This window comes from Budorcas taxicolor, chromosome 5 (assembly GCF_023091745.1).
Source record: "Budorcas taxicolor isolate Tak-1 chromosome 5, Takin1.1, whole genome shotgun sequence".
Taxonomy (NCBI): Eukaryota; Metazoa; Chordata; class Mammalia; order Artiodactyla; family Bovidae; genus Budorcas; species Budorcas taxicolor.
The window spans coordinates 114130936-114275114 of NC_068914.1; the positions used below are offsets into that span (position 1 = coordinate 114130936).

At 39.2% G+C, this 144179-nt stretch overlaps 1 protein-coding gene across 2 annotated transcripts; it reads right to left on the minus strand.

Annotated features, from left to right (window-relative positions):
- Nucleotides 1-11430: 11430 nt before the first annotated feature.
- CRY1 (cryptochrome circadian regulator 1) lies at nt 11431-95196 on the minus strand. Of its 2 annotated transcripts, none has more exons than XM_052639727.1 (13): nt 94257-95196; nt 37185-37293; nt 23844-23986; nt 21355-21539; nt 20951-21039; nt 20280-20420; nt 19880-20191; nt 18568-18719; nt 18130-18332; nt 17930-18025; nt 13359-13430; nt 13177-13280; nt 11431-11523 (listed from the first exon to the last, which is right to left on the minus strand). In XM_052639727.1, exons 1-12 carry the CDS (start codon nt 94412-94414, stop codon nt 13177-13179), a joined length of 1764 nt encoding a protein of 587 aa, XP_052495687.1. In that variant the 5' UTR covers nt 94415-95196; the 3' UTR covers nt 11431-11523. The 2 variants fall into 2 exon arrangements, with proteins under 2 accessions (XP_052495687.1, XP_052495686.1); XM_052639726.1 differs by lacking the exon at nt 11431-11523 and adding an exon at nt 12107-12226.
- Nucleotides 95197-144179: the final 48983 nt, after the last annotated feature.

The window sequence follows — 144179 nt, forward strand, 5'->3', positions numbered from 1 at the left end:
CTTTATCGAGCCCATCTTTGCATGAAATGTTCCTTGGTATCTCTAATTTTCTTCAAGAGATTTCCAGTCTTTCCCATTCTATTGTTTTCCTCTATTTCTTTGCATTGATTGCTGAAGAAGGCTTTCTTATCTCTTCTTGCTATTCTTTGGAACTCTGCATTCAGATGCTTGTATCTTTCCTTTTCTCCTTTGTTTTTCATCTCTCTTCTTTTCACAGCTATTTGTAAGGCCTCCCCAGATAGCCATTTTGCTTTTTTGCATTTCTTTTCCATGGGGATGGTCTTGATCCCTGTCTCCTGTACAATGTCATGAACCTCATTCCATAATCAGGCATTCCATTCATCAGGCACTCTATCTATCAGATCTAGGCCCTTAAATCTATTTCTCACTTCCACTGTATAGTCATAAGGGATTTGATTTAGGTCATACCTGAATGGTCTAGCGGTTTTCCCTACTTTCTTCAATTTCAGTCTGAATTTGGCAATAAGGAGTTCATGATCTGAGCCACAGTCAGTTCCTGGTCTTGTTTTTGTTGACTATATAGAGCTTCTCCATCTTTGGCTGCAAAGAATATAATCAATCTGATTTCGGTTTGACCATCTGGTGATGTCCATGTATAGAGTCTTCTCTTGTGTTGTTGGAAGAGGGTGTTTGCTATGACCAGTGCATTTTCTTGGCAAAACTCTTATTAGTCTTTGCCCTGCTTCATTCCACATTCCAAGGCCAAATTTGCCTGTTACTCCAGTTGTTTCTTGACTTCCTACTTTTTCTTTCCAGTCCCCTATAATGAAAAGGACATCTTTCTGGGGTATTAGTTCTAAAAGGTCTTGTAGGTCTTCATAGAACCGTTCAACTTCAGCTTCTTCAGCATTACTGGTTGGGGCATAGACTTGGATTACTGTGATACTGAATGGTTTGCCTTGGAGACGAACAGAGATCATTCTGTCATTTTTGAGATTGCATCCAAGTACTGCATTTTGGACTCCTTTGTTGACCATGATGGCTACTCCATTTCTTCAGAGGGATTCCTGCCTGCAGCAGTAGATATAACGGTCATCTGAGTTAAATTCACCCATTCCAGTCCATTTTAGTGCGCTGATTCCTAGAATGTCGACGTTCACTCTTGCCATCTCATTTGACCACTTCCAATTTGCCTTGATTCATGGACCTGACATTCCAGGTTCCTATGCAATATTCTCTTTACAGCATTGGACCTTGCTTCTACCACCAGTCACATCCACATCTGGGTATTGTTTTTGCTTTGGCGCCATCCCTTCACTCTTTCTGGAGTTATTTCTCCACTGATATCCAGTACCGTGTTGAGCACCTACTGACCTGGGGAGTTCCTCTTTTGGTATCCTATCATTTTTCCCTTTTCATACTGTTCATGGGGTTCTCAAAGCAAGAATACTGAAGTGGTTTGCCATTCCCCTCTCCAGTGGACCACATCTGTCAGACCTCTCCACCATGACCCGCTTGTCTTGGGTTGCCCCACAGGCCTGGCTTAGTTTCGTTGAGTTAGACAAGGTTGTGGTCCTAGTGTGATTAGATTGACTAGTTTTCTGTGAGTATGGTTTCAGTGTGTCTGCACTCTGATGCCCTCTTGCAACACCTACCATCTTACTTGGGTTTCTCTTACCTTAAGTGTGGGCGGCTGCGACCGGTGCACTAAGTGCGGCCGAGAGGAGCTACTGCATGTCTGAGGTCAGGGGCAGAGGCCGGGAGGACCCCATGTCCGAAGGGCAGTGGCCAAGAGGAGTTACCCCAAGTCCGAGGTCAGGGGCAGCGGCCGAGAGTGCCAGGCTGCGATGGCACACGAACAGCTGAGAGGAGCTACCCAACGTCCGAGGCCAGGGGCGGCTGTGCATACTTCTAAAAACATCCTTGACACAAAGGACTGTAATTCTTCTAGACTTCCCTGTCTCCTTGTGGAGTGTACTCATTGTGGGTACTGATAATTATTCCTATGAACTACTGTGAAGGAGCTGGGAGGCTTTAAGCAAATACTGAGAATGTATTTGCTCCACTCGTGACGAAGGTTGGAAGCTGGGGACGAGCATAACAAAGGGTTATGAGCATTCACCAAGTGCCCAAGGCTGGGAACGGATGACGAAGGGTCATACGCCTGGCCTTGAAGCGTTCGGAGGCTTCCTTCTGATCACCTGTTTCTGGGAGCAAGGACTGTTGTTTCATGATAGGACTCCCTTTAGAGTTTCGCCAAAGCTATGTTACGACTTGGGTGGTGGGGACTGTATTTTATGCTTGAATGCTTTGATGTTTTATTGAGAAAGGTTACATGCAAGTCTGCTTTATGCTCTGCTCCCTGAGACCATATATCTGCGAAAGCTGGATAATAAAATTTGTCAGTCCACTAGAGGCTGTCCCTGAGTGTTCCTTTCAGAGTGTGGTTCTCCGAGCCTTACAACTGGTGCCCAATGTGGGGCTCAAGCAGCAGACTTATTTTAAACAAGGACTGCATTCCTGCAGAAGCAAGGTAAGCAGGATGGGACATCAGACAAGTAAAATTCCTTTTGTTCATCTCATGCATCATTTCTTGAAACAATACGGGGTTAATCTGCTTGAAGAGCAGTTACTAGCTGTTACCAGACAGTGGTTGAATATAATCCATGGTTTCCGGAGGAAGGAACCTTGGATTTACAAACTTGGACCAGAGTAAAAAATAATGTTCTAAAAGCTTATACACAGGGGGTAAAAATTCCCCCACAATCGTGGGTAACTTGGTCTCTTTTACAGGCCATTATGGAACAATTAGATGGTTCAGGAGGAGATTTAGAGGTTGAAACTGTTTGATCCCTGCATGAATGTGAATTAGAAGAGAAAGATCTATCAGAGGTTTTAAATCAGAAAAATGTCATGCTAGGGCAGATTACGGACAAACAAGAGTCACAGGTGCTGAAAGCTGTTAAACAATCAACTTTGCCAGAGGTCCCTGATCCGCTGCGAGCTCACATTAACAAGCCTCTAACACCGGCCTTTCCGCCCACTGCAATGCTGTCTGCTGCTGCTTCTGCTCCCCTATTTCCTAGCATTCCTCCTCCGGACATGCCTCTTTGGGCATGGGCTTTTCCAGTCCAATTTAATAATCCTCAACCTGGACATAATCAGTGGCAATCACCTGATTTCGGTTTGCTCACACAATTCAAAAAGGCATGTACGCTATATGGTCCTACCTCACCCTACTGTATGGAATTTCTTAGGGGCTAAGCAGATCAATGGCTTCATGCAGATTTTTTTACAGTTGCTAAAATGGTTATGACTCCACAACAGCTACTACAATGGCAAATGTGAGTCATGGATGAAGCCAAATTAATCTTGCAAGAACAGCAAAGCAGGGGAAACCCTACTGGACTAAATTTTGAAATTCTCACCGGCACCAAAGCTATGGCTAAAACTGCTGCGCAATTACAATTTGTGCAGCTGCCCATGTTATACTGGATTAAGGAAGTAGCTATCAGAGCATGGGCTAAAATTGACAGTTCCACCTCTGATGGATCTTTTGTAAAAATACTGCAGGGACCAACTGAAGAAGATGCTCAATTTATTGGTAAATTGAAGGAGGCCATTGATCACAGTCTTAAGGATGCATCTTTGTGAGAAATCATTTTGAAACAACTGGCTTTTGACAGTGCTAATGAAGATTGTCAGGCTATTATCAGACCTATTAGGGATCAAGGAGGAATTGTGGAATACTTGAAAGCCTGCAGGAATGTGGGGACGATTCAACATAAAGCTAAAATAGCCGCTTTAGAAATCTTAAATGTTTCCCAAAAGTCTAAAGTTATATGTTTTAGCTGTGGCAAGCCGGGACACATGTGGAAGCAGTGTCGCTTGCCTTGGCAAACAGGTCTTTCTCCTGACAAAGGAGGGGCTATTAAGACTAAGCCCCCCGGGCTCTACCCAAGATGTAAACAGGGGAATCATTGGCTGAGTGAATGCCGCTCTAGATTTGATAAACAAGGTAATGCTTTACGCATTCAGACACCTCCTTCGGGAAACTAGAACAAGGGCTCTCCGCTAGCCCCGTTAAACAAGGAGGACAATCAAATATTACTGAATTAACAGCGGCTACCAGACATAGCACATGCGTAGACATTCCTGCTCCCCAAGATATGGAATTATTAATGGTAAATAATCCTATGAAAATCTTAACTGGATATTTTGGCCCTATACCAAAAAATACTGTAGGCCTCCTGTTGGGACGAAGCAGCAACACCATGCGCAGGATAATTGTACATACTGGGATCATTGATGAAGATTACACGGGTGAAACTGCAGTAATATTACATGTGACTTGCAACTTGTATTTACAAAAGGGTGACAGATTTGCTCAGCTATTGCTATTACCTTATGTCCCCCCACTTAATAGAAAAGCAGACACCAAAACAGGTGGCTTTGGGAGTACCAACATTACTGCAGCCCTTTCTACTGTTATAAAAAAAAATCAATAGGCCCATGTTAAAATTAAAAATCAGAGGAAGAACTTTGGAAGGAATGTTAGACACTGGGGCAGATGTTTCCATCATAAGAACAGAGGAATGGCCTTCAGATTGGCCTGCAGTTTTAGCCTCACACCAGTTGGTGGGAATAAGAACTGCAGATGCAGCTCAAACTTATGTTAGTTCATCTTATTTACAAGCCCTGGGCCCTGTCAATTAGTCGCTTACATTAAATCGTATATTGCCCCATTACCATTAAATCTGTGGGGAAGAGACTATCTACAACAAACTCAGGCGACTATACAATTGAATAAGAACCTTTTTCTTAGGGGTCACTAAGATAAAGCCACTGAAGTTAGAATGGAAGTCTGATAAACCTATCTGGACAGCTCAATGGCCCCTATCAGAAAAGAAACTGTCTGCTTTGGATACTTTGGTGGCTGAACTACTACAACAAAATAGAATAGAAACTACTCAATCACCATGGAACTCACCAGTTTTTGTCATTAAAAAGAAATCAGGTAAATGGAAAATGCTAACAGATTTAAGGAATATTAATGCTATAATGATTCCTATGGGAGCATTACAACCAGGACTCCCAAGCCCTGCTATGGTCCCTAAGGACTGGGCTATTATGATTATTGATTTAAAAGATTGATTTTTCACTATACCTTTATATCCCGATGACAGGCAACGCTTTGCCTTCTCAATACCTTCCATTAATAATCAATCTCCTGTTCAACAGTATCAATGGAAGGTCCTGCCTCAAGGTATGATGAACTCCCCTACGGTCTGTCAATTCGTTGTTGACAAAATTTTGCAGCCCATCAGACAGCAATTCCCTGAGGCATATCTCATTCATTACATGGATGACATTTTATTGGCTTCTCCCTCAGAATCTCAATTAAGTTTATTAGGTAACGAAGTCATAACTAATTTAACTAATCATGGGCTGCTAATAGCAGAAGATAAATTGCAACACCATTCCCCTTTTAAATATCCTGGATATCTTATGGACTGCTGCACTGTAAAGCCACAGAAACTTTCTATCAGAAGGGATAATTTACAAACACTTAATGACTTCCAGGAACTTCTTGGGGATATTAATTGGCTACAACCTACCTTGGGAATTCCCACATATGCTTTACAAAACTTATTCAAATATTAGAAGGTTCCTCTGATTTGAAGAGTCCCCGACAACTTATCCCTGAGGCTGAGAAAGAATTACAATTGGTAAAACAGAGAATTCAACAAGCATTTGTTTACCGTATTAATTACAATTCCCCTTTTCAGATATATGTCTTTGGTACTAAGATATCTCCTACTGCCATTATAGTGCAGGATAATCACCCTATTGAATGGGTATATCTCCATTCCAAACAGACTAAACACACTGTTTCCTATATAGACTTAACAGGGAAAATCATTTTTCTTGCACGCTCTCGCTTATGCACTGTAGCTGGATATAACCCTACTAAGATTTACCTACCTTTAGCAAAAACAGAAATTGATAATGCTCTTCAGGTGTATACTACCATTCAGATAGCCCTTGCTGATTATTCAGGGGAATTATTGGCCAACCCACCTAAAAGAAAATTATGGAATTTCTTACAAAACACTTCTTTTATCATCAACAATATTGTTTCTGAACACTCTCTCATGAATGCACCTAACTATTTCATAGATGGAAATAAGGCAGGATAGACAGCCATAATAGGTCCCAACCTGCAAGAGAAAAGTAAAAGTCCTTATCAATCCGTTCAAAACACAGAATTATTCACATTATATTGTTTACTTACTCTAATAAAAACCCCATTGAATGTTTTAACTGATTCTCGCTATGTGGCACATCTTTTTCCATCCTTTGTAATGGCTCATTTTATATCCAATGAAAGTGATCTTATACATTTGTTCTTATTGATTCAGCAAGAAATAAGAGCTAGACTCCATCCCTTCTTCATTACTCACATTCGTGCTCATTCCCATTTACCAGGACCCCTCAGTTTAGGCAATGATTTGGCTGATCGCCTCATCGCCTCTATATTTTCTTCCCCTGAACAGGAACATCAGCTCTTCATACTAACGCAATAGACTACACGTTCAATATAAAATACCATTACAAACGGCTAGAAAAATTGTTCGGGACTATGCCACATGTGCCCCCTTTCATTTGACTACTAGTCCCCAAGGGACTAATCCTAGAGGCTTACAAGCAAATGAATTATGGCAAGCTGATTTTACACATTACAAACTGCCCCCTTTTAAATTGTTATTTGTAGTCACAGATACCTTTTCCAGCTTCATTTGGGCAGTTCCTTCCACCGCCGAGACTACTAAAGCTGCCGTCACAGCTCTTCTGCAATGTTTTTCAATGATGGGGATCCCTGTCTCCATCAAAACGGACAATGGTCCTGCTTTTACAGCCAATGCTTCTCGTGATTTCATGCATCAATGGGGTATTTGCCATCTTACTGGTATCCCGTACAACCCTCAAGGCCAAGCCATCATTGAACAGGCCCACTGTACACTCAAGCTCGTTCTTAATAAACAAAACGGGGGGAATAAGCTAAGGGACCCCTATGGACCTAAAGCCATCTTGCCTATAGCCCTTTTAACAATCATTTATTTTAATTGGCCTCTACACAGTCAGGAAACACGAGCAGAGCGACATTTTTCTGATTCACCCTCACGTATGCCTGAACAAACTGTTGTTTGTTCTTGATCAATGGAGGCCAGGAACACTTAAGCTCCTAGGCAAGGGATGTTGTCTTGTCATTTTAGATGATGGAACCGAACAGTGGGTCCCAATCAGAAGAGTCAGAAGACGGACAGACCTTGCTCCACACCCCTCGACCGGTAACAGCACTAAAACGGAAATTGCAACAGATGACATTGAAAGACAGCAAGAAAATGAAACGTCCCCAATGCAATGCGCCTTTTCCGACCTGGGCTCAAATGAAAAATCTGTCAAGATGAGCTGAGGATACTCTGTTGATGACCAACAGTGAGGTAACACCGGAAAAACTGTTGCTGGCCATGATGGCCGTTTTAACCTGTGCTTCTGGGGTAAGTGGTAATTACACCGATTGGGCTTATATCCCCGACCCACCTCTTTTACAAGTGGTGGATTGGACAGAATCATCTCCTGTGGTTTTCACAAGTGATAGCTTATATTTTCCTGCCCCCGGTCGGATCTAGGACCACGAATAAAAGAAGAAGGAAAGACAGTTAACACTTACGTATCCAGTGCTCCCCATCTGTTTCGGTGCCCTCCCTTTGTGTCTCCACCCATATCCACAATGGTGGGCTTACTCTTTCTCAAATGGCTCTTTCCATCTTGGAATGTTCGCTACCATGACCTTTATTCTTAACTGGACACACTACCTACCATGGACAAATAGCCAACTTCACCCACTATCTATTTAGGCCTGCTGAGCCTCCTTGCAACAATGTATCTTGGAAGAAAAAATTGTCTGTGCTGGGAATGGACTGGTCCACCTGTAGAGAGTTTGGAAAAGTCTCTGTTCATGCCATCATGACTTTTGTTGATTGGGGGCATCATGGACTCTTTGTGAATTGCTCAGAATCACAAGAAAATAACACCTGCCCATGGTGTAATGTTTCAGCACCACATTTTAACAGAACACAAACAGGGCTCTGGCATCAACGCGATGAACTTTTGAACTGGTACAACGGAGGTCTTTCACCTCCCAGACCCCGGATAATCAGTCCAGTCCCGGGGCCTGAACACTGGCATCTTTGGAAAATTCCTGCTTGCTTGTCCCGGTTTAGCGTCTCATATGCTTATGCACATGTTTCCATCCCACAAAATTATACTACTGAGTATAATTATACCAGTTACGTTCGTGCTTGTGTAAATGCGCCCTATCTTTTTGCTATTGGACAGTTTAGGAGTAATGGCTCAATTCTGTCCTGTACTGAGTGTTGTTTACTTGTTTAAATCATAGTGTGCCAATTAATGTTAGTAAAGACAGTGGTTTTTTAGTCCGGCAAAAGACTGATTTGCGGGTTCCAGTTAAGATTTCTGAACCTTGGTCAGATTCCATGTTGTTGTCTTCTGTTCTGAGAGAATCCCTAAAAAGAAGCGAACGCTTTATTGGCTGGATTATAGGTGCCATAGCGGGTATTATTTCAGTTGTAACTGTTGGTACAGTTCCTGGAATGGCATTGTGTAATTCTACTCAAAATCATGATTTCATTACTGCTTGGGAAAAGGATTCTCATGATCTCTGGGCCTGGCAAGCTCAGATAGATCAACAAATACAAACACGCTTAGATGACCTACAAGCCGCCCTTATGTATGTGGGGGATGATCTGCATACTTTACAGGGACAATTGAAGTTGCGGTGTCACTGGAATTTCACTACTTTCTGTTTGACCAATATGCCATACAATGCCACTGAATGTCCTTGGGAACAAATAAAGTTACATCTTTTAGGTTCGAAATCAAACACTAGTCTAGATATAGAGAAACTGAAGCAACAAATCACGTCAACTACCTTCAGCAGCATGCCCCCTGTTATATAACACTGACTTCTATAATACACTATCCGCTAGTACTTCCTTTCTAAATCCAAAAAATTGGGTACCCCATACGATGGCTTCTTATGCGCTGATCTGTTTATTGTTTGTTACTGTTCTTATAGGATTCCGAACGTTATGTGCTCAAGCCACCGCTGTCCAAAAAGCAGGAGTAACCATAGCTGCAGCAGTCCTTGCTCTTGAGGAAAAAGGGAGGAAATATGGAGGAGCTGGAAGGCTTTAAGCAAATACTGAGAATGTATTTGCTCCACTCGTGACGAAGGTTGGAAGCTGGGACGAGCATAACAAAGGGTTATGAGCGTTCACCAAGTGCCCAAGGCTGGGAACGGATGACGAAGGGTCATACGCCCGGCCTTGAAGCGTTCGGAGGCTTCCTTCTGATCACCTGTTTCTGGGAGCAAGGACTGTTGTTTCATGATAAGACTCCCTTTAGAGTTTCGCCAAAGCCATGTTACAGCTTGGGTGGTGGGAACTGTATTTTATGCTCGAATGCTTTGATGTTTTATCGAGAAAGGTTACATGCAAGTCTGCTTTATGCTCTGCTCCCTGAGACCATATATCTGCGAAAGCTGGATAATAAAATTTGTCAGTCCACTAGAGGCTGTCCCTGAGTGTTCCTTTCAGAGTGTGGTTCTCCGAGTCTTACAAACAATGCTTGGCACATGACAGGGACTTGGGAAATGCTAACCAAATCTTTGAGTCTAGCCTTATTACCCAGTTTGTGCTCTACAGCCTTTGTTGAGAGGGTGACAAGTTGTACTTTAATTCCAGAGTAGCAGCAAAAATACTGACTCGTCTCTAGATCAACTTTGACCTCCAGGATATTCTAGAATTAACTGAATGGCTAACCATATATGAGGTAGGGGAGTGTTTGTCCAGTAACTCTTCTCCCTCTGAGTTACCCCCACGCAAAACCCCCATTATTTGTGGCTTTATTGCACTCTATTTCCTGAAATACTAGGATTTCGGGTCCAGACTAACCAAACTGTGTCACCTGCATCTGGGTCTGATACCTAGGTCAGGAAGATGCCCTGGAGAAGGAAATGGCAACCCACTCCAGCATTCTTGCCTGGGAAATCCCATGGACAAAGGAGCCTGGCAGGTTACAGTCCATGGGGTTGCAAGAGTCAGACACAACTTACCAACTAAACTACCACCACAGAAAAGAGAAGGAAGTTACAGAATGTAAAGTTGGGCCTTAGAACTGCATGCCAGAGTCACTGGTCAGGAGGGAGGGGGCAGGGATGTGCATTAAGGAGCTGGCAGCTAGTACCAGGGCTCCACAAAATTGTATGAGGAATGACAACACAACCCTGTACATTGTAATCAACACTTGAAACTGACCAACTGAGCTATGCCAGTTGTCTTAAATAAATGCCACCCAAAGTTTCTTCCATCCTAAATATTTAAAGAATTCACTTCTAGGACCATACAATCAGACAAACACTGGATAGCAAAATGGAATTACCAGATTAATAATAGTTATGATAACAATAATTGGCAGCTAACCAGAGCTGCAGCATACAGTTATGCAGACTATGTGCTGCGCAATTCAGGGGGCTACACAGCACGACCACCCTATAGCTAACATTTATTGACCATCTTACCACATGCCAGGCACTAGAGTTGGTAACAGACAGGGAAGCCTGGCATGCTGCAGTCCGTGGGGTCACAAAGAGATGGACACAACTGAGTGACTGAGCACCAAAGAATTGATGCTTTTGAACAGTGGTGTTGGAGAAGACTCTTGAGAGTCCCTTGGACTGCAAGGAGATCCAACCAGTCCATTCTGAAGGAGATCAGCCCTGAGATTTCTTTGGAAGGAATGATGCTAAAGCTGAAACTCCAGTACTTTGGCCACCTCATGTGAAGAGTTGACTCATTGGAAAAGACTCTGATGCTGGCAGGAGGAGAAGGGGACGACAGAGGATGAGATGGCTGGATGGCATCACTGACTCAATGGACGTGAGTGTGAGTGAACTCCGGGAGTTGGTGAGGGACAGGGAGGCCTGGTGTACTGCGATTCATGGGGTCGCAAAGAGTTGAACACAACTGAGCGACTGAACTGAACTGAACTGAACTGAGTGACTGAATTCAATGAACTGATGAAGCAGATACTACTCTCATCCTTATTTTATAGATGAGAAAAAAGAAGGCACAAAAGGTTAATAACTGCCCAACATCTCACAGCCGATGAATGGCAGAACCAGGCATTTGATTCCAGAGCCCACACTCTTAATTATTACCGCATACTGACTAATTCAGAGTTGTAAGCCCAATTACTTGAAAAAAAAATCTCTTTGGTTTTAAATCTTTCTTATAGATACGTTTATTTTTAAAAGTACTAAGTATTTAGAAGATAGTACTCTTACTTAGAATAATTTTGTAAAGTATTTTACTAAATTATAGTAGCTGTTTCTTCTTTCAGAATGGTGACATGTAGTTTACAGACTCTGTTTTTAGTCTGTGATCACATCTCACATACCAAAGCTCTCCTCCTTACCTAAAACAAGCAAAAAAATTTTTTAAAGAAAAAAAATCAAGTACACAAGATTCCATATATGCATATACTTTAATAACATAGTCACTTTAGCTGTAATCGAACAAAGAAAGGGAGAACAAAAAGAACTTAACATATGACACTTCTACAACTTTGGGTCAAACAGGCATACATGAAGCTTTAAAACATATACTGTCTATGTTAACAGAGGCTATAACCCCTAATTTTGATTATGCACATTTTTTAAAACATTATTATCAAAGAGTGTAAAGTTAGACCAAACAATGATGTCAAGAAAAATTCTGTCTTAAAATTTTAACAAAGTCTTTTAAGAAAGTCTAAAAACCTATTTTCCCACACTGACTCTCAAAACTTTGATTTTTTTGTATTAGAATATCAGTTAGCCATTTTAATTTTTACCATACATGAAAAATTATCAAAAATATATTGATGGGTCTATACTAATTGTGACTATTTATATTTACATTAAGCAAATTCTTTTACCAAGTTCTTTATATACAAATTACCATTTGTCCTATGTCAAATATATTTAAAAAGTTAAAAACCACAGAAATGTTATTAGAAATAATGCATTTCAATATGTAACTGCTTTCCATCAATGAGGAATATTTTAAAATAATTTAACTGAAAAAGTATTGAACTCCCCACCAATTTCAGCTGCAACAGTATTCCTTCTGAATGTTTTCTGTGATGTAAGGAAAAAAAAAAACTGCGTAAAGCTTGATTGCAAGGAATGATAAAAATCTGATGAGTGTTTACTAATCGTCAAGAAATTTACAGACTAATTAGGTTCACATTAAAAAAAACAGCAATGATTTAAAAAATGTGAACAGTTCAAGATAACTGAAGAAACAAAAGTCTTAACTGGCAAATTCACTGTATGAAATCTTTTCATATAAATTTAAATCATAAAACAGTATTCCAAAACCAATTGAACTGAATACAGGCATGGGTTTTTGACATTTTCAAAAAGGACCAACATTTAAAAAAACTTAAGCTACCTATCAAACTGGAAATAATTTAGATTTCAGATCTATCACAACAGATAAATTTCTAAACACTTAAGATACAAGGAAAAGTTCACAAAGGGATATTATTAATATCACTAGAAGTTAAAAGTCACTTTAATTGTTTTAGACTCATGATCACATAGGAAGGAAATGAAAAGGATGGCTTTTTCTGAGGAGAAATCTGAGCAGAACACCATAAGCTTTTCAGATTTGAAGATCATCAGTTCAGAGGACGTAAAACTGAGTATAGCACTGTGCCCAGTACAGGTGCATTTCTCTTGTCCCAGAGTTGATTTTGTAACAATCACTGAAAAATTTATGCCTGGGACTTCCCTTGTGGTCCAGCGGTTAAGACTCCGTGCTCCCAATGCAGGAAGCCCAGGTTTGATCCTTGGCCAGGGATCTAAAGCCCACAGCCACAGCTAAGAGTTAGCATGCCACAACTCAAGATCCTGCATGCTGCAACTAAGACCCAGAGCAGTCAAATAAATAAATATTTTTAAAAAATTTATGCCCCAGATTCTCTGGTTTGAAAATAGAGATAAGCTCCATTTCAGAAATTATCTTAATTTATGTTAATTACATACTCTGGCTTAAGCAAGAAATAAAACTCTAAAATATTTACCTAATTAGTACTTTGTCGCTGGACTTTAGGACCAACACTCTGCGTGTCCTCTTCCTGACTAGGACGTTTCCCACTGCCAAGACCAGAGGCTGTGGAGCTTCTTCCTACACGTTAGAAAAAAAAAAGTACGTTTAAGATAGGAAAGGTGAAAAGAACAATATGCTTGAATGCTTCATTCTTACCTTGCTTTAATAGATGAGTTTGCTGACTGTCTCCATGAGCATAATGTAAAATACCACTCCCTTGAGTACAACCTGTTAGTATTTAAAAGACAGTTTTAAAAGACAGTAAAATCACTTAAGTAAATTCCAAGTTGTATGTATTAAGATTACAAATTTAATTTTTAGTATTTGAATTATGTTTTTTAGAACTAATCCACAATGCTTCATAAGAACCAAAAATCATATGCCCAAATCAGGAAAACAACTTGTCCTTAAATTTAGGGACACAGAAATGTTGCCTATTCAATGGAAAAATCACTGATAATCATTTTGTAAAAAACATTTCTTTACTGGATGACAATGATTAGACACTTGATCATGAAGGCAAAACATAGGGCATCAGTAAGATATACATGCTTTCTTCACCTCCTCCTTTCTCAGCACATATCTAAAACATACATTCTTGGAGATGAGAGAATTAAGCGTCTGTCAGATGACAGCTAGACAGTTCACACAAGGAGGAGACACAGACGAAGGTGCTACCCACCCACCATCTTCCAAGTAAAGTTTCCTAGTTTCTTTAGCTCTCAGTGTTCTTCTCCTTTTTTTCCTATTGCATGGGGAGGCAAGATCTTAACAATTTATCACTTACTTCATTTATTTTTTTCTCTTTCCACACCTCCATTTAGACTCCAAGCTCAATGTGGCTTTTCTGTCTTCTGTTTTTTTAAAGCCTCACAGTATCTAGCTACAAAGTGTGTTATAGGCAAATATTTACATAATTAGACTACTTTCAGATTTATTAATCCTACCATAAAACATCATGTGTATAAATTTGTGAAGCTAAATCATTCCAATTTAACTTGCTAACATGATTAGCTTTGCAGATAACTTCATATAATGAATACAGATTTGAACTAAGAAAGAGTATGTACCATCATCCCTCATTAGCTAGGTAACTGGAGTGTGTTGCTTTCTACCCCTCTGCTGCCTCCCTGTTATCTCAGTGTTTCACAGAACTTCTGTTCCTAAAACTCAAGTGTAGAGAAAAAAGGCAGTCTGTGAACTGTGTAAGAAATGTGACAGAACTTTTGAAATGATTCCTTGTTAAAGTTTATTTTAAATTGTAGGAGACTTTGAGAAAGAACATTTCTGAAGTACACTACCATCAACAGCAATAATTTGAATGTAGGCCAAACACATAATAAAATCTTCTGTTTTATAAACACTACACATGGCCTTACATTTACAGGGGAGGCCCAGTGATACAGGAAAGAGTATGAACTATAGGACAAGTTAGACTTGGATCTGAGTCTTAGCTCAGTTACTTACTAACTGTGGGATCTCAGTTAAGTTGTCTAACTCTTCGAGGCTTATTTCTCAAATCACAGAATGAGAATCCTACCACCACTGCTCCAGGATATTGTGAGTATGTGGCAAAAATGTCCTCATACACAAAAGTAGGCAAGTAAGATATGAGTGCTTTCATTCCTTTTACCCTAAGCTAACTGTTGATGCTCTCAAAAGTATGCAAAATATTTCTGAATTCAGAAGAGGGTTCAATTTGTTAAAAGATTTTATTCTTAATATCAAATTTTGAGTATCTGACATTAAAAAAAAAAGACCGGGAGCTGACTGTGACTCAGATCATCAACTCCTATTGCTAAATTCAGACTGAAATTGAAGAAAGTAGGTAAAACCACTAGACCATTCAGGTATGACCTAAATCAAATCCCTTATGGTTAAACAGTGGAAGTGACAAAGAGATTCAAGGGATTAGATCAGATAGAGTGCCTGAAGAACTGTGGACGGAGGTTCATGACATTGTACAGGAGGCAGGGATCGAAACCATCCCCAAGAAAAAGATACAAAAAAGGCAAAATGGTTGTCTGAGGAGGCCTTACAAATAGCTGGGGAAAGAAGAGAAGCAAAAGGCAAAGGAGAAAAGGAAAGATATATTCATCTGACTGCAGAGTTCCAAAGAACAGCAAGGAGAGATAAGAAAGCCTTCCTCAGCGATCAATGCAAAGAAATACAAGAAAAAAAATAGACTGGGAAAGACTAGAGATCTTTTCAAGAAAATTAGAGATACCAAGGGAATATTTCATGCAAAGATGGACACAATAAAGGACAGAAATGGTATGGACCTAACAGAAGCAGAAGATAATAGGAAGAGGTGGCAAGAATACACAGAAGAATTATACAAAAAAGATCTTCATGACCCAGATAACGACAATGATGTGCTCACTCACTTAGAGTCAGACATCCTGGAATGTGAAGTCAAGTGGGCCTTAGCAAGCAATACTACGAACAAAGCTGGTGGAGGTGATGGAATTCCAGTTAAGCTATTTCAAATCCTAAAAGATGAGGCTGTTAAAATGTGCTGCACTCAATATGCCAGCAAATTTGGAAAACTCAGCAGTGGCCACAGGACTGGAAAAGGTCAGTTTTCATTCCAATCCCAAAGAAAGGCAATGCCAAAGAATGCTCAAACTACCACACAATTGTACTCATCTCCCATACTAGCAAAGTAATGCTCAAAATTCTCCAAGCCAGGCTTGAACAGTATGTGAACCATGAACTTCCAGATGTTTAAGCTGGTTTTAGAAAAGGCAGAGGAACCAGAGATCAAATTGCCAACATCCGTTGGATCACAGAAAAAGCAAGAGAATTCCAGACAAACATCTACTTCTGCTTTACTGACTATGCCAAAGCCTTTGACTGTGTGGATCACAATCAACTGTGGAAAATTCTGAAAGAGATGGGAATACCAGATCTGACCTGCCTCCTGAGAAATCTGTATGCAGGTTAAAACTGGACATGGAACATCAGACTGGTTCCAAATCAGGGAAGGAGTATGTCAAGGCTGTATATTGTCACCTGCTTATTTAACTTATGTACTCTGCATATCATGAGAAATGCTAGACTGAATGAAGCACAAGCTAGTATCAAGTTGCTGGGAGAAATATCAATAACCTCAGATATGCAGTGATACCACCCTTTATGGCAGAAAGAGAAGAAAAAATAAAGAGCCTCTTGATTAAAGTGAAAGGGGAGAGTGAAAAAGCTGGCTTAAAACTCAACATTCAGAAAACTAAGATCATGGCATCTGGTCCTATCACTTCATGGCAAATAGATGGGGAAACAATGGAAACAGTGGGAGACTTTGTTTTGGGGGGGCTCCAAAATCACTGCAGATGGTGACTGCAGCCATGAAATTAAAAGACGCTTGCTCCTTGGAAGAAAAGCTATGATGAACCTAGATAGCATATTAAAAAGCAGAGACATTACTTGCAACAAAGATCCATCTGGTCAAAGCTACGGTTTTTCCAGTAGTCATGGATGGATGTGAGAGCTGGACTATAAAGAAAGCTGAGTGCTGAAGAATTGATGCTTTCAAACTGTGATGTTGTAGAAGATTCTTTAGGGTCCCTTGGACTGCAAGGAGACCAACCAGTCCATCTTACAGGAAATCAGTCCTGAATATTCACTGGAAGGACTGATGCTAAAGCTGAAACTCCAATGCTTTGGCCATCTGATGCAAAGAATGGACTCATTTGAAGAGACCCTGATGCTGGGAATGATTGAAGGCAGGAGGAGAAGGGGACAACAAAGGATGAGATGGTTGGATGGCATCACTGACTCAATGGACATGAGTTTGAGTAAGCTCCGGGAGTTGGTGATAGACAGGGAAGCCTGGTGGAGAAGGAAATGGCAACCCACTCCAGTGTTCTTGCCTGGAGGATCCCAGGGACGAGGGAGCCTGATGGGCTGCCGTCTATGGGGTCGCACGGAGTCAGACACGACTGAAGCGACTTAGCAGCAGCAGCAGGGAAGCCTGGCATGCTGCAGTCCATGGGGTTGCAAAGAGTCGGACATGACTGAGCGACTGAACTGATTTTTGGTTAGAACATTTGAAAATTGAGATGATTCAAATGTCCAATACATTCTGACTTCTTCACATGTACTAAGAATATATGTGTGGCAAATAACTATATATATCACAAGAACACCATTACAGACCAGGCTTTGTAAAGAAAAACTTATGTGCAAAAAGACTAGCATCGCTATGCATGTTTATGATAAATCTTTGGCCACATTCACAGGGCCTCTGACCCTCTTAATTATCTTATAGTTAATATACACTTAAAGAGAATAAAAAATAATGGGCATTCTGAAAATACAACATCTGAGTTTCATTTTCCTTGATATTGCTATCCTCATTCAGTTTGCAAGATCTTTGACCCAAATTCCACTGTATGTAACGATATTTTCCATCTCCATTGTTGTTTTTCAGTCACTAAGTCATGTCTGACCCTTTTGCAACCCCATGGACTGTAGACCCCTAGGCTCCTCTGTCCATGCGATCTCAAGGCAAGAACACTGGAGTGAGTTGCCATTTCCAGCTCTAAAATGTCACTAATGGAATAAGGGGGTGTGTACATATGTACATGTATGCATATATACAAGGAACCTATTACACAAATTTTAGATAGAATTTTAAAAACATATTATAGTGAGGTACAAGAAACAATATATTTTGTTATTCATCTCTTTATGTTACTAAGTACAGAAATTTTCTTTTTACTTACTTGCACTGCTGCTACAACCTGGGATATTTTCTCCTGGAGAATACCCCATGAGGCCTCCATTCCCATTAGGATTAGATGGCACTGAAGCAAGAAGACCTAAAGGGAAAAAATTTCCTATTAAATTATGATCAAGATGAAATTCAAGGATGGGGACATAAACAGCTGCCAAAGAAACAAATCAAAGGCATTTACTGACATACCGAGTCCTCTGTATCGTGAAAGCTGCTGATAGATCTGTTTCATCCTCTCAATATTCAAACGGCTTGCCTCAGCATGGTTCACCATTGGTTTAGGATAATTAACTCCTATCAAACATTTGGCTACCTTTTGAATACCTTCTGGTGCATTCCAGGGATCATAGATATATTTTGCAGGGAAGCCTCTTAGGACAGGCAAATAGCGCCTTTTAAGAAAAGGAAGAAAAATTATTAGAAAAATGAACTGTAAGCAAATTATAACATACTATTTATTAGCTATAAATGACCCAAATCAAATAAATATCATTTAAATGACTTATTACCCTTTTCCTCATCTCTGCTGCCCATCAGGAGTGGGGAATACCTTAAGCGTTGTTTAAGCATGACAAGCTCTCCCTGGATTAACTATTCCAAACTGAATAATAATCATCCTTGATTTACCTGATATAGTCTCCATTCGGATCTGTTCTCCTACCAAAACCAACAGGGCAATAGCAGTGAAAAAACTGTTGGAAAAAGGAACTACAAGACAGCCACATCCAACTTCCAGCATTTATGCTCCAATCTGCATCAAGCAGTAATTCTTCAAATACCTTCAGAAGTAACGGTAATCAATTAGTTTGCACACAGATATTTCTCAAAGCAAGCATTTTCCAGGTCTCTGTAGATCAAAAGTCAAGGTAAAGAAAATCTAGCACTGAACTATAAAATTAAACATTCCAAAGTTAGTTTCCTTATCTATGTTCTATCCTATAATGAGTTATTCCAGGGAAAAAAACATATTAGTACTATACAGATTTCTGAATAGAATTTACCATTGTAAGCTTGGCAGTGTTATTGGAAAGGGGAGGGTAAAAGTTATTCAACTCATTGATTTAAAAGGATAAGTTAGGATATGGGAAGATTTTTTTTTTAACAGGAAAAAAAAGTAGTAAACACTTTCAAGAAAGCAAAAATACTACCAAAAAAACCACCAAAAAAAAACTTGGAAGTTTGGTACATTGGTCTACATAATGGGAACAATCAAATACAAATGACCTTCAAAATTTAATTAGAATTATGGAATTTAAATTTGGGATTCCTTGATCCAAAAGGGAAACAGAATTAAATTATTTTAATAAATTCATTAAGTGTGTGCTATGTATCTACCTCATGTATGACTTGGTGCTAGGAAATAGAGATGTAAAAAAACATAGGATCAGAAATGGTCTTTGGAAAGGGGAAATTTATGATATAGATAGGAAGGTAAAACATATTTAAGTCCTCTTATATATACCCATAAGACGATGTCACAAAATGTAGTATGCATCACATTACATAAAAAGCTAAGGTGTTGAAGTGAGGCAAAATGATTTATATTTTATAATTTATAATATAAAGATGGCTATTTCTAAGACTCTTTGATGAATCCTTTATGTGGCAGAAATGATCACCTATAAATATACATCAATCTGCTAAGTCCAGAGTATTAAATTTTAGAGTTCCCTTGATGGGTAAGCTGATTTAGCCACTGAAATGACTTCAGGTTAACTGACTTCAGGTTAATGCACTCTGATTATGCCCAAAAGTTGCCTCTATAGTTAAGAAATAAATGCTTTTCTATTGAAAAAAAGAAACAAGACTATAAACGAATCTATATAATAGACAACTTTTAGGAACTGTTTTATATATATACGTGTGTGTGTGTATATATATAAAAGGTATAGAGTTCTTCAAAATAAAGCCATACTACATTAGTTGGAAGAACATTTACCTTCATTCCTTCTTCCCAACTAATCCACAGGTCACCTCGTGTCAGGAAACAAGCAACTGCATGTCTGGCTAAATGATGAATCCAACCCTCCTGACGAAGCTGTGTCATGATGGCATCAATCCATGGAAAGCCTGTGCGTCCTTCTGCCCATTTTGCTAAAGCCTCAGGATTCTTATCCCATGGAATCTGAACACAAATGGGGTTTCCTTCCATTTTGTCAAAGCGTGGATTATTTGTTGCTGCTGTATAGAAAAATTCACGCCATAATAGTTGCCCATAAAGGGAAAGGGGAGGGGAACTGTTCTTCTTCACCTAAGATTAAAAAGCAAAGAAGTATAATCAGTGATTTTTTTTTGATAAAAAGTATTTTTTAAAAATAAGCTCCAGTTCTAGATAATACCTTTTTGTAGAGATCTGTCAGTTTGAAATAAAAGAGTCGACATGACAAACAACCAAATCGGAGATAAGGACTGAGTCCAGTAGGGCTAGCGAGCAGGGAATTTGCATTCATTCGAGGTCTTTCAAAGTTTGCCACCCAAGCCTGAACAGAACACAAAGAAAATTATGCTAACTGCCTTTCCAATTTTAAAAGACTGTTTGAAATTGAGCTTTTCAAGAACGTTACATAGTCCTTGGGGAATAAAATCTCATTTTTTCAGCCACAAATGACAGATTTTAATAAAAAACAAGATAAAAGTGAGCATTCTTTTGTTTTAGTCATCCTCATGCGGCAAATTCCTAACACAAGGTTGAGAGCACCTTCAACCTGTCTTTCTGACACTGAGATAATGTGAAACAGAAGAACTCTATCCTAGCTTTAAAGTCATCAGATACCAGCTTACACAGAAACCATAGAGGGGTGGTACTGATAGTAGCTAAAGAGGAAATAATCAGAGAGGAGGAAGATGGGTATTTAAATGAAAACAGTTGTTAATCTTCAATTACATTTGTGCTATTTTAATTATTTCTCTTAATCCTCCTTTTTCAACAGCCTATTTTTTGTTTTTAAAAAAGAGTGAATATTTTTAAAATGACGATTTGACAATATAAACATCATCTGTATTATCATACTTTTCTTTCCAAATGCCTTTCCAAACGTGTAAGTGCTTCAGTTTCTCCACCTGGCCACACTGCAGAGGGTAAGCCATCTGTATCAAAACCTAAAAAAAAAAAAGGAAATGGAAAAAAAATCTGACAGCATAAAAATGAAATGACTCCCTGGATAGGTCCTCACAGATAGATGATAAATAACATGGTCTCTGTCCTTTGAGACATTTATCTTAAGGTGATAACAGATAGACCATGAATTAATAGCATATGTAAATAATACACAGATTAATCACTTCTTAGTTTAAGACTTTCTTTTCTCTCCTTTCTTTTCCTTTTAGTGCAAAATACATGTCAAATTAGAAGTGGAATTTTTCTGAATGGTTTATTAACTCTTAAGCTCCACATGCATTATTGCTTATACCTACCTAGTTCTTCCAGTGATGGGACTCCATATTTCTCATCATGGTCATCAGATAGAGGAGTTGTGCACTTTTCTATCACTTCTGAAGTAATTGTCTCTACTGGTATTTCTAGTGGTTCCATTTTACTGATGAGAGTCTGGAATCTTTTATAGGTAAGAGGTGGCTGACCACCGTTCAGTTCTATGATCCTATTACAAAAATTAGTAAAATGCTATTAGTATTTTTAAAAGGACAATATAATTTGATAAACATTTAAAAGTCTAAAATAAGAAAATTAAATGAAGATAGTAAAAATGAAAATAAAAATGAAAAATCACTATTTTCTATTGTACGTTTTTGTTAAATGTCAATATATGTATCTTACGTATATCTTTTATATTTAATTCTGATCACTAATTTCTCAATTAAGTAATACTATAAGGAAAGAGCCTTGTCAATGGTAATCTGAATTAGATACAATTTTGGAATAACCCATTATTCTTTTTCACCATAGCCATTTGCACTTAAGACTTCAAGAATATTAGCTTCTTATAGGACCAAGAAACTTGTTAAAACAACAAATCTAAAAATCAGTTTACAAACATCTGCTAGATATCAAAAATATACAGCCTGCAAATATCAAAACTTTTATGACAAAGAAAATTAAGCATCTATAAGTGGAAAAAACAAGCGGCTAATAAGCCTAAAGGCAAAAATAAAAAATAATACATATGGAAATGTAAAACTATTTTGCAGCATAGCTCAGAGAACCTTCTAATCATCAATAAAAGCTAAACCAGGCCAATATTGTATCAAGGAGTAATTAGCAAGTTTTATTAATTAGGATTCTATGTTACTATGGTGATAATTACTTGGTATTTTCTATTGTGCATGTTTTTGTTAAATGTTAACATATGTATCTTACGTATATATTTTATATTTAATTCTGATCACTAATTTCTCAAGTAATACTAAAAACAAAGAGCTTGCCAATGGTATTTATAACCAAATTAAATACAATTTGGGAATAACCAATTATTCTTTTTCACTATAGCCATTTGCATACTAGCATTTAGGCTTCATAAAAAATTATTGGTAAAATTATACTCTATCACTTTATGGATCGGAAACTGAAGCCTCAAGAGAATTTAATAAACTAGTCAAGGTCACATAACTAATAAATAGCAAATCGAGATTTTCTTAATCCAAATAGAATAAAGTTTTCTCTATACCACATATAATGGTGAATCAATTATATGTATGGAAAGTAACCACCATAAAAACTATGCTTTGCTTTTAGAAATATTGCTTTGATGTAATTCTTTGAGTTTATACCTAGGATCATAATGAAATCTGTCCACTATAATGATCTACAATGATACTACTGAGGACACTGCTAATTATATAACAGAAGCAAAATAAAAATCTTAGAAAAGATATTTTCTATATGCTACATTTTTATATGATGGATTTATATAGTAAATATTCACATTCAGTCTAACAAACAATCTACTTTTATACATAACATAATTATATACTGAGCTTCCCACTTTAAGCAACTGCCCTTATCTTGTTTTGCCTCCTTCCTATCAGCTCTCTAAGGTTAAGAAATATGGTAAATGAGCAGGTAAGGTTTTTATCAAAGGATATATGACTTCTGGCTTAATAGGAAGTTAAGACTGTTGCCTGAATCAAACCACAATTTTCTGTACAACTGGAAAAGTGGAATAAAATAGTTGGTCATGTTACAGAATCAGCTTCATTATTTTGATAAAATGTGAACACAACTAAAAAAAGTAAAATAAAAGGTACATAAATTATGAGATTTCAGCACTTGTAAGGATGACAGTATGCCAAAGGTTAATGTTAAAAAATCTTATGAATCCTCAAATCTTACAGCACATATTAATAAAACTCCCGAAATTTAACCTTGACCACAGAATCCCTGTTGGACAAAGCATGACAAAAGACTGATATTTCATGAAATATACTTTGAGAAATAAGATATCATACCATTGTTCAGAGGACTACATAATATTAATACAATTTGCATATGAACTAAAAATTCAGACAGACTATAGACACATAAAATAATTTATGACAAACATGTAAAATATACCAAGGCACTTGATGGCTATGTATCATATAAACTATAAAATTAATGTTGCTGAGAGCCCAGAATGGCAAGTTACTAGGCTGAGCTAGAATAGTCAAAGATAATTTTGTGATTCTTTTAATAGTTTTGGAACTGAAATTCTGAGTATTTTTATCTTATGCACTTAGGTCTGTAATTTTGGCGTCTGTCTTTGGGTAAACAAAAATTACAGAAGTTAAATAAAATGCTACAAGTTTGAGTTAATTTAATTCTCCACAATTCTATTATGCGTGTCTTTATTTTCACTTTTGAACTTAAGTCCCACAGTACATTGTCTTTCTACTTAATACCACTTAAATGTATACTTCAAAATGGTTAAAATGACAAATTTAATGTTATATGTATTAAAAAATCTTACTTGTCTAGATCATATAATGTGTGTGAAATTCGTACAATTACTTCTACTCCAGCTTCAGTTGCCAGTTTCTTAATAGCTGCATCTCGTTCCTTTCCAAAGGGCTCAGAATCATATTCAATTGAAAGTTTAGTAATGTTCCATTCCTAAAGAGAAAGGAGCAAAAACATACATAAAATTTAATGATTATTTTTTCTACCGTAACAACACAGGCTGGAAAAACATGAAAAGCTCCAACTCTACATATCAAATGATTATACTACTTTGAATATACAGAAAGAAAATGCACAATTTATAAATTCAAAATTATGTAAATCAGAAATGTGTACTCACTAGATTTATGCTAGGCATTATACAATCTAGCAATATGCTTAACCTAAGCTTCCTACATTAAATGTGTTTGTATAGCACTTTACTTGTTCAAATAATTTACACTTACATTATCTCATTTGTTACTCAAAATAATCCTCAGAGTTTGGCATTTTGGTTGTTAACTCCATTTTGCAGATAAGATTATTTTGAAAATTCAAGAATTTGTCCAAGTTCAGAGAGAGCCATAATACCTGATTTTATGTCTGTTGATTCTAAGACTAGGTTCTTTTTTTTAAAAATTGGAGTATAATTGCTTTACAGTGTTGTGTTATTTTCTGTGGAACAACCACATGAATCAGCTATACTCCCTCCTTCTTATATCTCCGTTCTACCCACTCCCTTATCCTACCAGTCTAGGTCATCACAGAGTACTGAGCTGAGCTCCCTGTATACAGCAGCTTCCCATTAGCTACTTGTTTTACACATGGTAGTGTATACATGTCAATGCTACTCTCTCAATTCATTCCACTCCCTCCTTCCCACCTTGTGTCCATAAGTCCATTCTCCATGTCTGTGTCTCTATTCCTGCCCTGCAAAAAGGTTTATCAGTAACATTTTTCTAGATTAATGCATATATGCATTAATATACGATATTTGGTTTACCCTTTCTGACTTAACTTCACTCCATGACATTCTAGGTTCATCCCCATCACCACATATGACCCAATTTTGTTCCTTTTTATGGCTGAGCAATATTCCATTGTATATATGTTCCACATTTTCTTTATTCATTTATCTGTTGATGGACATTTAGGTTGCTTCCATGTCCTAACTACTATTAATATAAACCTTTGACAGTTAATGTGGTACAAGCTGCTCTGGTGAGGTATTGTTTTACAATGTTTTACTCTTGATTATCAAAAAATATTAACTGTGGAAAATATAAACACACTTATAATAAGAGCAGATATTGAGTGCCAGGTGCTGTATTAATAAGTCCTGTAAACCTTCTTATAATCACTTTCAGTGAAGAGACTGTGACTTAGGGGAATTAAGTGATTTCCCAGGGTGGGGTAGTAAAGTTTCATTGTTTTTTTAATTCTAAAACCTATTCCGATATACCTTACAAATAAAAAAAAATTCACCTGTCACTCTACCATTATTTAACTGATTATAAATTACAAGTTGTACTTCTCCAAACCTGTATAGATTCAGTTCAGTTCAGTTCAGTTGCTCAGTGGTGTCCGACTCTTTGCGACCCCATGAATCGCACGCAGCACACCAGGCCTCCCTGTCTGTCCATCACCATCTCCCGGAGTTTACCCAAACTCATGCCCATCGAGTCGGTGATGCCATCCAGCCATCTCATACTCTGTCGTCCCCTTCTCCTCCTGCCTCCAATCCTTCCCAGCATCAGGGTCTTTTCCAATGAGTCAACTCTTTGCATGAGGTGGCCAAAGTACTGGAGTTTCAGCTTTAGCCTCAGTCCTTCCAATCAACACCCAGGACTGATCGCCTTTAGGATGGACTGGTTGGATCTCCTTGCAGTCCAAGGGACTCTCAAGAGTCTTCTCCAACACCACAGCTCTAAAGCATCAATTCTTCGGTGCTCAGCTTTCTTCACAGTCCAACTCTCACGTCCATACATGACCACTGGAAAAACCATAGCCTTGACTAGACAGACCTTTGTTGGCCAAGTAATATCTCTGCTTTTGAATATACTATCTAGGTTGCTCATAACTTTTCTTCCAACGAGTAAGTGTCTTTTAATTTCATGGCTGCAATCACCATTTACAGTGATTTTGGAGCCCCCCAAAATAAAGTCTGACACTGTTTCCACTGTTTCCCCATCTATTTGCCATGAAGTGATGGGACCAGATGCCATGATCTTTGTTTTCTGAATGTTGAGCTTTAAGCCAACTTTTTCACTCTCCTCTTTCACTTTCATGAAGAGGCTCTTTAGTTCTTTTGTTTATATTGATGTTATGTTCTCTAGTTTATATTGACATTATGCCATTTATAATATCTTTTATGTTTTCAAAGTTTAGAGACAATTTAGTGATGTCCCCTTTTTTATTCTTGATAAAGGTAATTTGTGTTTTCTCTCTTTTGGGCCCTGATCAGTACTGATAAGAGTTTATCAGTTTTATTAATCTTTTCAAAAGAAAACTGAACTCTGACTCAGAGTTTAATCAGGTGACAGAAACCACATTAGTAATTTGAACAGGGAAAATTTAATCTGAACAACTGTCAGCAAGTAAAAGGTGGTCAACAATGGTAAGAAGCAGAAGAAGAGTTAAGGCTATACTGTCCAATACAGTAGATAACCACTAGCCACAGAAGCAGCTTCTGAGCACTTGAAATGTGGCTAGTTGGAATAGAGACATCCTATAAGCATAAAATATACTCTGGATTTAAAAGACTTCATATTAATATAAAAAAGGTTAAAATAGTATAGTGGTTTTATAATGATTTTATATTGAAAAGATAGTATTTTAGCTATACTATGTTAAAATATATCTTAAAAATTAACTTCACATTTTTCTTACTTTTTAAAATATACATGTTAGAAATTTTAAATTACACATGTCTGTTGGATAGCACTGTTCTAAGCAGCTACCACATCTAAATGAAGGGAAAATAATTAAGCAATGAATTAAGAAAGTTTTCCTTCTTCCCCTGCAGATCTTCACACCTCATTGTGAATGAGGTGTGCTGCCTCAGGAATAACCATCCCTATAGGGAAGAAGCCTGCCAAGGGGCTAAGACCACCAGGAAAGTCTCTGATTAACTGTCTTTAAATGAAGAGTTTAATATAGACTATTTACATTTAATACAATTATTGATATAGCTGTGCTTAATTTTACCATGTTGGTAAGCTTTCCTTTTATCCATGTTTTCATTTACTCCTCTGTGCTCCCTTGTGCTCAGTTGCCCAGTCATGTCAGATTCTGTAGCCCCATGGATTGTAGTCCTCCAGGTTCCTCGGTCCATGGGGTTTTCCAGCAAGAATACTGGATTGGGGTACCATTTCCTACTCACACCGATTTTCCAAACCCAGGGACTGAACCCATGTCTCCTGAGTCTCCTGCATTGGCAGGTGGATTCTTTACCACTAGCACTACCTGGAAAGCCCTCTGTGCCCCCATCTGCCTTTATTTGAATGAGAGATATTTTTAGAATTCCATTTAAAATTCCTCTATTAACTTTTTAGAAATAGCTTTTTGTGCTACTTAGATCACAGTATACTGTTATTATAGTCTACCTTCAAATAATATATTACAATTGAATGCTGTTAAAAATTTACATATACTTTCATTTACCTTTTTCCTGCCTTATGTGATCCTGCAATAGATTTTATTTCACATATGTGTCAAGTCCCAAGATACTGGTATTATTCCCTACAATTTATCAATATTAGTTGGTTTTAATCTGTCAATGGTCTTCCAAAAATAGGACATATGAATGTACATAACTAAAAATAATGAAAAAAGAGGTCTTTTATATTTACCCATGTATTTAGTGCTCTTTTTCTTTCCTGAAGATCCTGTCTTTAGCCTATTTTCTTTCACCTAGCAGAATTTCCTTTAATATTAGTATTTTTTATAGTATAGATATGATGGAAAAATTATTTCTGCTTTTTTGTGCCTAAAAATGCCTCCATTGTGCCTTTTCTTTTTTAAAAAAATGAATGTTTTTGCTAAGTAAACAGGGCTATTTCTAGTTTTTAAAGCTGCCATTCCATTCTGTAAGAAAATATTGAATGCTATTATCATGGTTCCCTGAATATATCTTTTATCCTCTGGCGGCTTATAAAATTTTCCATCTTTGGTTTTCAGTTAATCGAGTATATGACATGACAAGATGTGATTTCCTTTATATTTATGTTGTTTGGGGTCTGTTGAGCTTCTTGGCACTGCAGATTGATACCTTCCATCAATTTTGGAAATTCAATTATCTCTTCAAATTTTTTTCCTGTCCCAATCTCTCTTTCCCTCTTTTCTCTAGGTCTGTAAGTACAGATATGTTAGGCCATTTACTACTGTTCCAGAGATCTCAAACATCCTATTCCCCTTTTAAAAAAACCTTCCTTCTCTTTATGCTTCAGTTGGGATACTGACTGTCTTCAACTTTACTGATCTTTTTGTCTGCTCTGTTCAATCCAGATATCCAATTAATCAATCCAATTAATGAATTCTTCATTTTGATAGTATGTTTCAGTTCTAAGATTTTATTTGGTCCTTTTTAATATTTTCCATTTCTGTATTAAATTACCACCTCGTCACATCATTTTTCACCTCTTGACTAGATTCTCTACTACTATCCTTGCTGTTGTTTAGTAGTTCAGACATGTCTAATTCTTTGCGACCCATGAACTGCAACACACCACTTCTCCATCCTTCACCATGTCTCAGAGTTTGCTCAAACTCATGTCCATTGAGTCAGTGATGCCATCCACGCAGCTCATCCTCTATCATCCCCTTCTCCTCCTGCCTTCAATCTTTTCTAGCACTAGTGTCTTTTCTAATGAGTCAGTTCTTCATATCAGGTGGCCAAAGTATTGGAACTTCAGCATCAGTCCTTCTAATGAATATTTAGAGTTGATTTTCTTTAGGATTGACTGGTTTGATCTCCTTGCAGTCCAAGGAATTCTCAAAAATCTCCTCCAACACCACAGTTCAATAGCATCAATTCTTCAGCGCTCAGCCTTCTTTATGGTTCAACTCTCACACCTGTACATGACTACTGGAAAACCCATGGTGACTGCAGCCATGAAATTTAAAGACACTTACTCCTTGGAAGAAAAGTTATGACCAACCTAGATAGTATATTCAAAAGCAGAGACATTACTTTGCTGACTAAGGTCCGTCTAGTCAAGGCTATGGTTTTTCCTGCGGTCATGTATGGATGTGAGAGTTGGACTGTGAAGAAGGCTGAGTGCCGAAGAATTGATGCTTTTGAACTGTGGTGTTAGAGAAGACTCTTGAGAGTCCCTTGGACTGCAAGGAGATCAACCCTGGGATTTCTTTGGAAGGAATGATGCTGAAGCTGAAGCTCTAGTACTCTGGACACCTCACGCGAAGAGTTGACTCATTGGAAAAGACTCTGATGCTGGGAGGGATTGGGGGCAGGAGGAGAAGGGGACAACCAAGGATGAGATGGCTGGATGGCATCACTGACTTGATGGACGTGAGTCTGAGTGAACTCTGGGAGATGGTGATGGACAGGGAGGCCTGGCGTGCTGCGATTCATGGGGTTGCAAAGAGTTGGACACGACTGAGTGACTGAACTTAGCTATATAGACCTTTGTCAGATCTCCATTATCTACAGAATAACAATTGTAAAGTCCTTTTTTATCCTAATCCCAAGATCCTCATCAACTGTGGGGCTGTTTCTGTTTCTCTTTACTTGATTGCAAGTTACATATAATTGCTTCTTCATGCGTCTCATAATTTGTGATCATATAATGGGCAATAGTATAAAGATTAGAGACAGAATAAACAGTATTTATCTCTAGAAAAGTACATAGTCTTTGCTCTGACTGATAGAAGTCGAATTGATGGAGTCTGTAATTGAGCTGGGTCTGGGCTTTGTTGCTGCTTTCCTTAAATTTCATTCACCACTGGCTTCAAATATTTTGAAGGCAGGATTCAGATTTTTCTTCAACAGGGCTTAAGTTCTGAGTAGTAACAAGACTCCAGCTGTCTCTCTCTGCTTTATAGCTTGGGCACTAGCTTTACAAATTATATGACATTTCTCTTTGCTTTGCTGTCTACCCAGCAGCTTTGCTTTCTGAGGACTTCTCTTTGTTTTCCAACCCTGTCCCCTAATATTCTGCACCTTTGGAGGCACCTTTCTACACTGATGTCCTGTTGCCAGCTTCAGGGAACAGCTCCTTTGCACTAAGTGAATTCCTACAGCACTTAAGAGGGATCCCTCTCAACCCTTCTGCTTCACCCCAGCCTTTGGCATGCTGCCACTGGAGCTCCATGAATACACTGAAGAAAAGTACTGGACAGTGGGTACAAACTTGCTATGTGACTAGGGCTTCTTGGAATTCTAATCTGCCATGTCAGCACACATATTACCACAAAGACTTCGGTAAAATTTCAACAAGTTTCTCTTTACTCTTAACTATGGTAAATTCCCTTCTCTTCCTGCTGTGATTCCAGGGGTGTAGCCTTGGGTATCTTCTTTCCCATGAAAGGCTCATCCCCTAATGGAACTTAATTTATTAGGTTTATTTGTGTCATTAACTCTCTAATAGATTAAAAACAAACAAACAAAAAAATCTATGATACTATGGCATATTCACTTTCTTCACATTATTAAGACAGGAGTGAATGGTCTACTGCAACTCTGCACATCTTAACCAGAAGTGGAAGTCTCTATCTACTCTTCAGCACAGGGTTTATTATTCATTTTTTAATATTTATTTATTTATTTGTCTGCACTGTGTCTTAGTTGCAGCAACCAGGATCTTTGGATGCAGCATGTGGGATCTAGTTCCCTTACCAGGTATTGAACCCGGGCCCCCTGCATTGTGAGTGTGGAGTCTTGGCCACTGGACCACCAGGGAAGTCCCAGCATAGTTTTTCTTTCAAGCAACATATGGTTAACCTTTGCATTTCAACAGTAAATATAACAATAAGATTGTTGTAGTATTAACATATTTTCATGTGAAATAAGTAAGTATTCACTTCACAATTTTAAGCACTAAGATTCCTATCTGTTTTTATGTATCACAATTATTTGTTTAACCATTCAGAAGGCATAATATGAACCATTAAATGATGTAAAGTTCTTAAACAGTAACATTGTAAAATATTATTTCACAAGTAATATTGTGAAAATAAGAAACATAAAATTTTATAGCAAAACAAAGTTATAAATCACCAACTTCCTTGGAGAAAGCATTTAAAGTAGTATAATTACATTAAAAAATGTTAACTCACAAAATAACCAAAATATAATGAAGGTAAAGGTCCAAAAATTTCTGCCCATCCATCCATTACCCCTTCTTTTATTAAATAAATCTAGTCTCAGAGTTTTAAACAGAATTTATATTTAAGGTTCCTAAATTTACTGCAGACTTCTCCCCAGAGCTCTGGAGTTGAATGATACTCAACAAACACATTCATATGTCTAAAAGGCATCTCAAACTTAAAATGTTAAAAACAATGAACTCCTCATTTGTTCCCCAAGTTGTTCCTCCTAGAGTCTTCCTCATCTTGCTGAATGACAAACCACTGGTCACTTGCCCAGGCTAAAAACCTAGAAGCTATCCTTGACTCCCTAATACCACATATAAACAAACTCTGTAGCTTCTATTTTAAAAATATATTTAAAATCCTACCATTTCTCAACACTCCTACTGCTATTCTAGTCCTAGTCACCATCATCGTGTTTCTATATAATTGCCTTGGCCTCCTAATTGACCCTTCTGCTTAAGTCTTTACAGCATTTTCATTCAACTTCTATTCTCTACAGCCAGAGTGATTCTTTAAAAATGTAAGTGAAATCATGTCACTCCTCTACTCAGTGATCTCCTGTGGCATTCCATTTCACTGAGTAAAAGCCATAAAACATGGTAAAATCCTATGATCTGGCTCCTGCAATCTCTCTGGCCCTATCTCTTATTTTTGCTCACTGTGCTCTGGCTAGAGCACACTGGCCTCCTTGCTGTTCTAAACGAGTCATGGCCCACATCTACATCAGAGCCTCTGTAACTGCGGCTCCCTCTGTCTGCGACACTCTTTCCCCATGTTGCAGTTACTCAGCAGCTTAAAACAACTGATTAATTCTCCAGGCCCCTCAGTTAACTAGATGGTTCTTCTGTTGGTCTCACCTGGGCTCACTCATGTGCCTGCAACCAGTGGGCAGCTTGGCTGGTACCAGATGATCTAAATGACCTCTCTCATACACTTCAGGCCTCGGTGCTGGCTGCTGGTTGGCCCGTTCTCTTCATATGTGTGCACATGCTCAGTTGCTCAGTCGTGCCTGACTCTTTGCAACCCCATGAACTGTAGCCCATTAGGTTCCTCTCTCCATGGGACTTCCAAGGCAAGAATACTGGAGGAGGTTGTAATTTCCAACTCTAGGATATCTTCCTGACCCACGGACTGAACCTGCATCTCTTGCACCTCCTGCATTGGCAGGCAGATTCTTTACCACTGAGTCACCTGGGAAGCCCCTCTCTACAGGCGGTCTCCCACAATTTGACATTCTAGCCTAGTCCTTACCCAGTACAAGGAGCATTCCAGTGGGGAAAGGTAGAAGCTGCAAGGTCGCTTGAGGCCTAGGATTTGGAACTTGCCATCTCCTTTGGCACTTAGTCAAAACAACATATAAGGCCAACCCAGATTTAAGGGAGTAGGGAAAAAAAAATCTACCCTTTGATGAACAAGTTGCAAAATTTTGTGGATTCAATATATCACACCCCAGATATCTGCATGGCTCAGTCTCTTCATACATTTGCTCACATGTCACCACATCAGTGAGGCCTTCTATGACTCCATATAAATTAACTATCCTTCCCTCACCTTGGGACTTTCTTTCCCACATTTTATTTTAGCATCTACATCACCTGCCATTGCATATTTATTTTATTACTGATCTCTTTCCCAAAAGAGTGTAAGATCTGTGAAGGTAGGAATTTTCTCTTTGGTTCACCATTATGTCCCCAGCACCTTGCACACTGCCGTGTATACACAGCAGGCACTCAAGCAATATCTGACAAATGAATATTCTTATTCAAATGAGCATGTACCATGAAATAACAAAGAATCCAAAGAATCCAAAATGACTCAAAAAGCAAAATATAAATTTAGGCATGTGAAATGTTAGTGGCAGAAGATGAGATGGTTAGATAGCATCACTGACTCAACGGACATGAATCTGAGCAAACTCCAGGAGACAGTGAAGGACAGGAAAGCCTGGTGTGCTACCCTAACCCTAACCCAGTCCACAGGGTTGCAAACAGTCGGACATGACTTAGTGACTGAACAACAACATTAGTGGCTTTATATGTTCTTCTTTTATTTATTCTGTGATTTTGAACAAAATATTTTATTATGCCTCACTGTGTCCATCTATAAAGACTTATAGACACATGTCTCTTGTTTCTTGGATATAATGAGAATTTTTTATAACAATACTTTAAACTGTTCATAAAAAGCTTCTACAGGCCCTCGAATATGCACTGTCTTAACAGCTTATCAGTCTGGAACCAAATGTAGACAATACAAGATTTAGCTGCATAGTAATAATAATTTATGTAAGACACCTATGATTAATAGTGTCATTCAAGTTTTGCCTAGGCTAGTGTCTGCTAAGTTTATCATTTCCTAAGTAGAACATGAAAAAAATACAAGTTTTTAAAAAAGCCATCTTGTCAGCTTACATTAAGTAGAACTTAAGAGAAAAATTCTAAGTAGAAAACACAGAAGAAAAAACAAGTTTATCAGATACAGGTGTGTGTAAATATATGTTTTAAAAATGCTCTGGCCCCATTCCTAAATCTATTCAGTATAAACAGAATAAAACGAATGAATGCTGTAAAGAGGGTGTACACTAGAGGAGACATCAGTACTAAAATCACTGTCACCATCCCAATAAATTAAAGGCACTGTTATCAGGTCTAAATCAGTTTTCTCTCCAATGTAGGAAGAAGCTGAATTACTTACCCATTAAAAGTTCTCACTATTTGCTGTATTAGAATAATAAAACCAGAGACAATAATGTAAATGAGTCAGCTAGTTGGCATAAGTCACCCTTATGGCAGAAGTGAAGAGCAACTAAAGAGCCTCTTGAGAAAGAGAAGAGTGAAAAAGTTGGCTTTAAGCTCAACATTCAGAAAACGAAGATCATGGCATCTGGTCCCATCACTTCATGGGAAATAGATGGGGAAACAGTGGAGACAGTGGCTGACTTTATTTTGGGCGGCTCCAAAATCAACTGCAGATGGTGACTGCAGCCATGAAATTAAAAGACACTTACTCCTTGGAAGGAAACTTATGACCAACCTAGATAGCATATTTAAAAGCAGAGGTATTACTTTGCCAACAAAGGTCCATCTAGTCAAGGCTATGGTTTTTCCAGTGGTCACGTATGATGTGAGAGTTGGACTGTGAAGAAAGCTGAGTGCTGAAGAATTGATGCTTTTGAACTGTGGTGTTGGAGAAGACTCTTGAGGGTCCCTTGGACTGCAAGGAGATCCAAGCAGTCCATCCTAAAGGCGATCAGTCCTGGGTGTTGACTGGAAGGACTGATGCTAAAGCTGAAACTCCAATACTTTGGCCACTTCATGTGAAGAGTTGACTCACTGGAAAAGACTCTGATGCTGGGAGGGATTGGGGGCAGGAGGAGAAGGGGACAACAGAGGATGAGATGGCTGGATGGCATCACCGACTCGATTGCACATGAGTATGGGTGAACTCCAGGAGTTGGTGATGGACAGGGAGGCCTGTAGTGCTTCAATTCATGGGGTCGCAAAGAGTAGGATACGACTGAGCGACTGAACTGAACTGATTTGCTGCACTAGAATAATAAAACCAGAGACAATAATGTAAATGAGTCAGCTAGTTACTGACAAAAGAATCTTCCTCCTCAGAAAAACTGGGGGTGTAAGGGTCAGAGATGAGGAGACCCCTTTTTATTGTACACACTCTTGGGCTCATTTCTGAAATACATGCATACAGTACCTCTAAACAAAAACAGTAAAAATAAAAACAATACAATAAAAAGAAGAATTAACTCCCTCTATGGTTCTGACATATTAAATAAATCTGAAAGTTTTCATAAAATATATTTTATATGGACTATATCAGAATCAAATAATAAGCACTCTAGGCACAGTAATATATATTCATGTATCTATATTTTATGGCTTTTGTAGAAACCACTGTCTCTCTGTCAAAGTGACAAGACAAGAAGCATAGCATCTAAATTCAGAAGATAGTCTGATCCAATAATATGCTATTTCAGGCAGAAGAAAGCTCAAAATAAAGAACACAAAAGACTTGCTTCAGTTCAGTTCAGTCACTCAGTCGTGTCCGACTCTGCGACCCCATGAATCGCAGCACGCCAGGCCTCCCTGTCCATCACCATCTCCCGGAGTTCACTCAGACTCACATCCATCGAGTCCGTGATGCCATCCAGCCATCTCATCCTTGGTCGTCCCCTTCTCCTCCTGCCCCCAATCCCTCCCAGCATCAGAGTCTTGCTTACTTAAACCATTTTTGTCAAAGGAGGTAAATAAACGTTTTGTTATTTTAAAGGTACTTAAAAATCCTCAAGATTCAATTTACTTATAATACATGGATTTATATAAAGTTGAAGCAGATATTCACATATCCTTTTACATATGAGTTGCTGATCAACTATTACCATTGTTCCTGATATACTTTCTGCTCAGAGCTCTTGCATGTAACTAGGTTAAATTCTGACCCTAAGAAGCTATAGTAGTAAGAAAACTTCAGTAAAATAAATTTTGACTAGCCACAACTGTTGCATTAGTCATATCCTAAACGTTAAAAATTTCTTTCATGCTGATGAAAAAAGGCAAGGTAGTGTTAATTGAATTCCCAGAATTGGGGATATTTTCACTCAGGAAAAGGAACTGTTCTCTTCTGCATTAGAAATAGAAACAATGCTATTATAAAAATCTGATGAATCAAACTGTTGTAAGAAAAAAACAGATATACATTAGGAATTCTAACTGCAGTAAATAGGAAGGGATGAACTAAGCCAAGAAACTCAGCCTGAGCACTTCCACGAGCTACTTTATGACCTTGGTCAGCTCATTTAATCTCTTTAGGACTAAATTTTTCATGTAGACAACAGAGGGGAAAATAAGATTAGGAGATCTTTAAGATTCTACCAAGTTTAAAAAAATTACAGTTTTGTAGCATGTCAATTGATATAGTCCTTTGACTCAGAAAGTCTTACAAGAGTTATCCCACAAATGTACTAGCAAATGTGAGTAAAGACAGGTATATTTGAACAAGGACATTCACTGACAGCATAACTTGAACTAGCAAAAGGCCTGTGGAAAAACAACTAAGTGTTCACTAGAAAGCTAGTGAAAGAAATGATACCCTCAAAAAATAAAAAATAGAACACAGATCATATGGTAATATGATCCAGCAACTCTACTCCCATTATTTATCTGAAGAAAACAAAAACACTAATTTAAAAAGATGTATGTACCTCAATGTTCACGTCAGCATTATTTACAATAGCCAATATATGGAAGCAACCTAAGTGCCTGCCAACAGATGAATAACGATTTACATATACACACACAGAAATATTACTCAGCCATAAAAAGAAAGAATGAAATCTTGTCATTAGCAACAGCATCGCAAATGTAAGACCTTGAGGACATTATGCTAAGTAGTAATAACTTTGCATGGTATGTAATCAATAAAATATTGAACCACTACACTGTATACCTGAAATATAAATTATAAGTCAATAATAATTTTTTAAAAAGGAAACTATAGCATATCTACACAATGGAATACTATGAAGCCATTTAAAAGACTGAGAAAGTAACATGGAACAATATCCAAAATACATGATTATGCAAATAAAGCACAGCATAGAATGGTATAACATGGCATGTTCTTATCTTGGTTTTAAAAACAAGAGGTTTTTAAAAGGTTTTCACAGAGGTTTTAAATACACATAAACCACACAAATATATGTATATAAATACACATACACATATGCATTCTTATTTATGCAAGGACTATTTCTAACGCATATATAAGAAAGCGGTAGTAGCTGTTGCTTCTGAGAGGGGAACTAGCAGTTTAAAATAGAAGAAAGATTTAACTTCAATGTAAATCATTTTTTTCACAGTTTGATTTCACACTGTCTGTGTAACATTTTCATTAACAAAAAAATCCACATATATTTTATTTAAAAATTTTACATTTCCCATACTAAAATTTAAATTATCCCCCCCACAAATGTGTCTTCTCTGACAAGAGATTTTTCTTTTATGCAAAGATTTTTTTCAATTACCTTGAAAAGCCGGGGAAACACATCTGCTGGTTGTCCACGAATCACAAACAGACGAGAGTTTAATTTTCGCAGATTGGCATCAAGGTCTTCAAGACATTGAAGCAAAAATCTAGAGAGAGGAAAATATTATTTAAATTCTTCAAAATATATAAGATTTAAAGTAATAAAAAGCAATAAAAAGTCATGCTATTCTAAAATTTGAAATCTCATCTTTTTTACCTCTTTAAAATCTTCTAATTGCTAGATCATGTATAAATTACTGCTTCCAGAAACCATTCTTATAAGTTTTTAAAAATTATGGCACAAGTTTCTCAGTATTTTTAAATGAACTTCCTAAATTAAATGAATAACTGTCATTAAATAATGGTGACTGTTAGTAAAAATCATATAAAGAAATAAATGAACTGATCTCATTGTTTAAACTTGGTGAAATAAATCCAAGTTAATATAGAAAAGCCACCTTGAAAAACCTAGGACACTAGGTTTTCTTTGGGAAAAAAAGAACACTTTTAACATCCTATTTAATCACTCTGAACAAGTGAATAAGAATTTGAGCCCTTTATTAGGGGATGTTGTAATCATCTAAGAGAGAGAAGGAGTAAAGTCCATTTTCAAGTTTCTAATATAAAGAGTCTGATAATAAATAGATGTTAAATTATGTGCGTTAACTCTGAGTATAGAGAATACCAAATTAATTTTTTCATAAAAGGTTTCTGAGGAAGGTGGGGCTGTATATTTTTTTCAATGAAGTTAGCGTCAATAAGTCCTATGCATAATAGATATCCGGGGAAATTCTGGGGTGGAGGCAGAAGACTGCTTATTTTGCATCTTCCATTGTAAAGAAATGGGGCAGTCCACAAGAGCAAATCCAAAATAGATGTCACCCCTGGAAGGTTCAACCTCACTGTTTGCCTCATGTTAATTTTCTCTAAGGTTTCATGTAGATTCTGTTCCTCTCTCTGTTCTGTTCCTCACTCGACTCTGCTTCTTTTATGTTTTTCATTTTTAATATCTATCCATCTTTTCCACAGGGCTTATGATCTTCCAGAATAATGACTGTGCCTTATGTATGAGGAGGAGTGGTTAAAATGAATACAAAGGCATATTTCAGAACCGCATTGTTCAACATGGTAGCCACTAGGCATGTGTAACCATTTAAATTAGTTAAAATTAAAATTTCAGTTCCTCAGTCACACTTGCCATATAGCAAGGCCTCTCAATAGCCACACGTGTGGCTAGCAGTGACCATATTGGACAGCACAAGCAAAGAATGCTTCCATCATTGCAGAAATTTCTATTTGACAGCACTGTTCTAGAAGATCATTCAGAATAGATCATTTTGTTCTCTTTGCCCATTCCAATCCCCATTCCTCATTGCCCATTCCAATTTCATTTCACCAAGAAAGTCTTGTTAATTTTCTATAGATGTAGTTACTAAGTGACATCAGTCAGTTCAGTCACTCAGTTGTGTCCAACTCTTTGCAACCCCATGAGTCGCAGCACGCCAGGCCTCCCTGTCCATCACCAACTCCTGGAGTTCACTCAAACTCATGTCCATCGAGTTGGTGATGCCATCCAGCCGTCTCATCCTCTGTTGTCCCCTTCTCCTCTTGCCCCCAATCCCTCCCAGCATCAGAATCTTTTCTAATGAGTCAACTCTTCGCATGAGATGGCCAAAGTACTAGAGTTTCAGCTTTAGCATCATTCCTTCCAAAGAACACCCAGGACTGACCTCCTTTGGAATGGACTGGTTGGATCTCCTTGCAGTCCAAGGGACTCTCAAGTGACATCAGTATAACTAGTCAAATCTGATATTCTTTCCCCTTAGGAGTCATTATCTCTATGGGCTTAGGGAGTCAGAGTGCTATATTCACAAGGCTGTTAAAGACATCCCACCATTTCACCTTAGGAAGTCTAACAGTTGTCCTTCAAGAAATAGGAAATAAACCTTTATATACTCACATTTATGTTACACCAAATCTTTTTGTCTTGGTTTACAGTCACCTCCCTAACACACCATCCTTAATGCTCAAACTACTGCACAACTGCTCTCATCTCACATGCTAGCCAAGTAACGCTCAAAATTCTCCAAGACAGGCTTCAACAGAATGTGAACCATGAACTTCCAGATGTTCAAGGTGGATTTAGAAAAGGTAGAGGAACCACAGATCAAATTGCCAACATCTACTGGATCTTCGAAAAAGTGAGACAGTTTGAGACAAACATCTACTTCTGCTTTATTGACTACACCAAAGCCTTTGTGTGGATCACAATCAACTGTGGAAAATTCTGAAAGAGATGGGAATATCAGACCATCCGACCTGCCTCTTGAGAAATCTGTATGCAGGTCAAGAAGCAACAGTTAGAACTGGACATGGAACAAGAGACTGGTTCCAAATCGGGAAAGGAGTACGTCAAGCTGTATATTGTCACCCTGCTTACTTAACTTATATGCAGAGTACATCATGAGAAACACTGGGCTGGATGAAGCACAGGCTGGAATCAAGATTGCCGGGAGAAATATCAATAGCCTCAGATATGCAGATGACACCACCCTTATGGCAGAAAGCGAAGAGAAATAAAGAGCCTCTTGATGAAAGTGAAAGAGGAGAGTGAAAAAGTTGGCTTAAAGCTCAACAGTCAGATAACTAAGATCATGGCATCCAGTCCCATCACTTAGTGGCAAATAGATGGGGAAACAATGGAAACAGTGAGAGACTTTATTCTGGGGGGCTCCAAAATCACCGCAGATGGTGATTGCAGTCATGAAATTAAAAGACACTTACTTCTTGGAAGGAAAGTTATGACCAACCTAGACAGCATATTAAAAAGCAGAGACATTACTTTGCCAACAAAGGTCTGTCTAGTTGAAGCTATGGTTTTTCTAATAGTCATGGATAGATGTGAGAGTTGGACTATAGAGAAAGCTGAGTGCCAAAGAATTGATGCTTTCGAACTGTGGTATTGGAGAAGACTCTTGAGAGTCCCTTGGACAGCAAGGAGATCCAACCAGTCCATCCTGAAGGAAATCAGTCCTGAATATTCACTGGAAGGACTGATGCTGAAACTCCAATACTCTGGCCACCTGATGTGAAGAGCTAACTCACTGGAAAAGACCCTGATACTGGGAAAGATTGAAGGCGGGAGGAGAAGGGGATCAGAGAGGATGAGATGGTTGGATGGCATCACCGACTCAATGAACATGAGTTTTCTAAGCTCCCGGAGTTGGTGATGGACAGGGAGGCCTGGCATACTGCAGTTCATGGGGTCGCAAACAGTCAGACACGACTGAGCAACTGAACTGAACTGAACTGATCCCAACCCACCAGTACCAATGTGTAAATCCTTTGGGGAGAATATTGTTGCTGACTATTGTTGTTAAAGCAATATAAAAGCATCTAAGTTTTATAAAATTATCCATAACTATGAATAACATCATGTTTAGTGATAAATGTTTACTGGGAAGCAGATAGTTTTCTGTATTTGCTTGGCAAAATAATTTTTAGACTCTGAGGTACTCAGATCAAAAATTAACAAGTTGAACTAGCAATTTTAAAGTTTTTTAAATTCAAACAGTACAAAACTAAAATGTCCTGGAAAGATAATCCATGGAAGAAATAATACTCAAATCTCTTTTGTAGTGTGAGTTTCAGTATCTTCTCTACCAGACCACACAGTAAGTAGCAGAGCTCTCCACATTCTACATTTTGGGTAGAAAAGTTTTCATGTAGTACAAGTAGGTCAGTGACAGATAACAAGATGGGAAAAGGAAAAAAAAGGACCTGATTAATTTATAAAATGAAGTAGTAAGCCTCAACTAGTTAATAATTAGCCCCTTATTTTTCCCTTTCTTGTTCACAGTTGAATAAGCATTCTTAATGCTTTTCAATAAACACTCTATGAACCAAACAAACATTGTACATGATGATGTGGACTAAAGCAATGGAAAAAGTTTTGCAACCAAAATTAACTTTGTTTTGGCATTCCATAAAACAAAGGAATAGAAACTGTATTCCAGTATAGTGTTTTCCTCCAACAGATGTTATTGATGACTTTTTTCTTCCATAGTATGTTTTCCTTCCATGGCTATTATTGTTTATATCACTGTAACTTAACATAAAAATGGCAGAGATACAGTAGATTCAAATATGTATTTCAGAAAATAATTGTGAAGGAAAGAAAAAGAGCAGCATGGAGAACGCATGGTGTTGCTTTTCTCTGTTATAAGCCTTTCTATGCTATGACTTTTAAAATGACTGCATATATTATTTTGATAAAATAAAATTTACTTTGCATATATCTACTTGTTACATGTGTATATGAAAATAACTGTAAGCATACTCATCAACCTGTTAATAATAGCTACCCTGAGCACCAAAGAATTCATGTTTTCAAACTGTGGTGTTAAAGAAGACTCTTGAGAGTCCCTTGGACTGCAGGAGATCAAACCAGTCAATCCTAAAGGAAATCAACCCTGAATACTCATTGGAAGGACTTATGCTGAAGCTGAAGCTCCAATATTTTGGCCACCTGATGCCAAGAGCCTACTCATTAGAAAAGACCCTGATGCTAGGAAAGAGTGAAGGCAGGAGAAGGGTATGACAGATGATGAGATGGTTGGATGCATCACTGACTCAATGGACGTGAGTTTGAGCAACCTCTGGGAGATAGTGAAGGACAGGGAAGCCTCAAATGTTGCATCCATGGGGTTGCAAAGAGTCAGACACAACTGAGCAACTGAACAACAACTATTGGGGAGAGGAAGTTTGGGGTGGGGGTAAAGAAGAGAGAAACATACTTTTTTAAACTTCATAAAAGGTATAAAATTGATAATTAGCATAGATTCCTTCCAAGTAGAACAAAATTGAAAAATATTATATCTGATGGAAACCTGGGTTAACACATAATGAACATCTTTCAAAGCAACTGGCATACTTCTATGGCATCAGTTTTCACAGTTTATGGTATCTCATTGCATAGATGTTCCATAATTTAATAATTAATAGCAACAAATTACTATCCTTCAACCAATCCTGGAAAGTTCTAATTTCCTCATGTGTTAAACTGGGATAGTAATAGGGCCCATATCATAGTATTGTTGTGAAAATTAAATAAGTTAATGTATGTGAAGCTCTTAAAACAGTGCCTGACCCACAGTAAGCATGATTATGTGTCTCATCATTCCTACAATAATTTTAGTCCCCTCTTTCCTACAATAATTCTACTTCTTGTTATCTCATGTTAGTATTATTTGCTCAATGCCTTAAAATAGTCCTGCCTACCAATACCAAATTTTCCTGAGGCACACTTTCCTGTAAAAAGGTCTTCAAAGGTTCACTCACCTATAGAATGAAGAACAAATTATTTTGTTTGACTAACTTAGGGTTTCAGGTTCATTTTTCTGCCATTCCTCTTTCCCTTCTGCCAAATCAAACTACTTTCCCCCACACACATTTAATCTCCTGGAATTTGCTCCATGCTCTTCCCTTGGCCTGGAGCACCTTCCTAATTCCCATCTCTATTTTCTGCTAATTTTCAGTCTTCCATATGAAAGTAATTTCTCCATCCCATATACTCTCAAGGGACATAATGTATCTCATCATAGAGAAACTTTCAGATTGTATGTTACATGATAGTTATCATATAAATCACCTTCTCCTCCTGAAGGATTTCAAATTAAGTATCTGTGTCTCATGCCTAACTACACAGTTAACTTTATCTGTGTTTTGGTTTCTGTATTTGGCAAACAAATTTCAATATGTGCCTTACACCGTTTGCTGAAAAGATCAGAAATAGGAGAAAATGACCTATAGAAATGTCTGTAACATCTATTGAAAGGATTTGTTGTTCAGTTGCTAAGTCACATCCAACTCTGTGACCCCATGGACAGTAGCATGCAAGGCTCTTCTGTCCACTATATCCTGGAGTTTGATCAAATTCCAAGGATTAAAAAAAGTATAAAATCACTAGTACTTGGTAGATATTCATTAAACAGAAGTTGCAATTATTCTCCCTTGGGAAAAATTTATAGTTTTGAAAAAATAACATGTATTTTTATATATAAATAACTGGGCATGACAACAGATGACAATGAATTAGTTGGATGCCCACAAGTATCTACACAATTGTCTCGACTCTTAACCTTCCCTGAATGTGAATTTGAACAAAGGTTTGATGAAAATCTTTTCCACAAGCAAAGAAAATGTGAATATGAATATATATACATACAGATACAGTGCAATTAAGACCATGAATCAACTAATCTCTAAGCATATAATTCTTCCTTGGTAACACCGTAAAATCTCCAATACTCTAAGTTCAAAGTATCAACTCATTGACAGGTAAGATTTCTTTTTAGTACTAAAGGAATAATGTTACTTCAAAGAATACTATATAAAGTCTAATCTTTCATTCTTGACCCTCATCAGGGAAGAGAGTGGGTTCTGCCAGAGTTCAGATTCAATGTATTCCAGATCATATCAATTTCAACCTTTATATATTACAAATGCATGTACCTAAGTACAGGAATCCAATGCTGAATGGACTGATTTAATACACTGAAATTATACACAGCTTGTAGGATCTCAGATCCTGGATCCTGGATTAAACTTGGGCCATGACAGTGAAAGCCTGGACTCCTAACCACCAGGCCAACAGGGAACTCCTTATAAGGTACAGTTTAAATAGGAACATAGTTTCAGACCTTATTCAGTTTTGTGTGTTTACTGTTTTCTTGAAACCATATCCATTTGAAGGCTCAGTTAATAATGCTATTAACTACTGATACATGCACTGGGTTGATTTTTAAACAGGACAAATGTTAGTAAAACTCACTACAGCCTTTTGCATAATCATACTGCCTAAACAGAAGAATAGTTCTGTTGATATTTAATTACTGAATACAATATGAATTGTAGCACTTCACAATAAACTGAAGAGATGTTAGGTTAATAAAATATATTTCTTCACTTTAAATATTTTAAGGATTTTTTTAAAACCTCCAGTGATCACTACCTTATTGCTATTAGAAAAAATTACATGTTGGTGAGTTTCCTTATACCAGTTCCAAAAGATGATTTCAACATGAATCAACAGAAATAGTTTCTTAAAGTAGGTCATTGCTATAGCAACCAGTGGGCAGTTTGGTATACTCCCCATAACAATGACCTACTTTCCAGCCTGTGCTAGAACAGCTTTATATAACTTGAATTTCTTGTTCTGTCTAGAATATAGTCTAAAAAAGGCAATAGTAAGATACAACATAATCCCATTCCTGCTAAAAACAAGGCATTATGAATTAACATGTATCATACCAAAATAAAGCCATCTGGTTCTGCACTTTAGTTTATAAAATATATCTTATCACATGCTCAACAATGAAAACTACACTTCGAATATCTCAACCAAAACAATTCACTGCTGACCCTAGAGAACTGATTTACAGAATATAAATTAAGATCATTAAAACCACATGCAAAATATCTTCTCTTTCTACTCTTTCTCCTCATGAAACAACAGTTAGATTTTTAAAAATAAAAGGCCTGGATATATTAACTATAATAAAAGAAAAAATGGAGAGTCTCAGTCATTAAGAGTCTATGGTGTTTCATTAGAAACTTAAAAGTTATCAATATAAATAGTAATTTGTCTCTCCATAAATTGACTTAAGCTTACATATGCTTTTTTTCTGGTTTGTGACAAAATTTTAGTGTTCTTATCTAACTTTACTCAGATTATCAGAGTATTTGTGATGTATACTTTCCCTGAAGAAAGTAGTTTAATATTGAAAGAGGATTAAACATACACTTTAAAAGCAAATTTCCTATTTTGCCAGGCTCTAATGGTTCATAAATCCGTGTCTGATACCATGACACAATGTCATTTTTTATAACAAATATTTTTCACTGCCTCTTTTAAATTCTGAAATTCATAGATAATATAACATCCTTATATACAATTTAAAAGCATTAATATAATGCTCCAATGTAACATATGAAGGAAGTTTAAGGAAAGTCATTTATATTTGAAACAGAAGTAACATTTACTTCCCGTAAGTAAATATCTGAGGATGAAACAAACAGACAGTGAATTAACTGGATGCCTACACCTACATACAGAATCATTTAAAATTCAACAGCTACAAAAACAGAATGACACAGCTGTATTATCGGTGACTAAAATACCATGAACAGTACTGCCTTTGGTAACATGCTTTTCTGTAATGTTAAGCAAGACTTAGTAAAGTTCTTGACAAAGTTCAGTCTTCCCTGATTTACATGGGTGATAAATATATTTTAGGAGCACTCGATGCATATTAAAATTGTCTAAAAAATAACTAATGTTTACATGTAAAAATGAATTTAGGCTCTAGATTCTGAAGATTATGAATAAGTTTTTCACTCATATGAAACATCTAGTAGACTATTTGAAAGTTATGTGGGACTCAGGACAACTATGTATTTTGAGAAATTGTCCTGAGCATTGCAAGAAGTTTTCCATTCTTGACCTCTCCTCACTAATTCTACTAGGACCTTTCAAACACTGTCACCCCCCAAAATGCCCCAATAAAATCCTAAAATATCTTCTAATTAGTGACATTATTAATTATTCACATAATTTTATTGATCTGAGGAACACATGATAAATGATAGGAAATGCCAACACTTACGAAGCTTAAAATCTAGAAAACAAACCTGAAAATGTACACGATACATATGAATGTAACAGAACCTGTTATGGTAGAATGCAATATATAAGAGACATGTATAAATATCATTAATTTGCTTTGAAAAATCAGGAGGGAGAAATCACTTCTGGATTTTTTTTTTGAGATGGGGAGAAATTGAGGCAAAAAAATTCCAAGGTGATGGTAGAAAGAAGCCTTGAAGCATTAATTTGATTGTAATAGATGAAGACAGGAAGGAAGAATATTGGCTACAGAATTGTAACCTTCTTAAAGACCAAGTCTAGGCCTTTCTCACCAGTTTTAATTGGTCAGGGAAGGTCCCAAGGCCAAACCAAACTTCAAGAAGGTAGAAGCATAAATTTTCTGTAAGTGAACAATAATATCTACCACAATATTCAAACCAACACTGATATATATGTATTCATACTTTTTAATGAAGGGTATATTGTAGCAGCACAGAAGAAATCAAACTGTGTATGGGGGCAGAGGAAAGGAGATAGGAGGCATGAGCAAGAAAACATCTGAGCAGAGTTTGGAATCAACAGGTGTTGATCATGAGGATCAGGTAGCAAAGAGCATTCAAAGCAGGGAAAACAGTATCCTTAAGTCAACAAATTCAAAAGGGGACTACCACCTGGTAGTCCAGTGGCTAAGACTCTGCGTTCCCAATGCAAGGAAGCTGGGTTCCATCTCCGGTTGGGGAACTATATCCCACACGCAGCAACTAAGACCCAGCACAACCAAATAAATAAATAAATATTTAAAAAAGAAATTCAAAAGAACTGTGTGTGTTTGGGTGAGGGATGGATGGGTAGTGAGCAACTGGGAGAACGTATCATACTTTCTAACACTAAACTACTTCCCCCCAACACAAGTGTTAACATTTCAAAAAATATTCAAAAACAATGTCAAAAGAAACCTACAAACTTCTGTCACTGACAGGACATTGGACCAAGATACTCTAACGGAAATAACTAACAAGTTAACAAAAATAAATAAATAAAACTTTTAAACATAATTCACTGGACTGCCCCAAAAGTAAGGAGTCATAAACAGGTTAAGCAGAGCGCTAAGGACAGCTTTAGCCTTGAGGATTTCTACAGATTCCTGGAAACCTTGAACATAACCCAGGCTGAGGAGGACAGGAGATAAAGACCAGCCCCATTCAACTGAAAAAACTAATAAAAGACCCTCAATATTATGCCTGAGCTTTAAAGAGCTCCATGCACAGCTCAACTGTACAGTAGACATAAACCTTAATAGGGCAGACGAGGACAGGAAGGAAACTTGCCTGTCTCTACTTGGTTAGAGTAGAAAGAAAATAAAATCTCCCATTCCTGAATGGAAAGGTTAAACACAGTGATTTTACAGTGGAGAAAACTGGCAAACACTACCTTAACCACATGATCAGAACAAACATCACCAGTGATAAGTCAGTAGGGTATCAGGTACATCTTGATACAATACGATGAGATTTTTTTTATGGTATTTTCCACAATGCAGTAATCCCACTCTAAAGATGAGAAAAACATTAGACGAAACTAAACTGAGGCTGGCTATTCTATAAGACAGATGACTAAATCAAAAAGGTCATAAAAAACAAGGGATGCCTGAGGAACTGGCACAGAACAGAGGAGCCTAAGTGCAAGGTGGTATTTTGGATGGAATCCTGGAACAGAAAAAGAACATTTTAGGAAATCTGAATATAGTCCAGAATTTAGCTAGTGCTATGATTTCTTAGTTTTGACAAAAATATGGTATTAATGTTAAGATGTTAATATCAGGGAAAACTGGGTACAGAGTAATCAGGAACTCTTTGTATTATATTTCCACATTTTCTACAAACCTAAAATTATTTATTTTATTTAAAAATTCTAGTGCATCCCCCCAAAGCATAACCTCACTGCAAATTCATGGGATTTAAATGGTACCAATCACCTCAAGCATATCACTGCATTGAATGCGGTCCCAGGTTGGTTATGATCTGAGATAATTGCTAAAAGAAAGTATAAATACTCTCTGGATTCTCAACTTCAACCAACACTTCATTTTCTACAGAAAAAGTTCTACCAAAATCAATCAACCAACCAACAAATCAATCATAAAATACATAAGGAAACAAGAATTTATTCCACAAGTTGCAGAATGAGAGGCCCAAATTTTACTGAGAATTTTCCAGAACCATTGAAAGATAGCAATTCAAGAAGTTCATGAATCTCATGCCTCTCTCTTCTCATGTAAGAAGAGAGGGACGTGGAGTTGGAGATGGGAGGTGACATGGAGAGAAGGGAAAATAAAAATAGAAAAAAGAACAAGTAAAAATGAGCAGAGATACACAGATGGGGAGATGAGACAGTCAGAGAAAGATCCACATCTAGATATATCATATTGAAACCATGCAAAACAAAAGAAAAAGACATAAGACATAAGGCAGTCAGAGAACACTATACCCCATAAACAGAGAATATTTATTCAAGTATAAATGGAATACTCATGAAAATTGACCTGTACTAGGTCATAACACTATTAGCAAATTTAAAGGAACTGGTATCTAGCATACATTCTGAAATTAAAAAACACTTCCTCAAACAATTCATAGGACAAAGAGCATCGCAATGGATTTCAGGAAATACCTAGAACAGACTGATAATGAGGAAAATATATCTAAAATGTACAGAATACAAAACAACAAAAAAATGGTATATAAAGGCTTAAATGCTTATGTTAGAAAAAAAGGACTTGAAATTGAGTTAGGAAAACAGCAGAATAAATAAGTCCTAAAAAGAATTAACACAAAGAAGGAAATGATCTCTTTCCAGCCAGCACTGAGCAACAGGCATTTTTCTGGACAACTGACACAAGCGCCACAAGACCAGAAGCAAGAAAGCCCTACGACAGGAAGCAGAAGTATGAGCTGAGAATCCCTGCTGCCAACACTAAGATTGATGCTGGCCTCATACACACAGTCCATGTGCAGGGAGGCAACAAGAAATACCATATCTTGAGGCTAGACATAGCGAAATTTTACTGAGGCTTGGAGTGTTGTATGTGCAAAGCAAGGATTAAAGATGTTGTTCACAGTGCATCCAACGATGAACTGGTCAGTACCAAGACCCTAGTGAAGAACTGCATCTTGCTCACTGACAGCACACTATTCTGAGAGAAGTAGGGATCCCACTATGCATTGCCTCTGGGCTGCAAGAATGGAGCCAAGCGGACTCTCAAGGAAGAAGGGATTTTAAACAACAACAACAAAAAATGATCTAAGAAAATTCAAAAAAACTATGATGAAAACGAGAATGCCCAAATCACCAGTCTTCTGGCCAAGCAGATGACTATGTGCTAGACAGCAAGGAGCTGAACTTCCATCTGAAGAAAATCAAGGCCTGGAAAGGCAAACAAATCTTCCTCCATCATACCTTAGCTCAAGTAATAAAGGTGTTTATTGTTCTAAAAAAGAAGAAATGGGAAAGACGGAAATGATCAAAGAAAAATGAAATTTATCAATTAGTGAAAAGAGAACACATATATAATAGAAACAAGCCAAAATTTATTGCTTGAAGAAACAATATTATAAATATCTGACAAGGTAAATGAAGGTAAAAAATGAGAGAAGGTGAAATAAACAATATTAAGAATAAAAAAGAAGAGGGACTTACCTGGTAACCCAGTGGTTAAGACTCTGCATTCCCAATCCAGGGAGCACAGGTTAAAAAAAAAATTAAAATGAAGATATAATCTCAGATACTGTAGGGATTAAGTGGAAAATAAGACAGTATGAACAATTTTAAGGAAATAAATCTGAAAACTTTGATAAGGTGGATGAATTCCTTATTAAAAGTTACTCAGCAAGAAATTTAAAACTCACCAGAACTGACTCAAGAGCAAAAAAAGAACATGAAATGGATCTCACAGCTATTAAAGAGATTGAATTCGTGGTTAAAAATCTTACATGAAAATCATAAGAGTGAGTCAGTTATACAGATGAATTGTACCAAACATTCATAAAATAGACAGTTTTAATTTTATAGAAGATTGTAACCTCATACTGAGTACAGAAAAAAAGGAACACTCCTCAACTGACTTTATGAGATGAGATTTACTTGGATGCCAAAATCAGAACAGATGCAGAAGGAGAAACTATTAAAATTCAATTTCCATTTTGCCTCAACAAACCAGGACTAGAAGATAACCTCCTTAATGGTGAAAAGGGCATTTACAAAAAGTATAGAAAACATTCTATTTAATGGCAAAATGTTTTAAGTATTTCTTTCAGGACTAGGAAGAAGACAAGGATGCCTGCCACTGTTTCTATTCAACTTGGTACTAGCAGGACTAACAAATATAGTAAAAAGATCAAGAGATAAAAGGAAATGAAGAAACGAAAGCACAGTTATTTACAGATGGCATGAGAGTTGACACTATCAAATACAGAAAAAAAAATACACAGAAAATTATTAAAATTAGTAATTAGAGTTTAAAAGGGTCAAGATCACTCAATCTCTGGAATCAGTTTATACTAATACAACCTATGTAACTTAAGCCTCCTTGATCTCAAAAATCACACAAAGCTATTTATAATCTAGAACTCGTACTCCTTGTCTATTTTTAGAAATCACAGCATTATGACTCTACAAGGTTAGGCCAAAATCAAGTATAAGATGTACTTCTAGGCTTTAAAGGATTTACATACAAATAAATAAAATCTAACGTGTTCAAAAGCATGCTTTTCCAGATCTATGTGTAATGCATCTCAGTAGTCTGTCTTATTTGAAATTTCTCTCTCAGAAAAAGACTAGTTACATGTAAATTATATCTCAATAAAGCTGGGGAAAAAAGATTTAATATTTTTATTTTCAGCTGTGGAAAATAAGGTTCGTGGTTATCAGAGAGGATAGAAGCACAATAAAGGCAAAGGGGCTCAACTGTATGGTGACTGTTTTCATGATGAGCAGGCTACAGTATACACATATACTGAATCATAACATACAAATGAAACTTCTGTGTTATAAACCAATTTACCTCAATAATAATTTTAAAAGATAGGAATCCTTTAAAAGGTTTTGTGCAAACACTGGGACACAATATGATAACTTTTAGAATAATTTATTGGACTGATGGGTGGAAAATGAGTATCAGCAAAGGGCAGAAATAGGATGACTACTGAGGAGACTACTATACTACTCTAGAGAAGAGATGATGGTGCCATGAATAGGAGTGGTAACAGTAAAAATGATAAGAGCAGTTGGTATCTGGGTAGATATTCAAGAAGTACTACAGCAAAGGAAGTGGATTGTTAAATCTGGAGTCTAAGACAGAAGTGAGATTGCAAGATATAAAACTGGAATTCATCAGCACATATATGGCAGCCATAAGGAGAAAGGAAAAGACCTGATAGAAGAAAAGGACCTTCACTTTGAATGGACAGAAGGACTGACAGGACAGAAAGAAGGTTGGAGAGACAGAAGAAAAAGAAGAGAAAGGACGGAATGAGGTCTGGATATACAGAAAGTGAAAGTGAAGTTGCTCAGTCGTGTCCGACTCTTTGCGACCCCATGGACTGTAGCCTATCAGGCTCCTCCGTCCATGGGATTTTCCAGGCAAGAGTGCTGGAGTGGACTGCCATTTCCTTCTCCGAAGCAGAGGATAAATATGTGAATCCCTAGAAGGAAATATGGGAAGAATGACTGATGGAAGAAAGGGAGGGAGAGAGGACAGATATATGGGATAAAGATGTAATAACACATGAGAGAAGTAAGGATACATGACAGAAAGAAGCAAGAGTATATGGGACAGAGAAGTAAAGACTGATGTGATAAAGAAGAAAGAATGAACATAGGATAGAGAAGAGGAAGAGATGGTAAAAGGGTCAAAAAAAAAGGGGAGAAAAGATAACATGGAAATCAAACTGAAATTTGAGAATCCTAAGTCTGATGCAATTATCATGAACAAAAGGGGTTAATTTTATATAATTACTAATAAGTGAGTTATGAACCAGTCATAGACCTCAAACGCATCCCATTAATTTCATGGTTGAAAATAAGAAACGTCTCATCTTTATAGATACTATATAACTACCTACAGAAGTTGTTCTATGCTTAGAGAGAGAACTATAAGTGAAACTAAATGAACCCAAAGTATTATCCTGTCATTTACTTGATAAACAGACTCATTTGGATTCATGTTAACTTTTATTCTCTTTAGAGATATTTGAGAGTTAATTACTATTAGTAATGAATGTGAAGTTGTATTCTGAGGTACATTCTTTCATTCATACAACCAACATCTGGGTATCTACACAGAACACAATAAATCCAGGATTCCAGTTCTTGGAGTCTCCAAGTTCAATGAGGGAATAAGATATGCACATTTATTATTCTATTAATACATCATATTATTAAAGTCCCTAACATTAAAGGACATATAAAAGGAAAGCAATTATGCTGAAGATCTCTACAACTTTACAAAGACATAACTGATCTGGATCTACAGTATCTATCACAGCACTCTGTGACAGAAGTTTTACTCAGTCTTTCTCAAAATATATTTTAACTTCTGAGGTTAATTTAAACTAGTATGGTTATGTAATATGTCTCCCTAATCCCCAAATCACAAAGGTACTTGAAATCTAAGACTTTTACTATTCCATGTGTATTTTTAGAAACCAGAACATTCTAACCCTATGACGGTAGGCCAAAAATCATATTGAAAATCTACTTCTAGGCTTTAGAGGATTAAAATGGAACTAAATAAAATTTGTGTAACACATGTACAAAAGCAAATGACAGCATTACATGTATTGGTTTTCTGGTATTCCTACCAGAAAATTCTCTCCTAATAATGCTAGTTTCCTCTAGACATTAAGTCAAGATTTTTAGAGGTTTTCATGCTGGTAGTACTATGAAAAGGAAGAGGGAAAAAAGTGCCAGAGAAGGAAAAAATGCTATAAAAGATGAAAAAAGTACTCAAATGTTGCTTTCCAAATATCCTTCTCCAATAAGAAGAACCAGGATTCCACAGAGTGGTGGCTGATTTCAGAACAGAGCAAAAAAATATAAAAGATGAGAGGAGCATCTCATGGTGCCAGAAAGTAAGAAAGTACTAAAGGAAAATAAGATGAGTGCATGTCTAAAAATAAGATGGATATCAAAGGTGGACCAATTTAAAAAAAACAAACAGCAATGGTAATAGATTATAACCCAAAGAACAAAACAAACATAAATCTACAAATTTATAAATCTACAAATTTCATTATTGAATAATGAAATATGTGGAGGGAGAAGGAACACGTCTTCAATCACAGAAGAAATCCAACTAATAAATATGGAAGGGATGAAAAAAATCACGATTGGAATAGCACTTAATAACTGCTTCAATCAAGCAAGAGCCACCGATGAATATAAAAATTAGTATCTGAAATAATAATAAGAAAAAGAATATTAATATAACCTCTGGTGGCTCAGATGATAAAGAAATCTGCCTGCAGCGTAGGAGATCTGGGTTTGATCCCTGGGTTAGAAGATCTTCTGGAGAGGGAATAGTACCCACTCTAGTATTCTTGCCTGGAGAATTTCATGGACAGAGGAGCCTGGCAGGCTACACTCCATGGGGTCACAAAGAGTTGGACACAACTGAGCAACTAACACTTTCACTTTTCATATAACCTCAAAATATCTCTCCCAAAGTATTTATTAATTACAAAGGAAAAAAACAGTAATCTTACAATGGAGAAACCCAGCAGACACTCTCTTAGCCAATGGTCAATGGTAATATCACCAATAATAATACACATTGATACCATGTCTCCCGTCATATGAGAAAGCCACATCACTTGTGGTATTTTTCAAAAATGCAAAGCCTCAAGCACGAGAAAACATAAGTCCAAATTGAGGGACATCCTACAAAATGCCTAACTAGTACTTTTAAAACTCTTAAGGTCTTGAAAGACAAGGAAAGACCAAGATATTGTTACCAGCCAGAAGAAAATAAGGAGACATGCAATGGAGAATTCTAGACTGGACATTGAAACAGAAAAAGATGTCAGTGGAAAAATTGTGAAATTCATATAAAGTCTGTAGTTTCATTAACAGCACCGTACAAATGCTAATTTCCTACTTCTGATTAACTATGCTGGTGCTGCTAAGTCGCTTCAGTCGTGTCCAACTCTGTGCGACCCCAGAGACCGCAGCCCACCAGGCTCCCCCGTCCCTGGAATTCTCCAGGCAAGAACACTGGAGTGGGTTGCCATTTCCTTCTCCAATGCATGAAAGTGAAAAGTCAAAGTGAAGTCGTTCAGTCGTGTCTGACTCTTAGCAACCCCATGGACTGCAGCCTACCAGGCTCCTCTGTCCATGGGATTTTCCAGGCAAGGGTACTGGAGTAGGTAGCTGTTCCCTTCTCCAGGGTATCTATCTTCCCAACCCAGGGATCGAACCCAGGTCTCCTGCATTGCAGGCGGATTCTTTACCAGCTGAGCCACCAGGGAAGCCCAAGAATACTGGAGTGGGCAGCCTATCCCTTCTCCAGTGGGTCTACCTGACCCAGGAATCGAACCAGGGTCTCCTGCATTGTAGGTGGATTCTTGACCAGCTAAGATACCAGGGAAGCCATTTACATAAGCATTATGTAACTATACTATTAGTTACTGATTAACTTAGTTACTGATACTGATTAACTATACTATGACTATGTAAGATATTAACATTAAGAGATGCTGGGTGAAGGGTACACAATAACTATTATTTTTGCAATTCTTAAATAAGCCTAAAATTATTTCAAAATAAAACAAAAAAAACAGATCACTGAGAGCACTGCATTCTGAAATAAACAGGTTTGGAAAGTTCCTTCCTACATGAATATTACTTTCACATCTCTACCAGTGGTGGTTGGATGGCATCACCAACTGAATGGGCTTAAGTTGAGTAAACTCCAGGAGACAGTGAAGTTTAGGGAAGCCTGGTCTGCTGCAGTCCATGGGATTGCAAAGAGTTGGACATGAGCGAACAACAACAGCAAAGCCAGGAGGGTACTGGGGAAGAACAACAGCCTAGAGATTTAATAGCATGTTTGAGGCATACCAAGATGGTCAGTATGGTTGCCACTCAGGGAGGAATAGGAAGAAGACAAAGAATAGATAAGGTGATAAGGCCTCGTTGATGCTTTTGAACTGTGTTGTTGGAGAAGATTCTCGAGAGTCCCTTGGACTGCAAGGAGATCCAACCAGTCCATCCTAAAGGTGATCAGTCCTGGGTGTTGATTGGAAGGACTGATGTTGAAGCTGAAACTCCAATACTTTGGCCACCTGATGCAAAGAGATGACTCATTTGAAAAGACCCTGATGCTGGGAAAGATTGAGAGCAGGAGGAGAAGGGGACGACAGAGGATGAGATGGTTGGATGGCATCACCGACTCAATGGACATGGGTTTGGGTGGACTCTGGGAGTTGGTGATGGACAGGGAGGCCTGGCGTGCTGCGGTTCATGGGGTCACAAAGAGTCGGACATGACTGAGCGACTGAAATGAACTGTACACTGTAAGAGTTTTCTTTGCCTTTTGCACCAAGATAAATGGAAAGGGACTGGAAAGTTAAGAGAACAATAGCAACACGAAGGTTTTACAGGGTAATTCTGACAATCAGATGAAGAACTGGGCTAAGAGATCAATTAAGAAATTAAAGCAGTTATCCAGGTAAGAGATAATGATGGCTTAGGTTAAGCTGTAATAATGACGGGAATGAGAAATGACTAGATTCTGGATATATTTTTAAGGTATAACCTATAGAATCACATGAAAAATGTGAGATATGAGATAGAGAGCAAAGCTGATTTCAAATTAAGAGCACATGACAGGATAAAATTTCTATTTATTAAGATGGGAGAATACAGGACAAGGTGCTTTAGGGATTTTGTTTTATTCTGTTTGTTTTAAAAGTTGGGAACAAACTTTCCAGTTTTAATTTGTATTCATATTCATTATTTTCTTCCTTTCACCTTCTTGTAGTTTATTTTTTCTAATTTTTTTCAACTTCTTGGAAAGGAACACTTCTGTCTCAGATTTTTGTCTTTCTTCTTTTCAACCTTATGCTTTTGGGGCCATAAATGTCTTTAGCTGTATTTCACAAATTTTGATATGTCATTGTCATTTAGTCCTAAATATTTTAAAATTTCCACTGTAATTTCTATTTTATTATTTGTAAGAATACTGCTTAACTATTGGTATTTGGGGATTTTTTGTTAGTAATTCTGAACTTATCTCATTGTGATTAAAGAACATACCCTCTGTTATTTCAATGTTGTGAAATATTAGACTTGCTTTATGACCCAGGATACAATTAATTTTGTTAATCTTTCAATGTACTCTTGAAAAGAATATGTATACTGTAGGTGTTGGATAAAATGCTCTACTTATGTGAATTCAAAGTTGTTAATCATATTGTTCCAATCCTTTAAACTACTGATTTCTGGTCTGCCTATTCCACTAGTTATTTAAAGAAGTATATATTTTTCTCTGTGACTCTAAATTTTTCTATTTCTCCTTTTAGTTCTATCAATATTGGCTTTCTGTATTTTGAAACTATATTTTACACATACAAATTTAGAACTGCTATGTCTTTCTGAAGAACTATCCATTTTAAAGACTTGGATATTTCCTTCATCTTTAATAAAGCTTCTTGCTTTAAACTCTATCTGATATTACTAAAGTGATACTAGCTTTCTATTAGCATTTGCATGGTATATGTTTTCCCATGGTTTTACTTCAGCTCATCTTTCAGTTCCATTCAGTCACTCAGTTGTGCCCGACTTTTTGTAATAGCATGGACTGCAGCACGCCAGGCCTCCCTATCCATCACCAGCTGTCAGAGTTTACTCAAACTCAAGTCCATTGAGTTGGTGATGTCATCCAGCCATCTCATCCTCTGTTGTCCCATTCTCCTCCTGCCCTCAATCTTTCCCAGCATCAGGGTCTTTTCAAATAAGTCAGCTCTTCATATTAGGTGGCCAAAGTATTGGAGTTTCAGCTTCAACATCAGTCCTTCCAATGAATAGCCAGGACTGATCACCTTTAGGATGGACTGGTTGGATCTCCTTGCAGTCCAAGGAACTCTCAAGAGTCTTCTCCAATACCACAGTTCGAAAGCATCAATTCTTCAGCACTCAGCTTTCTCTATAGTCCAACTCTCACATCCATACATGACTACTGGAAAACCACAGCCTTGACTAGACAGACCTTTGTAGGCAAAGTAATGTCTCTGCTTTATAATATGCTGTCTAGATTGGTCATAACTTTTCTTCCAATGAGTAAGTGTCTTTTTATTTCATGGCTGTAATCACCATCTGCAGTGACTTTGGAACCAAGAAAAATAAAGTCTGACACTGTATCCACTGTTTCTCCATCTATTTGCCGATAAGTGATGGACCAGATCCCATGAACTTTGTTTTTTGAATGTTGAGCTTTAAGCCAACTTTTCACTCTCTTCTTTCACTTTCATCAAGAGGCTCTTTAGTTCCTCTTCACTTTCTGCCATAAGGGTGGTGTCATCTGCATATCTGAGGTTATTGATATTTCTCCCGGCAATCTTGATTCCAGCTTGTTCTTCCTCCAGCCCAGCGTTTCTCATGATGTACTCTGCATATAAGTTAAATAAGCAGGGTGACAGTATACAGCCTTGACGTACTCCTTTTCCTATTTGGAACCAGTCTTTTTTTCCATGTCCAGTTCTAACTGTTGCTCCCTGACCTGCATATAGGTTTCTCAAGAGGCAGGTCAGGTGGTCTGGTATTCCCATCTCTTTCAGAATTTTCCACAGTTGATTGTGATCCACACAGTCAAAGGCTTTGGGATAGTCAATAAAGCAGAAATAGATGTTTTCCTGGAACTCTCCTGCTTTTTCGATGATCCAGTGGATACTGGCAATTTGATCTCTAGTTCCTCTGCCTTTTTTAAAACCAGCTTGAACATCTGGAAGTTCATGGTTCACGTATTGTTGAAGCCTGGCTTGGAGAATTTTGAGCATTACTTTGCTAGCGTGTGAGATGAGTGTAATTGTGCAGTAGTTTGAGCATTCTTTGGCATTGCCTTTCTTAGGGATTGGAATGAAAATGGACCTTTTCCAGTCCTGTGGCCACTGCTGAGTTTTCCAAATTTTCTGGTATACTGAGTACAGCACTTCCACAGCCTCATCTTTTAGGATTTGAAATAGCTCCACTGGAAGCTATTTCTTAATCTTAATGAGCTCATCAGCTCATCTTAATCACATTTTAAATTTTTATTTTATGAAATTTATAGATTTTTAATATCTTATTTATATTTTGTTTAAATAAATATATAAAATAAATATAATTTTATTTTTATGTATTATATATATAACATATACTATTATATATTATATTAATCACAGTTAGAATTGGACGTGAAACAAGAGACTGGTTTAAAATAGGAAAAGGAGTATATCAAGGCTGTATATTGTCACCCTGCTTATTTAACTTCTATGCAGAGTACATCATGAGAAACGCTGGACTGGAAGAAACACAAGCTGGAATCAAGATTGCTGGGAGAAATATCAATAATCTCAGATATGCAGGTGACACCACCCTTATGGCAGAAAGTGGAGAGGAACTAAAAAGCCTCCTGATGAAAGTGAAAGTAGAGAGTGAAAGACTTGGCTTAAAGCTCAACATTCAGAAAACGAAGATCATGGCATCTGGTCCCATCACTTCATGGCAAATAGATGGGGAAACAGTGGAAACAGTGTCAGACTTTATTTCTTTGGGCTCCAAAATCACTGCAGATGGTGACTGCAGCCATGAAATAAAAAGACGCTTACTCATCGGAAGAAAAGTTATGACCAACCTAGATAGCATATTAAAAAGCAGAGATATTACTTTGCCAACTAAGGTCCGTCTAGTCAAGGCTATGGTTTTTCCTGTGGTCATGTATGGATGTGAGAGTTGGACTGTGAAGAAGGCTGAATGCCGAAGAACTGATGCTTTTGAACTGTGGTGCTGGAGAAGATGCTTGAGAGTCCCTTGGACTGCAAGGAGATCCAACCACTACATTCTGAAGGAGATCAGCCCTGGGATTTCTTTGGAAGGAATGATGCTAACGCTGAAATTCCAGTACTTTGGCCACCTCATGCAAAGAGTTGACTCACTGGAAAAGACCCTGATGCTGGGAGGGACTGGGGCCAGGAGGAGAAGGGGATGACAGAGGATGAGATGGTTGGATGGCATCACCGACTCGATGGACGTGAGTCTGAGTGAACTCTGGGAGTTGGTGATGGGCAGGGAGGCTTGGCGTGCTGCGATTCATGGGGTCGCAAAGAGTCCGACACCACTGAGTGACTGAACTGAACTGATTATGTGTTAATTACAGATTAACACAATGGAAAAATGGACAAGAGACCTGAACAAGCACTTTCTGAAAGACAGTATCCAATGACTACTAACAACATGAAAAAAACACTCAACTTCTTTGGTAATCACAAAGTGAAAATTAAAGCTATAATGAAATAACACTTCACATCCATCAGAATGATTGAAAAGAAAAAGACTAACAATAACAAGTGTTGATAAGAGTATAGGTTATCTCAAGACTCCCATGAACTGCTGGCAGGAATGTGAATGACATAACCAATTTGGAAAATTCGCACTAACAGTGAAGAAATGCCTACCCTATGACTCAGCAGTGCCACTCCTATGCATATATCCTCCCAGAATGTGTAGACATATTTACTGGGAGGTGTACAAAAATGTTCTCTGTAGCTTTGTTCATAATGGTTCATCTGGAGAAAAATGGATGAGTTATGATGTTCATAAAAGGAACTTGATGGAATTCAATGACTAATCTATGGAAAATAAACAGTGATTAAAAGAAACAGTTGGATCCTTCATACTTACTTTCCATTATCATATTTTTTAATGGATAGGAAGCTCTTACTGATAGTTTAGGGTAGTGGTAGGAAATGACACTACAAGACAGGTAACAATTAAGTTGAATATAGTAAGTCCCCTACATACCAAACAACTTCCATTCTGAGAACATGTTCATAAGTACAGGTTGTTCATCCAATCTGTTCATAAGTTCCACAAAATTAGCCTAGGTACCCAACTAATGGGGCTTCCCAGGTGGCACTAGCGGTAAAGAACCTGCCTGCCTTTGCAGGAGATCCAAGAGATGCAGGTTTGACCCCTGGGTCGGGGAAAATCCACTGGAGGAGGACATGACGACCCACTCCAGTATTCTTTACTGGAGAATCCCATGGACAGAAGAACCTGGCAGGCTACAGTCACTAGGGATGCAAAGAGATGGACATGCCTGAAGCAACTAAGCACGCATGCACCCAACTAATACAATCAGCTATCTAGTATTGTAATACTTATAATACTTTTTACATTAATAATGAACTAAAACAAACATATAAAAAATAAAATGTTTTTAATCTTACAATACAGTATCTTGAAAAGTACAATAGAACCAGCTACATTACTGCTGCTTTTATGCTTGCTTCCAGACATCCTGGGCTTGAAATAATGATACTGCACTACTGCACTCTATACAGTAGTATAAAGTACACAAAAGCACAACCACTTGTAGAGGATGCATGCACATGATAATGGGCATCAGACACGTGAACCAACTTACATAACTGGACACACAAACACACATTCACATCTGTGAAAGTTTACAGCTTGAAGGTTTGTATACAGGGGACTTACTATATTAGACAACTTTACCCTGTATGTCTTCTTTGAAAAAATTTCTATTCAGGTTTTTTACCCACTTTTTGACTGTATTGGTAACTTCTCCAATATTGAGTTGTACAATGTGTTTTTATATTTTAGATGTTAATGACTCATTAGTCACATCATTTGACATATTTTCTCCATCTATAATCTGCCTTCTCATTTTGTCAATGGTTTCCTTTGTTGTGCAAAAGCTTTTAAGTTTGATTAAGCCTCATTTGTTTATTTTTGCTTGATTTCTTTTACCTTGGGAGACTGATTTTTAAAAATATTTTTATGATTTATGTCAGAGAATGTTTCCCCTATATTCTCTTTTAGGAGTTTCATGGTTGTCATATCTTATATTTAGGTCTTTAAACCATTTTGACTTTATTTTTGTATATGGTACTAGGGAATGTTCTAATTTCATTGATTTACATGCAGTTATCTAGCATTCCCAACACCATTTACTGAAGAGATTGTCTTTTCTCCATTGACTATCTTGCCTCCTTTGTCATAGATTAATTGACTGTAGGTGTGTGGGTTTATTTCTGAGCTCTCTATTCTAGCCTGTTGAACCATATGTCTGTTTTTGTACCAATACCATATTGTTTTGATTGCTGCTGTTTTGTAGTATAGTCAGAACTCTGGGAGGGTTATGTCTCCAACTTTGTTCTTTTTCCTCAGGACTGCTTTGACAATTTTAGGTCATTTAGGTTCCATTTAGGTCATATAAATTTTAGGATCATTTGTTCTAGTTGTGAAAAATGTCATGGGTATTTTGATACAGCTTGCATTAACTCTGTAGATTGCTTTGGGTAGTATGACCATTTTAACAATATTAATTCTTTCCAACCAGTCCATTCTAAAGGAGATCAGCCCTGGGATTTCTTCGGAAGGAATGACGCTAAAGCTGAAACTCCAGTACTTTGGCCACCTCATGCGAAGAGTTGACTCATTGGAAAACACCCTGATGCTGGGAGGGACTGGGGGCAGGAGGAGAAGGGGACGACAGAGGATTAGATGGCTGGATGGCATTACCGACTCCATGGACATGAGTTTGAGTGAACTCTGGGAGTTGGTGATGGACAGGGAGGCCTGGTGTGCTGTGATTCATGGGGTCGCAAAGAGTCGGACACGACTGAGCAAACTGAACTGAACTGAATTATTTCAAGAGGATGGGATATCTTTCCATTTCTTTGAATCATCTTCAATTTCCTTTATCAATGTTTTACAGTTTTCAGTGTATAGATCTTTTACCTCCTTGGTTACATTTATTCCTAGGTATTTTAAATTTTTGATGTGATTTTAAATCTTTTACACTCTTTTTTTGATATTTCATTGCCAGTGTAAAAAGAAATAAAATGGATTTCTGTATATTAATATTATATATTGCTATCTTGGTGAATTCATTTATTAGTTCTAATAGATTTTGTTTGGAGACTTTATGGCTTTCCATATTATGTACCACGTCATCCACAAATGCTGACAGTTTTACCTCTTCCCTTCCAATTTTGAGTATCTTTTATATCTTTTTCTTGTTTAATTGTGGCTAGGATTTCCAATATTATGTGGAATAAAAGTGGTGAGGGTGACCATCCTCATCTTATTCCTAAAGTTAGTGGGAAGTCTTTCAGTTTTTCACCATTGAGAATTATGTTCAGTTCAGTCACTCAGTCATGGCTGACTCTGCGACCCCATGGACTGCAGCATGCCAGGCTTCCCTGTCCATCACCAGCTCCCAGAGCTTACTCAAACTCATGTCCATCGAATCAGTGATGCCATCCAACCATCTCAACCTTTGCCGTCCCCTTCTCCTCCCACCTTCAATCTTTCCAGCATCAGGGTCTTTTCCAATGAGTCGGTCCTTTGCATCAGATGGCCAAAGTATTGGAATTTCAGTTTTAGCATCAGTCCTTCCAGCAAATATTCAGGACTGATTTCCTTTACAATTGACTGGTTGGATCTCCTTGCAGTCCAAGAGACTCTCAAGAGTCTTTTCCAACACCACAGTTCAAAAGCATGAATTCTTCGGCACTCAGCTTTCTTTATAGTCCAACTCTTACATCCATACATGACTAATGGAATTATGAGTTGAGAATTATGTTAACTATGGATTTGTCATGAATTGCTTTTATTATGTTGAGTTAAGTTCTCTCTATAACCACCCTGATGACAATGTTTATAAGTGGACGCTGAACTTGGTCAAATGCTTTCTCTACACCTATTAAGATGATCATGTGGTTTTTTATCTTTCCTTTTGTTAATGTGGTATATCACATTGATTGATTTGGATATACAGAACTATTCTTGTGCAAATGGAATAAATCCAACTTGATCATGTATTTATTGTTGGACTCAATTTGCAAATATTTTGTTAAGAGTTTTCTCATCTATATTTATCAAAGAAATTGATCTGTAATTTTCTGTTTTTAAAATAATCTTATTTATTTATTTTTGAGTGTGCTGTGTCTTCGTTGCTGCATGGGATTTACCTAGTTGCAGTGGCTCAGACGTAAAGCCTCTGTCTACAATGCAGGAGACCCAGGTTCGAGCCCTGGGTTGGGAAGATCCCCTGGAGAAGGAAATGGCAATCCACTCCAGTACTATTGCCTAGAAAATCCCATGGACAGAGGAGCCTGGCAGGCTGCAGTCTATGGGGTCACAAAGAGTCGGACATGACTGAGTGACTTCACTTCACTTCAGTGAGTGGAGGCTACCCTCTAGTTACAATGGGTGGGCTTCTCATTGCAGTGGCTTTTCTTATTGCAGAGCACAGGCTCTAGGGCCATTGGCTTCAGTAGTTGTGGCACATGAGGTCAACAGTTGTGGCTCCCAAGCTCTAGGGCACAGGCTCACTAGTTGTGGCTCACAGGTGTAGCTGCTCCGTGGCATGTGGAATCATCTTGGAACAGGGATCGAACCAGTGTCTCCTGCATTGGTAGGAGGATTCTTTACCACTGAGCCACCAAGGAAGCCCCTGTAATTTTCTCTCTTTTTTTGTAGTACTTTGTCTTGTTTTGGTATCAGGCTCCTGGTGGCTTCATAGGATGAATTTGGGAGTGTTTCCTCCTCCTCAATTTTCTGTAATAATTTGAGCAGGATAGGTGTAAGTTCCTCTTTGTCTGATCAGAGTTCTCCAATGAAGCTGTCTGGACTTGGACTTTTATTTGGAAGGACTTTTAAAAATCATAGCTTCTATTTCACTTCTAATGATTGTCTGTTCAACTCATCTATCTCTTGTTGAATCAATTTTGGCAGACTATATGTTTCTAGAAACTTCTCCATTTCATCTCGGTTGTCCAATTTGTTTGCATGGATCTTTTCATAGTACTTTCCTATGACTTTTTTTTCTATTTCTGTGGTATCTGTTGTTTCTTTCTTTCATTTCTTATTTTATCTGGGTCTCTCTTCTTCTTGGTGCACATACCTAAAGGTTTGACAATTTTGTTATCTTTCCAAAAAGAGCACTCTCGATTTTACTGCTATTTTCTACTTTTTAGGTCTATTTTATTTGTTTCTTCTCTGATTCTTCTCTGATCTTTATTATTTCTTTCCTTCTGCTGACTTTGGGTTTTGTCTGTTCATTTACTTTAGGTGGTAGGTTAGGTTGTTTATTTGAGAATTTCTTGATTCCTGAAGGCCTGTACTGCTATTAACTTCCCTCTTAAAACAGCTTTTGCTGTATCCCATAGATTTTTTTAATATTGTATTTTCATTTTCACTTGTCTTAATGTATTTTCTGATTTCTTCTTTGATGATGTCATTGACCCACTGGTTTTTTTAGTAGCATGTTGTTTAGTCTCCATGTATTCATTCTTTTCCTGTTTTTCTTTCTGTAGTTGCTTTCAAGTTTCATAAAACTGTAGTCAGAAAAGATTCTTAAAATAATATCTATCCTCTTAAATTTACTGAGGCTTGTTTTTATTAGAGAACATTCCATGAGTGCTTGAAAAGAATGTTTATTCTGGGTATTTTTTTGGATGAAGTGTCCTGTAGATATCAGTTAAGTCCAACTGATCTATTTTCTCATGCAGTTTCCAAAAACAGTGGAAGACAGAAACATTTCTTAAATTCCCTTGCACATGTGAAAAAAGAATGTTCCCTGATTGTCAGATGTTACATAATTATATGACAAAACATAATCTAATTAGAGAAAAAAGCAACAATAGAAGTGTACTTAATGAACTAACTGTGTGAACCACATTATTTTACTTAGGTTAAAAAGTCATATTTAGGCCTGTATTAACTTTTACTATCTTTAGGGTCCACTGTGGAATGGTCCACACCATTTATATATATATTTTTTAATATTAAGAACCAATGACACAATGTAGAAAAATATATCTGAAGTATTTTCATTCATTCATTCTTTAAATAAACATTTTGGCATTTTCCTGAGATACAAAAACAAATATAGAACTCCCATCTGTCAGGCCTCCCTAGTTTAATGAACATAAGCTATAAAAAACTATTACATTTCTTAGTAAATGGTATTATTAAAGTTTATGGTACTAAGTAAATGCAGAGGAATTAACTCTGTCAAGGGAGGATCATAAAGTTTCACAAAGATGATGTTTGATATGAGTCTTTAACTATCACAGCACTTCAATTTTATGACAGTAGTGGAAAATGATCTTTAATACAAGTATTATATATCTTTTGGAACTGAATTACACTAGTACAACTATATGTAACTTATGCTGTCCTCATTTCAAAAATCACTTTGAAATACTTGTAATCTAGGCCTCCTACTAATCTTTGTCTATTTTTAGAGAGCACTGCACTGTAACATCTGAAGGATAGGCAAAATCAGGTAGGAGGTCTATTTTGGGGCTCTAGAGGACTTACATGGAATTAAATAAAATCTGTTAAACATTTGTAAAAAGCAAACTGTCTTAGAGAACTATAAATAATGGGTTTTGTTGTCAAATAGCCTAAAAGAAATTTCTTTTCTGAAAATTTTATTCAAAAAGGCTGAAAGTTATACTGATTTTGCTTATCCATGACCTAAATTAAACATAAGCAATTCAAGTTTTCCAGAAGATTTCTCCAGTAGTAACTAAATAAGTACACCAAAAGTAACAATAATAAAAGAAGAAATCTAGGTCACAGAAGGCAAACCACAGTATTCTAATGTAATATGATTTGTGACTTTCCCAAAATGTCAGTACCTACTCACCGTATTGGCAATGCCTTGAACAATCCTATGTAACCATTTATTTATTCAATAAGTATTTATTGAGAACCTATTAGGAACTGGGGACTATACTAGATATTAGAGATACAACTGTGACATTATTTTAAAAAGATATTCTTACTATTGTATTGCTATAGCTTACCTTCTAGTAGGGGATGGACGGTGACAGAATAATAAAAAAGAAATCAGTCAAATGGTAATAAGTGAAGAATAAAAGGTTAAAGGGGGAATAAAAGAATGGAGATTGCTATTTTATATAAGAATGTCAGGTAAATCCTCAGTGATAATGGAATATTCATGCAGAGATCTGAAGGGAACTGAGAGAACAAGTCACAATGATAGAAAAACATTCTCCACAAAGGGAACAGCAAATGTACAGTCCAGATTGGGAATATGTATAACACTGTAAACACAACACTCAAAAGGCCACGATGGCTGTAGCACAGAGACTGAAAGACAGAGTGGTAAGAAACCAAGTTAGAAAGCTATCAGATTCCCATTCACACAGTATCTTACAAACTATTTTAAGGGTTATGCCTTTTACTCGAGACATAAGTCATTAGAAGATTGATCTCATGGCTACAAAGAATCATTAATAGGTTGAATTGGAGGAAAGGCAGAGCCAGGGAATTTTAAACGGGAACTAATACAATATTCTATGTAGTGGCTTGGGCCAAGGTAGTTAATATGGGGGTATGAGACATGGTCTGAGTTTGGATACTTCTTGAAAGCAGATCCAATACAATTTAATGTTTAAGTAAAAAGGTATAAATAAAAGCAGGCAAACAAGCAAAAAACAAAAACAAAAAGTTTAAGAAGAAATGGCACATTTGAAAAGGGACCAAAGAAAACTTCTACTTAAAAATAATTGAAATGAAACTTAATGATGAAGCTTAAAAGAGAACTCATGAAATGGAAAGCTGACATCAAGAAATTTTACAAAACAAAATAATGAGAGACAAAGAGATGGAAAATAAGGAGAAGACCTTAAGAACGCAGTGAAAACATCTAACATGTACAAATAGAGTTCCGAAAGGAGGATGAGGTGAGGGCAATATCTGAACAGGAAATAGCTGAAAAGTTTTCAGAGCTCATGAAAGATACCAACTTTCAGATCCAAGGAACCTTACAAATCTAAGAGGAATAAATGTAAAGAAACTTATACAACACTCATCACTGCAAAGCTGAAGAATATATAAGCGAAAGAGAAGATATAAAATTAGACAAAAAGAAACAACATATTACCCTCAAAAAAGTAACTGGGAATGGCAGCTGACTATAACTATTATCTCCAGAATGCTGGGAGAAATACTGTCAAGCTAGAATTCTGTACCCAGTGTAAGGACAGAAACACAATATTCAGACAAACAAAACTTGAGAGTCTCCCACTAGCACTATACACAATGTGATTCCAAGTGGAATATTTGAGATTTTAGGAAGAAAAAAGAATACAGAAGTTAATATATATGTATATAAACACTGGCTTTATAAAACAATAAAATAATGCATTTTGGCTTTTTAAAAAGCAAATAAACACACAAAAACCAGACAGAATTAGAATATACAAGTCAGGAGGAGACTAACTGGAGTTTAAAAGTTTAAGTGTTTTTTTTTCTCCACACCCTCTCCAGCAAAAAGAATACGTTTGAATCAGTTCTAATGAGGTGGATGAAACTGGAGCCGATTATACAGAGTGAAGTAAGTCAGAAAGAAAAACACCAATACAGTATACTAACACATATATATGGAATTTAGAAAGATGGTAACGATAACCCTGTATGCGAGACAGCAAAAGAGACACAGATGTATAGAACAGTCTTTTGGACTCTGTGAGAGGGAGAGGGTGGGATGATTTGGGAGAATGGCATTGAAACATGTATAATATCATATAAGAAATGAATCGCCAGTCTAGGTTCGATGCAGGATACAGAATGCTTGGGGCTGGTGCACTGGGATGACCCAGAGAGATGGTATGGGGGGGGAGGTGAGAGGGGGGTTCAGGATTGGGAACATGTGTACACCCGTGGCAGATTCATGTTGATGTATGGCAAAACCAATAGAGTATTGTAAAGTAAAATAAAGTAAAACACACACACACACACACACACACACACACACACACACACACACACAAAAGTTTAAGTGTTTTAAAGTATGATCCAATATACGAAGTCATTGATTAACTGATCAGTATGGCTGCAGTAATTTCTAGGGTAAACACTAGAACAATAGCTAAAATAATGTATAATTACCAAGCTTGTACAAAGAAATGAACAAAATGTAAAATAATTAAGTTTAGAAGAGGACGATAAAGAAATAAGACAAGCAGAAAAAAAAGTAAACACAAAATAAGATAGCAGACATAAATCCAACACAAAGGCAATTATAACAAATGTAAATAGGCTTCAATTAAAAACTACAAACCATCAGGCCAATTAATCAAAATGTCAAAGATACACTACTTATAAGAGATATCTAAAAAAAGGTTTCCAGAAAGAGTGAAACAGAAGGATACCAAAAGTTCACCATAAAAATATCAAAGAAAGCTGCTGCAGCCATATCAGTTACAAACTAATTAACTAAGAAAAAATACTTAGCAAAATTCATGACAAACACTTCAATTCACCAGAAAAATAAATAAATTTAAATATAACACAGCCATCACACTTCATAATGATATAAAACCTAGAATAATCCATTAATCAGGAGGACATACATTACAATACTCTTACAATGTATAAAGTAAAAAGTGACAGAACTTCAAAGAGAAACTCATGACTAAATTGGGGGAGATTTTAACACTCTTCTGATAATAACTGAGATATACAAGCAGACCAAAACTAATCATAGAAGATTTGGAGAACACATTAACAACTTTGACCTGATGAGGAAAAAAAAAAATACTCCACACAATCACAGTAGTAGACTACTGCTGGAAGAATAGTATTAACATGGAACTTAGGAAAAAAAAAAGAAAATTGACTAGGACATTAAAAACGTCTAAACAAATTTCATAGAATTAAATACTGCAGAGCATATTCTTTGGCCTTTATGTATTTAAGCTAAAAATTAATACTAAAAAGATAATTAGAAAAACTTTATGTTTGAAATATAATAAATATTATAAATAAATACTATAGTAATACTAAAGTATATTTAACATCTAAATGCCTACTGCTAAGTTGCTTCAGTCGCGTCCGACTTTGTGTGACCCCACAGACGGCCTCCCACCAGGCTCCCCAATCCCTGGGATTCTCCAAGCAAGAACACTGGAGGGTTGCCATTTCCTTCTCCAATGCATGAAAGTGAAAGTGAAGTCGCTCAGTCGTGTCCGACTCTTAGCGACCTCATGGACTGCAGCCTACCAGGCTCCTCTGTCCATGGGATTCTCCAGGCAAGAACACTGGAGTGGGGTGCCATTGCCTTCTCCATTAAGGAAAAAAAGGCTAAATATTATCAGCCTAAACATGCATCTCAAGAAGTTAGAGTAGCAAAAAGATATCAGAAGGAAGAAATAAAAGTAACAGGAGCTATTAATGAAATTGAAAACAAATCTATAATAGAGAAAGATGATCAGTAAGGACAACAGTTGGTTCTCTGAAGATAATTAATCAACATTTGACAAATTCATCACAACAAAAAGAGAGGACAGAAATAAGCAATATCTAAGACTGAAAGGGAAAATAATAACACTACTTACATTTGGACCATACACAAAAATAAGTCGGTTTCAATTTCAAGTAATGGCCTAATTATTTAGATCAATATTCCCACTAAAAACAAATAAAAAATATTTGTTTTTAACATATAAAAATACATCTTATTAAAGTAGCTAAGATCTGACAAGACAATAAGGAATTAATAAACTAAAAGCTAAGTAGAACACATAATCAGCTTTTGCCCTAAGAGCATTTGCTATCCCTAAAGCATCTGAAGAGTGGTTTTAATCATCTCATGATACAAGGGAAATAGACGACAAAGCCTAGGATCTGTCCAAGATAGAAGGGTTAAAATAAGATACCCCAAACAGTGGCCAGGATGCCAAAACACCACACAAACCCTCAGGAAATGAGTAAACATATAAAGTCCTCCTTCACACCACACAGTGGTGAGGTTGCCCGGGGCATTCAACAGAAAAAAGGGAAGAAAATCAACAAAAAGAAATGAAGCTTCTTAAGCACTGACCAGCCCTGGGGCAGAGATGCAGCCCAAATTCAAATCATCAGGATAGTACAAGAAACTTCAAACCAAAACATTGAACTGTCCCTCAAGTTGCAGCGACGGATGACTCTGAGAAGTAAGTTCAAATTCTCTCCGAAGAAAGGAACCGTCAGGAATTCCCCACCAATAACTTTCAAAGGCAATGAGAAAAGTCCTCAAAGCAGCTACAGCATAGGGATAGATGACAGATTACCTTTAAGGGATCAACAGTTCTCAATAGCAACAGTGGAAACCATAAAGCAGGAGTATATTTTCAATACGCTGGAAAAACGAAAACAACCCAAAACACAGCAGTCTAAAATTCTATATGCATGAAAATATTTTTAAAGAATTGAGATGAACATATAGGCATACTATAATAAAAGATGAAAAGATATGTCTTTAAAAGATCTCACTAAAGGAAACTATAAATATGTTTCAGACAGAAGTAGTTTCAGATGACTGCCTAGTATGTAAGAAAAATAAAAAAGAAAGTAGTAAATATATGCATAAATCAAAATGAACTCTGACTTTACAAAATAACTATCTAATAATACCTAACAGAATTTTTAAAAAAAGGACAGAATTAAAACACAGAGCAAATGCTAACATATGGGTCGGGGTAAATGAGATTTCAGACTCCCTGTCTCGTGTCCGACTCTTTGCGACCCTGTGGACTGTAGCTCACCAGGCTCCTCCGTCCATGAGATTCTCCAGGCAAGAATACTGGAGTGGGTTGCCATTTCCTTCTCCAGGGGATCTTCCCAACCCGTGGATCAAACCCAGGTCTCCCGCATTGCAGGCAGACGCTTTAACCTCTGAGCCACCGGGGAAGCCCCATACTATGCAGAAGGAGGTCAAAAGTTCTACGTTCAGTTCAGTTCACTCGTTCAGTCGTGTTCAACTCTTTGCAACACCATAAACCACAGCACACCAGGCCTCCCTGTCCATCACCAACTGCCAGAGTCTACCCAAACCCATGTCCATCGAGTCGGTGATGCCATCCAACCATCTCATCCTCTGTGGTCCCCTTCTCTTCCTGGCCTCAGTCTTTCCAACATTAAGGTCTTTCAAATGAGTCAGCTCTTCGCATCAGAAGGCCAAAGTATTGGAGTTTCAGCTTCAACATCAATCCTTCCAATGAACACCCAGGACTGATCTCTTTTCAGGATGGACTGGTTGGATCTCCTTGCAGTCCAAGGGACTCTCAAGAGTCTTCTCCAACACCACAACCCAAAAGCATCAATTCTTCGGTATTCAGCCTTCTTTATAGTCCAACTCTCACAACCATACATAACTACTGGAAAAACCATAGCCTTGACTACACAGACCTTTGGTGGCAAAGTAATGTCTCTGCTTTTTAATATGCTGTCTAGGTTGGTCGTTACTTTTCTTTCAAGGAGTAAGTGTCTTTTAATTTCTTGGCTGCAATCACCATCTGCAGTGGTTTTGGAGCCCAGAAAAATAAAGTCTGCCACTTTTCCCACTGTTTCTCCATCTATTTGCCATAGTGATAGGCCCGGATGCCATGAATGAACTTTGTTTTTTGAATGTTGAGCTTTAAGCCAGCTTTTTCACTCTCCTCTTTTACTTTCATCAAGAGGCTCTTTAGTTCCTCTTCACTTTCTGCCATAAAGGTGCTGTCATCTGCATATCTGAGGTTATTGGTATTTCCTGGCAATCTTGATTCCAGCTTGTGCTTCTTCCAGCCCAGCGTTTCTCATAATGTACTCTGCATATAAGTTAAATAAGCAGGGTGACAATATACAGCCTTGATGTACTCTGCATATAAGTTAAATAAGCAGGATGACAATATACAGCCTTGACGTACTCCTTTTCCTATTTGGAACCAGTCTGTTGTTCCATGTCCAGTTCTAACTGGTGCTTCCTGACCTGCATACAGATTTCTCAAGAGGCAGGTCAGGTGGTCTGGCATTCCCATCTCTTTCAGAATTTTCCACAGTTGATTGTGATCCACACAGTCAAAGGCTTTGGCATAGTCAATAAAGCAGAAGTAGATGTTTTTCTGGAACTCTCTTGCTTTTTCCATGATCCAGCGGATGCTGGCAATTTGATCTCTGGTTCCTCTGCCTTTTCTAAATCCAGCTTGAACGTCTGGAAGTTCTCAGTTCATGTATTATTGAAGCCTGGCTTAGAGAATTTTGAGCATTACTTTGCTAGTGTGTAAGCTGAGTGCAACTGTGGTAGTTTGAGCATTGTTTGGCATTGCCTTTCTTTGGCATTGGAATGAAAACGGACCTTTTCCAGTCCTGTGGCCACTGCTGAGTTTTCCAAATTTGCTGGCATATTGAGTGCAGCACTTTCACAGCATCATCTCTCAGGATTTGAAATAGCTCAACTGGAATTCCATCACCTCCACTAGCTTTGTTCACAGTGTTGCTTTCTAAGGCCCACTTGACTTCACATTCCAGGATGTCTGGCTCTAGGTGAGTGTGAGTGATCACACCATTATGATTATCTGGGTCGTGAAGATCTTTTTTGTACAGTTCTTCTGTGTACTCTGCCACCTCTTCTTAATATCTTCTGCTTCTGTTAGGTCCATACTATTTCTGTCCTTGATTGAGCCCATCTTTGCATGAAATGTTACCTCGGTATCTCTAATTTTCTTGAAGAGATGTCTAGCCTTTCCCAGTTTATTGTTTTCCTCTATTTCTTTGCACTGACCACTGAGGAAGGCTTTCTTATCTCTCCTTGCTATTCTTTGGAACTTGGCATTCAAATGTGTGTATCTTTCCTCTTCCCCTTTGCTTTTTGCTTCTCTTCTTCTCACAGCTATTTGTAAGGCCTCCTCAGACAGTCATTTTGCTTTTTTGCATTTCTTTTTCTTGGGGATGGTCTTGATCCCTGTCTCCTGTACAATGTCATGAACCTCTGTCCATAGTTCATCAGGCACTCTGTCTATCAGATCTAGTCCCTTCAATCTATTTCTCAGTTCCACTGTATAGTCATAAGGGATTTGATTTAGGTGCTACCTGAATGGTCTAGTGGTTTTCCCCACTTTCTTCAATTTAAGTCTGAATTTGGCAATAAGGAGTTCATGATCTGAGCCACAGTCAGCTCCTGGTCTTGTTTTTGCTGACTATATAGAGCTTCTCCATCTTTGGCTGCAAAGAATATAATCAATCTGATGTCGGTGTTGACCATCTGGTGATGTCCATGTGTAGAATCTTCTCTTGTGTTGTTCAAAAAGGGTGTTTGCTATGACCAGTGCATTCTCTTGGCAGAACTCTATTAGCCTTTGCCCTGCTTCATTCTGTACTCCAAGGCCAAATTTGCCTGTTACTCCAGGTGTTTCTTGACTTCCTACTTTTTCATTCCAGTCCCCTATAATGAAAAGAACATCTTTCTGGGGTATTAGTTCTAGAAGGTCTTGTAGGTCTTCATAGAACCGTTCAGCTTCAGCTTCTTCACCATTACTGGTTGGGGTATAGACTTGGATTACTGTGATATTGAATGGTTTGCCTTGGAAATGAACAAATATCATTCTGTCATTTTTCAGACTGCATCCAAGTACTGCATTTCAAGCTCTTTTTTTGACTATGATGGATACTCCATTTCTTCTGAGGGATTCCTGCCCACAGTAGTAGATATAATGGTCATTTGAGTTAAATTCACCCATTCCAGTCCATCTTAGTTCCCTAGAATGTCAATGTTTACTCTTGCCATCTCCTGTTGGACCACTTTAATTTGCCTTGATTCACGGACCTAACATTCCAGGTTCCTATGAAGTATTGCTCTTTTCAGCATCAGACCTTGCTTCTCTAACCAGTCCCATCCACAACTGAGTGTTGTTTTTGCTTTGGCTCCATCCCTTCATTCTTTCTGGAGTTATTAGGTGCTGAGAGAGGGCATCAGAGGACAGACAGACTGAAACCACAATCACAGACAACTAGCCAATCTGATCACATGGACCACAGCCTTGTCTAACTCAATGAAAGTAAGTCATGCTTTGTGGGGCCACCCAAGATGGACGGGTCATGATGGAGAGGTCTGACAGAATGTGGTCCACTGGAGAAGAGAATGGCAAACCACTTCAGTATTTTTGCCTTGAGAACCCCATGAACAGTATGAAAAGGCAAAAAGATAGGACACTGAAAGATGAACTCCCCAGTTTGGTAGGTGCCCAGTATGCTACTGGAGATCAGTGGAGAAATAACTCCAGAAAGTTCTACTTTAGGCTTTGAAAAATTAAGTATATTTTATCCTTTTCAAAATAAAATCTTAAAAGTCATAGAATATATTCGTGGTATTTGATTAAATTTAATCACCTATATGAACATATTCTTAGAAACTTAGAAATAATGTTTCTTAACTGGTTTACTCTGATAAAAAGCTACTGATGAAAAATATAAGCAAAAAGCATACTCAGTGGAGAAATATTAAAAGATTCCCTTTAAAAAGTGGGTTAAGACAAGAAAAGCTATTACTCTCTGGCCACTTCTACATAATACTTCTTAGAGATCCTAGTTAGTGCAGTCAGACGAACAAACACCAATCAGCTAATCAAATAAATACCAAATAAACAGAAGGTAGATAGATGGATTATAAGGGAAGAAACAAAATTACCCTTATTCTGATAATATGATGTATACTTAGAAAATTTGACACTCTATAGGTAAATAAGAAGTAAACATTAATGGATATAAATCATTTCTGCAGCTGCTGCTAAGTCACGTCAGTTGTGTTTGACTCTGTGTGACCCCACAGACGGCAGCCCACCAGGCTCCCCTGTCCCTGGGATTCTCCAGGCAAGAACACTGGAGTGGGTTGCCATTTCCTTCTACAGCACATGAAAGTGAAAAGTGAAAGTGAAGTCGCTCAGCGACCCCATGGACTGCAGCCTACTAGGCTCTTCCACCCATTGGATTTTCCAGGCAAGAGTACTGGAGTGGGTTGCCATTGGCTTCTCCTAAATCATTTCTATATTCTCCTAACAAATAAATCATTTTATTTTTTAAAGTAATAAAGTTTGTATTAAATTAAAGTTGGATACTATATCCAACAGCATTAGAAAACATGAAGATTCTAGGAATAAACATAACAAAAGTACAAAAGATTTTAATGGAGAAAAATGTCTTTCAATAAAATTTTAGCTATAAACAAAGTAAATGAATAAATATACTATAGAATGAAGTGAAAGATGCAATGGGGCAAAGACATCAATTCCTCCTAATTCATATATAGAGTTAATACACTACAATTCAAATAAAAATTCCAAAAGGTGTTTGTGAGAATTGAGAAGAGGATGACTGGAGAAGGGTCAACAATGAGTATGTTCTGCTTTTTTCTAAAGAGCCTTAGCATTTTTTGACAGTTCAAACTGTAAGAATATTTAACTTTGAGAAAGATAAACATAGCAAGGAAAAAATATGAATGAAAATGTGCCAAAATGTAAGCAACTGTTGATTTTGGATGAAGGGATTCAGAGGGTCTCACCTTCACTCTTAAAAAAAATAATTTTCCATTCTTTCCAATCTTTCTTTAATGAATTCCACTCTTCATTCCCCTCAAACTGCTTCTTTTTGCCTGGGGAGGAACAAACACCCCTGGGGAAAGAGGTAAGTAACTTTGTTTAAAGAATCAAACAACCATGGCAGACTTCAAATGCTGAAAACACTTTGAGGGCCCCAAATAGAGGAAGATTCACAATTCGAAACCTGACAGTATGCCCCCATGAGAAAAGGTATTTCCTAATCTAGATAGAAAAGACCCCAGTATAGAATTTTAACCCAGTTAACACACAGAAGAATTCAGCTCTAAAGCAAAAGGTTTAGTCTAATGGAGCTGTCCTTTAAGCACAACACACACACACACACACACACACACACACACACACACACACACACACACCCACACACACACCAATGCCACCAAGTAAAGAGAAGTAGATTAAATGGAATGTTTCAGCTCCAAGTATACTTTCCAGGGAAAAACTGAAAAGGTCTCAAATAAATAGGGAAGGAGTTAGAACACACATGTACTTCAACAAAACAGAAGGCTTCAGAACAGCTCCCAGAGTCTACATGCTAAAACTACAAGACTCATGGAAAAAAAAAAAAAAAGACCTAAATAGTTGGAGAGATACACTGTGTTTATAGACTGAAAGACTCAATATTGTTAAGAAGTCAATTCTTTCCAAATTGAACTATAGACTCAGTGCATTTTCAATCAAAATCCCAGCAAGATTTTTTTGTAAATACTGACCAATTAATTGTAAAATTCATAAAACAAAGGAAAAATAGACAAAATTTTTTTTTTAAAAACAACAAACTTAAAAAAAAAAAAAGAACAAATTTGGAGAAATCACACTATGTGATTTCAGGACAGTATGGTTTTCAGTGAAAGGACAGATACATATATCAATGGAACAGAAGACAGAGACCAAAGATAAATTCATTTATATATGAATACACATACACTCACTGATTTTTGACAAAGGTGTAAAAACAATTCAATGGAGAAAGGACAGTCTTATCAACAAATGGTATTGGAACCAATTGAGATCCATATGCAACAAAAGAAACTTTGATACACACCACTACCTTACACAAAAATTAACTAAAAACAAGTCAAAGACCTAAATATAAAATGTAGAACTATGAAAGTTTTAAAAGAAAACACATTAGAAATCCTTGCACCTTTGGATTAGGCAAAGACAATACATATGGCATGATATTAAAACCATAACCCATATAAGAAAAAATTAACAAACAGAATTTCACTTAAAAATTTTAAACTGTTCTTTGAAAGGCACTGTTAAAAGAATGAAAAGATAATCTACTGATGGGAAGAAAATATTTGCAAATCATTTATCTTATATCTCACAACTTGGATCTAGACTATGTAAAGAACTCTTTAAACTCAACAATAAAAAATAACCCAATTAAAAAAACCCAAAAGATGAGAACATACAGTTCACTAAAGATTATATGGATATGAGAAATAAGTACATAAAAATGCAAACTGAAACCACAATGAGATGCCATTACATCTTATCAGAACTGGTGGGGGGGGGGAGGCTGGAGCCTGATAATACCAAATGGTGACAAGGCTAAGGAGCAACTTGAATGCTCATGCATAGCTAGTGGAAATGCAAAATGGTACAATTTGCATTTGCAAATGGTATAAAAACAATTTGGCAGTTTTTATAAAGGTCAAATAAACAGTGACCATAAGACCCAGCAATCTCACCCCTAGATATGTGCTCAAGCAAAATGAAAACCATGTTCACACAAAAAAGCCTGTGTGTGAATGTTTATAGTGGTTATGCTGGAGGTCCCCAAGACAATGCCCAGATTCAGTGATTCACTTGAAGAACTCACAGGACTCAGCATATAATTAGTTATACTTAGGATTAAGATTTAACGCAGAGAAAGGAAACAAAGCAAAACCAGCAAAGGAAAAAGGCACATGGGGTAAAATTGGAAACCTGATGAAAACTTCCAGGAGTCCTCTCCCAGCAGGATGCATGCACTTAATCCTTCCATCAGTGAAATTTATGACAGTGTATGTGAAGTACTATCTACCAGTGAAACTTCCCTGACATAGGAGTACAAGGTTTTATTGGGGGCTGGTCATACAGTCACAGTAGCTTACAGCATGTGCCAAAATTCCATACTTCTTTAAGGAAGGAAGGTGTTTAGCATACAGTTTAGGCACATAAATCACCCTCATCAGTTAGAGAATGGTGGGAACACTCTCAAAATCCAAGTTCCAGACAATAGCCAAGAGCCAACCTTGCAAACAGGCTTCCTAGCAACAGCAATCTTAAGCCTGTTATGCTAACTCTTTGCTACACAGTGGCTTTATTTGTAACTGCCAAAGTTGGAAACAATCCAAATAGTCAATTAACTGGGGAATGGATAAACAAACTGTAGTACATTTATATGATGGAATATTACTCAGCAATAAAAAGAAATGAATTAATGCTACCTACAACAACATGGATAAATATCAAATGCATGTTTGATATTAAGTAAAAGAAGCCAAGGGGCTTCCCAGGTGGCTGAGTGGTAAAGAATCCGCTGCCAATGAAGGAGACTTAGGAGACGTGGGTTCAATCCCTGGGTCGGGAAGACCCCCTGGAGGAGGAAATGGCAATCCACTCCAGTAATTCTTGCCTGGAAAATCCCATGGACAGAGGAGCCTGGTGGGTTACGGCCTATGGGGTTGCAAAGAGTTGGGCATGACTGAGTGACTGAGCACACACACACACACAAAAGAAGTCAAATTCAAAAGGCAACAGGCTATGGTATTCTGGAAAACACAAAATAGATCAGTGGTTGCTAAAGGGCTAAGACTGGGGGGGAGTTTGAATACAAAGGGATAGCATGATGGAATTTTTCAGGAATGATGGAACCATCCTGGTTCTTGATTTTGGTGATGGTTGTAATGTGCTGTGCATTAAAACTCAGAGATGTATAAAAGTGATTTTACCAACTTTATTGGGTAAAAGTGATTTTTACTACATTTTAAATGTTTATAAAAGTAAAATACAGTTCCCCATATTAAACATGAATAAAATCAAAATCAAAAGAAGAAACATGACAGTGTTAATGTAAATAACACAAAAATAATTCCAGAGCAGGCAAAAAACTACAAAACCCAGCATATTAATATAAAAACAGAACACAAGCAACAAGAAAAATCTGCCAAAAAGATCTGCATCTTCAGATGAACTTAAAAAGAATATCAAGTTAATTTATCAAATGCTTGGAGACAAAATGATAGAACAGGAAAATGAGATAAAAAGACTGAAGAGCTATGCAATAAAAATAAAAGCTAAGATCCAATCACCAATCTCTTTGTATCTGAATTCAAGTTATCACTGGGTATTGTTCATCTCTCTTTGCTGCTGTTAAAAATAGGATTATTTTTTACTATGATACTTTCTACCTGGCTCTGTATATGTAGCAGAGGCTCAGCAAGGTAAGGCCATGGGTCAATCCAGCTGCCTGCTTTGCAAATAAAGTTTTTTTGGAACACAGACATGTTCATTTTATTTACGTATTTTCTATGGCAGCTTTCATGCTACAGGAGGAAATTTGGGTAGCTATAACAGAAGTTGTAAGATCTAAAATATTTATCATCTGGCCCTTATACAAAAAGTTAGCCAATCTCTAATATGTAAGAAAGCTATTTGTAATTTTGTGAGGTAAAATACATATCACATAATTTTACCCGTTTTAAAGTGTATAATTTAGTGGCATTTAGTTCAATTCATAATGTTGCATAATCATTATCTTTCTTTTAGTTTCAAAGCGTTTTCGTCACCCCAAAGGGAACATTGTACCCATTAAGCAATCACTCTCCATTTCTCCCTTCCCCAATCCCTGGCTACCACTCATCTGCTTTCCTATGTATTTTTCTATTTTGAATACTGCACATGAATGAAATCATTTAATGTATGATCTTTTGTGTCTGACTTCTTTCATTTAGCATAATGTTTTAGACATTCATCCAGGACGTAGTTCCTTTTTATCCACTGAATAACATTCAACTGTATGGATATACTACATTTTGTTTACCCATCATCAGTTGATAGACATTCTGGTGACTGTGCACTGAGCTGCTATAAACATTCACAAAAAAATTTTTGTTTCAATACCTGCTTTCAATTCTCCTGGTAGTCTAAGAGTGAAACTGCTTGGTCACATGGTATGACTCAACACAGCCATGAGAAATTCTGTTTATAACTTTCTATGGAACTACCAAACAATTTTTACAGTGACCATACCATTTTACACTTCCAACCAACAATGTTTGAGGGTTCAGATTTCTTCACATCCTCACTCATACTTATTTTCCTTTAAAGGAAGTTTTACGATAACTATCCTAGTGGGTGTAAAGTAGATACACACTGTGGTTCTGCTTTGCATTCCCTAATGACCAACAGTGTTAGTCATTCAGTCATGTCTTTGCGACTCCAAGGACTGTAGCCTGCCAGGCTCCTCTGACCCCTGAATTCTCCAGGCAAGAATACTGGAGTGAGTTGCCTTTCCCTTCACCAGGGAATCTTCCTGACCCAGGGATCAAACCCAGGTTTCCATCATTGCACATAGATTCTTTGCTGTCTGAGCCACCAGAGAGCAAACTGACAACATCCGCTGGATCATAAAAAAAGCAAGAGAATTCCAGAAAAACATCTACTTCTGCTTCACTGACTATGCTAAAGCCTTGACTATGTGGATCACAACAAATTATGGAAAATTCTTAAAGAGATGGGAATACCAGATCACCTTACCTGACTCCTGAGAAACCTGTATGCAGGTCAAGAAGCAATAGTTAGAACTGGAAATGGAACAGTAGACTGGTTCCAAATTGGGAAAGGAGTACATCAAGGCTGTATACTGTCACCCTGCTTATTAAATTTCTATGGAGAGTACATCATGTGAAATGCTGGGCTGGATGAATCACGAGCTGGAATCAAGACTGCCAGGAGAATTGTCAACAACCTCAGATATGCAGATGATACCACCCTTATGGCAGAAAGCAAAGAGGAACTAAAGAGCCTCTTGATGAAGGTGAAAGAGGAGAGTGAAAAAGCTGGCTTAAACTATTTACAATAGCTAGGACTTGGAAGCAACCTAGATGTCCATTGGCAGATGAATGAATAGGCAAGTTGTGGTGTATATACACAATGGAATATTACTCAGCAATAAAAAAAAAGAATGCATTTGAGTCAGTTCTAATGAGATGGATGAAACTGGAGCCTATTATATATAGTGAAGTAAGCCAGAAAAAGAAACACCAATACTGTATATTAACACATATATATCCCTGGTAGCTCAGACGGTAAAGTGTCTGCCTACAATGTAAGAGACCTGGGTTCAATCCCTGGGTTGGGAAGATCCCCTGGAGAAGGAAATGGCAATCCACTACAGTATTCTTGCCTGGAAAATCCCATGGACGGAGGAGCCTGGTAGGCTACAGTCCATGGGGTTGCAAAGAGTCGGACATGACTGAGTGACTTCACTTTCACTTTCATGGGATTTAGAAAGACAGTAATGACGACCCTATATGCAAGAGAGCAAAAGAGATAGAGATGTAAAGAACAGACTTTTGGACTATGTGGAAGAAGGAAAGGGTGGGACAATATGAAAGAACGGCAGTGAAACACGTATATTACCATAAGTAAAACAGATGACCAGTGTAAATCCGATACATGAAGCAGGGCACGCAAAGCTGGTGCTCTGGGACAACCCAGAGGGATGGGGTGGGGAGGGAGGTGGGAGGGGGATTCAGAATGGTGCGACTCATGTACACACAGGGCTGATTCACATCAATGTGTGGCAAAAACCACCACAATATTGTAAAGTAATTTGCCTCCAATTAAAATAAATAAATCAATTTTTTTAAAAACTGGCTTAAAACTCAACATTCAAAAAACTAAGATCATAGCATCCAGTCCCATCACTGCATGGCAAACAGATCGGGAAACCCTGGGAGATAGTGAAGGACAGGGAAGCCTGGCATGCTGCAGTCCCGGGAGTTGCAAAGAGTCAGACATGACTTAGTGACTGAAAGACAGAGAAGCAAAAATGTTAATACCCTGGAAGTCAACTGGAGGCTTTAGAGCATAGGAATGACCTAATCTGATTAAGGTTTTTTAAAACTACTACTCTGGCTTCCACTCAGAAAGACTGAGAAAGAAGGTACAAAGATGGAAGTAAAGAAGTTAGGAGGTTACTGCAGTAATCCTGCAAGAAATATTGGTGACCTGGAGAGTATGATGGCAGTGGAAGTGTGAAATTTGAATGAATATGGGATTTTGAAGGAAAAGCCATAATAATTTCAGAAAAACTAGAAACAGGGTTGTGAGTGGGGAAAAAACTAATGAAGGTTAAGATGGTTCCTAGGTTTCTGATGAAGGTAAGATGGTTCCTAGGGAGCAATGAGGTGAATGTTGCCATATGTGACACAGAGAAACCATGGAAGGTTGGAGAGAGGGAGGCAAAATTGAATTTAAGATGCTTATTTGAAATCTGAGTAAAACTACTGGATACCTAGGTCTGTAATTCAAGATAGAGGTCAGGTTAGGACATGCATGAAGTATGCGACTAGGTTAAATTACCTAAGGAGCAAATGTAGATAAAGAAGAGAGAATTGAGACCTAGAATTTCACTCCACATCAAAAGCTGTCAAAATAATGTATATTTATGCTATTTTTTATACTTGTCTTTTTCAAAGACAATGATATCAGATAAGAGGGCTTTTATTTTTTAGTACCTCCCTCTTCATATTAGGATAATCTTAGCACAGAAGAGAGACAACCCTGGTAGAGGGGAGGAGGGATTAGGATAGAGGTGGTGAAGGAGGATATGTGGGAGGGAGGAGGAAGGGAAATACTGGTTTGAGAGAGGAGGAGATCCAGATATTTCAGAATATTTCTACAGAAGTCCTATGTAACATCCTATATTCTAATTATTTGTCCTTGAGTGGTGTGAAAGTTTCTTTATGGGCAAAAATTATGACCCTCATCTTTGTGCCCTGCCAAGTGCCTGGCAAACAACAATCTTTCAATGAACATTACTGAATGGCTATAAAGGAGTGACTTACTCACACTCAGTCCAACTGCTACTTACTAGGGAAGGAGGGACTAGTATCTAGGTTTCAGGACAGCCAGATGTTCTAAACTCACTTCAGTCTGTCATTCAAAGGACTACACATTCAGACAGTCCACTACTCATCCTATCTATATATTTTATTTTCTCTTTATCATCCTGTCTGGACTCTAAGTCTGATGATTTCATTGCCTTAACTGTAAATCTAATGATCTACCCAAAGTTCACTTTGCCTCAGCCTATCCAGAACCTGTGCATCCAGCTTGTCTTCAGTTCAGTTAAGTCGCTCAGTCGTGTCCGACTCTTTGCGACCCCATGAATCGCAGCACGCCAGGTCTCCCTGCCCATCACCAACTCTCAGAGTTCACTCAAACTCACATCCATCGAGTCGGTGATGCCATCCAGCCATCTCATCCTCTGTCATCCCCTTCTCCTCCTGCCCCTAATCCCTCCCAGCATCAGAGTCTTTTCCAATGAGTCAACTCTTCACATGAGGTGGCCAAAGTACTGGAGTTTCAGCTTTAGCATCAGTCCTTCCAAAAGAACACCTAGGACTGACCTCCTTTAGAATGGACTGATTGGATCTCCTTGCAGTCCAAGCGACTCTCAAGAGTCTGCTCCAACACCACAGTTCAAAAGCATCAATTCTTCGCCGCTCAGCTTTCTTCACAGTCCAACTCTCACATCCATACATGACCACAGGAAAAACCATGGACCTTTGTTGGCAAAGTAATGTCTCTGCTTTTGAATATGCTATCTAGGTTGGTCATAACTTTCCTTCCAAGGAGTTAGCGTCTTTTAATTTCATAGCTGCAATCACCATCTGCAGTGATTTTGGAGCCCTCAAAAATAAAATCTGACACTGTTTCCACTGTTCCCCCATCTATTTGCCATGAAGTGATGGGACCAAATGCCATGATCTTAGTTTTCTGAATGTTGAGCTTTCAGCTTGTCTTACTTCTCCCATAAAAACTCTCTCCACCAGTCCCTCAAATATCACCATCCTCCCATACACCAGCTAGACACACACATACACTTTCTGTAACATCCTACAGTCTGATATCTGTCCTTACAACTACATTAAAGCTGCTTTCTCAAGTTTACCAAAGGTCTTTGTAACAGTTAAAGTATAATTTGCAAAATGGTCAAATCGTGACTCTCATTATTCAGTCACTCAGTTGTGTCTGACTCTTTGCAACCCCATGGACTGTAGCACGCCAGGCTTCCCTCTCCTTCACCATCTCCCAGAGCTTGCTCAAACTCATGACCCTCCCTTGAGTCAGTGATGCCATCCAACCATCTCATCCTCGCCGTCCCCTTCTCCTCCTGCCCTCAATCTTTCCCCACATCAGGGTCTTTTCTAATCAGTCAGCTCTTTGCATCAGGTGGCCAAAGTACTGGAGCTTCAACTTCAGCGTCAGATCTTCCAATGAACATCCAGGATTTATTTCCGTTAGGATTGACTGGTTTAATCTCCTTGCAGGAGACTCTCATACAGACATGAAATGAATATGAGAAAGGTTTTATTTAACTCATTAATAAATGAAGCAACCAGTAAGATGTTAAATCTGGTTCAAATGAGAATCTGACTCTCAGAGGTTTATACTGTCCAGTCTATGAAATTCATTTGCATGGCATGAACAGGAATAACTGCACTGGTACAGGTAGGGAACATCTGTTCCATGATTGGTTTTCTACAACTTAACTTTTGCCCCTTTTTGCAGAGTTGTAAATCAGTCTAGTCAACCAAGGACAAAAATACATATCTCTAAATCAAAGTAATAGAATTCTTAGAGGGCCCTCTAGGTCCTAGAGAGTCCAATGCCCATTCAGATACACAGTATTTAGGGCATTCAGATACACAGTAATTTCTTCTGCCCATTTTCAAGTCTTTGACAAATTTTTCCTGCATAACTGTGAAAACTCATTCTAACCTGCCTTCTTTAGCACAATGAGGGAAAATTATTACCACCTTTGGTTTCCATGATACATCATTCTCCTGACTCCTCTGATTTTCTTCAGTCTCACCAGTTCCTATTCATCTTAAATACAGTATTCTTCCAGGTACTGATGGGTCTGATTCCATCCAGTATCATCAGTTATGCTTAACCTATTAATTGTATAGGAATTATTCCCATGACCACAGCTCTAACGTCTATGATCCCCAAACTTGAACTTCTATTTCCTCCATTTCCCATGCTGGTATCTTAGCAGCACATCAAATTCATCATGAGCTTAGGTGATACATATTTAGATAGATCATCTAAATATGATATATGCCTGTGTTTTCTAACTTAATTAATGTCTAATTGTCAAAGAGGCATATAACATGAGAAGCTTATATTCTACTCTCTCCCTCATACTCCACTATGAAAACTGCCTTTTACAGACAGTCACCTAAGCTATCCATTGCACCTCTACAGTTACTCTCTTGCAACCTTCCCCTTCCTTACAGCCCTTTCCCTAATTCAAGTCTGTATTATCTTTCAAGTGAACTGCTGATAAAGCTTCCACACTGTTACTTGGTCTCTTTCCTCCATCATTCACTCAGATGCCAAAGTTATATTTCCCTAAACGGAGTCAAAGTTTTTCTGACTTGGTCCTACTTTCTGATCTGAGTTTTCAAACTCAGTTTTGTTTTAGGGCATCCACCTACTTCCTACTTATTCTTCTTCAGCTCAGTCAAGCTGAGGCATACAACTTCAGCTCAGATATCAGGTTCACAATGACTGATTCAGAATTGGCCCAAACAGAGCCACTGAAGTGCCACAGACTTTTGCTGCTACTTCTGGGACAGAAACAAATGCTTTTTTACTCTATATCTGCTATTGTCATTGCTGTATTTTACCACCAGAGGACAGACTGCCTGAAAAGCCAATGTAGAATAAGTCAAGTTTGGAGATGCTGAGACTTCAGCCCTTCTGAGCCCTAGCATCAAGCCATGTCTGAAGCCAATTTCCCTTGGATCATTCAATTACACTTGGCAATAAACCCTCTTTCTGCTTAAGCCCATCTGAGTAAGGCAACCATCTAAACCACTGAACCAAAAGAATACTAAATAACACCTATCTTTTTATGTACCCATATGATTCAGTTACATCAACCTCCTCACCAGTATCAAAATATAGAACCTTCCCTTATGTTATTTCCTCAGTCTGGAATTCCCTTCCCTCTTTCCTCTGTTTAATAAGATCCATCTCCTACTTCAATGCCTCAGTGAAGCAATCCCTAGAGGCTGGGAAAAGAAGCAGAAGACCAGATTACACAGAGATTTTAAACCATGCTATGGCTTTTTCAACCTTTGTGTGTGCTTAGTCACTTAGTCGTGTCTGACTCTTTGCAACCCCATGGACTGTAGCCCACCAGGCTCCTCTGTTCTTGAGATTCTCCAGGAAAGAATAGTGAAGTGAGTTGCCATGCCCTTCTCAAGGGGATCTTCCCAACCCAGGGATCAAACCCAGGTCTCCCGCATTGTAGGCAGATTATCAGCTGAGCTACCAGGGAAGCCCCATTTGAACCTTTATGTAAGGGTAAATAAATGTCATCAAAAGTTAGTAAAGGACATGATCATATTAGCAATTTTAAAAGTTTACTCTGGTTGTTGTGTAAAGGAGGAATCAGAGAAGAGCAAACAATAGTTTATAAACTATGAAAAATCTATGCAAAAAGACAGTAGGATAGACTAAAGTGGCAATGGAGACAGAAGAATGTTATTTCTGTGATTATTTCTGAATATATCCCTCCTACGTTGCAAACACCCTGAGGACAGAGAATTTATCTGTTGACTACCATTTTATTGAGATAAATTAGCAAAGTGATTGGCATACACTGAAAGTGAAAGTCACTCAGTCGTGTCTGACTCTTTGTAACCCCATGGACTACAGTCCATAGAATTCTCCAGGCCAGAATACTGGAGTGGGTAGCCATTCCCTTTAGTAGCCATTCCCTTCTCCAGGAGATCTTCCCAATACAGGGAATGAACTCAGGTCTCCTGCATGGCAGGCAGATTCTTTACCAGCTGAGCCAGAGAAGCACAAGAATACTGGAGTGGGTAGCCTATCCCTTCTCTAGCAGATTTTCCCAACCCAGGAATCGAACCGGGGTCTTCTGCATTGCAGGCAGGTTCCTTACGAACTGAGCTACCAGGGAAGCCTGGCACACAGTAGAAGCACACATCTATTTGTTGAATAAATTAATACACAATTAACAACCTAACATGTAAACTATATGAGCAACTAGGCAAATGGCAATGTTATTTACGAAGATCAGAAACACAAGAAAAATCAGTTTGGGGTTTTTGTTTGTTTTTGAGAAAGAGGTAAGGGAAAAGATGAACTTGGTTTTGAGCAAACTGAGTTTAGGGTAATAAACCCTCCATAAGATTCAAATATGGAGGGAATATTATAGTGGACACATATCTGGGGATCAGGTGAGAGATCTGGGCTGAGGATACTAATTTGTCAATTCTGAGCATATAGATAGTAACCAACTTTATGAAGAGAAAAGATTACCTCAAAATGATGAAAAGAGGGTAGAGACTACAGATTTAAGGAGCACTTAAGGGTTTCCCTGGTGGCTCAGAGGTTAAAGCGTCTGTCTGGAATGCAGGAGAGCCGGGTTTGATCCCTGGGTCGGGAAGATCCCCTGGAGAAGGAAATGGCAACCCACTCCAGTACTCTTGCCTGGAGAATCCCATGGAGGGAGGAGCCTGGTGGGCTACAGTCCATGGGGTCACAAAGAGTTGGACACGACTGAGCGAATTCACTTCTAAGGGTTGAAAAGAGAGAAACGGAAGTAAAGGAAGGTCGCTAACAACTCTGGCAGAAAAACAAACACAGGAGAGTCCTCTAACCAAAGCAGAAGGAAGAACAGGATGGTATGGTCAAATGTGTCAAAAATTTAAAAGTCCAGGAATGAAAAGTTTTAAAGTATCCTTTGAATGAAAACAGTTTTGGTGGAGAAGATGGGGGTAAAACCAAGTTTAGAGTGGGTTCAAGGTTGAGCAGGAGATAAAGATATGGAGTCAGCCAGTATTAGACCCATGTTTGTGTTAGACATTCTTGTTCAGGAAGTGTGGTTATAAAGGAATTGAGAAGTAAAGCTTCAGGAGAGGAATGTCAAGGGTAGGTTTTGTTCCTATTTGGTTTTTTGTTGTTATTTCTTTATCTTTTTGTAGAATTTGGTTTCAAGCAGGTTTAAATGTTGTTTGGAAGCAACTTAAAAAGAGGACAGGGTTAAATAAAAGGTGAAACAGAATAATCAAAAATGAGCTTCATGATGCATACATATATCATATCATATTGTATATCTTAAACATACAGTTTCAAATTTGTCAATTATACTGAGTTGGCCAAAAAGTTCATTCAAGTTCATCTGCATGTCAATAATATGGCTAAAAAATAAGAGCGAAGTTTATAAAATAGAGTACACATAAAGAAATTGGGATTTTTAAGGCATTTACTTTTATATAATTTTTAAAGGTTACATTCCATTTACAATCATTACAAAATACTGGCTATTTTCTCCATGTTGTACAATACATCCTCACAGTGTACCTTACACTCAATAGTTGTTACCTCCTCCTCTCCCTTTCTACTAGTGAACACTACTTTGTTATCTGTATCTGTGATTCTGTTTATTTTTTGTTATATTCACTACTCTGTTGTATTTTTTAGATTCCATATATAACTGGTATCATACAGCATTTCTTTCTCTGTCTGACATTTCATTTACCCTCCAAGTCTATCTATGTTATTGCAAACACCAAATTTTCTAATGGCTGAATTTTATTTAATTTTGTGTGTGCGTATATACACACCACATCTTCTTTATCCATTTTTATCTATTCAGATGCTGATGAACACTTAGGTTGCTTCCATATTTTGGCAATTGTAAACAATGTTGCTATGAGCACTAGATTCATGTAACTTTTCAAATTAGAAAATCCTAAAGACACTACCGGAAAACTGCTAGAGCTGATCAATGAATAGGATAAAAGTTGCAGGATACAAAATTCACGCGCAAAAATCTTTTGCGTTTTCATATACTAACAACAAAAGAGCAGAAAGAGAAATTAAGAAAGCAATCAAATTTACTATTGCATCAAAAAGAATAAAATACCTAGGACTAAACTGACTTAAGGAAGCAAAAGACATGTACTCCAAAAACTATAAGATGCTGATGAAAGAAATCAAAGATGACACCAACAGATGGAAAGATGTACTGTATTCTTGGGTTGAAAGAATCAACACTGTCAAAACAACTATATTACCCAAGGCACTCTACAGATTCAGTGCAATCCCTATCAAATTACTAATAGCATTTATCACAGAACTAGAATAAAAATTTTTACATTTGTATGGAAACAAAAAGACCATGAAGTACATCTTTCCATCTGTTTGTGTCATCAAAACTATGTTGAATAAAGGTGGTGAGAGTGGACATACTTGTTTTGTTCCTAATCTTAGAGGAAAAGTAGCTTTTTACCACTGAGTATGCTAGAGGGACAGGGAGGCCTGACGTGCTGCAGTCCATGGGGTCGCAAAGAATCAGACACGACTGGGCAACTGAACAACAACAGCAACATGCTAGCTGTGAGTTTGTTATATATGGCCTTTAGTATGCTGAGGTATGTTCCTTCTATGCCCACTTTCTGGGGGATTTTATTATAAACGGATGTTGAATTTTATCAAAAGCCTTCTTCTGCGTCTTCTGATATGGTTTTTATTCTTCAATTTGTTGATGGGGTGTATCATACTGATTGATTTGTGGATATTGAAAAATCCATGCATCACTGAATAAATTCCACTTGATCATGGCGTATGACCCTTTTAATGTTTTGTTGGATTCAGTTTAATAATCTTTTGTTGTTGATTTTTCCATCTATGTTCATCAGTTATATTGGCCTGTAATTGTCTTTTCTTTCTTTTTTTTTCTTTTGTGGTGCCTTTTTCTGATTGGTATTAGGGTGGTGGTGGCTTCACAGAATGAGTGAAGAAGTGTTTCTTCCAGATTTTTGGATTTGTTTCAGAAAGATAAGTGTTAACTCTTCTCTGAATGTTGGATAGAATTTGCCTGTGAAGCCATCTGGTCCTGGACTTTTGTTTATTGGGAGTTATTTAATCAACGACTGAATTTCAGTACTTATAACTTGTCTGCTTGTACTTTCTATTTCTTCCTGGTTCAGTCTTGGGAGATTCGCACCTTACTAAGAATTTGCTAATTTCTTCTAGGCTGTTCATTTTATTGGCATATAGTTGCTTGTAGTAATCTCTTACAGTCTTTTGTACTTTTGTGGGGTAATGTATCCTTTTTCATTTCTAACTTTACTGATTTGAGCCCTCTCCCTTTTTTTCTTGATGAGTCTGGTTTGTTGTTACTGTTTTGTCACTCAGTCATGTCCGACTCTTTGCAACCCATGGACTGCACCACACCAGGCTTGCTCAAACTCATGTCCATTGAGTTGGTGATACCACCCAACCATCTCATCCTCTGTCACTCCCTTCTCCTCTAGCCCCCAATCTTTCCCAGCATCAGGGTCAGCTCTTCACATCATATAGCTGAAGTACTGGAGCTTCAGCTTCAGCATCAGTCCTTCTAATTAACAGTCAGGGTTGATTTCCTTTAGGATTGACTGCTTAATCTCCTTGCAGTCCAAGGGATTCTGAAGAGTCTTCTCCAGCACCACAGTTCAAAACCATCAATTCTTAAGCACTCAGCCTTCTTTATGGTCCAAATCTCACACCTGTACCTGACTACTGAAAAACCCATAGTTTTGACTATATGGACCTCTGTCAGCAAAGTGATGTCTCTGCTTTTTAATATACTGTGAATCTGGCTAAATGTTCATTAATTTTGTTTATCTTTTCAAAGAACTACCTTTTAGCTTCATTGATCTTTTTATTGTTTTCTTGGTCTCTATTTCATTTATTTCTGGTCTTTACGATTTTATTACTTCTGCTAACTTTGGGTTTTGCTTGTTCTTCTTTCAGTTGCCTTAGAAAGCACCCATTTTAAATGAAAATTACAGTAACATCAAAAGGTAATTTTGTTAATTTTCTTATGCAAAATAGATTTTTAAGATTTGTTTTTCTGTTAAATCCAAAAATCTAGGAAATTTTGTTAATTAAAGGAAATAGTACAAAGAAAAGAAGACCAAAACCCACAAGATAGCCTGAATGCCAAGTTAAGGAGTTTGCACCTTATTCTATGGTCAATAAGTAAGGTAGCAAAGTTGTTTAAACATAAAACTATTGACTCCAGGATGTCATTTCATTAACAAACAGTAACTGAGTTACCACTATATGAAAGCACTTTTCTGATGCTGAGAGAAAAGTCTAAAACTCTGTCCCTCCTTTTTATATAGTCGTCAGTGGAAGAAAGTCTGTCTCTACTCATTATTTACATCTTTACCTATCTATTATTCATCAAGGGCAATATTTAGTAGTAAAAAAAAAAATCCTTTTTAAAAGGAAAATATGAGATTCCTATCAGTTCAGTCCCGTTGCTCAGTCGTGTCCGACTCTTCGCAGCCCCATCGACTGCAGCATGCCAGGCCTCCCTGTCCATCACCAACTCCCAGAGTTTACCCAAACTCGTGTCCATTGAGTCGGTGATGCCATCCAACTGTCTCATCCTCTGTCACCCCCTTCTCCTCCCGCCTTCAATCTTTCCCAGCATCAGGGTCTTTTCCAATGAGTCAATTCTTCACATCAGGTGGCCAAAGTATTGGAGTTTCAACTTCAGCATCAGTCCCTCCAATGAATATTCAGGACTGATTTCCTTTAGGATGGACTGGTTGGATCTCCTTGTTATTCAAGGGATTCCTATACTTATCAGTTTTAGTCTTAAAATGCTAAAACTGTAGGCATTTAAGTAGATACTATTTACCTAGGACTTTCAATTTAAGAGCAAACAGCAAATAAGCACTTCCTAGTATGACTTAGTAGTAGCAGTAGTAGCACCACTCACATTTTAAGCATTTTACATCTTTTAACTAATTTAATTCCCCTAACAATATTATGAAGAGAGACTTATTACTATATTATTGTTAAGATATGAATAGATTAGAATATATAACATGCATTATCTTTTTCCAGAATCAATGATGACACCAATTCTGCTAATGAAAATGTTTTATATACAGTTGCTGTATTATTCTCATGAGCACACAAATATCCTGTAATTTCTCTCATCTTTAAAAAAAAAAATCTTCTCTTGAGTTCACCTTCTTCTACACCATTTCTCTGATTCCCCCCCAATGGAAAACTTAAAAGAGCTATCTATGTGAGTTATCCCCACCTTCTCTCCTCTCAGCCTCTCTCAAGCCAGTCCAAAAAGGCTTTTGCCCCTGACACTACTGAAACCACTTTAGTCAAGATTATGATCTCAAAATGCTAAATATGATTCTTAATTTTCAGTCTTCATCTCACACGACGAGCAACCTGACAAAGGTCAAACATTTTCTTTGAGCCACTCTCCTTCTTTCCTTGGCTTCTATAACACCATTATCTTCAGGTTTTCTTAGCTTACCAGATGTTCTTTCTCAAACTCCTATGCTACTTCTTCCACACGTCCACAATTTAAATACATTCAAGTACCCAGGCTCAGTTCTTTTCTATCTATACAAATTCACATAATGTTTTCATATAGTCTCACAGCTCTACTAGAATGTATCTTTAACACTGCAGAGATATTTTAGCTATTCTGTTTAATGTCCTGCACCTAAAAGTGTCTAGCACATAGTAGATCCATACAATATATTTGGTCAATATATGAATGGATTAATAGTTTTAAATGTTATCTATAAAGTGATGAATCTCTAATTTATACCTCCTGCCAGGATCTCTAACCTTAACTCTAGACATATCTATCTGCTATCTCCACTTGGATGCATAATAAACATCTCACACTAACCAAGTTCAAAAGAAAACTCAAATCACCCTCTCAATGGCTTCTTCAACTGACCACTTAGTAAAGATCAGTTCCACCCTTCTAGATTCTCAATACAAATTTTGAAATTATTCCTAATTCCTTTTCTCTCACACCAGATCTGTCAATAAATACTGTGAATTCTGCCTTCAAAATACACTCAGCACTTGACTTCTTCTCCCTACGTCCACCACAATCACTATGGTCCAAGTTATTATCATATCTCACCTGGATGAATGCAATTGACTCCTAACCTGTCTTATTGCTTCTTGTCCACCTCCACCCCACAATTTGGGCCTGTTCTCAGAACCACGGCCAGAGAAGTTTAAAAAAAAAAAAAAAAACACCTTCAGTCAAATCACATCACTTTTCTGCTCATAATCTTAAAATTATTCCTATTTTCGTCTGAGTAAAGGCCCAAATCTTGAAAACTGCCTATAAAGCTCTACTCAGTCTGGCCCTATTACATCTCTGACCTCATACACTACTATTCCTCTCACTCTGTTCCAGTCACATTGGCTTCTTCTGCTGTTCCTTCCAAAGGTTAAGCATATTCCACCTCAGGCCCTTTTTCTTAGTTCTTTCTCCCTGGAATGCTTTTCCCTAGATATCTGTAATCTACTTGTTTCATCATCCTGCTCAACTGTCCCTTTCTCTGAGTTTTTCCCTATCACCATATTTTAAACTCCCAATTCCAATCCCACTCCCTTGTACACATAAAAGCTGTATTTCCGCACATCATTTATCATCTACTACATTACTACATACTTTCTGGGACATGTGCTAGAAAAGGACAAGAATTTCTATTTGTTTCATTCACTACTGTATCCCTGGTGTTTAAAGCTGTGGCTGTAAGTGATTATGAGTGAAATCGCTCAGTCGTGTCAGACTCTTTGAGACCCCCAAAGACTATACAGTCCATGGATTTCTCCAGGCCATTATACTGGAGTGCGTAGCCTTTCCCCTTGCCAGGGGATCTTCCCAATCCAGGGATAGAACCCAGGTCTCCTGCTTTGCAGGGGGATTTTTTACCAGCTGAGCCACAAGGGAAGCCCTGGTATACAGTAGGTGATCAATACTCTGTTGAAAGAATGCTTTCATTTCCACCACAGGGCCTAATAATCATCTGGCCTGGCATGTCAGGAAAAGATCATAAAGCTTCTCTAAGATTTCTTCCAGTGCTCTAAATCCTGGAAGGATTATACTTTGCCTAGAAAGAAAAACTGTGCTTTGTCTATTCAACCACAAGGAGGAGTTGAGAGGAAGAACTGAGCAAAGAAATGTCCCTTGCTTTTCCTCTGGCAACCTCAAGGTGGAAGAAAACTGGATTTGGAGGGGACTCTACTGAATGAATGATTTTCTCCATACTATGAGTTAACACACAAACGCAAACACTGAAGACCGCAACCCCAAATGCCACAGAGGCCAAGGAAATCAACACACGGGCCATTGAGAACTGGAAGGGTGTTTCTTTAACTCCACCACTAAGAATTCTCCATAAATCCAGGGGAAGAATTCCTACAAGCGCAGAGACACGTAACTCACACCTGAAGGCCAAGGTGTTTCAGGCTGCCGGAACTCTCTCGCCTCAAGGCTATTAAGTCCGTTCTATTTAATACTTAAAGCACCTGCAATAATTAAAACAGTACGGGCAAGGCGGTGCAAGATTTCAATTCTCAGGTCTGGCTGATGGCATGTAAAGTCTTGATTCATTAAACAGCGAAATCAATTTCCCACAGGATTTTGACTCACCGCCACCTGTTGATCCCCACGTTGGAGGAGCCGGCGAACCAGGGGTCGAGTATGTAGACGCAGCGGATGGTGTCGGCGCCCTGGATGCACTCCTTCAGGGCGGGGTTGTCGTGAAGCCGGAGCCCCTTTCGGAACCAGTGCACGGCGTTCACCCCCATCCCGGGGGCTGGGGGCGGGGGGGGCGGGTGCCGCGGTGCGGCGCCGCCGAGCTCCTCAGCCGAGAAATTCAGGGTAGGAGGGTCCGGCTCATAACCGACACCTCCGAACGCAGGAGAATCGCCGCACCCAAGGAGTGAGGAAAGCAGAGCAGGGGAAGGAAAAGATGAGTCCGAGGAAGGGACTGGAGAGGGAGAGGGCGCTGGCGGCGCAGCTGGAAGATGAATGGAGGTTGCCCAGTCAGCGGAGTCCCGGTGTGACGCCCTTCAGGAGCCGGCACCCGCCGCCACCGACTGGAAAAGACGCGTAACTTCGAAGTCCCCGGACCTCTGGAGGCTGACCAAGTTCCACAAGCCCGAGACTCCACCACGGCCCGCGCGGGCGCGGGCAGCCCCAAGAGGTTCTCTGCACGGAAACCTCGCCCACCGAGGCGGCCCCTGAGGAGCAGACGGCCCCGCCTGAGGCGAGCCACCGACAAGGATGAGAGAGAATTCAGTCACTGTCGGCCACGCTGCCTCTCGGCCCGGGTAAGAGAAGTGAGGACAGAGCACGCAAGGCGGTGGTCGAGGCCGCTGGACCGCTGCCGGCCGGTGACCCGTCCCGAGGCTGCCCGGGTGACTCCGCCGCCACCGCCGCGTCAGCGGCTTCAGCCCCGCCTTCGGCTCCTCATTGGCGGGCGCGCTCCCCACGTGACCACCGGCACCTCACGTTTCTGAAGTGTGTTTACTACAGCGGCTCCGACTGGGGTATCAGCTTGCACTTCAGTCGCTTCTAGGAGGCGGCAGCTGCTCCATGTCAAATCCATCGGTCCTCTCCCAGACGCTAGACACTTTGCCTCTGTCCCTTTTCTCGGCCAACAAATCGCGGTTGCCTGAAAGCGCCCAGAGTGAGCCGAGGCCCCATGTGAGGGAAGACTTAGCCCCGCCCTCGGGGGCTGTGAACGTCCACCATTGGCTGAGACTCGCTGAGACCCGGATGAGCACGGGGATGCGGGGAGCTAGAGAGCTCGCGCTCTGCGCGTGAGGGCGCGCGTGCGCTCTCGCTGCGTTTCGGAGTCAAGGAGGGCGGGGCCGGCGATCCGGAGGGCGGGGCCGGCGATCCGGAGGGCGGGGCCGGCGATCCGGAGGGCGGGGCCGGCGATCCGGAGGGCGGGGCCGGCGATCCGGAGGGCGGGGCCGGCGATCCGAAGCGCGCTTGGGAATTCCTCCCGCGGAGTTCGCGGAAGGCGTGGAGACATCGCGGTGTCTTCCAGGAGTCGGAACGAGGATCCGGCGGGGAATGAGTGAGGGCAGGATGGAGTGGAAAGAGCAGAGTAGGAGGCTCCACATCGACTTAGAGCCCAAAACATGTGTTTCCATCCAGCTTTAGCTGGAGAACCCAACCCTACTTTGGAGTGTATAGAGCTGGCTCCCTTCTCATTCTTGTGCCCCTAGCGTTACTGGATCCTTGTACGAGCTCTGGGGAAGAGGATTAATTCGGAGGGTGGTGCCAGGCATCCCTGGAACTCCTTAATACTATCTCTGTGTTGTCAACATGTCAGCCTTCCTTTCTTACACCTAGTGCGGTTTACAGGGCTCTTTGCGATGGGGACTTTGCCTACCCCTCTAAGGACAATGAACTTCAGGCCTTGCTGTTCCTTGATTTAGTCACTAAGTCGTGTCCAACTCTTGCGACCCCATGGACTGTAGCCTGCCAGGCTCCTCTGTTCATGGGATTCTCCAGACAAGGAATGGGTTGCCGTTTCCTTCTCCAGGGGATCTTTCCCACGCAGGAATCGAACCTGGGTCTCTTGCATTGCAGGCAGGTTCTTTAGGGACTGAACTACAAGGGAATCGCTGTTCCTTAGGCATGCAATAACTTTAGGTTCATTCAACAATCACTTATTGAATGAAACTGGCACTATTTAAAGTACGGGAGGTACACAGAGAGAGGAAGAGAAAAGCCCTCTTGAAGTTCACGATGTGTCTCCTAACCTTTATACGTGCTGTTTTTCGCTCTGTAAATGCTGTTTAGAATCTGCCGCTCACTACAACACCTTTGAGCTAGGGAATATATTTCGACACAGTCAAATGTTTATTGAATGAAAGAGTGAATGAATTAATTCTGTTTGTCACCAGTGTGTTTCACAAGGCTAAAAGGAGGAAAGATATGGCAATTATTACAAACCGAGTTGTGTACCTCTAAAAGTCATGTAACCCCTAGTACCTGTGAATTTGACCTGACTTGGAAATAAGATCGTTGCAGATGATGAAATTAAGATGAGGTCATTCGGGGACCAAATCCAATGACTAGTGTCCTTATAAAAGGGGAAATTTGGATGCAGACAGCAGTCTCATACTCGGGAGAGAAGGCCTTATGGAGATTGGACTTCAGTTCAGTCAGTTCAGTTGCTCAATGGTGTCCGACTCTTTGCAACCCCATAAATCTCAGCACACCAGGCCTCCCTGTCCATCACCAACTCCTGGAGCTTACTCAAACTCATGTCCATCGAGTCGGTGATGCCATCCAGCCATCTCATCCTCGGTTGTCCCCTTCTCCTCCTGCCCCCAGTCCCTCCCAGCATCAGAGGCTTTTCCAATGAGTCAACTCTTCGCATGAGGTGGCCAAAGGACTGGAGTTTCAGCTTTAGCATCAGTCCTTCCAAAGAACACCCAGGACTGATCTCCTTTAGGATGGACTGGTTGGATCTCCTTGCAGTCCAAGGAACTCTTAAGAGTCTGCTCCAACACCACAGTTCAAAAGCATCAATTCTTCGACGCTCAGCTTTCTTCACAGTCCAACTCTCATATCCATACATGACCACTGGAAAAACCACAGCCTTGACTAGACGGACCTTAGTCGGCAAAGTAATGTCTCTGCTTTTGAATATGCTATCTAGATTGGTCATAACTTTCCTTCCAAGGAGTAAGCGTCTTTTAATTTCATGGCTGCAATCACCATCTGCAGTGATTTTGGAGCCCCCCAAAATAAAGTCTGACACTGATTCCACTGTTTTCCCATCTATTTCCCATGAAGTAATGGGACCAGATGCCATGATCTTAGTTTGGCTGCCATAAACTAAGGACCTACTCGAAACTAGGAGAGTAGCCTGGAACAGATCCTTCCCTAGTGTCTTCAGAGGGAGAATGGCCCTGCCAACGTTTTGATTTCAGACTTCCAGCCTCCAGAACTGTGAGACAATAAATTCCTGCTCTTTTAAGCCACTCATTTTGGGGTACATTGCCACTGCAGCTCTAGCAAACTAATACAGCAGCAAAATAAGTTTCATCATCTAGTGAGCCAGTATGTCTGGATGTCTTTCCTAACCCTGCTTTTGTTGCCATAGGAAGGACATAGCATCCTCTCTTCAGTTTGCTAAGAACATTTAAAATTATATAGTATGTGAAAGCCTGTTGTTCACTATGAAGCATTAAACAGTTATTTTTATGAGGGTGAGCCTTGATTAATTACCACTCCAAGGGGCCGATCACTTTTGTAGAGGATGTGGCAGACAGAGCTGTGCCTTCACTTGGATTGTCTCATACTCTAGGGCCTAACATACTTTTAAAAATACAATGTTTCATGTTTCATTTTAGGCAGTTTGAAAATAAGCAGAGTATGTCTAAAGATATAATTATTTTCAAGCAGCCAAATGAAACAGTGGAAGATAGAATATTGATTTGTGTGGAATTGGTTTATGTTTGCCAACTGTCCATTCAATAAAGATGGATCTTTTAAACAGACAGCTATATGTGGGTATGTGTGTAACTTTCATTTACACATGAAAGTATTAAATTATGAAAATGTCAGTACTGTCAACCATGCATTCCTCAAAGAGTGAGGGGTTTTTATAGCATGGCATCTGGTCCCTTCTATTGTCATGGCAAATAGAAGAGGAAAAACTGGAAGCAGTGACATTTTATTTTCTTGGGCTCCAAAATCACTGCAGATGGTGACAGCAACCATGAAATTAAAAGACACTTGCTCCTTGGAAGAAAAGCTATGACAAACGTAGACAATATATTAAAAAGCAGAGACATCCTGACCAGCTTAATTCATATGTAAAATGAGGGGCTGAACTGGATGATTTCTAAATTTTCTATACTGTTTTAAAATTCTAAGATTCTATAAGCACAACCCTACCTTGGGCTCAAAAATATCTATAAGGAGTCCTATTAAATGTTCTTTTAACTGCCAGCAGTGTTAGAAAAATCAGTATCTCTTTGACTTCATGAGCACTCTTGATAAAACTGCATCAGCCTCTAAACTGAAAGCCTGTGTTCTTCTTTGACCCCATCTTCTAGATGTGATTCTGGGCATGTGTTATCAACACACAAATAATGAAGTAGAGGAAAGTGTGATCAGATCATTCAGTCTTGATGTGTTGTGAATATTAGGCTGGTGGCCCCAGGCTGAGTGAACCTCAGCACTAGACTCTTCGAATTTAAATGTATTAAAGGATCTTTTCTTAAAAACTGAAGTATCATTATTTTATAACATAAGTGTCAGGTGTACAACGTTATATTTTGACTTCTTTATGCATTATAGCGTGCTTACCACTAAGTTTAGTTTCCATCCATCACCATACGATTGACCCCCTTTACTCACTTTGCCTTCCCTCCAAAATTGTTATTTTTTAAAGGTAAATTATGACTCTCATATGAATGTAAAATACATGTTGAAGATTTCACTTAACTTGTTAATTAATGAGAGAACCAGTAAAATGTTACAATGGAATAAAAGAAGATTCCAAAGAGCAGTTACATATATAGGCCATCAGAAATGCTAAAAGTAAATTTGCTTCATATATGCAAAACACTGTTACAGAGGCAGGGTTGGAGGGAAATCAATTTCTCTTTCACAGAACGAAATCCTATGAAATTCACTTGCATATTTATAGTGAACATTCATTTGTGTTGCATTGATTATCTACAATTTACAGAGTTGTTAAATAGTTTAAAGATAATAACAAGCAGAGAATAACTTGAAGGGTGCTCCAGACAAGAGACCTTTGCCTATTTTAAAAATTATTCATAATTTTTGTCACCTCCTCAGAAAGGTCTTCCCTGTCAGCCCATTCTAAAAAGGACCCCTTCTTAGTTTCTATTATAGCCCTCTGTTTACTTTCATCATAGAACCAATTGTTATCTGTATTTTTTGATTATTTACTTATTTAACTTCAGGCAATCTGTATCTGTCCCCAACCCATATGCAAGCTTCAGAAGGGCAGACATTTTGGTCTGTCATGTTCCTCATTATACACTAGCACATGCCACAGTGCCCGGTACCCAACAGACTCTCAATCACTGCTCTTCTACAGATCACTATAAACACCCAGTTGATCACATGAGTGCGGTACCTCACTCACATGTTAGTTATCAACATACTGCCTCTCAACTCCAAATTCACCTTTCATGCCTCCTAGGTGTTGGTGGAACTATATTCTCTTTAAGGATTACTCCTTCACCACTGCTGCTGCTGCTGCTGCTAGGTCACTTCAGTCGTGTCCGACTCTGTGTGACCCCATAGGCGGCAGCCCACCAGGCTCCCCCGTCCCGGGGATTCTCCAGGCAAGAACACTGGAGTGGGTTGCCATTTCCTTCTCCAATGCATGAAAGTGAAAAGTGAAAGTGAAGTCGCTTAGTCGTGTCCGACCCTCAGCAACCCCATGGACTGCAGCCCACCAGGCTCCTCCGTCCATGGGATTTTCCAGGCAGGAGTACTGGAGTGGGGCGCCATTGCCTTCTCCACTGGCGCCGTGTAAAACATTGTCAGTAGAGGGCGCCAGAGGGAAACTGAAGGAGGAGGGTCTTCTCTTCCTGTTTTGGTATATTGGTTTCTTCTGTTGTTCGTGCTGTAGTTCTTCCATTGCTACCACAGTGCTTGGGGGAGGAACATACACTAGGCTCTCTGGATCCGTGGGTTCCACATCCACAGATTCAACCAACTGCAGATCAAAAACATTAAAAAATCAACAGTACACAGGCAACTATTTACATATCATTTACATGGTATTTACTTCTATTTGCACAGCATTTACATTGAATTGTAAGTAATCTAGAGATGGTTTAAAGTATACAGGAGGATGTGTGGACATTATATGCAGCTACTGTGCCATTTTATATAAGGGACTTGAGCATCTCCAACTTTCGGTATCTTGGCAGGAAGAGGTGAGCAGAGGGGTCCCAGGAGCAATCCTCCGGGACACTAAGGGATGCTTATACTGTGGAGCTCACGTCTATCGAGTTTTGGTGGCATCCAGGCAGACAGACTCCCAGTTAGCCTTGCAGGCATCTCAGGCGGCAGCTGCCCTGCCTCAGCCCCTGCATTCTGGCCATGTGTCTCCTTTGGGCACTCCCAAAGCTTACCCAGTCCAAGCTCACCCTGCTCACCACACAACAGACCAATGAATATGAGAGATGAGGTTCTGAGGCCGGGAATATGACTTTATTTGGAAAGCCAGAAGACCAAGAAGATCACAGAATCATGTCTCAAAATAACCATCTTATCGGGGTCTGGATGCCAGGTCCTTTTATAGAACAGAGATGGGGAAAAGTGAGGAAACAAAGTAAAAAAAAATCAACCTTCCAAATATCTCCTAGAATGGCAAGCCTGGGGCAGGAGATGTGTTGATTTATTCTTTCCTGCCACCCACTGGTGGACAGGGTCCTGAACATAAGCACTCTAACAGTCAGGCAGAGGAGCAGGATTCTCTGAGGCAGCCCACTGTGTATGATTATAATAACAAAAGCAATGAAAAGCAAGTCAATGAGGTCTGAATCTCACCTTTGAAAGTAGCTCCTGGCACTTTCCCTTCCAAATTTGTCTTTCCTTGGTTACCCTCCCTAAGTCCTGGGGGTTTCCTGCTAGTTCCTTTTCTCCCTTTATTGTTAATCACCTGTAATCGTTGGGCTTCCCAGGTGGTGCTAGTGGTAAAGAACCCACCTGTCAATGCAGAAGAATTAAGAGACATGGGTTCAGTCCTTAAGTCCGGAAGATCTCCTGGGGGAGGGCATGACAACCCACTCCAGTATTCTTGCCTAGAGTCCCATGGACTGAAAAGCCTGGTGGGCTACAGTCGATAGGGTCTCAAAGAGTCAGACATGACTGAAGCAACTTAGCATGCACTCATGTAATACTTAATAATTCTTTTTATGAAACATCTCCTGTTGGGGCTTATTGTGTGGTTTCTGTTTCCTCATCAGACGCTAACTGATATAGTCCATTAACTGATGGCATCCACAGAGATGTAAAGTTTTCTTGCTTGTGCTCCTTTTTCGTGATCAAGTGCATTTAGAAAGTCGATAGTTACAAATGTGGTAATATATATTGTGACATACTAGTTTTCCCCTCATTTTTTTTTCTTTTTGTCCTATGACTATCCCTAATCAGGTCTTTGGGTGTAAGTCATCTGTTGCCTCAGAATGGCACAATTAGAGGACCGAGGTGGCCCAGTGTTCTTGTTTTAAATACAAGAGCCTTGATCCAGATGTAAATTGGGAAAGATTTGACGTTCCCCACCCCTTCCCTCGTCACTATCTAACAGTTCTCTCAGCTGGGGTGGGATATGAGTGCCATTTGAGGGAAATGAGATAGATAAGTATCAATCTTTTTCTAAAATAAGAAGATAGTGTCACACCTACACTTTTTGGATTAACTCCAAATTTCTAGATAAGTTTAGGCTGATCTGAAAAGAAGAGAGGCAAAAAGCAAAGGAGAAAAGGAAAGATATAAGCATCTGAATGCAGAGTTCCAAAGAATAGCAAGAAGAGATAAGAAAGCCTTCCTCAACGATCAATGCAAAGAAACAGAGGAAAAAACAACAGAATGGGAAAGACTAGAGATCTCTTCAAGAAAAGTAGAGATAGCAAGGGGACATTTCATGCAAAGATGGGCTCAATAAAGGACAGAAATGGTCTGGACCTAACAGAAGCAGAAGATATTAAGAAGAGGTGGCAAGAATACACAGAAGAACTGTACAAAAAAGATCTTCATGACCAAGATAATCACAATGGTGTGAACACTCACCTAGAGCCAGACATCCTGGAATGTGAAGTCAAGTGGCCCTTGGAAGGCATCACTACGAACAAAGCTAGGGGAGGTGATGGAATTCCAGTTGAGCTATTTCAAAGCCTGAAAGATGATGCTGTGAAAGTACTGCACTCAATATGCCAGCAAATCTGGAAAACTCAGCAGTGGCCACAGGACTGGAAAAGGTCCGTTTTCATTCCAATGCCAAAGAATGCTCAAACTACCACACAATTGCACTCATCTCACACGCTAGTAAAGTAATGCTCAAAATTCTCCAAGCCAGGCTTCAGCAATACGTGAACTGTGAACTTCCTGATGTTCAAGCTGGTTTTAGAAAAGGCAGAGGAACCAGAGATCAAATTGCCAACATCAACTGGATCATCGAAAAAGCAAGGGAGTTCCAGAAAAACATCTATTTCTGCTTTATTGACTATGCCAAAGCCTTTGACTGTGTAAATCACAATAAACTGTGGAAAATTCTGAAAGAGATGGGAATGCCAGAGCACCGGACCTGCCTCTTGAGAAACCTGTATGCAGGTCAGGAAGCAGCAGTTAAAACTGGACATGGAACAACAGACTGGTTCCAAGTAGGAAAAGGAGTACGTCAAGGCTGTATACTGTCACCCTGCTTATTTAACTTCTATGCAGAGTACATCATGAGAAACGCTGGGCTGGAAAAAACACAAGCTGGAATCAAGATTGCTGGGAGAAATATCAATAAGCTCAGATATGCAGATGACACCACCCTTATGACACAAAGTGAAGAACAAAAGAGCCTCTTGATGAAAGTGAAAGAGGAGAGTGAGAAAGTTTGCTTAAAGCTCAAAATTCAGAAAATGAAGATCATGGCACCTGGTCCCATCACTTCATGGCAGATAGATGGGGAAACAGTGGGAACAGTGTCAGACTTTATTTTTCTGGGCTCCAGAATCACTGCAAATGGTGATTTCAGCTATGAAATTTAAAGACGCTTACTCCTTCGAAGGGAAGTTATGACCAACCTAGATAGCATATTCAAAAGCAGAGACATTACTTTGCCAACAAAGGCCTGTCTAGTCAAGGCTATGATTTTTCCAGTAGTCACGTATGGATGTGAGAGTTGGACTGTGAAGAAAGCTGAGCGCCAAAGAATAGATGCTTTTGAACTGTGGTGTTGGAGCAGACTCTTGAGAGTCCCTTGGACTGCAAGGAGATCCAACCAGTCCATTCTAAAGGAGATCAGCCCTGGGTGTTCTTTGGAAGGAATGATGCTAAATCTGAAACTCCAGTCCTTTGGCCGCCTCATGCGAAGAGTTGACTCATTGGAAAAGACTCTGATGCTGGGAGGGATTGGGGACAGGAGGAAAAGGGGACGACAGAGGATGAGATGGCTGGATGGCATCACTGACTCAATGGACATGAGTGTGAGTGAACCCTGGGAGTTGGTGGTGATGGACAGGGAGGCCTGGCGTGCTGCGATTCATGGAGTTGCCAAGAGTCGGACATGACTGAGCGACTGAACTGAACTGAGAGTAGAAGAGATCTTGTGCTAACTTTCCATCTGAAATTTGGAGGCTGACCCCTCATGAAAGTTCCATTACCACTTAGCACAAAAACTTTAGCGGGATGCCATTGGACAGAGCGGGGCAGGGGAGCCCTACCCCGCATCCTGCCATCTGAGAGAAGATCTGGATTTCTTTCCTTAGAGGGCTGTCAAAGTTAGCTGAAAGAGAAAACCAGTTAGCCAAGGAGTTTTGCCAAAGAGCACCACGTGGGCAAAATGTCACAAGAGATTGTGGCCAAGGACTAGATGGGGATGTGAGCATCTCAACAGATGCCATCCAGAGAGACAACAATCTCTGAGAACCAGACAGGATCAGACATTCTGCCGATGTCAGTGCTGGCAAGTAAGGAATGACAAGTTAGATCAGCACCCGTCCTTCCCCAAGAGGTGCTGTCTTTTAAATATCTGGAAACTTAAATGATTAAATGCTACTCTAGAGAGAAGCAGAAAAAGGAATTTTGTTGTGTGTGTGTGTTTTTAAAGAATTGATTGATTTTAAACTTGGGATGACAGGAAAATCCAGAAATGATCAAGCAAACCTGAAACTGATTGGACCAGTTTTTAACCAGTGAGCATCAAACTGAGATAAACTTTAATAAGACAGAAAAATAAAGACTTTTGGACTAAAAATAGTTACTTTTGAATTATGTTTTGCAGACTAACAAAAATTACACTTGCCACAAAATCCAGCCATTTATTGCAGAAACTCCAGAGACCTTTCTCAAGCTTTCTGGCCGTGAGATCTGCTCTGCACTCCTGCTAGTCTCACTCTGCTTCTTACTCTCTCCTTGCTGTTCCTCAAGCAGGCCAGGAACTCATCAAGGACTTTGCACTTGCTGTGTTCCCTGCTTGAAACATTCGGTCCCGAGATATTCTGGTAGCTCCTTCCTCATTTCCTTAAGTGGTCTGCCTCAGTGTCACCTCCTTAGGGTGGCCTTTCCTGTCCACTGAATCTATACTTATTCTAAAATCCACTCGCCCAGCTGTGTTTTTCTTCTGGCACTCACTTGTACCTGAACTATATGTCTTTTTGGTTACATGTGCATATTAGTTGGCACTAGTGGTAAAGAACCCACCTGCCAATGCAGGTTAGATGTAGGGGGTGTGGGTTCGATCCCTGAGTCAGAAAGATCCCTGAATGAGGCCATGGCAACCCACTCCAGTATTCTTGCCTAGAGAATCCCATGGACAGTGGAGCCTGGCAGGCTGCAGTCCTTAGGGTCACAGAAAGTTGGACATGACTGAAGCCATGTAACATGCAAGCATGCACACTTATTAGTCATCTTGGGCTGCTACAACAAAATATCATAGATTGGTGGCTTAAACAGTATATTTTCTCACGATTCTAGAGGCTGGAAGTCCAAGCTCAGTCTAAGTCTAGTATGGTCGGGTTTTGGTGAGAATGCTACTCCTGTCTTGTAGACTACCTTCTTATGCCCACACATGGCAGACAGACAGAGAGGGAGAGAGAGAGAGAGAGAGAGAGAGAGAGAGAGAGAGAGCGAGAGAGAGAGGTGGGGAAAGAGAACTACTTGGTGTCTCTTATAAGGACACTAATCCTATTGGTTCAGGGTCCCATACTTATGACCACATTTAACCTTAATTACTTCCAGCAAGGCCCTACCCCTATCTCCAAATGCAGACACACTGGAGTTTAGGGTTTCAACCTATGCATTTTGAGGGGATACAATTCAGTCCATAGCAATATGCCTCTCCCCTACTCTGGTGGGTCAGTTAGTAAAGAATCTGCCTGCAATGCAAGAGACTGCCTGCCAGAGACCTGAGTTTGATCCTGGTTTCAACCCCTGGGAAGATCCCCTGGAGAAGGAAATGGCAACCTACTCCAGTAATCTTGCTTTAGAAACCCCATGGACAAAGGAGCCTGGCAGGCTAACGGTCCATGGTGTCACAAGAGTCAGATATGACTTAGTGACTAAACTACCATCACTGCTCTATAGAGTAAGCCTCATGCTATGGAACATTTGTGCACCCTTCCCCCCTCCCCTAAATTCATCTGTTGAAATGCTAATCCTCTTCATGATTGGGATTAGTGACTTATAAAGGAGGCTCCAAGGAGCTCCTGACCCCTTCTATCATGTGAGGACACAGTAGGAGGTCAGCAGTCTGCTACTGGGAATCGGGCCTTTCCCAGAGCCTACTGTGCTGGCACCCTGACCTTGGTGAGGTCTGAGAGACTTCCAGCCTCTAGAACTGTAAGGGATAAGTTTTTGATGTTTATAACCTATTTAGTCCATGGCTTTATGTTATAGTAACCCCCCAAAATTAACACACTCCACAGTATTTTTAAAGTAAATGAATAGATAAATATCCTAAATACTATTAATAATATCCAAGATCAATTCAAGTCCTTAATATGTGCCAGACACAGAACCACTATAGTAGGTAAGTACTGTGCAAAGAACCTTAGATACACAATTTAATTTTTACAATGCCATATGAGATAGGTATCACTATTCCTGTTTAACAGATGAGATAACTGGTGCCCAGAGTAGTTAAGGCTTCATATCGTTGCTGTTCAGTTGCTAAGTTTTGTCCTCATGTCTGACTCTTTTGTGACCCCATGAACTGTGGCCCACCAGGCTCCTCTGTCCTTGGGATTTCCCTGGCAAGATTACTGGAGAGGATTGGCATGCCCTTCACCAGGGGATCTTCCCAACCCATGGATCAAAGCTGTGTCTCCTGCTTTGGCAAGTGGATTCTTTACCTCTGAGCTACCAGGTAAGCTTAAGGCTTCATAACTTGCCCTCAAAAGTGGAAAAGACAGGAAGCAAACCCAATTTCTCCCAAATGCAGAGGCTGTGGGTTGCCCAGGACACTTCTGCCCTGGCAGTAGGTGCTTTTATACAGCTGTAGGACAAGGTCTTTCAGACTGTGGGGAGAAGGCTGAGTAATTCTGGTTAAGATGAATCTGGATAGGTTTTTTGTAGAAAGTAGTATTTGAACTGGGGGGAAAAATAAATGAAGAAAGGATTCCAAAGAAGTAGATGATAATGCAATATAAGGCAATATATTTATTTAAAATATTCATGTGGTACAGTAAGTGTATAGAGGAAAAACAGTTATCAAGTATAAACTGAAAACCCAGTGAACAGTAGCAGAAACCTGGAGGATATTTGCTATAACTGCAGCATCAGTATCAACAGGAAGGAGGATGGAGATGGAAAGAAAGGGCAGAAAGATGGCACTGAACTATGCTGCATATTGCTCAGAGCTATCGATGGGCTTTTAAAGGGCTCATCTCCACAGTTCTTGAGCGTTTGATGAGGGTTAAACCAGCCTGGATTGACATGATAGCACTCCAAGAAGGGTCAGGATAGAAAAATGGATTTAGAAGTTGGTTCATAAGTTAATCAAGGCCAAAAAGATCGGCCAGGAACTCTATAAAGAAAATACTCAAAAAACGACAAGTATTATGAACTCAAAGCAAAAGAGTGAGGAGCAATTCTTCTGTCCTTAATGTCAGATTTTTAAAGTAAGAGTAGTTAGCAGGCAAAACTCAGACAAGTTGGAAGAGGCAAGGTGTGGAAACAGGCACACCTGCTACTTTGCTGAACTTAAGCTCTCAGAATTCCTGGAAAGCAAAGTTGCCTGGGGCAACCACCTAGTGATGCCACCTGGTGGCTAATGCAAGAACACTACAAGCAGCTCCACAAGAATCTGTAAACATATTCAGAAAAGACTCCCTTCTGCAAAAAAGCACAGTTAAAACAAGTCTTAGAGAAAATAGTTGGTTGGGACATCCACTTAAAATGTGTGCAGCTTAATAACCACAGTACTAACAACAACAAACCTGATTCTAATAAAAATATGATTAAAAGACAAGTTTAACCCCTATTATGAAAGTCGCTTAGTCGTGGCCAACTCTTTGTGACCCCATGAACTACACAGTCCGTGGAATCCTCCAGGCCAGGCTAGTAGAGTGGGTAGCCTTTCCCTTCTCCAGAGTATCTTCCCAACGCAGAGACTGAACCCAGGTCTCCTGCACTGCAGGCAGATTCTTTACCAGTTGAGCCACAAGCGAAGCCCAAGAATACTGGAGTGGGTAGCCCATCCCTTCTCCAGAGATATTCCTGACCCAGGAATTGAACTGGGGTCTCCTGCATTGCAGGCAGATTCTTTACCAACTGAGCTATCAGGGAAGCCCCAACCCCTATTATAAGAAATTAAATGTTGGGTTTTACTTTAAAAAAGTGAAGCCAACCTAGATAGCATATTCAAAAGCAGAGACATTACTTTGCTGACTAAGGCCCGTCTAGTCAAGGCTGTGGTTTTCCCAGTGGTCATGTATGGATGTGAGAGTTGGACGGTGAAGAAGGCTGAGCACTGAAGAATTGATGCTTTTGAACTGTGGTGTTGGAGAAGACTCTTGAGAGTCCCTTGGACTGCAAGGAGATCCAACCAGTCCATTCTGAAGGAGATCAACCCTGGGATTTCTTTGGAAGGAATGATGCTAAAGCTGAAACTCTAGTACTTTGGCCTCCTCATGTGAAGAGTTGATTCATTGGAAAAGACTTTGATGCTGGGAGGGATTGGGGGGAGGAGGAGAAGGGGACGACTGAGGATGAGATGGCTGGATAGCATCACTGACTCGATGGACGCGAGTGTGAGTGAACTCCGGGAGATGGTGATGGACAGGGAGGCCTAGCGTGCTGTGATTCATGGGGTTGCAAAGAGTCGGACACGACTGAGCAACTGAACTGAACTGAACTGAACTGAACTGAGCTTGATGTAAAGAGTATAAGAACAGGTTGAATATACACACTACTATATATAAAATAGATAACTAATAAGGACCTACTGTACTGTACTGTCTGTAATGACCTATATGGGAAAAGCATCTTAAAAAAGAGTTGATTTATGTATATGTATAACTGATTCACTTGGCTGTACACCTGAAACTAATACAACATTTTCAATCAGCTATACTCCAATTAAAAAAACCAACAAGTTGTGGCTGTTGATTTATGGAGATAAGAATTCAATAAACAAATATCAGGGAGAATTCCATCTCTTGGACTGAGGACATGGCTAAATCAAGGCAAGAGAAAAACATTGGATGAATCATGGCTATTCTATAGAGTACTGTATTCCTCTGTGGCTTGCTATATTTAGCTGTGTGCATCTACATTGCCATTGTCTATTGTTACCTAGTGGAACAAAGTGGAATAAATTTGTGGAGTAAAACATTAACCTATTGGGTAAAATTTCATGAGTCAAGATACCTTTTGCCTTTTACTGTTATCATTTCTCTATTAGGCAATCACATATAGACTAACTTGCATATTCAGAAACACTTGTAGTTTTCTGTAGTGGAGAAAGGTTGTAGTGGAAGAGCTTGTAAGTTACTTTCACTTCCCCAACCCTCAAGGGGAGCTTCACCTACTAAGCATTCTGCATCAGATCCCTACCAATCAATCTCCCACATTCTGCTCACATTCCCTCCAGTATTCAAAACTTAAGTCCAACTCAGGCAAGCTCTTGATCACTCTTGTTTAGTTGATAGGAATCCCAGTCCACAAAGCCAGGTGTACTGAATTATTTTCTACACATCAACTTGATTTTTCTTGTCATGCTACTACTCTGCCAGGTTGAGCAGGAAATTGATCATGGTCATTCTTGGAGCTTTCCTTTCCCTTCCTGTGAGTCAAGCCAAAGTTATGTGGCCTCATGCAGGACCCACATTTTGGAAGCCCTCAGTCAACTGTCCACACTGGCCTCTGTGGAGATGGCTATTGTCTTTCCCCCTAGTCCATTCAGATCTGGATGCTGTCTGCTGATTTTTGTGCCTCACTTACGGAATGATGGTTTGGCTTTTGCTGCTGGAATCTCCCCTAGCCTCAGCCAGGCAGCCACCTCCCTTGGTCACCACTCCATCCCTCTGAGGCCTTTCCATCTCCTCAGGGCACTGCCACCAAAAGGCATGTGGGATCCATCCCTGCTTCTCCTCCATCACTAGGGACATCTCCTCCGAGTCCCTGGTCATCTGAATCCCTCTTCTTTCTTCTCAGAGATGCTTTATTCTCTCTTTACACCCTGATCTCTCTGTTATCCTTCAAGAATCTTATAGTTGTAAGCAACAGAAAATACAGTTCCAATTGGCTCAAAAGCAAATATATTGGCTCAGATGACTGAAAATCCAAACGCAGGTCTGGTTTCAGGTTGGGATTGATCCAGTCAGCCAAAAAAAAATTGATTGAAATAGATTCCTAGTTCCAGGTCCAGTTAGAACTAGTGATATAAGGGTGAGCATGTGTTTTTCTTTGCCCCCAGTCAAATGCCACATGGAACACAGACAGCTGTCCCTCCAAGCCCTTCTCAAATTGTGTACTTGTTAGCAAATTAATGAGTATTGCTGTTTTAAGCCACTAAGTTTTGGAGTAATGAAGTGACAGCAGGTTTTTTCCTAATCAGTTTTGAGTAAATGTGGAAGCCACAGTTAGGGGACACAGTATGGTCTTCTGAGGTGCTGGGAAGGTTCTGTTTGATCTGGAACTGGTTACATGAACACTCATCAAGCTGTACACTGACTTGGGCATTTTGCTGTATGTTAATTTCAGTATAACGTTTCTCTATATATATGTCAAATTTGAAATCATCAGAAATCTTTTTCTTATGATTCCATTTTTCCTTTATTATTTTTATATTTGATACACTAACTACAACATATTTAATACATATAGAGTTCTGTAATAAATATTAGGTCTAAAGCATAATGGTCTTCCCTGGTGGCTCAGTGGTGAAGAATCTGCCTGCAATGACGGAGATGCAGGAGAAGTAGGTTCGACCCCTGAGTCGAGAAGATACCCCAGAGAAGGACACGGTAACCCACTCCAGTATTCTTGCCTGCAGAACCCCATGGACAGAGGAGCCTGGAGGGCTATGGTCCATAGGATTCCACAGAGTTGGACCTGACTGAAGTGACTTAGCATGCATGCATAAAACATAATATAATAAGCAATCATAAACATCACTAATAACCTGCATCTACCCATGTGTCCCTCCACTATCCACTCCCTCTGTGAAATCTGCAGAAATCTATAACTATATTAAACCTGTTTCCCTCAAATGCTAAATTTCAAGATACAGTATTTCTTCTTTTTTAGAAATTAGAGTTTAAATTTAAATTCAGATCTACATTACAAATAGTTTTGTGGAACAATTAGTTATATGCCAGACATGTGCTAGGTACTGAAAATAAGAATTAAGCACAAACACAGCCCTTGCCCTAGTGGAGCCCTGCCTGTGGGGCAGGCCACCCTGGAAAGGTATCACAACCCAGATGCGGGTCTTTCTCAATAGGGACTTCATTAGAATGTGTGAGCTCATAAAGAAAAAAGTTAATGCAAGTGAAATTGAAACCAAGACCTGAAGATTAAAGGTGAGGGGAGGGAGAGGGAGCTGGGCAGAAAGAATGCCAGAGTAAAGATCCTGAATGGAGACGAAGCAGAAGTGAAAGCCTGCTGAGAAGTGGAGAGAGCAAGGTAGGGAATGATAGGAAAGGAGGTTAGGGGCATAAAGAGATAAAGTCAGCCAACAAAAGCCACAGTTCAGGAGAGAATTTTCCAGTAATTTTCTAATAGTCCAGTGGCTAATACACCACACTCCCAGGGCAGTGGGGCCTGGGTTTGATCCCTGGTCAGGGAATTAGATCCCACGTGGTACAACTAAAAGATCTGGTGCAAATGAATTAAAACAAATTTTAATACATTCTTAAAAAAAAAAAGAATGAATTTTCTGGGTTTGATCCCTGGTCAGGGAATTAGATCCCACGTGGTACAACTAAGACCTGGTGCAAATGAATTAAAACAAATTTTAATACATTCTTAAAAAAAAAAAAGAATGAATTTTCTGGGGGAAAAATTTTATCAGTGGTTATCAGTAGCTCCCAGACCTGCTTGCAAAGAAGTACTTGGGAACAAAATCTATATTCAGATGTTTCCCTTGAGACATCAGGATGTCAGAAATAATCTCCATAGAGCTGTGAGATGTGCATGTGCTGCGTGCTAAGTTGCTTCAGTTGTGTCTGACTCTTTGCAACCTCATGGACTGCAACCCCTCTCCTCTGTCCATGGAATTTCCCCAGGCAAGAATACTGGAGTGGGTTGCCATGCCCTCTTTCCTCCAGGGGGATCTTCCCAACCCAGAGATGAACAAACAGCAAAGGGGCAAAAAGAGTTGATAAGACTTAGAGACTGGACAGATAATAGACAAAGACAAAAATTTGAAAATAATGCTTGGTTCAATCAAGTAGTAGAAAGACTAGTTGAATCCATGTAAAGAGGTAAAGCAGCTTAAGGGATGGAGTGGGTTGCAAATTCAAAGAATTAGATAATGATGTAATTAACACAGAGAAGATGGGTTCAGCAAAACTATTTCCCTTGGAAAGATTTGGATTATTGTCCCCAGTTGGAATAAGTGACTAATTTAAAAAAGGCAAGTGCATCTATTTTTAGTGCTAGAAAAATAACCCTGGAATTCATATCCTGCCCTGAGCCAAAAAATCTCTGGCAAGAAATCAATGCAACTTGCTTCAGATGGGAGCATCAACTCATTTTGAGATGCTGTAACTGTTCCCTTAGTTGTAGTGTGTTCATGTATTTTAACCTTGGGAAGACTTAAAATTAAATATAGAAAAGCAAGAGACCAAATACCCAGTATTAACACTTTTGCATTAAACTTAGGAACAACAATCTGTGTATATTTGGTATTCACAGTATATATAGTGTTCAAAATAATTGGGTGTAGGAGAATGGCTGAGAGATTAGCCTTCCAATTCCAACTTGAAATGTGTAATGGGGTAATTGACTTAAGATTTGTAATCTATTGCTGAAAGGTATAAGAGGATTTTATGGTTTGCAAGCAATACAGTATTAGAATGTTTAACAGATTTGTTATATTTATAAATTTAATTTAGTCTAAGTATTGAGAATGTTTTGTTTGTCAGGATAGGTGATAAATGTACTTTAAAAAGAAAATTGAATATATTGAATTTATTAATGCAATTTAAAACATTTAGTGAAAATTTAATTAAAGTAAGCTTGTAAACATAACAGGTTAGAAGTAGTTTAGCTTGTTCAACTTGAGAATATTAATCAAAGCCCCCTTATTAAAATGTACTAGATTTATTAATAGAATAATGAGATTTGTATGTTGAATTTAAAAGCTTGAGGAAAATGGCTTTAAATTTTATCATTAAAAAGTTTGAATATGTTTAAAAATCATATTTTCTGTACATGTCACCAAACTTCCACCAACCTTCCAATGGAGGTCTCCTCCATTGACCTCAAGCTAAAAGAGCAGTCTTTTCCTTTCTTTCCCTAAGAGTTCTTACTATTCAAAAGATTGATGAAAAGGGATGATAGAGGGCTGTGATGAACTCCCCAGAGTTCAGAAGAAGAAAACTGGGAGAGTGGAGAGGGAAAAAGAGCTTATGAGACCATGAGGTCAATTAAGCTGTATCAGCTTTTACTGCCGGGCTATTTATGCATAAAAAACCACACATGTGTTATATCTTTCTATGCTCAGTTCAGTTCAGTCGCTCAGTCGTGTCTGACTCTGCAACCCCATGAATCGCAGCATGCCAGGCCTCCTGTCCATCACCAACTCCCGGAGTTCACTCAGGCTCACATCCATCGAGTCAGTGATGCTATCCAGCCATCTCATCCTCTGTCGTCCCCTTCTCCTCCTGCCCCCAATCCCTCCCAGCATCAAAGTCTTTTCCAATGAGTCAACTCTTTGCATGAGGTGGCCAAAGTATTGGAGTTTCAGCTTCAGCATTATTCCCTCCAAAGAAATCCCAGGGCTGATCTCCTTCAGAATGGACTGGTTGGATCTCCTTGCAGTCCAAGGGACTCTCAAGAGTCTTCTCCAACACCACTGTTCAAAAGCATCAATTCTTCAGCGCTCAGCTTTCTTCACAGTCCAACTCTCACATCCTTACATGACCACTGGAGAAACCATAGCCTTGACTAGACAGACCTTTGCTGGCAAAGTAATGTCTCTGCTCTTCAATATGCTATCTAGGTTGGTCATAACTTTTCTTCCAAGGAGTAAGTGTCTTTTAATTTCATGGCTGCAATCACCATCTGCAGTGATTTGGGAGCCCTGCAAAATAAAGTCTGACACTGTTTCCACTGTTTCCCCATCTATCTGCCATGAAGTGATGGGACCAGATGCCATGATCTTCGTTTTCTGAATGTTGAGCTTTAAGCCAACTTTTTCACTCTCCTCTTTCACTTTCATCAAGAGGCTTTTTCGGTCCTCTCCACTTTCTGCCATAACGGTGGTGTCATCTGCATATCTGAGGTTATTGATATTTCTCCCAGAAATCTTGATTCCAGCTTGTGTTTCTTCCAGTCCAGCGTTTCTCATGATGTACTCTGCATAGAAGTTAAATAAGCAGGGGGACAATATACAGCCTTGACGTACTCCATTTCCTATTTGGAACCAGTGTGTTGTTGCATGTCCAGTTCTAACTGTTGCTTCCTGACCTGCATACAGGTTTCTCAGGAGGCAGGTCAGGTGGTCTGGTATTCCCATCTCTCTCAGAATTTTCCACAGTTTCTATGCTCAGAGTTCTTTAAATAATGTAACAGTATTATTTTCTACAATTTTCAGTTCAAACGTAATTGATTTCTGGTATAAGATGAATGAAATAGGCTTGGGGAATTAGTCTGAAAACTGAGCTAATTGACAAAACTGTTTTATTGGAATGGAATTCCAGAACATTTTAGAACTTTTAAAATGTGAAACATTTATAAGTTTGAAGTCAAATGTTGACACACAAATGGGAGAGAAATTTGAGAATATCTAGGCAGAATATTGTGAATTAGCTACATGACTTTCCCTGAAAACTAATGATGCATCCTTTTGTAAATGGCCCACTTTAGAGCCTATGAGAGTGAGTGTATGTTACTGTTGCTGCTCTCACTAAAGCTTTTAAAGGACTATAACTAAAGACTAATAAAGGACTATAACTTTATTAATGAGTATGCAAGGTGATATTGTAAAGTATTTAATAAAGTATTCTCTCTCTTCAACCCCTACAAAAAAAGTTCAATCCTGGATTGGACTCTGGAAAAATAAAGGAACATTAGGTAAAAATAAAGGAAATCTGAATAAACTTTGTACTTAGTTGATAATAATTTATCAATATTGATTGATTAACTGTATATACCAGTTAATGAAAGATGCTAATAATAGGGAAAACTGGGTATGTCTGTGGAGGCACAAGGAAACTCTCAGTACCATCTGCTCATTTTTTCTGTAAATCTACAACTGTTTTAAAAATAATGTCTATAAATTTTAAAAAGTCAGGAACTGATAGTGCATGGAAGGCAGGATTGGGCTGAAATTGGGCCAAGACACATCAAGAGACTTCTGAGGTAGCCTGAAACTTTCTATTTCTTAACTTGGTTAGTTGTGACACAGATGTTGTTGCTGTTCAGTTGCTCAGTCTCGTCCAACTCTCTGCGACCCCATGGACTGCAGCGTGCCAGGCTTCCTTGTCCATCACCAACTCCTGGAGCTCACTCAAACTCATGTCCATTGTGTCAGTGATGCCATCCAACCAGCTCATCATCTGTTGTCTCCTTCTCCTGCCCTCAATCTTTCCCAGCACCAAGGTCTTTTCCAATGAGTTGGCTCTTCACATCAGGTGGCCAAAGTATTGGAGCTTCAGCTTTAGCATCAGTCATTCTAATGAATATTCAAGGCTGATTTCCTTTAGGTTTGACTGGTTTGATCTCCTTGCAGTCCAAGGGACTCTCAAGCATCTTCTCCAGCACCACAGTTTGAAAGCATCAATTCTTCGTTGCTCAGTCTTCCTCACCTTATAAAAACTCATTAAGTTATACATTTGTTCTGTGACATTTTCAGTGTTTATGGTCTCATTTTTTCTTATAAAAACCAAAACCAAATAAACCAACAATGAACTTTACCTGTTCTTTTTACCTGTTTTTTTTTTAAAGATGGCTACTTTAAATTGCATATACAATCAACACTTTACATATGTGATTCACATAATGTTTTTATTGGAGAGCTCTGTCGTCAAGCCTCCAGTGTCAGAATACTGTTACATTTTGCCTTTGTGTGTTTCATGCAAGATTCTTGTAGGACTCTAAAAGGGCAGAGCAGGAATCTCACTGAAATCACTGTGACTGGTCACATGATATTTTGTCGCTGTTGGCTGATACATATTGTTTCCATTTTATGATATCATCTGTTAGTAAGATTGTAAGGAGAGACACATCAGTGCCTCTAATCATGGGACACTCTTGATCCTTACTAAAGGAACCTGGCAATTAAAGAACAATAGATACATTCACTTCAGACAGTTTGAAAGGAAGAACAAGCCCAATTTACAAAGTCTTCATGAAAGTTTTAAAAATGAGCAAAGAGAGAGAGGGAAAGAGAATTACAAAAAAATTCTCAGTTCCAGGGAGGCACTGCTTCCGAAAGCAAGAAAGCAGCATGGATGATGCACCACTTGGGGCATGGCTACCTCAGTAGAAACCAACAAAAAATAATACACATGCCCTAAGTTCATTTTAACCAATTGAAACAGGAGGAAAGGGGCAGGGCACAACCTTTACAAGAATGACATAGCCATAGACATGACAAAAACTGGTTGGAACCAACTAGGTCCAAGATGGAAGATTTGATGTTTAGTAAACTCTGTCAGGATATCAGTCCTGAATATTCACTGGAAGGACCAATGCTGAAGCTGAAACTCCAATACTTTGGCCACCTGATGCAAAGAGCCAACTCATTGGAAAAGACCCTGATGCTGAGAAAGACTGAAGGCAGTAGGAGAAGAGGACGACAGAGGATGAGATGGCTGGATGGCATCACCGACTCGATGGACATGGATTTGAGCAAGCTCGGGAAGTTGGTAATGGACAAGGAGGCCTGGCGTGCTGCGGTCCATGGGGTTGCAAAGAGTTGGACATGACTGAGCAACTGAACTGAACTGAACTGAACCCTTTGTTGTTCAGTCCTTGGTCATGTTGGACTCTATGTGACTCCATGGTCGGTAGCATGCTTTGAGCCTCATTATACACTCATTGAAATACATTACATGTGCGCGCAGTTGCTCAGTCATGTCCAGCTCTCTGTGACTCCACGGACTCCACAGACAGGTTCCTTTGTCCATGGAATCTTCCAGGCAAGAATATTGGAGTAGGTTGCCATTTTATTCTCCAGGGGATCTTCCTGACCCAAGGATCAAACCCTCACCTCCTGTGTCTCCTGCATTGGCAGGCAGATTCTTTACCACTGCATCACCTGGGAAGCCCTGTAAGACATTAGTATAAGCTAAGGCGAAAAGCAACAGAGTTTCAGAACATCTATTTCTGCTTTATTGACTATGCCAAAGTCTTTGACTGTGTGGATCACAATCAACTGTGGAAAATTTTGAAAGAGATGGGAATACCAGACCACCTGACCTGCCTCTTGAGAAACCTATATATGCAGGTCAGGAAGCAACAGTTAGAACTGGACATGGAACAACACACTGGTTCCAAATAGGAAAAGGAGTACGTCAAGACTGTATATTGTCACCCTGCTTATTTAACGTCTGTGCAGAGTACATCATGAGAAACGCTGGGCTGGAAGAAGCACAAGCTGGAATCAAGATTGCCAGGAGAAATATCAATAACCTCAGATATGCAGACGACACCACCCTTATGGCAGAAAGTGAAGAGGAACTAAAAAGCCTCTTGATGAAAGTGAAAGAGGAGAGTGAAAAAGTTGGCTTAAAGCTCAACATTCAGAAAACGAAGATCATGGCATCTGGTCCCATCACTTCATGGCAGATAGATGGGGAAACAGTGGAAACAGTGTCAGACTTTATTTTGCAGGGCTCCCAAATCACTGCAGATGGTGATTGCAGCCATGAAATTAAAAGACGCTTACTCCTTGGAAGGAAAGTTATGACCAACCTAGATAGCATATTGAAAATTAGAGATATTACTTTGCCAGCAAAGGTCTGTCTAGTCAAGGCTATGGTTTCTCCAGTGGTCATGTATGGATGTGAGAGTTGGACTGTGAAGAAAGCTGAGTGCTGAAGAATTGATGCTTTTGAACTGTGGTGTTGGAGAAGACTCTTGAGGGTCCCTTGGACTGCAAGGAGTTCCAACCAATCCATCCTGAAGGAGATTAGTCCTGGGTGTTCTTTGGAAGGACTGATGCTAAAGCTGAAACTCCAATACTTTGGCCACCTCATGCAAAGAGCTGACTCATTAGAAAAGACCCTGATGCTGGAAGGGATTGGGGGCAGGAGGAGAAGGGGATGACAGAGGATGAGATGGTTGGATGGCATCACCCACTCGATGGACATAAGTGAGTTTGAGTGAACTCTGGGAGATGGTGATGAACAGGGAGGCCTGGCGTGCTGCAATTCATGGGATCGCAAAGAGTCGATCACGACTAAGCGAATGAACTGAACTGAACTGAAGTGACACACCCACCAGTGCCATGACTCTTCCAAGCCCAACCATCAAGGGTCATATCCAATTCCTGGAAATCTTCACCCCTCCCCCAAAATAGTTGGGCAAATCTTCCCACTCAAAGGCTTATGAAATTACCCAGCCCCTAAAACACCATATTCTGGGGCTGCTCTCACCTTCTAACACGACCCCCATTCTGTCTGTGGAATGTATTTCTCTCTAAATAAATCAACTTCTCACCGATCACTTTGTCTTGTCACTGAACTTTTTCTGCTATGAAACATCAATAACCTGAGCTTCATTAAATCCTGAGACCAGGTATGATCTCAGTTTAAAGACCATGGGTTCAAGACCCACTCTGAGTTACACAGTTTCACAATGAACCATTGATTTCAGTGAGATTTATCCTTTTAACCAATGTCAGCATATGACCGAGGACAACTGCAAGTCAGACACTTTCTTGCCTTGCTTCCAAGTTGCCTGGAATGGAGGTCATTGTCAAACTCAAGCCCCTGTGCCTAAATCACAGTGAAGCCAAACAAACCTAAATGTTGGAGTTTGGAACAGAGAAATGGTTATAGCAGAGTTAAGCAAGGAGTTAACCTCAGATATGCAGATGACACCACCCTTATGACACAAAGTGAAGAGAAACTAAAGAGCCTCTTGATGAAAGTGAAAGAGGAGAGTGAAAAAGTTTGCTTAAAACTCAACATTCAGAAAACGAAGATCATGGCATCCGGTCCCATCACTTCATGGCAAATAGATGGGGAAACAGTGGAAACAGTGGCTGACTACTTTGGGGGGCTCCAAAATCACTGCAGATGGTGATTGCAGCCATGAAATTAAAAGACACTTACTCCTTGGAAGGAAAGTTATGACCAACTTAGACAGCATATTAAAAAGCAGAGACATTACTGTGACAACAAAGGTCTGTCTAGTCAAGCCTATGATTTTTCCAGTAGTCATGGATGGATGTGAGAGTTGGACTATAAAGAAAGCTGAGCACCGAAGAACTGATGCTTTTGAACTGTGGTGTTGGAGCAGACTCTTGAGAGTCCCTTGGACTGCAAGGAGATGAAACCAGCCCATCCTAAAGGAAATCAGTCCTGAATATTCATTGGAAGGACTGATGCTGAAGCTGAAACTCCAATACTCTGGCCACCTTACGTGAGGAACCGACTCGTTGGAAAAGACCCTGAGGCTGGGGAAGATTGAAGGCAGGAGGAGAAGGGGACAACTGAGGATGAGATCGTTGGATGGCATCACCAACTCAATGGACATGAGTTTGAGTAAGCTCCGGGAGTTGGTGATGGACAGGGAAGTCTGGTATGCTGCAGTCCATGGGGTTGCAAAGAGTTGGACACAACTGACTGAACTGAACTGAACTGAACTGAGTGAATGAACTGAGTGACTGAACTGAACTGGCTTATTTACGGATAAGAAACACTTGCTATCTTCAGAAACAATGCTTTGGCTATTTTTTTGGCAGTTTCTGGCATAGGAGCCATGTTCTCTGCAGGCAACCACTGGTGGTTTGTAAGCCCGCTAAATTGCTATTTTATTCTGGAAAGTATTGCATTAAAGTCTTTCATTCAAGCAGCCTTTTAAGAATGTAATTGCAGCTATTTTATCTTGTTTGAACATCCTATATATAAGTACATGACAAGGCAATTCTGAAATCCTTTGTCTGCCTTTCTGTGCATGAAGAAAAATGATGAAAGTATCCTTGTTATCTCTCTGTTTACAGTTAGTAATTCTGCTTCATTAGGCTGCATGGTAATTATTTTCAGAAAACACAACTGAAGATTCATGGTCTAAATAGAACTAAATAACTAAAATCCAAAGGCAGTTTTAGAGGTTAAGGTTATTTTATTTAATGTTATGAATCTTAGAACAGTTCTACAAAAATTAGAATTATGATAATCTCCATTATTTCACCTTGTTATTTAAATTTTAATAAAGGCTGTTGATTCAAAAAAGATGAAAATCTCCCTAAAATTTTCTAGTTAATGCTGTCTCTCTATTCTCTCTAATATTAGAAGTTTCTTAATTTTTCCCATAACATATAGAGCTTTCAAAATCTTCATTAACATTTTACTCCACAAACTAAAAATATACATTTAGACTTCAACTGAGTGATAGGAATTGAAACTCCAAAGCATACACTATTTTTCTTTTGCTCTGAGTTACATTAAAAAGCTTACTTATATTTGAAAGTACATGTGCATGCTTGTATACTGTTATTCAGTTGCATCCAGTTCTTTGTGATCCTATGGACTGTAGCCTGCCAAGCTCCTCTGTCCATGGAATTTTCCAGGCAAGAATACTGGAGTGGGTTGCCACTCCTTCTCCAGGGGATCTTCCCAACCCAGGGATTGAACCCATGTCTCCTGCATTAGCAAACGGATTCTTTACCAGTGGGCCACCTAGGAAACCATTCAGATATTAATTATGATCCTGAATGATATGTCATTCTATTATTGACATTGTTAAGCTGAGTAGACTTGATCGTTAACTGCAGTCACTTGCAAATAGATCATATGCAAGTTCAGGAGGTTAGAAAGGACGTTAAAGTTGGCATTCTGTCACTCAGAATGCCAGAAGGCATTTGAACTTTCAAAGATCAAAGCTGATGCCAAAGACAGATTTCGGGGAAATCCTGTGGCTGAAGTCAAGCTTTAGTACAATCTTCATTCCTAGGGAAGTGATTGAAGGACAAGGCATTTAGGAAGAAAAGGGTACCTATCATAGGCAGCTACAATAGACAGAAATAAATTTTTGCTCAAATTAACAGGGAATGTAGAACTAGGCCAGGAATAGGATTTGATAATCAGGACTATAACACATTCTTATCAATTAAGGGTAAGCTTAAATGAGAACCAGCCTTTATGAAAAGTCTACTAAATATCATACCTATGGTACTTATTTTCCATGTGCAGCCTAGACGTCTGCTAGTCTGATAGGCCCTGCTAATTAGCCTTTGTCCCACAACCTGCCCCCACTTCTATCAGTGGCCCCAGTTATTTGCAGAAGACATCCAAAGGTGTGAGTCCCATCTTCCTTCAGTTGGTTGGTAGCTTGTGTCTATGGACATTGCGTGGGAGAAGACTCACTACCCAGCATGGGATTGCCCAGGGCTCTGCTAAGGACACTGCCTCTGGGTTTGCCAAAAGTAGCTTTCCATATGTTTGAAAGCCCCTCAAATTCCCCTTGAACTCTCAACTTTTAGGCTCCTAAGAGACTGAAAACTAGTCTGAAAACTAGTCACTATTCTATCACCTTTCAACTTCCTGGGTTTTTTTCTCCCATTACTCAGCCTTTCTCATAAAAACATTTGTCCACCTTCTTTCAGTTAAAAAAAAAAAACAACCTTCAAATGCAGACAGAGATAAGTCAATGCTAGTGTGCATAGAGGATAGAGGAGTGAGAATAGGATATTATTTCTAGCTGTTCCCAAGTTTGAATATTGTTCTGATTTTTTATGGCTGCATAGCAAGTTGCCACAAGTTTAGTGACTTCAAACAATCCCCATTTTATTATCTAATAGTTCCATAGGTCAAAAGTCCAGGTGAGCTCCACTGGGCTCTCTCCTTAGGGTTTCACATATTTTATCTTCTGTTATCTGCTGGAGAAAACTCTGCTTTTAAAGTGCTCATGTGATGAGATGAAACTCACTCAGATAATCTCTTCCTGGGCAAATGATATCTCATCATAATCACAGATTTCATCCCTACTCAAAAGGGATGGGATTATGCAAGAGTGAGGTCATTGGGGGCTATTCTTAGAATGGTGCCCACCACATATGTATGTCAGAATTATCACTTTGATCAGAATTAAATGTAGATTCTCAGCCATCCCCCATCTTCTCTGAGATTCTGATTTAGCACAGCTGAGCAGAGCTCAGAATCTTTTTGCTTCACAGGGTCCCAATGTGATCCTGAGGTAGTCTTTTCTGGGAGAGAGAAAGGATATTAGTAAGTAGCCTCAAAGGGTCTGCAACATGTATACCATCTTTTGTCCTCCCTATAACTCTTTCAGATAAGTCTTATTTTCCCTCCATTTTAGAGGAGAGGAAACTGAGATACAAAAAGTCTAAGTAACTTGTTCAAGATCTCGAGTAAGTGAAGAGCTCAGGATGTATAGTTTACAAAACTGCATGGTTCCTCATTCTTTTAGAAATGGATTGGTACCTTGGAATCTTCTGAGAGCCAGGCATGTAGACAAATTTAGAATAACCTGGATAGGATGTTGGGCAGGAATCCTAAATTAAGGGAACTAACAGATAACTCAATACTTGATAAATTTGACTTCTAGACCATGCAGAGAGACCACTCTAGAAAGGTAAATAATGATCCCTATGGGACTGAAGATAAAGAAAAAGGAGGAAATTTGAAAAACAATGGAAATGTGGGACCCTCTTTTCTCACCAAAGGCAACCCCTTCAGAGCCAGGGCGGAGATCATGCGAATTACAAAGAAGTGATTAGATCCGGAGCCTACTGTGCCAAGTTAATAGATGAGGGTTTTGTAATGTAACCCAGGATCTTTATCATAAGATCAAAGTAAAGCTGAGATGGGGGGTAGTGAGAGACAGTGGTGGGGGGTGGGGTGAATGTCATACACAGACCGGGTGCAAGCCATTATAGGGGATTTACTGTTGCTTTCTCGATGAATCTGATGAACTTTAGATACTCTTCTCCTATATAGCCACGTGGCTTATTTTCTCATACAGTTCAGGTTCCTGCTGAAGATGGGGAGAAAAAAAATTGCTGTCAAAAAAACTGGTTGAAAAAATAAACCCAAGTTGCTCTTTTGTCTAGGTTTTGGAAAACAAGGAAAAGGGATTTAAATCACTCTTGTTTTCAAATTTAAAATTTTTATTATTTCTGCTATTGCACACTCATCATTCAGTATATTCCATGCATTTGTAAAGACTTTAATTTTCTTATCATTTTTATTGGATACTGAATATATGTAAAGTAGTAATTATAACATATGTGGAAGGCTTAAAGAATAACAACCCCATGAACACTCATGAATTCAGTAGCTGGTTTAAAAATGGGCAATTACAATACCTTTGTAGCCAAGCCCACTCTGTGTCTCCTTGCTCTCATTCATCTGTCTTCCCAGATCACAATCCTGAATTTTATATTTATTATTCCCTTATTTTTCTTTATGATCTTATTACATATCAGTCTCCAACCAATATGTTGTTTTGTTTTCTGTATTTTTGAACTTTATGTAAGTAGAATTATACTGAGTCTAGTCTTCTGTGACTTTTTTTTTGCTTACCTTGTGCTTTTTTGCTCACCTTGAAAGGCAGCCAACTTCATACCTAATATTCCATTTAAAGAACAAGTCATTCTTTTATCAACCAATTTGAGTAAATTTCATTTAAAAAATTATTGCAAACATTGCTGCTATAAACATTTTGCCTTCTGATATTTATTTTCAAGAGTTTTTCAGTCAATCCACTTGGAAGTAGAATTACTGGATTATAGGTTAGGTGCTTCTTTGAAATTATTAAGTCAAACAGTTTTCCAAATAGGTGGTATCTACTTCTACTTCCATTAGAAGAGCACATGAGTATCCCTTGTTTCTCATCTGCAATCAAAACAAAATTTTAAAATATTTGTTTATTTGTCTGCCCCGAGTCCTTAGTTTTAGCATGTGGGATCCTTAGTTGCTCTTAAGTTGCAGCATGAAGGATATTTAGTTGTGGTGTGTGAATTCTTCGTTGCGGGCATGTGGGATTTAGTTCCTTGCCCTGGGATCGAACCGGGACACCTGGCACTGCGAGCTGGGAGTCTTAGCCACTGGATTACCAGGGAAGTCCCTCTGGCTGCTTTAAGTGAATATGCTTTACCTGGCTTTGGTTAACAGCTGCAGATATTTTTAGAAAGTACAACCAAAATTATATTAAAATTTTTAGATGAGTGCAAAGAGGATTTATGAATTAGTCCTATACTCTTAGAATATGAAAACTATTTTCCTGTGTAAACTGTGTCAAACATGGTGGTTAGTTTCTCTACCATTGAAGTCCTTAACCCACAACACAGCTGAAATTCACTCATAAGTCTCCTTTGACTCTTTTTTTAAAAAAATATAAATTTATTTATTTTAATTGGAGGTTAATTACTTTACAATATTGTATTGGTTTTGCCATACATCAACATGAATCCGTCACAGGTATACACGTGTTCCCCATCCTGAAACCCCCTCCCTCCTCCCTCCCCGTACCATCCCTCTGGGTCGTCTTGATGTCTCACTTCAGAAATCCTTTCCTTTTCCAAGGTCATAAACATATTCTCCTGTTTGTTTTATCAAAGTTTTATAGTTTTACTTTCTACATTTTAGCCTTTAATCTGTCTGGAATTTGTCTCTGTGTATGGTGTGAGGTGGGCTTCCCTGGTGGCTCAGAGGGTAAAACATCTGCCTGCAATGCAGGAGACCTGGGTTTGATCCCTGGGTCAGGAAGATCCCCTGGAGAAGGAAATGGCAACCCAATCCAGTACTCTTGCCTGGAAAATCCCATGGACAGAGAAGCCTGGTAGACTACAGTCCATGGGATTGCAAAGAGTTGGACACGACTGAGCGACTTCACTTTCTTTCTTTATGGTATGAGGTGAGGCTTGCCTGGTGGCTCAGTGGTAAAAAGAATCTACCTGCCAAGCAGGATACACAATTTTGATTCCTGGGTGGGAAAGATGCCCTGAAGAAGGAAATGGCAACACACTCCAGTATTCTTGCCTGGGAAAGCACATGGACAGAGGAGCCTGGTGGGCTACAGTCCATGGTGTCTCAGAGAGTCAGATAAGACTTAGCGACTAAACAACAACAATGTGAGGTAGGGTCCAATTTTTTATTCAGCATGGATAACCTATTTGATAGGTCCTCCATTTCTCACTAGCCTGTAAGTTCAGCTGTGTTAGATAAGCTCCAAAGACAGCCTTCATCAATTCCTTCCCTCCTGGTATATATATACTACTCCATCCATCAGGAAGTAGGTTTATTTTCTTTTTCCTTGAATCTGAGTTGATCCTGCTACTGGCTTTATTTTTTTTTCATTGCCTTTGGTTTTTTTTGTTTTTGTTTTTTTACTTTACAATACTGTATTGGTTTTGCCATACATTGACATGAATCTACCACAGGTGTACATGAGTTCCCAACCCTGAACCCGCCTCCCACCACCCTCCCCATATCATCTCTCTGGGTCATCCCAGTGCACCAGCCCCAAGCATCCAGTATCCTGTATCGAACCTAGACTGGCGATTCATTTCTTACATGATAGTATACATGTTTCAATGCCATTCTCCCAAATCATCCCACCCTCTCCCTCTCCCACAGAGCCCAAAAGTCTGTTCTTTACATCTGTGTCTTTTTTGCTGTCTCGCATACAGGATTATCATTACCATCTTTCTAAATTCCATATATATGTGTTAGTATACTGTATTGGTGTTTTTCTTTCTGGCTTACTTCACTCTGTATAATCGGCTCCAGTTTCATCCACCTTATTAGAACTGATTCAAATGTATTGTTTTTAATGGCTGAGTAATACTCCATTGTGTATATGCACCACAGATTTCTTATCCATTCATCTGCTGATAGACATCTAGGTTGCTTCCATGTCCTGGCTATTATAAACAGTGCTGCAATGAACATTGGGGTAAATGTGTCTCTTTCAATTCTGGTTTCCTCGGTGTGTATGCCCAGCAGTGGGATTGCTGGGTCATAAGGCAGTTCTATTTGCAGTTTTCTAAGGAATCTCCACACTGTTCTCTATAGTGGCTGTACTAGTTTGCATTCCCACCAACAGTGTAAGAGGGTTCCCTTTTCTCCACACCCTCTCCAGCATTTATTGCTTGTCGACTTTTGGATCGCAGCCATTCTGACTGGTGTGAAATGGTACCTCATTGTGGTCTTGATTTGCATTTCTCTGATAATGAGCGATGTTGAGCATCTTTTCATGTGTTTGTTATCTGTCTGTATGTCTTCTTTGGAGAAATGTCTATTTAGTTCTTTGGCCCATTTTCTGATTGGGTCATTTATTTTTCTGGAATTGAGCTGCATAAGTTGCTTGTATATTTTTGAGATTAGTTGTTTGTCAGTTGCTTCATTTGCTATTATTTTCTCCCATTCCGAAGGCTGTCTTTTCACCTTGCTTATAGTTTCCTTTGTATAGTGAGAGGTCACCTGGAAGAGAATTGAAACCCCAGCCAACAGTCAGCACTAAGGTCCCAGCCAGGTGAGAGCAGTCTTTGGACTTGCCAGCCCAGTAGAGTCACTAACCTGAATGAAGCTGCATGACTGAGTGGAGGTGAGACCAACACAAGAACTGGCTAATCAATCCACAGAACTGTAAGAAATTATAAAACTATTGCTGTTTTAAGATCTGAAGTGTTGGGGTAGTTTATGACATAGCGACAGGTAATTGCTCTGTAACAAATTCAGTTTCTATATATGTTAGAGTCTGTTTCAGGATATTGATCAGTTAGTCTCAATTACTATATAATAGAGCAAGTATTCCCATTTTGTTCTTATTCACATTTTCATATAATTTTCATATAATAGAATTGGGCTTCCCTGTTGGCTCAGATGGTAAAGAATATGCCTACAAGGAGGAGACTCAGGTTTGATCCCTGGGTTGGGAAGATCCCCTGGAGAAAGGAATGGCAACCCACTCTAGTATTCTTGCCTGGAGAATTTTATGGACAGAAGACCCCTTCATGGGGTCGCAAGAGTCAGACACGACTGAGTGACTAACACACACATGTACTTTTAGTTTACACATACACACATGCACTCATATATATCCTTCTCCATTTATATGGTCTTGTAAACTGAGGCATATTAAATTTTTTGAGAATTTATTTGAGCAAACATAGATTTGAATAGAGCAGCATTAAACCTGAAGTGGTTATATTCTGTAGTCCACCAACAGGAGCTAGGGGAAACATCTTTTATACATCAGAGGTGGAAGCAAAGCAAGGAAATTATTTGATTGGCTATAGCTTAAGTGGCTGCATTATTTTGAGAAGTCTAGTTGGCTGTTTGCAATTGGTAGTCCAAAGGTTTCAATTTTTTAAACTTGAGACATTACAAGCTTAGGTTCTAGTTTGCTTACACAAACTACTAGGCACTAAAGTCACCTTTGTATGATGTTCTCCTTGTTTAAGTTTTCCTTAATATTCAGTTCAGTTCAGTCACTCAGTTGTGTCCGACTCTTTGCAACCCATGGACTGCAGCACGCCAGGCTTCCTTGTCCATCACCAACTCCCGGAGCCTACTCAAACTCATGTCCATCGAGTCGGTGATGCCATCCAACCATCGTATCCTCTGTCATCCCCTTCTCCTCCCACCTTCAATCTTTCCCAGTATCAGGGTCTTTTCCAATGAGTCCGTTCTTCACATCAGGTGGCCAAAGTAGTGGAGTTTCAGCTTCAGCATCAGTCCTTTCAATGAATATTCAGGGCTGATTTCCTTTAGGATGGACTGCTTGGATCTCCTTGCAGTCCAAAGGACTCTCAAGAGTCTTCTCCAACACCACAGTTCAAAAGCACCAATTCTTCGGCACTCAGCTTTCTTTATAGTCCCACTCTCACATCCATCCATGACTACTGGAAAAACCATAGCTTTGACTAGACGGATCTTTGTTGGCAAAGTAATGTCTCTACTTTTTAATAAGCTGTCTAGGTTGGTCACAACTTTTCTTCCAAGGAACAAGCATCTTTTTATTTCATGGCTGCAGTCACCATCTGCAGCACCCCTCAAAATTTGGAGCTGATTTTGGAGCCCCCCAAAATGTAGTCTCCCACTGTTTCCCCATCTATTTGCCATGGAGTGATGGGACTGGATGCCATGATCTTAGTTTTCTGAATATTAAGTTTTAAGCCAACTTTTTCACTCTCCTCTTATACTTTCATCAAGAGGCTCTTTAGTTCCTCTTCACTTTCTTCCATAAGGGTGGTGTCATCTGCATATCTGAAGTTATTGATATTTCTCGCGACAATCTTGATTCCAGCTTGTGCTTCATCCAGCCCAGTGTTTCTCATGATGTACTCTGTATATAATTTAAATAAGCAGGGTGACAATATATAGCCTTGACGTACTCCTTTCCCAATTTGGAACCAGTCTTTTCCATGTCCAGTTCAAACTGTTGCTTCTTGACCTGCGTGCAGATTTCTCAGGAGGCAGGTCAGGTGGTCTGGTATTCCCATCTCTTTGATTTAATCTAATATTTAATATTAGATTTATATATTCTCCATAGAGGTATTACATGTCTTTTATTAGATTTATCTTCTTTTTAAAGTTTTTAAAATTTTATATGTGACTTGGTTTTTGTGAATATATCTGATGTTCTGAGAATTTCAAACAAAATAATAAAGTCACAATGTAAAGAACAGATAAACAGAACAAATCATTATTTTTATAACATTCTACTAATACACATTTCAAAATATTCAGTCTTTTCCTTCCTTTTCTTTTTAAAAACATAGCCATTATATTCAGAAGCAGCTCTGTTGGACTCTGCCTAATCCTTTTTCAGTGCTCTATTGTGGAGGAATCTGTCTTTGAGGATGCTGACTTTCTTCTAATTGTCCTGCTTCTTTATAATGGCCTCTTCTTAGGGAACTACTCTCTCAAAAACTTAACATTTACAGATGAAATTGGTATTAGATTTATTTCTAAGTAATTTTGTTGCTGTTATTATATATCTTCTTTGTTCATTATATATAAATGCAATTTGCTATTGTATACTGATTTCATAACCAGAAATTTTGCTGATTTTTATTAATTTCTAACCTTTAATATCTTTATTTCTTTTCCCCCTTAATTTGCTTCTTTGTTTACTTGGCTACAGACCTTTTTATATGTTTATTTAATTTCTTGTCTTGCTCTAGAAAGTTGTGTCTATTCTATATTGGCTCTTTATTTCCTTTTGAGCCTCTGTTTGAATCCCATTGGGTGTCTGAAACTTGGTGATCTTGTCTACTCTTGCTAGGTTATGTGAAATACAAGCACCCACCAAGTCCCAGTGACTTACAGCCACAAAGGTTTATTTCTTATTCATCTTATGTGTTATTCACTGGTCGGCTCTGCTACACATGTTCTTTATTCTGGGACTAGGTTGGAGAAAGAGCCCATTCCTGGAATAGAGCAATACATAACTACTGGAAATCTCTTCAAGCTTCCGCTTGGATAGTGCATACAACACCCCCAAGTACATTGCATTAGGCAAAACCAGCCATGTGGCCAAGTCTGATGTGTGTGTTTGGGGAGGAGGGTTGTGGTGGAGAAGTTTAATCAAATGATGAGGAGAGAAGAGAGAATGATGGGGAACAATGATACTGTCTTCATTACCTGCTTTTTTTTGTTGTTGTTCTCTTTGAAAAGTCTCCGCAAAGATTTTCTAAACAGGAGCTTTTGGTAACTGGTTCAGAGCTGCCCCTGCCTGTCCCCAGTTATATAGGACATCCAGTTCAAAGCAATCACGCTGGTGATTTGTTTATGCTTTGGTTATACATGCTGTTGTGCATTTTGCGTGTAGTTTTGTCTCGCCTCAACTATTAGACTGAGGATGATTAAGAATTTGCTGAAAACAATGAAAATTACACATAAACACATACATCCAGTTGTGTTTACCATTTAAGGCATTTAAAATAAACAGAAATCCTCCCTGAATTTTGTCCATGAGCTGTAGACCCCTGCTATTTTTGCAATTGCCTATTAACACATCTATATTCTCAACCAGACTACACTGTGAGGTCAGGTAGCATCTGTCTTGTTCACTGTTATGTCCCAGTAACTAGTGCAACATTTGGTGTGTAACAGCCTTCAAAAAAAAAAAAAAGTGTGAGATGAACAAACTAAATCAGAATTAGAATACAAGGCTAGGGTCCTAAATTAAATGAATAAGGTCAAGTTAGTAAAGCTATAGTCATTAGAAGCCCAGGATAAATTAGAAATAATATTTATACTAAATCAATAGTCTTTAGAGATTGTCTGCTTTTTTTGTGCGTAAAGCCAATTGAACAACAAGAAGTCTGAATAGATTGAAGCTAGCTTCTAAGTCGGAGAAGGCAATGGCACCCCACTTCAGTACTCTTGCCTGGAAAATCCCATGGACGGAGGAGCCTGGTAGGCTGCAGTCCATGGGGTCGCTAAAAGTCGGACACGACTGAGCTACTTCACTTTCACTTTTCACTTTCATGCATTGGAGAAGGAAATGGCAACCCACTCCAGTGTTCTTGCCTGGAGAATCTCAGGGACGGGGGAGCCTGGTGAGCTGCCGTCTATGGGGTCGCACAGAGTCGGACAGGACTTAAGTGACTTAGCAGCAGCAGCAGCAGCTTCTAAGTCAGTGTAAGTGGTCTGGTTTTCATTTTTTCCTTCAAGGGTTTTGCAGGCAGAACTTGTCAGGCTGGTAATGATTTTATGCCATGCCCCTCCGAGAACAGCATCATGTGAGAGTCCCCTAAATGTAGACAGTCTGAATGAATATATGAATGGGTGCTGGCAGCAAGAAAGAATGGTTTATGTCAAGGATTTTTAAAAACCTCACGGCGCTTCCAGCCGGGGCCCAGGGTCGGGTAGGCCAGCCAGTTCTCAGTCATGGGGACCACGAGAAGAAGCAGCCGCCAGCTCGGTTCCCGACCCGTACCTTCAACAGTTCTAGGTCCGCGAACCCATGGCGAGGATCCCGCCTGTGGCTTTCGCCTTCTCCAGCTCCTCTTTCTCCTCCGCAGCCGCTTCCCTTTTAAGAACCAGCCTCTCCTATATACTCCGAACCACCAGCAGAGGGCAGGCCTGCCTGATCTCTGTGATGATCAGTCCGTCTGCTTTCAGTTGTGTTTTCAATATTTTTCCACATGCAGCGTGCTTCCTTTATGTAGGCTACGTTTTGCCTATCACCTCCCCGTGATCAACGAAACAGCTATGTTGTCCTTGCTTATGTATTCATACAATAAAGATTTATTATGTGCCAAATCTCTGCCCTGTACTGAGACTACAGTGGATGCAAAACACAGTCCCTACCTTCTGGAAGAATTCTACTAGTGAAGATAATGAACTCAATTAGTAATTTTCAAAAATTATGATTTGGCTTATACTGGTTGAAATAGTTGGTACTAGGAGTGTAAGTGTAAGAGAACGGACCAAAAATAGCCTAAGAACTAGGGAAATTCTTTTAGGAAAGCAAGGTTTCTAGTGAGTTCTGAAAGGTATCTGAATTAAGTAGACCAGGAACCATAGAGAGAGCTTGTAATTTATTTTGAGCAAGTCTTTGTTCTTGTAATGAGAGGAGAGAAGAGTGAGGGTCTTGTTAGACTGGAGACTCTGGGCTAAACTATCAAGAAAGTAACAGTTCTTGGACTTCCCTGGTGGTCCAGTGGCTAAGACTTCATGCTCCTAATGCAGGGGACCCGGGTTCAGTCCCTGCTCAGGGAACTAGATACCACAAGCCGCAACTGAAAGATCCCGCATGCTGCAATGAAGACCCAGTGCAGCCAAATTAATAAATATTTAAAAAAGGGAAAGTAACAGTTCTTGATTCATGGGCCTATTGTGAACTCATGATAGTGTCTGGCATAAAGTAAGCATTCATGTTGGCCCTGATTGTTATTCACTGGGATATTCAGCAGTATCCTTTGCCCCTAGATTATTTTTTGGATTCAAAAATTCTCTGTGAATCAGAACTGTGCTAACCTAATGGACTTCAATCTGCTAAATTTTGCTTCGGAAACACAGCCACTTTTTGGCTTTGATTGTTGTTTATGGGTCTTATGCAGACAGCACAGGAGGATCTGGCTGAATTTCCCATGACAATGTGAGATGTACAGCTCCAAGGCACATAATGTAGTTATCCGTTGTATAATGTAATTTTTTCCTAATCTGGTAAGAAATTCCATAGATAACATGACTACATGGATAGAAATAGAGTCCTTGGATCTTAAGATAGCAAGTCACAGACTTATTTCAAAGTTATTGATGCACAGCACTTTGTAGTATCTTATATTCAATCAGTTTTAATAGCATTTTCATCTCACTTGACAATGTAATCCCATCAGTCTCAGAGCTGCACAGTATCTTAAGTCATATAACTTTGACTGTTTAATAAAGATCTTTGTGGCTAAATTTTGGGGAGTGCTTTGAAGTCTCTTCCCAATAAATAAAGCATTAAAAAAAAAGATGTATAGGGCTTAATTGAATGGTTTCAGGAAGCAAAAAACTGCAAAATAAACAAATAGGCCTGACAGGAAACACACACACACAGACACACAAATCTCTGATAAGAAGAGGACACCTTTTAAATTACAAATTATTTTTGTTTTCTGTTTACCTCTCGTCCAAGGTAAGGAGCAGTGGCTGTGCTTTGCTGGAGCAGCCATGAAGAGATACCCCACGCCCAAGGTAAGAGAAACCCAAGTAAGATGGTAGGTGTTGCAAGAGGGCATCAGAGGGCAGACACACTGAAACCATACTCACAGAAATCTAGTCAATCTAATCACACTAGGACCACAGCCTTGTCTAACTCAATGAAACCAAGCCATGCCTGTGGGGCAACCCAAGACGGGCAGGTCATGGTGGAGAGGTCTGACAGAATGTGGTCCACTGGAGAAGGGAATGGCAAGCCACTTCAGTATTCTTGCCTTGAGAACCCCATGAACAGTATGAAAAGGCAAAATGATAGGATACCAAAAGAGGAACTCTCCGGGTCATTAGCTGCCCAATATGCTACTGGAGATCAGTGGAGAAATAACTCCAGAAAGAATGAAGGGATGGAGCCAAAGCAAAAACAATACCCAGATGTGGATGTGACTGGTGATAGAAGCAAGGTCCGATGCTGTAAAGAGCAGTATTGCATAGGAATCTGGAATGTCAGGTCCATGAATCCAGGAAAATTGGAAGTGGTCAAATAAGAGATGGCAAGAGTGAACGTCGACATTCTAGGAATCAGCCCACTAAAAATGGACTGGAATGGGTGAATTTAACTCAGATGACCATTATATCTACTACTGCAGGCAGGAATCCCTCAGAAGAAATGGAGTAGCCATCATGGTCAACAAAAGAGTACGAAATGCACTACTTGGATGCAATCTCAAAAATGACAGAATGATCTCTGTTGGTCTCCAAGGCAAACCATTCAATATCACAGTAATCCAAGTCTATGCCCCAACCAGTAACGCTGAAGAAGCTGAAGTTGAACGGTTCTATGAAGACCTAGAAGACCTTTTAGAACTAACACCCCAAAGAGATGTCCTTTTCATTATAGGGGACGGGAATGCAAAAGTAGGAAGTCAAGAAACACCTGGAGTAACAGGCAATTTGGCCGTTGAATGCAGAATGAAGCAGGGCAAAGACTAATAGAGTTTTGCCAAGAGAATGCACTGGTCATAGCAAACACCCTCTTCCAACAACACAAGAGAAGACTCTACACATGGACATCACCAGATGGTCAACACCAAAATAAGATTGATTATATTCTTTGCAGCCGAAGATGGAGAAGCTCTATATAGTCAACAAAAACAAGACCAGGAGCTGACTGTGGCTCAGATCATGAACTCCTTATTGCCAAATTCAGACTCAAATTGAAGAAAGTAGGGAAAACTGCTAGACCATTCAGCTTTGACCTAAATCAAATCCCTTATGATTATACAGTGGAAGTGAGAAATAGATTTAAGGGCCTAGATCTGATAGATAGAGTGCCTGATGAATGGAATGCCTGATTATGGAATGAGGTTCATGACATTGTACAGGAGACAGGGATCAAGACCATCCCCATGGAAAAGAAATGCAAAAAAGCAAAATGGCTGTCTGGGGAGGCCTTACAAATAGCTGTGAAAAGAAGAGAGGCGAAAAGCAAAGGAGAAAAGGAAAGATATAAGCATCTGAATGCAGAGTTCCAAAGAATAGCAAGGAGAGATAAGAAAGCCTTCTTCAGTGATCAATGCAAAGAAATAGAGGAAAACAACAGAATGGGAAAGACTAGATCTCTTGAAGAAAATTAGAGATACCAAGGGAACATTTCATGCAAAGATGGGCTTGATAAAGGACAGAAATGGTCTGGACCTAACAGAAGCAGAAGCTATTAAGAAGAGGGGGCAAGAATACATGGAAGAACTGTACAAAAAAGATCTTCATGACCCAGATAATCATGATGATGTGATCACTAATCTAGAGCCAGACATCTTGGAATGTGAAGTCAAGTAGGCCTTAGAAAACATCACTATGAACAAAGCTAGTGGAGGTGATGGAATTCCAGTTAAGCTGTTTCAAATCCTGAAAGATGATGCTGTGAAAGTGCTGCACTCAATATGCCAGCAAATTTGGAAAACTCAGCAGTGGCCACAGGACTGGAAAAGGTGTTTTCATTCCAATTCCAAAGAAAGGCAATTCCAAAGAATGCTCAAACTACCGCACAACTGCACTCATCTCACATGCTAGTAAAGTAATGCTCAAAATTCTCCAAGCCAGGCTTCAGCAATATGTGAACTGTGAACTTCCTGATGTTCAAGCTGGTCTTAGAAAAGGCAGAGGAACCAGAGATCAAATTGCCAACATCCGCTGGATGATGGAAAAAGCAAGAGAGTTCCAGAAAAACATCTATTTCTGCTTTATTGACTATGCCAAAGCCTTTGACTGTGTGGATCACAATCAACTGTGGAAAATTCTGAGAGAGATGGGAATACCAGACCACCTAACCTGCCTCTTGAGAAATCTGTATGCAGGTCAGGAAGCAACAGTCAGAACTGGACATGGAACAACACACTGGTTCCAAATAGGAAAAGGAGTAAGTCAAGGCTGTATATTGTCACCCTGCTTATTTAACTTCCATGCAGAGTACATCATGAGAAACGCTGGACTGGAAGAAACACGAGCTGGAATCAAGATTGCCGGGAGAAATCTCAATAACCTCAGATATGCAGATGACACCACCCTTATGGCAGAAAGTGAAGAGGAACTAAAAAGCCTCTTGATGAAAGTGAAAGAGGAGAGTGAAAAAGTTGGCTTAAAGCTCAGCATTCAGAAAATGAAGATCATGGCATCCGGTCCCATCACTTCATGGGAAATAGATGGGGAAACAGTGGAAACAGTGTCAGACTTTATTTTTTTGGGCTCCAAAATCCCTGCAGATGGTGATTGCAGCCGTGAAATTAAAAGACACTTACTCCTTGGAAGAAAAGTTATGACCACCTAGACAGCATATTCAAAAGCAGAGACATTACTTTGCCGACTAAGGTCCATCTAGTCAATGCTATGGTTTTTCTAGTGGTCATGTATGGATGTGAGAGTTGGACTGTGAAGAAGGCTGAGCACCTTAGAATTGATGCTTTTGATCTGTGGTGTTGGAGAAGACTCTTGAGAGTCCCTTGGACTGCAAGGAGATTCAACCAGTCCATTCTGAAGGAGATCAGCCCTGGGATTTCTTTGGAGGAAATGATGCTAAAGCTGAAACTCTAGTACTTTGGCCACCTCATGTGAAGAGTTGACTCATTGGAAAAGACTTTGATGCTGGGAGGGATTGGGGGCAGGAGGAGAAGGGGATGACAGAGGATGAGATGCCTGGATGGCATCACTGACTCGATGGACGAGAGTCTGAGTGAACTCCGGGAGTTGGTGATGGACAGGGAGGCCTGGCGTGCTGCGATTCATGGGGTTGCAAAGAGTCAGACATGACTGAGCTACTGAACTGAACTGAACTGAACAGCTACATAGAAAAATACTGTAAGACGTTACTCATGGGTCTCATTGGGTTCTGGCGCTAAGGGAAGCTTTTTTTGTTGTTGTAATTTTTCTATTTATAATACTAGCTTTGTATAAAATAAAAATGTGCGGTGTTGGTTTTCTAAGTGGACCTAAACAATAGTTCTCAGTCCTAAGCAATTCCATTTGAACATAATCCACTTATTTTAAAACAAAACAAAGTCAATTAAAGAAAGTTATCTGGCAAAATAAATATTATATTTTATTGGAAAATTCCCCAGTTTTAGAATGCTTTGCTGCTCAAGGGTAAGTATATGAGATCTACAACTTGCCTGTATATGATCATTAAGGGTCTTATCCTTGGATTGATTCATAATTGAGACCAAGTTAAATTTTCTGGAAAAAAGAATTCCACAGCTCAGCAGGCTAGCTGCCTTCAGACTGGCTACATTAACTCTGCCTATCCCCAATCTAGCCAGAGAATCAATAAAAGCTGGTGGAATAAGACAGGTCATAAATTTGATTTCTATATCCCAAATCACTTCCATTCTGGGCTGACCTCATATTGGCAGTCTGGTTTGATTACAAGGTCTTTTCCCCACAGGCTGTTCAGCAGTTTGAAAGGTACAATGTGTTGGTTCAAATCTGATCCTTGGGGAGTATTTACTAGTTTTACAAGCAGCTCCTCTATCTGACATAATTCAATCCAACGGTCAGTTGTCCCCCAGGGAACCTGATGTGCTAAGCCTCGGGGTTGTTCCAGTTGGGTCTCTAGGTGCCCTGCGAAAGACTACCCTGAGCTCTGCTCAGCCAGGCCAGAGTTGCTCAGGCCCTGCTCCCCCTTCCCCCAATTTCAACAATCAACAAGGACCTCTTTGTGCTCCAAAATGTTCTCTTATTTATGATAGCTCTAGTGGAGGGTCGGGAGGCCAGACTCAACCTAAAGGTTTGATTGAAAAGTTTCTTCTTAGCCCCAGAAGAGTCATTTTAATAATAATAACATTCTTTCCTTTACTCAGAACCTTAAAACTTACTACTTTAAAAGCAACACATTTCATTGATTTTAATTTCAGAACTGAAAAAGACCAGGCACACTAGTGATTTTATCTAGTAAGTGAAGAAATTGAGGCCCTCAAGAAAACCAAGTGGACTGGTCTCATGTTATATGAGTCAGTCTTATTGGATCTGGGATAAAGACCTAATTTCCAATCCAGTGCTCTTTCCACTGCCTCATTCTGCCCTTCTAATCCTCTAATCAGTGCTGGCTAAGGGACTATTTTATAGATAAAATCATTATTAATAATGATCATTACCATTTATAGAGACATTTTTAGGTGCCTGGTGCTGTGTATCAATCTTGAAAACAGCCCAGTGAGGTATGTCTTCTTCTTATCCCATTTTATAGTTGAGAAAATTGAGTCCCAGAGAGGCTAAGTAACTTACCCAGCCTTTTAAATGACAGTGAGTAAAAGTCAGGACTGAGATATAAATCTGGTCCTTTCTGACCTCAGAATCCAAGTTTTGAACTATTTAGCACTATGACTGGATTTCTCAGAATCTTCTTTTCTTACCTATCTTTTAAAGGCTCTTGGCCTTGAAGGCTTAAATTATCCCACCTGATGTATCAGCATCATTCTCAGGCCCTAGGGTCTCATCCTAATGCTCTGTCCCTTCCCTGCCCACAAGTCAGAATATAATTCTTTTAAAATAGGCTCCTTTTGTTGGAAGATAACTAACCTCTCTTCAGTCTGTCTTACACTGCTAAAGTCTGTTCTTTGGGGGATGGGCTAGTAACAAAACCACATCAGAGTCCCCACAAAGATTTCAAGCACCCTCCAGTGGTAGTTACTAAAGACAGATTTTAAAAAGCCAGGGATGGCTGAGCAGAGGCTTCTTGCTTGGGAAAGACAAGAGTGTGGGGCCCATCTGGGCTACCCACCGGATCCAGGCAGGCATAGCACGTCATAAATAACCCCTTACTCAAGCCTCCTTGCCAGTTCAAAATGGGTTTTGAAGGTATTTGGTTTGTTTTTAAAGAGAGTGTGAGCTAAAGGCTGTCATTTAAAACTGCCCTGATCTCACATCACAAGAACAGGTGGGCCCAGAATGAAAACAAAACAAATGAAAGTCTGAATTTACCAAAGCAAACATTATGGACTGATTATTTTGCTTGTGAACAGGATTACCCCTGGGACTATTGAAAGCGGAGAGTCCCCTGACTGCAATTAAAATGGAAATTTCTCTATTCAAATTTGGTTAATACTCCTGACCTTTCAGGAAAATGTGCATTTTGTTAGGCAAAGATCCCTTGTGCGGAAGAACAAATTAAAGGTTTAATCCTTTCTTAGAAATAGTAAAGAAAGTCTGCAAAGCTTTATTTCCTCTTCCTTTCTGAATGTTAATGGTGTTATAGAAGTCCCGTTATGGAAGCATTTTTGTTTTTAAATATTACTTGACACTCTTTCCTAAAACATACTTATTAAAGCCCAAGATGAGCAAGAGGTAACAAGTCTTTTTGAGATCACATTTTATCTGCTGCTTGAAAAGTCCTTTATCAGTAGGTGGCACTCTAAGAATGAGATTACTATATTGTGGGGCCAATGAAGTCAGTCTAGAAAGCAAAATTCCACCCTTTCTGGGGCATCTTTCTGAAGAAACAGTTTTGTCCTACCCTCTGAGAAAGCCCCTCTTCCTAAGCTGTCCATCTTTGCATCTGCTGTTTGCATAAAAGGATGCCCACACTGTACCCTTCTTAGAATTGCAGAGTATGAAGGCTAGAAAGGACCTCTTATGTAATGGCTTAGCTTGCAGCTCTTTTGGTCCTGGGATAACAGGATCTGTAAAGCTTGGAGGAAACTTAGAAGTCTTCTTCAACTCTCATTTTTTTGACAAGGAAGTTGAGACCTGATATGAAAGACTGATCACCCAGCTAGTTCTTGCTCATGTGCTCGGTCACTCCAGTCGTGTCCAGCTCTTTGAGATCCCATGGACTATAGGCCACCAGGTTACTCTGTCCATGGGATTCTCCAGGCAATAATACTGGAGTGGGTTGCCATTTCCTTCTCCAGGGGATCTTCCCAACCCAGGGATCAAACCTGCATCTTTTACGTCTCCTGCATTGGTAGGCAGGTTCTTTACCACTAGAGCTACCTGGGAAGCCCCTGAGGTCATCTAGCTAGTTCTTAGCTGAGCCAGGACATAAGCCCTAATGGGCTGGCTCTGTGTCCAGTGATTTCTGGCTTATTGGTGAACCTCATGGGGGCATGGTGGAGGATGAAAAGATACCAGCCTCTGTGCTTTACTTTCATGATGGCCACTCTGTGTGTGTGCACGCGTGCATTTGTTTACGCTCAGTCCCTTCAGTCATGTCCAACTCTTTGCGACCCTGTGGACTGTAGCCCACTAGTAGTCCACGGGATTCTCCAGGCAAGAATACTGGAGTGAGTTGCCATGCCCTCCCCCAGGGATCTTCCTGGCCCAGGGATTTATCCTGCATCTCCTGCATCAAAGGTGAGTTCTTTACTGCTGAGCCACCAGGGAAGCCCCAGCCACTCTACCAGGATTCATTACAAATGTCAGGTGCTGAGTCTTTCTCTCCAAACCAAATTTCTCAGATATCATATTTCTGCCAACCAAACCAGCCTTTCCCCCGTTACCTTTGAAACTCTAGGGTCCCTGTTGGCTAGTCCCTGGATTCAATGTGTGCTTGGAGATGTTCTGGGCTCCAGCGTATAGATGTGAACAAAACAGACAAAATCTCTACCTTCAGGAAGGAAACAGAAAATAAAGAGAATAGATTAGGCGGTTATATATAGCATGTTAGTAATGAATGCTAAAGATGGGGGGGGGAAGCAGAAAAGAGGAATACAAAGTTTTAGGGAGGGAATGGAAATTGGGTCAGGGGAAGCTTAACTGAGAAAGTCACTTTTGAGCTAAGATGGGAGGAAAAGATGGAGCTAGTTATAAAGCTAGGGAGAAGAAAAGTATTTTAGGGAAGGGGAATAGCAGGTATGAATGAAGGCTCTGAGTCAGGAGCAGTCTTGGAATTTTTAGAAACAGTAAGGAGACCAATAGAATATTTATAAATTCTTATCAAGTATAGATTTTTTTCTTTATCAAGGTAACCCACCCCCTCCCTGTGGTCATCTCTTTAGTCTAGATTCCCGAACCTGGATTCTTACTTATCTAATTGGTCTCTTCACCCTGAATCTCTCTCCTAGGACGCAAGATCTTTATCTCAATGTAATGTGGCCTCCTGGGCCTCCTTGGGTCTGTTGTGTATTTACCACTTCCATCTGATGATTGAGTACTGCTGTGAATACTCGACTTTATGGCTCTTTGGATCAGATAACACCGAGTTCATGATGGACAGTTTGGATCACTGGCAACTTGGAGCCATTCAGTCTCCTCTAGGCCCAGTAGTAGGAAAAGAGCTGTTTTCCAAAAGGAGAGAAGCTATCCACTGATGATTGCAGAGCTTTGCTTCAGAATCCTAAGTCTGTGCTGTGATTCATCTACAGGGGCTGCCAAAGGCTCCAAAAAGCATTCCTGTTTGCCACCAAGGTTTCACCAAGGTTCCTTGGATCTGCTGGGCCCTCTAAACCAAGCGGCAAGAGTCTTCTCTACAAGACTGTCTCTTGTTCCGTGCTCCACTCAAAACTGGCACCTTTTGCTCTACAGTGCCTGACTAAGGCATTTCTTTCCTCTTAAATTATTTTTCCTCCCCTCTCTATTTTTCCATATTAGCTTTAGAGGCTTAAGAGAAGTTAAATTTAAATAAATAAATAATGAGTTTTGCAGAAGGGACTTGGAACTGGTTCATTCAACTCCAAAGTCTAAATACTTAACCTCTATACTGGATGCAAGTTTGTCAACCGCTCCTCCCGCATTTAATATGCGTTGAGCACTTTCCTTACAATATTACATTTCTCAGAACACTAAAAACATAAAACTGTTGCTTATAACATAAAAACTCCTCATAAACATAATTTCTGTGACTATTTAACAGTCAGTTGTGTGACCTTTTGACTACTGATAGCAGCACATTGTTAACATCTTTTTGCATGTATTCTTATCTGGCTTTCTAATTGTTTACCTAGCATATTCTTGGAATGAAATTCCTAGGTTAAAGGCATGAACATTTCTTAAGCTCTTCATACTTAATGTCAGATTTTTTTCCACAGGGTTCTCAAATTCTTTTGTTTTGGGCGCCTGTTGCCATAGAGATTATATCATCTGTAAGGTCAGTCATCATTTCTAAATCCCCAGGACCTTATGCAGCACAGGGCATAGTTCTGCATACATATTAGGAATGTAATAAATAGTTGACTTGATTGGAATGGTTGGAATTGAGTAACTTGGGTACCTTATTTATGTTTTTAATATTCATTAATTTATGTTTGTCTGCGTTGGGTTTTAGTTGTGGCTTGTTGCAGTACGCAGGCTTAGTTACCCCACCATATGTGGGATCTTATTTCCCTGACCAGGGCTTGAACCCAGTCCCCTGTATTGGAAGGCGGATTCTTAACCACTGGACCACTAGGGAAGTCCCTGGGTGCATTGTCTTGTGTGGAGGAATCCAGATCCAGGTGGATACTGTCTGGGTAAGAAGTCGAACTGTTCAGTTCAACTAGCTTATCCAGGGGAAAAGGGGACATAAAAACAGATATGTGTCAAAATGAAAAGACAGCCTGCTGAATGGAAGAAAATATTTGCAAATGATAGGACTGATAAGGGGTTAATATCCAACATATATAAACAGCTCATAATATGAAAAAAACAAACAACCTAATTAGAAAGTGGGCGGAAGACCTGAATAGACATTTTCCAGAGAGGACACACAGATGGCCAACAGGCACGTGAAAAGATTCCCAGCATCGCTAACCATCAGAGAAATGTAAATCACAACCAGAATGAAATTTCACCACACACTGTCAGAATGGCTATCATCAAAAAGAACACAAATAACAAATGTTGGCGAGGACGTGGAGAAAAGGGAACTCTTCTACCCCGTTGGAGGGACTGTAAACTGGTACGGCCACTGTGGCAAACAGTATAAAGGGTTCTCAAAAAATTAGTTTCTCAAAGAACTACCACATGAACCAGCAGTTCTACTCCTGGATATATATCCCCCCCAAAACCCCAAACACTATTTCAAAAAGTTGCATGCACCCCAATGATTATAGCAGCATTGTTTACAATTGTCAACATATGGAAACAACCTAAGTATTCAACAACTGAATGGATAAATATGTATACACACACACACACAATGGAATACTACTCAGCCATAAAAAGAATGAAAAATTTGACATTAGCAACAACATAGACGGACTTGCAGGGTGTTATGCTAAGTGAAATGTCAGACAAAGAAAGTCAAATACTGTATGATATCACTTAATGTAGAATCTAAAAAAATACGTCAAAGAGTAAATATAAGGGAAAAAAAACAAACAAACCAGATTCACAAACATAGAGAACAAAGTAGTGGTTACCAGTGCAGAGATGGGAGAAGGAGGGATAATATAGGGGTAGAGAACTGAAAGGTACAAACTATTGTATATAAAATAAGCTACAAGGATATACTATACAATACAGGGAATGTAGCCAATATTTTATAATAATTATAATATAACCTTTAAAAATTGTGGATCACTATACTGTACACTTGTAACTTCTATAACTTTATTCATCAAATATACTTCGATAAAAGTTATAAAAACAAAACATGTATGTATCAAATATTAACAACAGACTTTCCTGGTGGCTCAGTAACAAAGAATCTGCCTGTCAATGTAGGGAACAGGAGTTCAAACCCTGGTCTTGGAAGATCTCACATGTCGTGGAGCAGCTGAGCCCGTGCTCCACAATGAGAAGCCACTGCAATGAGAAGCCCACACACGGCAAGCAGAAGTATCCCCCACTCTCTGAAACTAGAGAAAAGCCCATGCAACAGTGAAGACCCAGCACAGCCCAAAACAAGTAAAGAAATAAAAATTTAAAAGTATATATTAAGAGCAATTGTCTCTGGAAGCCACAACAGACACTGTTGGTTGCCTATAATCCAGTACCCAATCTCCATTCATGATCTCCTTAACTCATCTACAATCTCATTCTCCACCACTTTCCAGCCAGGTATGGCCATAGGACACAGCTCTGTCCAGTGCAAGGGGAGCAAATTCTGCTGGGCAGGACTCTCAGAGAAGTTTGTGTGCTCTTGATTTTAAAAGGATCAGATTTATCTGGTATGCCATTTTCTTTTTTCCTTTTTAAAAAAATTTTAATTGGAGGATAATTGCTTTATGATGTTGTGTGGGTTTCTGCCAAAGGATAATGTCAATCAGTTATGATTGTATGTATATCCCCTCCTTTCTGGACCTCCCTTCCTCCTCCCGTCTCGCCTCTCTAGGTCATCATAGAGTGCCAGGCTGCGCTCCCTGTGTTCTATAGCGGCTTCCCACTAGCTATTCTACGCATGATAGCGTGTATATGTCAATGCTGCCTCCTCAGTTCCTTCCACTGTCTCCTCCTGCTGTGTTCACAGGTCTGTTCTCTACCTCTGTCTCCAGTTTTTTCCCCCCAAAACAGGATCATCAGTACTCAAAAAAATTTTTTTTCTGGATTCCACATAGAAGTGTTAATATACAATGTTTTTTTTTCTGACTTACTTCACTCTGTATAACAGGCTTTAGGTTCATTCACCTCATTACAACTGACTCAAATTCTTTTTTATGGCTGAGTAATATTTCAATGCATATACATACCACATCTTCTTTATCCATTCATCTGTCATTCTTTCCCCTTCTTCCTATCCAGAATACTATATGCCTGAGGATGCAACAGCCTTCTTGAGATTATGAGAGGCCAGAGCATAAGGACAAACCCCAGTGTGAGTATTAACAACTGTAATAACAAGTACACATTGCCTATTTCACTATTTCAGCAGTTTGCACATAATAAACTATTAATCCTTTCAATAGGCCTAGAAGGTAAAGGCTATTATTCGAAAGACAATTTTTTAAAGACAAGTTTTAGGTTCACAGCA

What these genes read in the sequence shown, in the direction of transcription:
- CRY1 (XM_052639727.1), bottom strand. Translation starts at nt 94,414, where the DNA reads ATGGGGGTGAACGCCGTGCACTGGTTCCGAAAGGGGCTCCGGCTTCAC. An exon ending in ACATTATATGATCTAGACAA is followed by an intron (nt 21,540 to 23,843) that starts GTAAGATTTTTT and finishes TTTTTGTAATAG; the next exon opens with GATCATAGAACTGAACGGTG. An exon ending in GTTGGGAAGAAGGAATGAAG is followed by an intron (nt 18,720 to 19,879) that starts GTAAATGTTCTT and finishes TTACTTCTGAAG; the next exon opens with GTATTTGAAGAATTACTGCT.